General features: G+C 34.4%; 2 protein-coding genes across 5 annotated transcripts; one reads left to right on the forward strand and one right to left on the reverse strand.

The window, feature by feature from the left end:
• Positions 1-11,529: 11,529 nt before the first annotated feature.
• On the forward strand, positions 11,530-93,918 carry LOC136026893 (eukaryotic translation initiation factor 3 subunit A-like). Of its 4 annotated transcripts, XM_065703703.1 has the most exons (18): positions 11,530-11,646; positions 27,801-27,997; positions 33,275-33,423; positions 38,131-38,281; positions 42,542-42,757; positions 49,975-50,171; positions 51,537-51,915; positions 56,944-57,246; positions 59,882-60,019; positions 62,064-62,308; positions 65,400-65,704; positions 70,022-70,193; positions 73,046-73,218; positions 77,447-77,533; positions 80,373-80,868; positions 82,895-83,043; positions 90,486-90,578; positions 93,797-93,918. In XM_065703703.1, exons 1-18 carry the CDS (start codon positions 11,598-11,600, stop codon positions 93,844-93,846), a joined length of 3,549 nt encoding a protein of 1,182 aa, XP_065559775.1. In that variant the 5' UTR covers positions 11,530-11,597; the 3' UTR covers positions 93,847-93,918. The 4 variants fall into 4 exon arrangements, with proteins under 4 accessions (XP_065559775.1, XP_065559774.1, XP_065559776.1 ...); XM_065703702.1 differs by lacking the exons at positions 90,486-90,578; positions 93,797-93,918 and adding an exon at positions 86,253-86,431; XM_065703704.1 differs by lacking the exons at positions 90,486-90,578; positions 93,797-93,918 and adding an exon at positions 85,712-85,842.
• Positions 93,919-109,177: 15,259 nt separating this feature from the next.
• LOC136026812 (uncharacterized) lies at positions 109,178-109,543 on the reverse strand. The gene has a single exon (XM_065703513.1). The coding sequence runs from the start codon at positions 109,541-109,543 to the stop codon at positions 109,178-109,180; it is 366 nt and encodes a 121-aa protein (XP_065559585.1).
• Between the last annotated feature and the right edge of the window lie 23,831 nt (positions 109,544-133,374).

A 133,374-nucleotide genomic window follows, 5' to 3' on the forward strand; every position in this document is an offset into this window, starting at 1 on the left:
GATGGGTGCTTCGTCTTCAACCTTATGACTATACTCCAATCAACATAGAAGGGTGTAGTAACATATTGCCAGATTTTTTGTCTCGAAATCCAAAGGAAAAATCAGAACAATCTCTGACTATAGCCAAAATACAAGAGGATAGCGCCATCTTTTCGATAAGAAACATAGCACTTCATCAGTACAAAGACGATTTTTACTCATCAATGAAAAGATTTATAGCGGAGGGTAAGGAATTACCCGAACACTACAAGCATCGTATGAAGGACATAGATCATTACGAACTAGACGAAGACAAAAATGTCTTAGGAAGATATTACAAGCCATTACAGACGCATAGGCAAAATGACACCCGATTAATACCAGTTATACCAAAGAGTATGGAGGGAGAAGTTATTTATTTCTCACATGTTGTCAATAGGTGTCATATGGGAGAAGCAAAAACCATGGGTAGAATCAAGGGTAATTTCTATTTTCCAAACATGTATAAAAAGGTCAAAGAATTTATTCAGAGCTGCGAAGATTGCGCAGTGTTTCGTCTTTTTTTTTCTTTGCGTATTTCTTTGATTTTGAATGAACATTTATCATTTATTTGCTGTAGGGACATTCTAGATCCCTAAATTGAGCAGCATATTATTGATTGTAAGTGAAATTTAATTTTTTTTTTATGAAATAAACATATACCTACCTACCTACCTACAGCAGGAGTTGGAGACCTGGTATCAATGGACATCTGGGGCTCAGGTGGTGGACTTCCAGTATCAGCTAAAGAAAAAAAAATGTGTTCTCACCATCGTGGACCATTTCAATTCGTTTGGAATAGGTAGCTAAAAACTAAGAAAAAGCTAAGGTAAAACAAAAAGATATATATGATCCTTGAGTAGAAAACACACGGGTATATAAAATAGGAGATGTAGTCAGGGTTCAAAAACCAAATTTGGAAGGAACAAAAAGAAAAATGGGATGGACCTTTTCGTGTGATAAAATTTCTTTCCAACAATTTAACATTTATCTTGAGGTATTCAGAAAAACAAACAGAGGAAATAGTACACCTTAACCGCATCAAACCTAGTTTCTATCCTAAGCCGTGGAAAGTAAAACCTGTGCAGGAAAATTATTTAGATACTAATGAAATGGTAGCGCCAGTTCCAACGCATAAGACATATCAGTTCTTAAATCTTTTTAACAATCATAACAAAGTGGAATAATTAAAGGAATATCTAGCACGCACTTGGATGGACTACCTCAAACAATACAACCCGAAGGAAGACTTGTCAGATCCACACGAATTGGGTGATGTCGAATCTGGAGACGAGGATCCAAAGCAGCATTTCCTTCCAACTAAACAGAGTTCACCGATTCCTCTGGCAGTCAATCCCTCCACCATTACAGAAGCCATCAGCCTAATAGCTCATCCACCAAATAGCTTGCAAATGGGGGAAGAGGCGAATACACCAAATTTTGAACTTACCACAGGAAGAAAATTACTAACTTGTGCGGATTTCGGGCGAAGTCGCACGCAAGACTGCGAGGAGCATGCAAATGAAGGATTTCTGGAGAGTGGTGATTACACTTGTGGCCCCAGCACCAGTGGAGCCAAAGAACCAAAGACGGAGTTCACTAGATTTCTAAAGATCACGCCAGCAGAAGATTTTAAAAGATTGTACTCTTTAGAGTCCCCAACAGAACAGAAAACAAAAACGGATGACGCAAATTTCTAAAGCCTTATAGAACCAAAGCCATCAGCCTAATAGCTCATCCACCAAATAGCTTGCAAATGGTGGAAGAGGCGAACGCACCAAATATCGAACTTACCACTGGAAGAAAATTACTAACTTGTCCGAATTCGTACTTTTTGTGAAAAAGCTGAATTTAGCTATGCTACGATAGTTTTTAAATATACCGATCTCTCTCTCTCTCTCTCTCTCTCTCTCTCTCTCTCTCTCTCTCTCTCTCTCTCTCTCTCTCTCTCTCTCTCTCTCTCTCTCTCTCTCTCTCTCTCTCTCTCTCTCTCTCTCTCTCTCTCTCTCTCTCTCTCTCTCTCTCTCTCTCTCTCTCTCTCTCTCTCTCTCTCTCTCTCTCTCTCTCTCTCTCTCTCTCTCTCTCAAGACTGCGAAGAGCATGCAAATGAAGGATTTCTGGAGAGTGGTGGCCCAAAAGAACTGAAGATGTGTGTGGCCCAAAGAACTGAAGGGGGAGTTCACTAGATTTCTAAAGCCTACGCCATCAGAAGATTTTAAAAGATTGTACTCTTTAGAATTCCCAACAGAACTGAAACAAAAACGGATGATGCAGCGACCCGCTGGACTATGACAGAAAATGACCTCAGAGGAAACTGGCGATTCGTCAACTGATACCGAAGCCCATGGATCAGAAAGATTAACGCTTCGAGAAAAACTTGGGAGGAAATGTCACCCAACTGGGTCTCCAAAAGATCCGTCAAAATCTGCAGTTTAGGTAGCCAAACAGCTCAAATTAAATGCAAAACAACAAGAGGAAAAGTTAATGGAAAAATTTGACGAAGTGACAAAAGTTCGGTCTCACTCGGATTCTGATACTACCAAAAAGTCATGTAAACATTACGGGGGAAAAAAAGAATGATTATGGCTTCCACGGGAGTCAGAGTCTCCCCAAGAAAGTTTGTCGGGAAGATCATGTTTACCTCCGACAAGGTTAGTTTTAAACTAATAAGTAAAAAATAATAATAATAACAATAAGAAAAGGGGAGTGATCCAATTCCAAGTTGGTTCGTTTTGTAGACGATTGTCGGCATGGATTCTATGGAAGTAACTGAAATTGCAGCGCCCATGAGAGATACCTCCGCATTACGGTAATTTTGCAAAGAAAGCAAGCGACATAACATGATAACAAAAGAATTTTCACGAGAATGTATTCTAACCATTTCAGCAGAGATTTTTCGCAAGGTAGGAACTTATCATAGTTTTGAGTTTTTGTTGAAACTGAAAACAGTGGTAGAAAATCATCTCAAAATCATGAAAGATGCCAAAGACATGTGGCATGTAGTAAACTGGCAACCTAACAAAGACTATCTAGTGAAAGCTTTGCAGGAGCAAAAGTTAGAGTGGATAGTTAGGATTTCGGATGAGACTTGTGAAATTGTAATTAGCGTGGTTCAATTCAACAAAGTAAGTTATTTTTATTTTCACACGCACAATGTACTCATGATGTGGGCTGTGCTCGTGCCCAGCATCTAAGAACTCTCTAGTCATGATTTCATTGGTTATATGTTCTTTTAGAAATGTTCAAAATTCTCTTTAGGGCAATTATTCTGATCGTGTCTATAAATGGGAGATAAGTGAGGGCAAAATTGACACCAGAGGGAGTGTTTGTACATGTAGTAGAAGGAGGCTGTACAGTTACGCCAGGTGAGATTTGTTGAGTCTTAGTGGCAAATTTTATTTGCCGTGTTGTGCATGTGTTGTGAGTCATTGATATGACTCACAACACATGCTAGAAATTTTAAAATAAAAAACAAAACCGTATGAAAGAGCAACCAAAGACTTTTTCGCTCGAGGAGATTTAAGAAAAAGGATTCTAGTTTTTATTAAAATAGGAAATATGAGCGTGGCAAAAATATCAGAAAGTTTTGAGAGATCTGTATCGGCTAAGCTATATGCCATGGAAAGGCATGTAGATTCGATCATGCACATGATGAAATACAGGTAAAATTTAATTTGGGAGCTCTGGTGGAAGAGCAAAAAAAACTGTGGTAAAATTCAAACTTCTAAAGGAAAATGTGGAAATATTAAGCGCAAAAATACCCCTGGAAGAGAAGAACTGAAAAGTGAGTTTGTTTTCATGATATAAAGACGCGTATGTCACTGTGGATGGGGAAAAATAAAAAGATTTCTAGCCTTCATTGAACCTTAGAGGAAATCAATACACTGATATTTAAAGTTGAATATTTAGTTATTTATGTAAGTAAACACAAGAATCATTACATGGTGCTTGCCACTTGTCCTGCATGATAAAAATCTCTACAAATTTATAGGTTATTGTTGATTATGCATTGGAAGTTGACCGAGCATTAACTGTGTTAGAACTAGGTCAAATACCCAAACTTTTATTGCCACCAAAGGAACTCAAAGAAGTTTTAGAAACTATTGTATACATGCTTTTGGCAGAAGGGTATTTTGAATTAACAAATAGCAGTGACCCAATTGATCCATTTTATTGGTATTCGAAACTGGATACATCATCATTTTTCTTGTCAACAGGGCATCTTCAAATAGTTGTTCAAATTCCCTTGGTGCAACGTAAACGCAATTATGTACTGTATCAAACATTTATGTACTGTATCAAACATTATGTACTGTATCAAACATTATGTACTGTCAACAGGGTATCTTCAAATAATTGTTCAAATTCCCTTGGTGCAACGTAAGCGCAATTATGTACTGTATCAAATATTTCTGACGTCAACATAAGGACTAGTTTGTAGTACAATCACGCTGGAAACTTCTAAACAATATATTTTAAGAAGTGAAAACAGGGATCAGATTCTTACTATAGGGGACAATATAGATGATAAAGTTTAAGAAAGGGGTATCTTGGATCCAAAATTAACAAACCAAGGTATGAAAAGAACAAGCAGTGATATCAGTGTTAGTTGTTGGGAGAGTATAGTACTACGAAAATTTTCAAGGCATTGACAATGCTTGTAATTGGAAAGTTGCAGTTGTATAATGACTTTGTGGAAGAAAATGAAATAGCTCTAACTCAGGCGGATGTTCTTCTGAGAGTTATAAGGGCAGAAAGTATTCAATGAACACAATTATTGTTAGTAGGATCCACAACAGGAATTTTGTGTATAATTTTATTTTCACTGACGGCAGGATGGGTCGTAATTCAGAAAATCAGGATTAAGAATGTTACTGAAGAGATTAACGAACTCCAAGCATTATCGGTCACTCGTGAACAGCTCAGAGTTATAAAAGAATACGCAGATTATGTAGGTGTAGGCCATTAAGAGGTCGAATACATAAGAGCAAGTATAATCATTTTCGTATTAAATCTAATCTGAAACTTACTTCTTCTAAATGGGGTTAACAGCGCTTATTTTCATTTCTTTTTTGTTTCGTAAAAGTTATACCGAGTATAGGGTTGACAAAGGAGTCGTCTTTCGGAAAATGAATAACTTACGACAAACCGAAGGCGAATGGCAAGTAGCAATTCATTTTGATGCATCACCTCTGTACTCGCTTCAGGGTCAAGTAAGTATTGTGTCTAAGAACCTAGAATCCACATAGCAAGACATGGTGTCCCAATTTTTCAGAAACATCCGTTCTTTCCATCTGAGTTGAACGGAACCGTGAACTCAAGAACCAAAATATCTCAGTAACAAATTGCGTCGCCTTTCATGATATTTAATAATCAAATACATGAAATTTCTAAGGACGTTGATCATATGCTCCTTACGTTCCAGAAGGACACAAATAAAGAAAATTAAAAAGGCAATAATCAACAACGAAGTAAACGCAGTTGTTAGGAGTTTTGGGGAATATTATCTGGATATCTTTTTGGGACTGTATCGGAATCTACATGGAAAAACAACGAGAGTCAAATCGGGAGAATCGCTAAAATTATTGAACATTTAGTGCAACAACGAACAAAATAATAATCACTTGCAAAAGATTCTTGATAAGATAAACTCGATTGTGATGCCAGAAGCCATTCCAAAGGAACACCTAAAATTGCTCACCACTCTGGATCAACTTAAGGAGAGTACTGAATTTGATAGTCCAATATTCCAAACAGAAAAAGAGAGAATATCTTTTTATAATAATAAGTTGCTTCACAGATTTATTTTTTTTTTGCAATTATGCTGGTTCTTTATTTAGCTAATCTAGGAATTTGATTTTTTGTGTACAGCAAGTGTTCTAAGCAACAGCTTCAAGAACAAACACACAAAAGAACCGACTACGTGTCGAGCATGTGATGCACAGATTTCTTTTGTGTGTGTTCATGAAGAAAAAAAACGAAATGAGAAACACGTTAAAATAAAACACGTGAAACCGCAAAATAAAGTATGATAACAATTTGCGTAAAACATTACAATGCAAGAAACCACAATTTTGTTCTTATCTTTTCCTTGTAAAACATTTGCTCTAGTTTAAACATTACTGCGAAATATTTTTTAGTTGTTGTAAATAATGGAAAATCTAAGTGTCTTATTACCAACCTATGACAATTTTTTCAAATGAAAGTAAGGAGCGGCATTAAAACTTCAAACGAACAGAAATTACTCCGTATATGAAAGGGGCTTTTCTTCCTCAACACCCCGCTCTTTAAGCTAAAGTTTTACTCTTTCTCTTAACTCTACATTTTAAATTAGTAAAAAACTTTAGCGTAAAGAGCGGGGCGTTGAGGAGGAAAAGCCCCTTTCATATACGGAGTAATTTCTGTTCGTTTTAAGTTTTAATGTCGCTCCATACTTTCATTTAAAAAAACTTTTTTTTGCTTAATTTGAGGACGTTTTTGAATTAATGCATGTTTTGATCTTGGCTCTCCGCACAAAAATAATAAAAACGAAATTTGCATATTAATTTTTTTGGGCTAAATGGCTTTTTCATAGTTTTAATCGGAAGATTTTGAGAAAAAAAGAGCGAGGGAGGAGGCCCAGTTGTCCTCCAATTTTTTTATACTTAAAGGCAACTATAACTTATAATTTTTTACGAACGTTTTCATAATATATATATATATATATATATGTGTGTATATACATATACATGTATATACATGTATATATATATATATATATATATATATATATATATATATATATATATATATATATATATATATATATATATATATATATATATATATATATATAACATGTACGTATATATATATATATATGTATGTATGTATGTATACGTATACGCATAACGTATAAAATACGTTAAAAGTAAACAGTAAAAGGTAACGTATAAAAAAACGTATAACGTATAATATACGTATAAAAAATATACGTAACTTACGAATTAAATTACGTAGCGAACTTCTATATTCGTATGTTTTTATTGCGTATTTGAGGGGGCTTACCCTTTGTCGATACCTCGCTCTTTACAGTTGAAATTACTAAAAATACTTTAGCGTAAAGAGCGAGGTATTACAAGGAGGTAAACCCCTCATATGCGTAATAATTTCTGTTCGTTTTAAGTTTTAATGCTACTTCTCACTTTCAGTAGAAAAAACTTTTCATATTTATTTTTTCATTGTTTTTTTTTTAAATAATGCTACAAAATCATGTGCCCCCTCCTTTGAAAGTCTCTTCCCCTATGGGAAGTTCCTCCATAGAAAGATCCTCCCACGTAACCCCCAAACCAAAAAAATCCCCCAGAAAACGTCTGTACACTTCCCAGTAACCGTTACTATATGTAAACACAGGTGAAAGTTTGTAACTTGCAGCCCCTCCCAAGGGGACTGCGGAGGAATAAGTCATCCCCAAAGACGTAGTTTTTAGGTTTTTCGACTATGGTGAATAAAATGGCTATCTCAGAATATTGATCCAGTGACTTTGGGGAAAAAATGAGCGTGGGAGGGGGCCTAGGTGCCCTCCAATTTTTTTGATTACTTAAAAAGGGCATTAGAGATTTTAATTTACGTTGGAATGAGCCCTTTTGCGACATTCTAGGACCACTGAGTCGATATGATCATCCCTGGAAAAAAAAAACAACAAAAAAACAAATAAACACGCATCCGTGATTTGTCTTCTGGCAAAAAATGCGAAATTCCACATTTTTGTAGATAGGGGCTTGAAACTTCTACAATAGGTTCTTTGATACACTGAATCTGATGGTGTGATTTTCTTTAAGATCGTATGACTTTTGGGGGGTGTTTCCCCCTATTTCATAAAACGAGGCAAATTTTCTCAGGTTAAAACTAAAATCCCAAGATTAAAACTAATCTTGATGGAACTTATATATTTGAAATCAGCATTAAAATTCAATTCTTTTGATGTAACTATTGGTATCAAAATTCCATTTTTTAGAGTTTTGGTTACTATTGAGCCGGGTCACTCCTTATCAAACAGTTCGTTACCCCGAACTGTTTGATTAGTGGAAGAAGTATATTTATTGCGAGAGTTTTTATTTAAGTGGGTACAGGCAGCAACCAGAATGGGTTGGCAATTCGTTTTAGTGACAGAGCATTTCAGTTAAAAGGGAGAATGTATAGATTGTATAGAAAAGGGATATAGTTAAATTTTAGTTTTCGGTCCAAGTAAAAGGAATTTGATTGAAGGACTTTGTGAGTACTGCAACATGGACCCGAAGGTTTTTCCAAAAAAAAAATGTGGATTTGGCTAGGCGCAGGGGCAACTAGAGTATTTATTACAACTAGAGCATCCGTTAACGCTAAGAAGGATCGTTGTAGATCATTAAGAATAACAAAAGAAGAAAGAAGAGGCGCCATTTGGGCAAAATCTTGGGGTGGGCATGAACTCTATCTGACCCCCCTGATTCACTTCGTGTCGCGTAAGAAAAAATGCGGGTTTTCGCAGTACATCGATCGAATATTCTAAGTAAAAACGCATTTTCAGCACCCGTGTGTTGCTTGGAAATGTACTGTAGCCGAATGTGGAACTCAGCCACACTTACCTCTAAGATTAATTATAACAACGAAGATTACAATCAACGAGGTTAAGTGATCAAACTGAAAGTGGAAAATTAAAACAGACTACAGGCTGGCCTTCCTCAGCGAGAAACTTTCTTATTTTAGTAAACAATACGTCGGTGAAAGTAATCTGCATTGATATGCTGAGGATTGTAACCAAAATCTCGGATTTCCTTCAGCAGAAATCTTTCAGATTAAATATATTTACAAAAAGGAAATACATAACAAGAGAAAAAATATTACAACACTCAAGGTAACAAGGGGAACCGCCAAGGTTTCATCTTTGCAAGATCGTCAACAAGCTGGTCGTAGTCCAAATATTTTATTAGATCTATCTCTGCAAATATCAAAAGGAGGTGACTGAGATGATCATGTCCTGTTGTAGACCAAAGGTAGTGTTTCACTTTTTCTAGGCTAGAAAACAAAGAGCTTTTTGCAATTAAGTCTTGTGAATAGAGTTGACTAGTCAGAAACTGTTCATATGGGGGTGGTATTTTTTTTAACCCTTTAATTGTGTCAACCGCTAAGACAGCCTTCTCGACTAAGATTTTTCCGGTTGAACTGCGTCGAAAACGTTTGTTAGCTAAGGCTGCTCAAAATCATGTACGAGATATAATTGATCAAATGCTGATGTTTGACGATACAAATAAGATTATGCCCACATACATAATAAAGCCTCTAACTGGAGTTCAGTCGTCCCTATAGTAGCTTTCTCCCACATCTCCTCAAAACTTAATTAAATATATTCGCAAATTTGATGGCAGGCCGTTAAGCCTCTACAAAACAAAAATCTTAATTTGCATTTCTTCTAAATTTACATAAGGAGAAAATGTCACTTGAATAATATTCATCACCTTCCTTCTTGAATGTCCGTAGGTTTGTGGATAAGGTAGGTTTGTAAAATTAATTAGGTTGAACAAAGCCTGATTACAGTTTCAAATAAAATTTAATAACATGATTTTATGATTAAATAATGATGATTTTAACTACGATGGTCATTTTCAGGTTATAAGACTAGGAGGATATGTTTTTTCTAACTCTTACCTTCCTCGAAAGTATAACAGTTCAAAATAGGGATGAAACCTTTTAATTGACAGTGACTAATTGGACACTTTTTGCAATTATGTCACGTGAATAGAGTTGATTAGTCAGAAACTGTTCAAATCGGGGTTGTATTTTTTAACCCTTCAAATGTGTCAGCCACTAAGGCAGCCTTCTGGACTAAGATTTTATCGGTTGAACTGCGTCGGAAACGTTTGTTAGTTAAGGCTGCTCAAATTCATATACGAGATACAATTGGTCAAATGCTGATGTTTAACAATACAAATAAGATTATGCCCACATACATAATAAAGCCTCTAACTGAAGTTCAGTCGTCCTTGCCTTGGCTTTCCCTCAAATCTCCTTACAAATTAATTGGGCTGAAAAAAGCCTAATTAAATTTTCAATCAAAATTTAATAACATGATTTTATGATTAAATAATAATGATTTTAACTATGATGGTCATTTTCAGGTTATAAGTCTAGGTGGCAATGTTGTTATTAACTCTTACCTTCCTTGAAAGTATAACAGTTCAAAATAGGGATGAAACCTTTTAATCAATAGTGAACAGATACAAAATTTTTAACTGAATATTTCGAACACATATACAGTGTTCATTATCAGCAGCAAAACTCTATTTTACTGCATTTACTGCTTTGCTGCTTTGCAACTGTTAAAAACTCTGTTTTACTGCTTTTACTGTTTTACTGCTTTACTACTGATAAAAGATTCTTTTTCTGCTTTTACTGTTGATGATGAATACTGTATATGTGTTCGACAAATCCAGTTGAAAATTTATATCTGTCCCCTGTCGATTAAGAGGTTTCATCTCTATTTGGAACTATTATACTTTCGTCATGGAAAGGCAGTGTGGTCTTCGAAGTTACTTACCTTCCTCATAACTCAAATAGAGTGCAGTCGCTGAATAGTTTTGCTTAAGCCTCTTTTAGCCTTTGCTCACCACAAAGCTGATTTCTGATAAGTCGCTGAATTATATCAGGTTCAGGGTCATCTATTTTTCAATCGTACACACACAACATATTAAATATACACATGTCACGCTGAGAGACAAGTTCGTCTTCGTTGTCGTGACCATTGTATGTGATCTCAGTAAAAGCATCCATTGTGACTATGCAATGATAAAAAACCTTAAAGATTCTTTCAGTAGTTCAAAGATCGTAGAAAAAGACGTTGAATATACTTGTATCCACAGTTCTGTCATTGTTTCTGATTTAGACTGTAATTGCTCGTCACATCTTGAAATTTCTTCTGTTAATTTGCACATTGATAAGAATGATATTGATCCACTGTTAATTTCTTTTCGTGTATTAAGTGCATGGAAAAATTTATTACGCCCGAGAAAGTGAAGCGCGAAACAGTTTCAGCAAAGTAATTGCAATAAGTTACATAGTATTGCAAAGTAATTCCAGCAAGTGCAAAATTTTGCATGCCCGAGAAAATAAAGGGCCAAATGGTTTCAGCAAAATAATTGCAATAAGTTACAAACGTAAACGCAAACGTATTGTAGTAAGTACAAAATTTAAATTGCGGAGTAATTGCATTAAGTGGAAAATGTTGCACACCTGAGAAAAGGAAGCGCGAAATGGTTTCAGCAAAGTAATTGTAATCGAGCAATTATTCCCTTATTTATTTCGTCTCTCGGCATGTCATTGAGCCTTATTCAAGTGAAATATAATGAAAGTTGCCAGTTTGAGCATAGTTTACTCCCTGCAATGGGAAAGACAAACTTATAAGCCGCGTTTTCATTTAGCCCTTATTGACGAACCATGGTCTATTTTTATGACACCAATGAAAACGTAGCTCACGTAATGATCAAATTTTTCTCGCAGAAGAAAAATTAGTCTTAAAGAAGAAATAACGACACTGACTCCTGTGCAATAGCCAAGTGAGAAGTAAGATGTCACGGTTTAATCAAAGGCCAGAAAATGCTCTTAAGAAGGCAAATGGTGAGCTTACTTGGTTTATGACTCTTTTTAGTTTCTGTAACAGTTTGCCCTGAGAATCTTTAATTTAATTTTCTCTTGTCCTATTAGCTCACTTCAGGTATATAGTATAGGCTAGGACAGAAATAAGATATTTCTATGAAAATAATAATACCATCAAATTATCCATTCTATCTTCCTTTTAAAACTTTATGCTTGTTGCCATCACATTTACAGCCCAAAACAATGCTGTTTATAAAAAACTGCTAACTTTAAAAAATCAACTTTATTATAAATTATGAACCAACTTATGTTAAGAAACAAGGGTGAGTATTACCACAAAGTACCCCTTCCTCCCCCCCCCAAAATAGTGGTTGTGTCTACTGAGAGCTTTTATCCTGTTCTTTTCTTGATTCCCTTTGTCCATAATTTAGGCTATTCCTTTTTGAGTCATTTTTTTTTCAGCACTATAGTATTGTTGAGAAATAGCCTTCTTACACCCTTGCTATCTCTATCCTCTATTAGAATAGCTTCCAAATGAGAACTGTTTTGTTTCAGCTATGCACTGGGTAGGATAGGAATATAGGCTATCTTTAACCATGCTACTCAGCTTCCACACCTTGCCAAGATTGGTCTAAAAGAGGGTAGAATTCTAGTTTAGCTACTTTTACTGTATTGTAAAGGGGTTAGGCTAGGAAAATGAAACTTTCAGTAGCCTTATGAATGCAGGGCCAAAAACACACCCTGAGTAGATATGGCCAAGCTTCCATGTTAACCCTCTTCTGATTTCTAAGTCTTGGAAATTAAAATACTTGACCTATGCCTATTAAAGTTTTGACAAAACAACATTTTATTTTAATTTTCAGTTGTCAGTTTCTCTTTTTCCTGGTTTTAGTTCCTAAATTACAATTCTTGTTAATTGAGTAGAATTTTAAACCATATTTAGGTTTTTTCAAAATTAAGAAAGTAATTAAAGATCTTTGAAACCTCATAAATTGTGATTAAGCAATCTTCTTGCACTTCATCAAACAGTTTGTGGTAACAAACTGTATTAAGGAGCAACCTGGCTCAATAGTAAACAAAACTCTAAAAAACAGAACTCTGATATGAATAGTTACATCAAAAGATTTACATTTTCATGCTGATTTTAAATATATAAGTTTCATCAAGTTTAGTCTTACCCATTAAAAGTTACAAGCCTGAGAAAATTTGCCTTATTTTAGAAAATAGGGGGAAACACCCCCTAAAAATCATAGCATCTTAATGAAAATCACACCATCAGATTTGGCATATCAGAGAACTGTACTGTAGAAGTTTCAAGCTCCTATGTACAAAAATGTGGAATTTTTTATTTTTTGCCAGAAGACAGATCATGGATGCATGTTTATTTGTTTATTTGTTGTTGTTTTTCTAGGGGTGATTGTATTGACCCAGTGGTCCTATAATGTTGCAAGAAGGCTCATTCTAATGGAAATTAAAAGCTCTAATTCCCTTTTTAAGTGACCATAAAAATTGGAGGGCATCTAGGCCCCTCCCACCAGATAAAAATTCTGAGAATGCCATTGTATTCAGCATAGTCTAAAAACCTAATAACTATGTCTCTGGGGACAACTCACTTCACCACAGTCCCTGTAGAAGGGGGTACAAGTTACAAACTGACCAGCATTTACATACAGTAATGGTTATTGGGAAGTGTATAGTCATTTTCATTTTCTTTGTGGTAGGGGTCAGGGGAAGTATTTTTAGTAATTTTAAATTCTATGGCCTTTGTGATTCATGGGTCATTCTTAAGGAATTGGGAAACAATGTAAGCTTTAGTGTATAGAGCAAGGTGTTGACAAGGGGGCAAAGCCCCTTGTACATAATACAAACACAAATATAAAAGTTTGTTATGTAAGTAATTCATAAGTTATGTGTATTTTTAACTAATAAGAACATTCATAAAATTAAAAGTTCTAGTTGCCTTTTTACCCTTTGTTGCTCATTCTTAATCTTCATTGTTAGCATGTGTGGTGGACCTTAAAAACAAAATGTTTTTCTTTTAAATTACTTACAAGGCTTAGATGAACTGCACTATCAAATATACTTACCCTCATCTTTGTTCATTGTTAGCACATGTGGTGGACCTTAAAAGAAAATGCTTTTCTTGTAAGTAGAGGCTTAAATGAACTGCATTATCAAATATACTTACCCTTATCTCTGTGGCTCAATCTAGAAGTATATGACTAATATATATTATTAGTCAGATACTTTAACACAATGCCCTTTTAATGCTGATTCTTAATCCTCACTTTAGCATATGCAGCAGACCATAAAAGAAAATGTTTGTCTTGTAAGTAGAGACTTAACTGAACTGCACTATCAAATATATCTACCCTCATCTCTGTGGCTCAATTTTGAAGTATATGACTGATATATATTATTACCTTAAATTGCAGCTTGGAGTGATATAAGGATTATCCATCCTTGTGATGCTCCATGAGAAAAAAGAATTCGTTTGGTGTTGATTGTGGCTGTTAGATTAGACTCTTGTGGAGGACTCTGCAGCTTCCCAATTGTAAAGGAACTCCTGGCAGAGCCATTCCCTATCAAGGTGGGACTTGAACATGTCAGTTGAAGTAGCAGAAACTGTTTCTTCAGAGAGCTGCTTCCACATATTGATGATTCTTTGGCTGAAGAAGTGGCTTCTATGTCTACTCGTGGAACACTGCATGGATAGCTTCAAAGAATGTCCTCTAGCACCAGAATGCAAGGGCTGTGCAAAGAGACCAGGAAGGGTATTTTTATAGAGGATTTTTTTTTGTTAAAATAATGTTACCCCTTTTCTGTCGGTATGTCAGTGTTTGCAGCTTCAAATGCTGTAGTCTTTCTTCATATGGAAATTTATTCATGTTGGTAACCATCTTAGTGGCACAACACTGGACATCCTTAAGCAACTTCTTATCTTTTTTGAAGAAAGGGGCTGCCAATGACATTCCAACCTCCAGGCATGGATGTACAAGCGCCTTATATAACTTCATAAGAACTCTAGGGTGTTGGCTGGAGATGGTTCTTTCTATGATACCAAGGGTTATATTTGCAGAAGATGAAACAGACTTAGCATGGCTGCTAAACTTTAATTGGTGATCTACAATAACCCCAAGATCTCTTTCATTGGAAACAGCAGAAAGGAAGTTGTCTTGAAGGAAATACTCATGATGCTTGTTATGTTTGCCAAAATGGATTACATGGCATTTGTCAACATTGAAAGTCAGAAGCAACATGTTAGCCCATCTTCCTAGACTATCAAGATCTGTTTGAATTGATTGCTGGTCAGAGGGAGTAGCTGCTTTCCCAACTAGTTTTGAGTCAACAGTGTAAAGGGTAATAAGATTTGAAAGAAGGGTGGGTAGTTCGTTAACATAGAAGTTGAAAAGTGTTGGTCCAAGAATAGTGCCCTGGGGCATGCCACTTAATACAGTTGTGGGACAAGAGAAATGAGGAGTTCCTTGCAAATCAAAAACTCTTACACTCTGTGATCTTTCAGAAAGGAAGCCCATAATCCACTGTACAACACCTTCATTGACACCTGCAGCCCTCAATTTGATTATGAGGAATTCATGACAAACTTTGTCAAATGCTTTGGACAGATCAAGAAGAATCACGTGGACAGGAAAACCCTTACCAAGCAGAATAGTCACTAGTTCATACGTTTGGATAAGGTTAGTGCCCACAGATCTACCAGATCTGAATCCATGTTGTGATGTGGAAAGAATATTGTTGACCTCAAGATGTTCAATTAGAGCTTTACTAAAAAATCTCTCAAGCACCTTAACAACTGCAGAGGTGATGCTTATAGGACGGTAATATTCTGCAGTAATTAGTCAGATACTTCAACACAAAGTCCCTTTCATGCTCATTCCTAATCTTTATTGTTAGCATGTGTGGCGGACCTTAAAAAGAAAATGTTTTTCTTATAAATAGAGGCTTAAATGAACTGCACTATCAAATATACTTACCCTTATCTTTGTGGCTTAATTGTGAAGTATATGACTAATATATATTATTAGTCAGGTACTTCAACACAAAGTCCCTTTGATGCTCATTCTTAATGTTCATTGTTAGTACATGTGGCAGACCTTCAAAGAAAATGTTTTTCTTGTAAGTAGAGACTTAAATGAACTGCACTATCAAATATACTTACCCTCATCTCTGTAGCTCAATTTGAAGTATATGACTAATATATATTATTAGTCAGATACTTCAACACAAAGTCCCTTTGATGCTCATTCTTAATGTTCATTGTTAGCACGTGTGGCGGACCTTAAAAAGAAAATGTTTTTCTTGTAAGTAGAGACTTAAATGAACTGCACTATCAAATATACTTACCCTCATCTCTGTAGCTCAATCTTGAAGTATATGACTAATATATATTATTAGTCAGATACTTTAACACAATGTCCTTTTAATGCTGATTCTTAATCCTCACTTTAGCATATGCAGCAGACCATAAAAGAAAATGTTTGTCTTGTAAGTAGAGACTTAACTGAACTGCACTATCAAATATATCTACCCTCATCTCTGTGGCTCAATTTTGAAGTATATGACTAATATATATTATTAGTCAGATACTTCAACACAAAGTCCCTTTGATGCTCATTCTTAATCTTCATTGTTAGCATGTGTGGCGGACCTAAAAAAGAAAATGTTTTTCTTATAAATAGAGGCTTAAATGAACTGCACTATCAAATATACTTACCCTTATCTTTGTGGCTTAATTTTGAAGTATATGACTAATATATATTATTAGTCAGATACTTCAACACAAAGTCCCTTTGATGCTCATTCTTAATGTTCCTTGTTAGTACATGTGGCAGACCTTCAAAGAAAATGTTTTTCTTGTAAGTAGAGACTTAAATGAACTGCACTATCAAATATTCTTACCCTCATCTCTGTAGCTCAATTTGAAGTATATGAATAATATATATTATTAGTCAGATACTTCAACACAAAGTCCCTTTGATGCTCATTCTTAATGTTCATTGTTAGTACATGTGGCAGACCTTCAAAGAAAATGTTTTTCTTGTAAGTAGAGACTTAAATGAACTGCACTATCAAATATACTTACCCTCATCTCTGTAGCTCAATTTGAAGTATATGACTAATATGTATTATTAGTCAGATACTTCAACACAAATTTCCTTTGATGCTCATTCTTAATTATCTTCGTTAGCATATATGGTGGAAATTAAAAGAAAATATCTTTATTGTAAGTAGAGGCTTACATGAACTGCACTATCAAATATACTTACCCTCGTCTGTGGCTCAATTTTGAAGTATATAACTAACTTTTAATATTTGTCAGATACCTCAACACAAAGTACCTTTAATGCTTATTCTTAATCTCCATTTTTAGCATATGTGGCAGACCATAGGAGAAATGTTTTTCTTGTAAGTAGAGACTTAAATGAACTGCACTATCAAATATACTTACCTTCATCTCTGTGGCTCAATTTTTATGTATATGGCTAATATGTATTATTAGTTAGATACTTCAAGACAACGTCCCTTTGATGCTCATTCCTAATATCCATTGTTAGCACGCGTGGCAGACCTTAAAAAAATGTTTTTCTTGTAAGTTGAGGCTTAAATGAACTGCACCATCAAATCTACTTACCCTCATCTCTTTGGCTCAATTTTGAAGTATATGACTAGCATATATTATTAGTCAGATACTTCAACACAATGTCCCTTTGATGCTCATTCTTAATCTTCATTGTTAGCACATGTGGCGGACCTTAAAAGAAAATACTTTTCTTATAAATAGAGGCTTAAATGAACTGCACTATCAAATATACTTACCCTTATCTCTGTGGCTCAATTTTGGAGTGTATGACTAATATGTATTATTATTCAGATACTTCAGCACAAAGTTTCTTTGATGCTCATTCTTAATCTTCATTGTTAGCACATGTGGCGGACTTTAAAAGAAAATATTTTTCTTTTAAGTAGAGGCTTAAATGAACTGCACTATAAAATATACTTGCCCTCATGTCTGTGGCTCAATGTTGAAGTATATGACTAATATATATTATTAGTCAGATACTTCAACACAAAGTCTCTTTGATGCTCATTCTTAATCTTCATTGTTAGTGCATGTGAAGGACCTTAAAAGAAAATGTTTTTTGCTTAAATGAACTGCACTATCAACTATGCTTACCCTCATCTCTGTGGCTCAATTTTGAAGTATATGACTAATATGTATTATTAGTCAGATACTTCAACACAAAGTTCCTTTGATGATCATTCTTAATTATCATTGTTAGCATATGTGACAGACCTTAAAAAAATATTTTTATTGTAAGTAGAGGCTTACATGAACTGCAGTATCAAATATACTTACCCTTGTCTGTGGCTCAATTTTGAAGTATATGACTAATATGTATTATTAGTCAGATACCTCAACACAAAGTCCCTTTAATGCTGATTTTTAATCCTCATTTTTAGGTTATGTGGCGGACCATAAAAGAAAATGTTTTTCTTGGAAGTAGAGACTTAAATGAACTGCACTATCAAATATGTCTACCCTCATCTCTGTGGCTCAGTTTTGAAGTATATGACTAATATATATTATTATTCAGATACTTCAACACAAAGTCTCTTTGATGCTCATTCTTAATCTTCATTGTTAGCACGTGTGGCGGACCTTAAAAAGAAATCGTTTTTCTTTTAAGTTGAGGCTTAAATGAACTACACCATCAAATATACCTACCCTCATCTCTTTGGTTCAATTTTGAAGTATATGACTAATATATATTATTAATCAGATACTTCAACACAAAGTCTCTTTGATGCTCATTCTTAATCTTCATTGTTAGCACTTGTGGTGGACCTTAAAAAGAAAATATTTTTCTTGTAAGTTGAGGCTTAAATCAACTGCACCATCAAATATACTTACCCTCATCTCTTTGGCTCAATTTTGAAGTATATGACTGATATATATTATTAGTCAGATACTTCAACACAAAATCCCTTTGATGCTCATTCCTAATCTTCATTGTTTCATGTGGCGGACCTTAAAAGAAAATACTTTTCTTGTAAGTAGAGGCTTAAATGAACTGCACTATCAAATATACTTACCCTTATCTCTGTGGCTTAATTTTGGAGTGTATGACTAATATGTATTATTAGTCAGATACTTCAACACAAAGTTTCTTTGATGCTCGTTCTTAATCTTCATTGTTAGCACATGTGGTGGGCCTTAAAAGAAAATATTTTTCTTTTAAGTAGAGGCTTAAATGAACTGCACTATCAAATATACTTACCCTCATGTCTGTGGCTCAATGTTGATGTATATGACTAATATAGTTTATTAGTCAGTTTATTAGTCCAACACATGTGTCAGACCTTAAAAGAAAATATTTTTCTTTGAAGTAGAGGCTTAAATGAACTGCACTATCGAGTGTACTTACCCTCATGTCTGTGGCTCAATGTTGATGTATATGACTCATGTAGTTTATTAATCAGATACTTCAACACAAAGTCCCTTTGATGCTCATTCTTATTCTTCATTGTTTGTGCATGTGAAGGACCTTAAAAGAAAATGTTTTTCGCTTAAATGAACTGCACTATCAAATATACTTATTCTTATCTCTGTGGCCCAATTTTGGAGTATGTGACTAATATGTATTATTAGTCAGATACTTCAACACAAAGTTTCTTTGATGCTCATTCTTAATCTTCATTGTTAGCACATGTGGCGGACCTTAAAAGAAAATATTTTTCTTTTAAGTAGAGGCTCAAATGAACTGCACTATCAAATATACTTACCCTCATGTCTGTGGCTCAATGTTGAAGTATATGACTAATATAGTTTATTAGTCAGATACTTCAACACAAAGTCCCTTTGATGCTCATTCTTAATCTTCATTGTTTGTGCATGTGAGGGACCTTAAAAGAAAATGTTTTTCTTATAAGTAGAGGCTTAAATGAACTCCACTATCAAACATACTTACCCTCATCTCTGTGGCTCAATTTTGAAGTATGTGACTAATATGTATTATTAGTCAGATACTTCAACACAAAGTTCCTCTGATGCTCATTCTTAATCGTCATTGTTAGCACATGTGGCTGACCTTAAAAGAAAATTTTTTCCTTGTAAGTACAGGCTTAATTGATCTGCACTATCAAATATACTCACCCTCATCTCCGTGGCTCAATGTTGAAGTATATGACTAATATAGTTTATTAGTCAGATACTTCAACACAAAGTCCCTTTGATGCTCATTCTTAATCTTCATTGTTTGTGCATGTGAAGGACCTTAAAAGAAAATACTTTTCTTGTAAGTAGAGGCTTAAATGGACTGCACTATCAAATATATCTACCCTCATCTCTGTGGCTCAATTTTGAAGCATATGACTAATATGTATTATTGGTCAGATACTTCAACACAAAGTTTCTTTGATGCTCATTCTTAATCTTCATTGTTAGTGCATGTGGAGGACCTTAAAAAGAAAACGTTTTGCTTGTAAGTTCACAAACGTTTTGCTTGTAAACTTCACTATCAAACATACTTACACTTTTCTCTGATGCTCAATTTTGAAGTATATGACTAATATGTATTATTAGTCTGATACTTCAACACAAAGTCCCTTTGATGCTCATTCTTAATCTTCATTATCTGCACATGTGGCGGACCTTAAAAGAAAATGTTTTTTGTTGTAAGTACAGGCTTAATTGAACTACACTGTCAAATATACTTACCCTCATCTCTGTGGCTCAATTTTGAAGTATATGACTAATATGTATTATTGGTCAGATATTTCATCACAAAGATCCTTTGACGCTCACCCTTTGTCTTCACTGTTGGTAGCCTACATATTACAAACCTAAACAGAAAACGTTTTTCTTGTAAGCAAAGGCTTTATTGAACTACACTGTCAAATATAATCACTTCAAATTGATTGTTTTCTTTTCTGTGGCACAATTTTAAAGTATATGACTAATATATGTTATTGGTCAGATACTTCAGCTCCAAGTTCCTTTGATGCTCATTCTTTGTTGGTTGTTATGGCGAACCTAGAAAAAAACGCTTTTCTGGAAAGTAAAGGCTCAAATGAAGTATTTTGATGTATATAAGTAATATATATTATTGGTCAAATAGTTCAACACAAAGTTCCTGTGATGCTCATCCTTTGTTTTCCTTGTTGGTGTGTATCCTAATCCTAGAAAAAGAAGCGCTTTTCTTGTAAGTAAAGGTTTAAATAAACTGTACTATCTAACATACTTACCTCAAATTGATCCTTTTCACCTTTTTGGATAAATTTTGAAATAAAATTTGTGGTGTATCTTGAACCTAGAAAACTTACCGCCAACTGCTGGTGCGAAAGAATTCTTTGTGCTGACTGTACCCCTAGTGTAAAATTTCTCCTGTTAAATTCATTCTTTGGAAAATTCACTCCCCACAGAAAATTTCCCCTGTGGAAAATCCTTTCTGCAGAAAGCTCACCCCCCTCTGAAAAATATATGTGTAGTTCTCGATAACAAATATTCTACGTAAACAATTGGCAAACTTTATAACATAGACCTTCCCTCAGGGGATGTGAGGGGTCATGTTATCTCTATTGGCCTAATTAATGAGCCTTTCAACTATACTGAACGGAATGGTTGTTTAGGAATTCCGACCAGACGACATAGAGGAAAAAGGGAGTAGGAGGGGGGCTAACTGACCCCAACATTTTTGTTTGTATAAAAAGGGTACTTGAAGCTTTAATTTCCATTCAAGTGGCCCTTTCTCGACTTAATGGGACTATTGGTTTGATGCGAACACCCTGGGGAAAATAAACAAATAAAAACCCATCTGTGATCTTTCTTCTAACGAAATAAAAATCCACATTTTTGCAGATGGGAGCTTGAAAATTCTACAATAGGGTTCTCAGATACGCTGAATCTGCTGGTCTGATTTTCATTCTCCCAGTGGAAAGTCCCTATTGCAGAAAACTCACCCCCCTGAAAAATGTATGCACTACTTCCCAATAATAAATACTATACGTAAACAATGGACCCTTTTTATTACTAGACAAATTTGAGACCTTTCCTCAGGGGCTGTTGGGGGCCATGTTATTTCGAATGGCATAGTTATTGTGCCATTCAACTATGCTAAACTAAATGGCTGTCTGAGAATTTTGATCGGATAACTTTGAAGAAAAGGGGGTGGGAGGGGTCTAATTGCTATCCAATCTTTTTTGTTGCTATAAAAGTTACTAGAGGTTTTAATTTCTATTCGAATGAGCCCTTTCCCAATATTCTAGGACTATTGGCTTGCTGCGATCACTCTTGGAGAAAACAAACAAATAAACACTTGATGCATGATCTTTCTTCTGGCAAAAAAAAAAACCCACAGAATTTCATATTTTTGCAGATGGGGGCTTGGAACTTTCACAAGAGGGTTCTTGGATACGCTGAAGCTGATTTTGTTATTTTCATTAAGATTCCTTGACTTTTAGGGTGCGTTTCACCCTTTTTGAAAAACTAGCAAATTTCTAAGGCTCGTAGCTTTTAATTGGTACCACTACACTTAATGAATTGTACATATTTGGAATCAGCATACCAAGCCGATTCTATTGATATCGAAATTCCGTTTTTTAGAGTTGCTGTTACTATTAAGCCGCATTGTTCCTTACCATGAAATGTTTAATAAAGGCTTAAATGAATCTCATTGCAAATTTTATTCACCTGAAACAACCACTTACCCGAAAACGATCCTTTTCCGTCTTTGTTTCACAATGTATGTGCAATTTTCCGAATATTTGTTATCATACTTGAACTTAAAAGTTACCACTTTGAATGTACCACAGCATATACTCAAACAGTAGAAGCATTCTCTTACCAGAAATGGAGTTTTGATCTGCTGTGCTTGGAATGAATAGATCATGTCAGTAGCCTACTAAACTTGTTCCTCTTAAAAGCTCTTAAGAAACTAGATTTAAATATATTATGTGTCTTTATATATACTTTACCGTGACGTCACTCCGTTTCAGATCATGAAGTCATACGAATAAGAAGATGACGTCACTTAATGTCTTAGACTTGAAATTTCTAAATAGAAAAAAAGTTTTTATCAGAATAGTTACATTTGTTGCTTGAAACTTAATTTATTATTGTCTAACAAAACTCCTTTTAATCATATGTCATACAAGCAAATAGAACATTGATTCCTAAATGAAGTTTTATATTGGAGATTGGTAATTTTGAAGCAACAATTTAGGATTATGAGTCACTAAATAATTTAACTGTTGATTGTAAATTTAATAAAATAATTTAAACATATTATGAAATAAAAAAAACTACTTAATAAAAGAATAAACTGTTCTAAAAATAAATAAATATGAAATGCTTAAAATAATTTAAATATAGATAGTTTAATTTTATTATTTAACTGTTGATAGAAATACATTAAAACGGAAACAAGTTTGGCTAAGCACTTACAGACTAATACCATCATGGACATGATGGACATGTTTGGAGATGGCATGAGATGGCACTCATGCCATCTCCAAACGCATATTAGTTGGATATTTTAACTATCTTGAGTAGAGTGGTTTCTCAAAATTTTGGTTGGGTAGGTTGGATAGAGAAAAAAGAGTACGAAAAGGGACTTTGTGCCCTCCCATCTGTTTCGACTCCTAAAAAGCCATTAGAAATCATGAGACCCCTCTCGAGGTTTTACGACTGCTTCTTTCATTTAAAGTGATCAGAGGAAAAACGAAAAGAAGAAATAATGCATCAACAAAGCATAGCTCTCATCGTAAGTGTTGCTAAAGCGTCAGTTTTGAAAAAAACTTCAATTACTTATTATAAAATTCACCCAGGTCCTCGGTAGTATAGTGGTCAGTATCCCTGCCTGTCACGCGGGAGACCGGGGTTCGATTTCCCACTGAGGAGGATATTTTGTCCTGTGGTGGCACAGTGGATTTGACCTTAGCTTGGTAATACGGGACCCAGAGATCGAATCACGCTGCAGGAATGCACTGCAGGGCCGACGCAGGGACCTTAGTAGTCAAGAAGCGTCGTTAATTCTTAAATAATAATAATAATAAAATTCACCTACTTCGAACTGATCATTTTCATCTTAGTTGTTACCATTACTCTATTAGATAATGAAAATAATACGTGGCGGATATATGTCCGTTACCGCTGCCCAATATTGGACACATTTTGATGAATTCATAGATTGATGGAGTTAAATTGATTACATAGCTTTATTTGCCTCAGCTTTCATCAAAATAATATAAACATTCGCTTACCAGAAATTGAACCTCGGTCGGATGTTTGCAAAATCCTTGTACTACTTCCTTGATGGGACTAATATATGTTTGCCCCGTGAAATCTCTTAAAAAACTAAATTAATCTACACATTGGGTCTATAAATACTCTCGTATGACGTCATCTTATTTCGTATTATGATATCAAGAAAGTAGAGAGTGTGACGTCATTCAGTTTGCCTGTCTTCTTAACCATCTTATAATTAACTATTTTATGCTTCAACTAGGGTATTTGTGCTATTACAGGCTAATATTACAAGCTTTTAGCTTACAAGCTGTTGGATGAATAAATAAATAAATATTGCTGCAACCATCAATTAAGTGTCATTACTCCTATATGCAAGAAAAAGTTATTCTGAAGTTTATCGTTTTTCAGTCTGGGTAGTACATGGGATGAAGCTAGGAAACAAAAATAATATAATTAAAACCTTTAACGAAACATGTTATAAAATTCACCTGAAACTTGTCCTTTTTATCTTTGCGGCTTAGTTTTAAATTACATGACTAATACTGTTAGTTAGTTAATTGTTAGTTAATATTGTTAGTTGTTAGTTACAGCTGATCTTTTTCAGCTTCTTCCCTTAATTTTGAAGTTCGATTAATATAAGTTACTAATTTTGGCTTCGGTTATTATTATTGGTTAAATTTTATTGATAATTAGTTAATTATTGATTTTTATTTTTAAGGATTTAATAATAATAATTATTAATTTTAGTTAACTATTTGTTTTAATTAATATTAGCTCATTGGTAACTAAAGTAAAAATAGTAATTAGCTTTTTAATCAATTATTTCTTTTGTGGTGAACATAAAATGAATCTAAATAAAATATCCGTAAAAGTAAAAACTGAAGTGAAATCTGTTATTTACAAAATTTACTCGTTTGAAATTTGATCCGTTTCATATTCATGGTTTAATTTTGAAGAATAGTTTTGACTAAAATATTTCTTTAGTAGCCAGTTTAGATGTATTTTTAGTTAGCATATACTATTATTTGAACCAAAAATTAGTCAAGCTCATGTGACATTCACTCCTTGTCATCCTTAGCTTATAAGTTGAACCTAGAAAAATAAACGAAAAAAAAAGTTTTTTTTTGCATAAGTAAAAGCGTACATGAAACATTAAAAAAACTCACTAACCTTGAACTGATGCTAGTAATCTTTTCCAAAAAAAAGTCTAAAAATCTTATCATCAAAAAAAAGTTTTTTTGCAACTAAAAGAAGGAGCAACATTAACACTTACAGAAAACAGAGAATGTTCCCTATATAAAGAGGGTTATCAATTTCTCAACTCTTGGTCTTCAAGCTAAAGTCTTAAAGTTTCTTAAGAAAACTTCTCATTTTAATTGAACGACCCTTGTCTTCCAGGAACTGCTCTTAAAGAATTGTGACAAAAATTCAAACTTTAGCATAAATAGCAAGGCTTAATCAAAAGACACCATGTGCATTCAGGTTTCCAAAAGGATGTATAAGCTGTTTCTCAGGAACAGAATAGATTATTCAGTTGAAACTTTCAGGGTGTGTTGAGTTCCAGCTAATAGAAAGTTAAAGTCTTTTACCTGTGTAGAACTTATGTGCACAAAAGAAAGAGAACAAGGAATTGTGGTTGCAGATATAGCTGCAACCTTGTTAATAGCAAACATATTTCTTTTTTTATTGAGTAGAAAATACTTATTGTCAAGGATTATGTGTTTTTACCGTAAGTACCATTCTTTGGGACACAGGATTGGTTTGAACAGACATAAAAATGCCCAAATCAACCCTAATAGCCATGTCTGGCCCAAGCCCATCAGTCTTCTTTGTGACATTAAAGTAATTTGATTTTTCTTACAGAATGCACTATTCAATATTTTTATTTTTTAAATAAGTGGGGATTAGATGGCACACTTGTTGCACGCTAGTTTTGATTGTAAATAATAAGGTCTGCTTACTGTTGACTTAAATCAAACTCAGTCCTCTTCTGACATTAAGGTAATTTGATTTTTTGAATAGATGTCACTTCAATGTTTTTATTTTAAAATAAGTGGTTATTAGATGGCAAACTTGTTGCACGCTAGTTTTGATGCAAAGTAATGAGGTCTGCGTACTGTTAATTTAAATCCAGTTCTTAGACTTATTGTATGGTCGCTTTGCCGAAACCACAAGCTTTGACAAAGTCAAAAAGAGCCAGATCTGCAGGAATATCTTGGTCAATTGAATTAGTAAATCGCTCAAAGAGCCAAAAACGATTTATCGATACTGAATGATTTGGTCAAAAGCCATGCTGACTTGACAGTGAGTATGTATAACATTAAGTAGATTAAGTATAACAGTAAGTAGAGTAAAGAAAGTATTGTGACCAGAAATAATCTCTATTATTAAGCTACTTCAACTGTATTGGATGACTGTAGCTAACTTGGGAGTGTTCAGGGGAACATTACCTATTTGTACTAAGTTTTATAGGTTGTGTGCCTAAAAAAATGAGACAGAACTGGCATTATGTTTTGCTGTGTGCAGTGGCTACTGTATCATGGGGTGATTGACATTTTTTGCATTTTTGCTTTTTGACACTTTGCTTTATTACATTTTCTTTTGTTTTACTAGATTTTATTACGTCGTAACCTTGGCTACAAAAAATTAAAATGTTTTTTTTTTTAGTCGACTGCAAGCATTAAAAAAAATATATGGTGTCAAGTCACCCTGTGGGGAGTCACTTGAAACCAGCTCAAGTATATCAATGCTATTCCTGTGCTATACATCCCCATATCAAGTCACATGAAATTACATCCAAAATTGAGCATTTTGACATAGTGCAGGCCATTTATTGCAGATTGTGACCTAGTTAAAGTCGCATATTTAAAACAAAACACAGAAAAGTAAAAAAATAAAATAAAAAATGGTTCAAAAGCTAGTTAAAATAATGGTTCAGATGGTAGAAAATGGTACTTAAATAAATCTGTAGAAAAATGTTTTAGCATTTTGGGGAACATCCCAGTGTCACAAAAGTCATTGTTTGCAGTTTTACAACAGTCCATATTTGTGTTTCTAAAGAAATGGGAACATGTCATAAATTCTTGTAGGTAGCACTAGTAAATTTGTTCACTTAACTTAATGATATGTAGAATATTTATATAGACACAGCAGATGATATTTCTTGATCTTCTACTTGTTGTGTTCCTGTCTGACACACTTCCTTTATCTTGGGAACAGAATAAGTACCTTGGGTATATATGAAACCATGATATGTAATAATTTTTTCTTTCATTCCTAACTTATGATACCACCTACAGTCCTTTACTTCTGGCCACTTCCAATGTATGTGGCAAGTCATTGCCATTCAACACTCTGCCAGTCAGTTGCCAGTCACTCTTGCCAGCACACAATTCATTGTGGTTTCGAGTCATCCACTACAACGTGAAAAAGTGGTAGTATTTACTTCAAGCAATAACCAGCTTATCCCATTAAATGAAAGATTTGAGTTTCCTATCCCCTAATAAATAAATAAAGATAAGAAATAAATAAATAGTTATAATAATAATATATGATAATATAAAAATAATAATAATAAAAATAAAATAAAAAATAATAATAATAATAAAGAAATAAATAAATAAAGATTTCGGTCTTGTAGAAGTAATAGTATGAATTTTACATGCAACTTGTATCAACAGAGGAAATTTAGTACTAAAAATAAATTCCCGTTTTTTTCTCATGCATTTCTGTCTTATCAAAACTTCCATTAGATATTCTCATATAATAACCTGAGACCAAACCTTTAATAGGCTATTGTGGGACTCTAGAAGACATAGTTAGGCAACTAGGTAAGTTCAAACCTTTTTTTACTTTTGGTGTCAAGTCACCCGATGCCACAGTAACGAATCTTTGTTTAAAATTTTAGAGTTCATTGATGTTGGCAAGCCTTCAAGAGCCTTGGAAACACTTTATGATGTACTCAAATCAAAAAGAAATAGGACAGCTCCCACTGACAAGATTCTTGAGCCTATTATGCTCAAGTACTTGGAACTATGTGTTGAGCTGAAAAAGTCTCATTCTGCCAAAGAAGGCCTGTTTCAATATAGAAATATGTGTCAAACAGTAAGTATAGCACACTATAATGTACTTTGAGGTCATTGACATTTATGAGATTTGTGACGTTTATTGACATTTATGAGATTATGAGAAGGCCTGTTTCAATATAGAAATATGTGTCAAACAGTAAGTATAGCACACTATAATGTACTTTGAGGTCATTGACATTTATGACATTTATGAGATTATGAGAAGGCCTGTTTCAATATAGAAATATGTGTCAAACAGTAAGTATAGCACACTATAATGTACTTTGAGGTCATTGACATTTATGTTCGGTAGAGGTCAGGTCTATTCATAAAACAATCAGTCCAATATCTGTTAAGTCTAATTTACTAGTTTTACTCTGCTTAAGGGTTCATTTTTGACAACATAATATTTAATGTTGTCATGGAGCCTGCTTGTAATTCATTTCCCCCTTTTTTGCAGATACAACAGGAAGCATAAGATATTTTTTAGAACTGGCAAAAGAGGCAGTGACAAAGTAGAAAGCACCTATAAACAGCTTCTTACTCCTATTTGATTTGAATTATTCATTGTTTATGGTTGTGGCAGAAGAAGCAGGGGCAAAATAGAAAGCACATATTCTTGAAAGCCCGATTCTTGAGTATGGACATTGTTCTACAAGACCATACTACAACAAGGACATAGATGCTCTCGAAAATGTTCAGAGGAGGATAACTAAATTCTCTCCCAGGTTACGCTTCCTTCCCTACGAAGAGCGGCTTAGAAAGCTTGAAATCCCAACCCTCGCATATAGATTCCATCGTGGTGATCTTATTGAAATGTACAAGCTCTGCAATGGAGCCTATGATAACGTACCAGCCCAGAGAATCGTGCAGTTCAATAAAAATCATCTCCGAGGACATCAGTACAAAGTGAGTATGGAACGTTTTTACAAGGACATGGGCCGATGGACTTTCGGCAACCGAGTTGTTCAGCATTGGAACAACTTACCAGAAAGAGTAATCTGCTCCACAAACCTACGGACATTCAAGAAGGAAGTTGATGAATATTATTCAAGTGACATTTTCTCCTTATGCAAATTTAGAAGAAATGCAAATTAAGATTTTTGTTTTGTAGAGGCTTAACGGCCTGCCATCAAATTTGCGAATATATATATTTATTTATTTTTTTATATAAACAGCTTCTTACTCCTCTTTGATTCGAATTATTCATTGTTTATGGTTGTGGCAGAAGAGGCAGGGGCAAAGAAGAAAGCACCTATAAACAGCTTCTTAATCCTCTTTGATTTGAATTATTCATTGTTTATGGTTGTGGCAGAAGAGGCAGGGGCAAAGAAGAAAGCACCTATAAACAGCTTCTTACTCCTCTTTGATTCGAATTATTCATTGTTTATGGTTGTGGCAGAAGAGGCAGGGGCAAAGTAGAAATCACCTATAAACAGCTTCTTACTCCTCTTTGATTCGAATTATTCATTGTTTATGGTTGTGGCAGAAGAGGCAGGGGCAAAGTAGAAATCACATATAAACAGCTTCTTACTCCTCTTTGATTCGAATTATTCATTGTTTATGGTTGTGGCAGAAGAGGCAGGGGCAAAGTAGAAAGCACCTATAAACAGCTTTTCACTCCTCTTTGATTTGAATTATTCATTGTTTATGGTTGTGGCAGAAGAGGCAGGGGCAAAGTAGAAAGCACCTATAAACAGCTTCTTACTACTCTTTGATTCGAACTATTCATTGTTTATGGTTATGGCAGAAGAGGCAGGGGCAAAGTAGAAATCACCTATAAACAGCTTCTTACTCCTCTTTGATTTGAATTATTCATTGTTTATGGTTGTGGCAGAAGAGGCAGGGGCAAAGTAGAAAGCACCTATAAACAGCTTCTTACTCCTCTTTGATTCGAATTATTCATTGTTTATGGTTGTGGCAGAAGAGGCAGGGGCAAAGTAGAAATCACATATAAACAGCTTCTTACTCCTCTTTGATTCGAATTATTCATTGTTTATGGTTGTGGCAGAAGAGGCAGGGGCAAAGTAGAAAGCACCTATAAACAGCTTTTCACTCCTCTTTGATTTGAATTATTCATTGTTTATGGTTGTGGCAGAAGAGGCAGGGGCAAAGTAGAAATCACCTATAAACAGCTTCTTACTCCTCTTTGATTCGAATTATTCATTGTTTATGGTTGTGGCAGAAGAGGCAGGGGCAAAGTAGAAAGCACCTATAAACAGCTTCTTACTCCTCTTTGATTCGAACTATTCATTGTTTATAGTTATGGCAGAAGAGGCAGGGGCAAAGTAGAAAGCACCTATAAACAGCTTCTTACTCCTCTTTGATTTGAATTATTCATTGTTTATGGTTTTGGCAGAAGAGGCAGGAGCAAAGAAGAAAGCACCTATAAACAGCTTCTTACTCCTCTTTGATTCGAATTATTCATTGTTTATGGTTATGGCAGAAGAGGCAGGGACAAAGTAGAAAGCACATATAAACAGCTTTTCACTCCTCTTTGATTTGATTTATTCATTGTCTATGGCTGCGGCAGAAGAGGCAGGGGCAAAGTAGAAAGCACCTATAAACAGCTTCTTACTCCTCTTTGAATTGAATTATTCATTGTTTATGGCTGTGGCAGAAGAGGCAGAGGACAAAGTAGGGCTGGCAGTTTGTCCCTCTTGTTTCTTTTGGTCTCATTTTTCCTTTTAATATTGTAGAAGGATTAGCAGAATTATCCCAGAAAGGACATAAATGGTAGGGTACTACAAACAAATATGGCTTTAAAACATAGGTCCACTGCAGTCCCATTTTCTCTGAACTTCTTAACCCAACAAACAATCGTTGATTTTGGTGGAAAGTTGTTACCATGGAAACGTTTTTGAAACTGAATCTGTACACTCTGGTATGATTTTGTCGCAAAATAGGTCTCCAGGGAGAATATCTTCTGTTGATTGGTCGAAGAAATTTTGGGGCAGCTATAGCTGCAAACAATCATCCATAGGTTCACCTTTCACGTCCTGCAACAGAAAGAACATTCGTTAAAAAATGGATTTCTTATCGAATAAAATACGGGTACGCATCTTTTTGGGTCACCTTTTAGAAGGGTTATCAGAAATATCCCAGAAAGGACATAGATGGTAGGGTACTACAAACAAATATTACAAAAATCTTCATATAGATATGTGTAATCGCCAGCATGGGAAACAGCAAGGTCAAAACATGTGAAGACCTTTGTTTACTTCGCACAATAGAAATAACAAAGGAAGGCATATGTTCTTTTGTGCTATATAAATTCTTGACAGCAATTTTTATCAACATAGTTAAATCCTGTTTTAGGTAAACTCAAAGAATACAACAAAAAGTTTTGTAAAAAGTACGTAAATTTAAGGTGTGGAAACAGTGGTGTCAAGTTATTAAAATGAGGTTTTGGGGAAGGGGCAAATTTACCTTTCAAAATCGGGGGGGGGGGTGTGTGTAGAATTTGTCGCGTCTTAAATTTTTCTATGAAAATACCAAAAAAAGAATTTTTTTCGGAGAAAAAATCCAAAGAAAAGTCTTCAAAACCCTTTATGTGAGAGCAATTCCTCCTCCGGTCCCCTGTCGTCTTTCCTCCAGTTGATATGGCTGCTAAAATGGCGTAGTACGTCATCTTTGTTCCTTATATACAATGGTTTCTATAAAAAACGCATTAATTCTTTGGAACAGCCCTATGATTTGAAAATGTTGTTTGTATGTGCAAATAGATACAAAATAATACCTGTCAGTCTTTATATACAGCTGCATTTAAGGTATAATAGCAACTAAGTAAGCCCCACTAGATTGGAGAATAGAAGGTGTGATTGATAAGAGTGAATTACAGAGCTGTGAGTTTGAATCCCACACCTTGTATTTTTTTTTCTGCCAGAAAAAGGGACAATTATAGTTGTACACTTAGAATATTTTATTTTTCGGGTAGTAGTTGTATTTGCTGATCAAAATTTTGATTAAAATGGATTTTGTGTGTTACTGCTCTTTTTTATACCCAATTGGCTTTGGTTCTAGCATATATGTAACAAAATAACAGTATCAATAATAATTTCTTGGTCAATGCTAATACACAGTAAGAACAAAAGCGGAGTTACAAATTGTTAATACTTCACTTGTACTCATGCAATGTGTGAACAAGTAAAAATGCCAAAGAACTTACTATTGCTATCTTTGCAGCTATTGACTCACATGGTAGCGTTTCAGTTGGGTCTACCATCTTCACCAAACCCAGAACATATTTTTCCTTCAAAGCGAGTTTCTTAGCAACAACTTTAAGTATTTGTAATAATAAATCGATGGTTAGATCTATTAATTTGGGCCAACCAACCCCATAAGGGCAATGCAAAAACAAGGTGGATAGGGGCTACAGCTGAATATAGTTTTGCCCAAGATATTTCTAGTCAGGGTATGTTTAAAGAAATAAATTTGCTGGAACTTGCACGTATGCTCTTTGTAACATTCTGATTGTCAGTTTGTTCAACCAAATTATACTTTGACGATTTGTGCGAGACTTCCAAAGACAAGCAACAATGAAAATTAATATATACAATCCTGTTGCATATATGTATATATATATATATATATATATATATATATATATATATATATATATATATATATATATATATATATAATCACTATTAAAAAGTAGATTATAGCCCGCGTAGAGAAAAGAACAAACTTAATATTTAAAGTATTTTTATTTGACAAAATAGTTTGAAGCAAATTTGAATTATACATACTGGTGCATCAGAATATTTCTTTTTTAAACCTACTAGAGTATGCTTTGCACTCCTAATGAATTTATTTCTGAAATAACCCTGGACAGATCTGAAGCAAAAAGGGCACATCTTGGCAGCTTTGATTGTATTTGAACGGGAGACAACCATACCAAGTTGATTGTTTGATGCAAGTAAAACAAAAGTGATATTGCAGTGATTGTTTCGTGTTGGATTTATCATTTTTTCTCAGAAATACTTTATTTCAGAAATCAATGAGCCTTTGTGTTTTCTTAATCTTCTACCATGTGTTATCAAGTGATTTTGGGAAGTTAGGGAATACAGTTGAGCATAAAATTTGTTTGTTACTTTATAGGCTACCACATACTAAAAAAAAAAAATGTAAAGAATACGGCATTAGACTTTACAGTCCCTACCGGCAGTGCTGATGAGCAGCTATTGTTGCAACACTGGCAATGTGTCAATCCCCAGCGTGTAACTCAAAATAGCTATTGCTCAACATTTCGGATTTTCAGTAAATTCATTATATAAAGAGAATAGTTTTTTATGCAGAATTTTATTTATAGACAAATGTTGCCTCATTGGAATTCGTTGTGAAGCGCTACTTGGAACTTGCTGAACAAAAGACTGCTCAATCTAGGAAAGAATCAAATCAAGCTGTTTTAGATGTAGATGACCTTGATAATATTCAAACGCCAGAGGGAATTCTGATGAGGTATGTATCACCACCTACGTTCTGCTCAGTTGATACGCTGAGCAGAATTTCATCTATGCTATGTTTTTATATGAAATCCAAAAACAATATAACACAATAAAACGATGAAATTTTTGAATTTCACCTATGCTATGGTTTTATATGAAAACCAAAAACTATATAACATAACAACGATGAAATTTTTAGAATTTCACCTATGCTACGTTTTTATAATAAAACCAAAAAACAATATAACACAACAACGATGAAGTTTTTAGGATTTCACCTATGCTACGTTTTGGTATGAAAACCAAAAACAATATTTCAACAAAAATAAAATTTTTGCCAGTGAAGAATAGTAGGAAAAAGTGATATGTTTTGGGAAAGACACCAACTAATCTGTCATTAATATAAGAAATACATTTTTTATAATAACCAGAAAAAATATAAAATAAGACATTGAAGTCTATAGTGACAAGACAGATCCTAATTATTTAAGAGCCATCCCGATAATGTGAAGTATGAATTTATTTATTTGCCACTATAAAGATGAATTGAATTCAGTCTAATAGTGAAGAGCCAATATTATATTTATTCCGCTTGACTAATGTATTTAGAATTTTCATTAACACTGATGATATCAGCTAGACAAAAGAAGAAAAGAAACATTAGATTTAAAATAGGTGTTTATCATTACATTCAATATTTTAGAAAAAATTCAACAATCGCAAAAAGCTAATTGAAAGAAACTAACAGATCAAGCTGCATGGTATTATAATGTTTATGAAAATTTGTTGTGATGTATCCCATCGGGGTTAGGGCTATGGGGTTTGAATATCTTCCTCCCCCACAAAAATGTTTTTGATTCCTAAAAACGTAACAAAAATGCATAGAAGAAAATTTTTGACGCGTTTTTTAAAGATTCGCCTTTGTTCAGTTATGCACGACAAATCCGATCTCCTTAAGTTATTGATTCAATCTTCATAGGATTAACGCAATAGAAATGTGAAATACATCGGTTTTTCATTTGAAGAAATTAAGTTCTGAAGACATAGGATTGCCGTAATAGAAATGTTAAGGAAATCGTTTTTTTTTCGTTGTGAAGAAATTAAGCTATGAAGAGATAGGGTTAACGTAATAGAAATGTGAAGGAAATCATTTTTTTTTTGGTCATTGTGAAGAAATTAGGTTGTGAAGACATAGGATTAACGTAATAGAAATGTGAAGGAAATCATTTTTTTTGTTCATTGTGAAGAAATTAGGTTGTGAAGACATAGGATTAACGTGATAGAAATGTGAAGGAAATCTTTTTTTTCATTGTGAAGAAATTAAGTTGTTTTCATTGCTCCTTTTTGGTCCCTACTTCAATTTTAATGTTTTGTTTGTGGTATTTAAACTGGGAAATTAAACCTGTGAAAACCTTACAATGCTTTCCATTCGAATGTATGGCAAGTACTCTTGGAATTGATGAACTGTATGTCCTATCTCAAAAATACGAACTTCCACCAGACATTAAACTGATTGTGGATGCACTTTTACAAGCTTCCGTTGAAAATGTGGTTTACAGAGAGGCAATTGATATCTTATAAAATTTAGATGTGCCTAAACCAGCCGACCTGTTAGGCTTAAACTGCGGGGAACAGGCAGCTCAAGTACTCGCACTTTCCACAAGCCAATCAAAATAAATTGCATTTTGTGTCATTTCTCCATGGCACATGGCTTTCAGGTGTCTCCAGATTCAGCTTCTGAATTTCCGAAAGAAATTTTAAAGAGGTGTAGGGAGAAATTTGTTCCATTGGTGAATAAAGGTTCTGACAGTAGAGGAAAGCCTAAGCTAGCACATCAAGTACTCCAAGTAATTCGTGAAAAAAACAATCTTTGGTTTTCTTACATTGAATCGTGTAATAACAAAAATAAGCCACAACAGTCACAAAGCCAACTGCAAAAAAATGATAAATGGTCCGCGTACACAAGTCCGCGTTAAATGATAATGGTCCGCGAGCAAGGATTAGGGTTACTAAGCTTCTTAGAGCCAATTGTGAAGAGCTGGAGACAATTATTATAACACTATAGTATGAATTATTTGTATATTTCGGCTATATATTCAACAGCTGTCATCAGCTAAAAAAACAATACAAAACAAAACAAACTTACTAAAAAAAAACAAATTTTTAAACTAAAATCATAAAATAAATTTCTTTAAGAGTTTAGGCTCCCTCACCTTACATAGGTTCAGCCAACACATCCTCTGATCATGCACAAATTTATAATTGGAGACAGAAATTGTTCAACCAGTACTCATCACCAAAAATATTTTGGAAGTATGTAAATAGAAATAAACCAAACCGGACACCCTTTATATCAAGATTCACACATCCAATTGCACAATTACCAATTGATAATGTTCTAATTTCTGTAGATTTATTCTACTTTCAGTGATTATTCTGTCCATTATGCTTCAGGTCTTTTTCCCTTCTTAATAATGGTAATTTAAAAATAATTCGGAAAAATTATTTCAAATTTTGCAAATTTCTTCTGTATCTTCCACCTTGGACAAGAAACCGGACTCTTGTTAGAAAATTTTCAGTTCCTGATATAACTTTAAAGTTGGAGATTCTTCACAGAAAACTCTCCACTACAGCTTCTGCGCGCCTTCTTACTCCACTATATTTACTTTATGTATCGTATGGGTGAAAAATGAAATAAATAGATAAATAAATAATTTTGATTTTGTAAAGGTCTTATAATTATGATTTTGTAGGTGAATTGACTGGCAACAATTTATTGATTAATTTTAAAAGAAACTAAAGTAAAAAGGTGGAGAAACAATATTTCAATGTTACCAGACAGGGTTTTGGTTCTATACCAACCACTTATAATCTATTGAGTTTTGAATGGCATCGTTTATCATATGTGAATGACTTGGCTGTTCAGTGTAAAGATAAAATGACCGGCAACAATTTATTGATTAATTGGTTTTCACAGGATTCTGCTTTTAGATAGATTTCTTTAATTACCAAGACATTGGTTTTCACAGGATTCAAGACATTGACATTGGTTTTCACAGAATTGGTTTTCACAGGATTCAGCTTTTAGATAGATTTCTTTAATTACCAAGACATTGGCTTTCACAGGATTCAAGACATTGACATTGGTTTTCACAGAATTGGTTTTCACAGGATTCAGCTTTTAGATAGATTTCTTTAATTACCAAAACACAGATAGTTAGTTTATATACGCTTAACTTATGCCTCTATTCCTCTGCGTGTTTCTTCTGAACAAGCTGTTAAGATTACACAGAAGCTTCATTAAAGGTTTCAAACTAGCCTTAAAATGACTGGCAACAATTTATTGATTAATTGGTTTTCACAGGATTCCGCTTTTAGATAGATTTCTTTAATTACCAAGACATTGGTTTTCACAGGATTCAAGACATTGACATTGGTTTTCACAGGATTCAGCTTTTAGATAGATTTCTTTAATTACCAAGACATTGGCTTTCACAGGATTCAGCTTTTAGATAGATTTCTTTAATTACCAAGACATTGGTTTTCACAGGATTCAAGACATTGACATTGGTTTTCACAGAATTGGTTTTCACAGGATTCAGCTTTTAGATAGATTTTTTTAATTACCAAGACACAGATAGTTAGTTTATATACGCTTAACTTATGCCTCTATTCCTCTGCGTGTTTCTTCTGAACAAGCTGTTAAGATTACACAGAAGCTTCATTAAAGGTTTCAAACTAGCCTTAAAAGACTATAAATGTCCCACAGGCTATTACCAAAAAAAAATTCTGTAATTGGAGTCGTAATTTTGTGCAAGGGATACCCCAATGGTCATATGTACGTCTCGCAGTTCCCCTTAGTTCGGCAAGTCTTTCGCCATCTTTGGGCCACATCCGTCATATATCGTGGGCCCGCCTGTTCTAATCCGTTTTTGGAAGTGGGCAACTCCTCAATTTTAGACATTGAATTTGGAAATTTCTTTCACGAAATCGCAAATATTTTTGGAATCCCAAGTAAATTATTCTCTGAATGTCGGCACACCCCCTCCGCCAAAGTATTTCACGAAGGCACCTGTTAGTATCTGAAAGATCAAGTTATAGTATATGGTTTAAGGCCTTAGCAATGTCAATGACGTTTTACAAATGGTTACGATTTTTGAGTAAAAAAAAATATATGTGATAGTTGGTAGTCTTATAGGTGATAGTTGGGGCTTTATTACTGAATATGATTGATATCACTTACTATTTATTAAATATCAATGATAAGTGGGTTAATAATCACATCTTGAACAGGACTGCATTCCAAATACGACAGTAATCATTCGGACTGTAGCTGGTGAGCACGAGTGACCTTGTCGGATTGAGGCTTAGGGTTTCACGGCATCATTTGTACAAATGATGGAACCGTTATTTGACAATTATACAATTTAAGGTAATCTAGTCCGAAGTGGGTGCTAAATTATGTGTCAAGTATTGTTAATTAAAAATATTTTGATTGGTTCTTAGCGTTAAAGATGAAATTTGTGTCATGTTCTTGGATACTAGAGATTGTAGTACTGAGGGCATCTACTTATGGTCCTTTTTTTTTGTTTAATATATTTCCTATATTAGACGTTAAAACATTGTGTAAAAATCTAGGTGGACTAACAAGATTCAAAAATTGCAAAAATAAGTGTCCGAGGAGTGATTATCTAGCCTATTTATTATTATTATTTTTCAGAGCTGTCAGTGGCGAAGACGCCCAGGATAGAAGTGATCGCACCATCCTTATGCCATGGGTGAAATTCTTGTGGGAATCTTATCGTCAATGTCTTGAACTTCTTAGAACTAACGTCCGAGTTGAAGCGTTATACCATCATGTGGCTAAAAAGGTATGGAGGGGTTTGTTGTAGTTCTCAATATGGAGCGTCCTAATCCCGTTGACAAGGAGTTGCAGTCGTTAAAAAAAGTAGATGCTTGGTTTTAAATACAGAAGAATCTTTGATTCAATGCTAAAAAAAGTCAAACTCCTAGTAATGAATGATTTGTAATCTATTCATGACTTCCGGAATAATTTTAGTTAAGCTCAACTAACAAAACAGATATTTATGATCTAACTGTTATCTGCTATTAGGTCCGTTAACTGCTAACCTTACTTTAATCCAAAAAAGAAAGAAAACAAGAAGTTTCGTGGAATAGGGCAGCGATTCAAAATAAAACCTAAGTGACAGTTCCGGGTATATGACTAATAGCCATCCTCAGCATAATATAAGGAAGACTAAGACAAATAAGTCAATAGAAAGTCTAATGATCCAAAACTGGGTAATAATAAACTGAAAAACTGAAATTAAAAACAAAATAGGAGCTTAACTGAGCTGATCCTAACGAACTTAACTGAACTGATCCTGAAGATCCTAAGTCAATAGAAAGTCTACTGATCCAAAATTGGGTAATAACAAACTGAAAAACTGAAATTTAAAACAAAATAGGATCTTAACTGAACTGCCGTGCCGTGATGAAGTTAATACTCATTGAATTCTGATTTTATCTTTTTTTGTGAAGGGGGGGGGGGGATGCAAGAGTTTTTTTTTTACGAAGATATAAAATTGAAGATTTTATTGATTTTGGCATTTTTCAAAATCAAGGGTAGGGGAGGAAATTTTCTCTCTTTTTTTTTTAGTTGAAGATACAAAAGAATATCTATTAATCCGGGGGTGTGTGTGGGTGTGTGTTGAATATCATGCTTAAGCCTTCCAAAAGGTGTACGTTATTCATTATTATTCCACGAGGCTTGTTCGGAAGAATCGAAAGTTCAGTAGACCTATAAAGAGCTTAGTGTTTATGAATTTAGTTTGAAATATATCAGTAATGTATTATAACTAGTATATCGCTTATATCGAGAGTAATAAATGAGAAAATTATATATTGCCTTGAAATCCATTTTGAAGTATAACTGAAAAAATATATTGATTCTTAGCTGCAAAGGAGAAACTAGAAAATTGAAAAACTGAAAACTGGAAAACTTGGAAAACTGAAGCTTAAAAATGAACGGTAATACAAAAAAATTTCATGAAACCTCTTTTGAACTTCTTCTGTGGACTACTATCTGTAGCAGAAAGAAGTACAACTTTAATTATCTTATTATAATAATAATTTGCATATACTGCCCCAAATATCGTTAGATCTGAAGTCTGAAAGTTATTTTGCTACAAACTATTCTATGATTGTCGTATCCTACTAAAACAGAAGAAAGCAGCTTAAGAGTAAAAAAAGACGAATGAAGGATTGACTTAAGATCTATAGACTCTACTTGGTCATCAAATTTTATTTTGTTGTTTAACTTCGCCTCGATGTTTTTGCTTCTATGTTTTGAAATATCCAAATAAAAAGAAAAATCCTAATTTCGCGAGACACTACTCCAAATATTTTTTATTTTTTTTTACATTACCTGCATTTAAAATGGAACGAAAAAGAACCAAGATTTGTCAGTTAACCCTTGCTTGTAGCCTTTTCTTACAGCCCGGCAGCCATACTAGCAGTTACACGACTATTCAAACTTACTAAATAAACTTACTAAAATATTCAAACTTACTAAACTTACTTTATTAAACTTACTTTATTTAAACTTACTTTATAAACTTACTAAACTTTATTCAAACTTACTAAAATAATCTTCTTTCACTGTCTAATTATTTTGGAAGGAATTGCGAAAGACGGTCTTTCGGATTGATTTTATCTGAAGCTATATTAAATTAAAGATAATTGTTGAAGTAATGACAATGTGAGTAAATGTTGGTATCCAAAGGTTCTATGTCAAAGGTAATTCGAAAGTTCTAATCTTCAATTCATCCTTACGCTATTGAGGGGATGGGCCTAAATATGCTCGCCATGATACATATTTGTCATTGAACTTTGTTGATGATCTACATTATGCCACAAGATTTCTTCTGTCACAGTGACTTCGTTTAGAATTTGAGACAATTCTTGTTTCAAATAAGTTACAAAAATATATAGTTTTCCCACGAACGGTTAGGAACAGAATTTAGAATTCACTAAGAGTACAAATTATATTTATAAGATATCAATTATAAACGTAAAATATAAATGTATTTTAAGAAAAATACTAGATGTTTATATACTATTTTATGCCTCTTAGTGAGTTTAGTAAATATTTAGGGAGAAATAAATAGAAGGATGGTCCTTACAGTTGCCCTATGTGTGGAGAGATGGATGAGTCTTCGCATCATTTTTTAGGGGAATGTAGGGAGTTGAGGAATTTACGTTTGGAAATATTTGGTTTGGGAGGTCGGGTAGAGAGATTGGATTTTGGAATTTTTGAGAAGTAGGGGTTACTTAAATATAAATAATATTCGAAAGTTCTTTCGGGTAGGTATCAGGTATTATGATAATTTTTTTAAATAATTAGTTTTGGTGTCTTTTCAGTCTATGTTTTGTTGCTGTATTTTTTAGCTTGTTTTGTGTATGCCTCCATGGCCCAATTCGTTTGAATAAATCTATCTATCTATAAAGAGCCACAAAAATTGACGTCTAGAGTGTAATAGTGAAGAAACAAGCCGCAACGTTTTGGACGTTTCTTGGAAATAAAACACGTCACTTAAAAAAAGTATATCAAACCTTGAAAATGCGTTTCAAAAGTCTGACACCTGGTGGACTTGATTACATTATTTACACGGAATAAAATATTCGAGCGTTAAACTGCTCTTTTTTGTCTGCCTTCGGATACTACAAACTATGTTAAGCATGTGGAAACACCATATTAAAGTCTATGTGTAAATAATACGTGTAATTCATCGTTCAATCACTTATTGTGATGTGCCTTGTTGTAGTCTTCCGCTCTGTCAAGTCAATACGTATAAGTTCATAAGTTCGTATAATCATATACGCATATTTTCGTATAATCGTATAATACGTGTAAGTTATTGTTCAAATACTTATTGGGATGTTAATATGGCCTTGTAGTTGTCTTTCGTTCTGTCAAGTCAATACGTGTAAGTTCATAAGTTCGTATAATCATATACGTATATTTTCGTATAATCGTATAATACGTGTAAGTTATTGTTCAAATACTTATTGGGATGTTAATAAGGCCTTGTAGTAGTCTTTCGTTCTGTCAAGTTAATACGTATAAGTTCATTAGTTCGTATAATCATATACGTATATTTTCGTATAATACGTATGAATCATCGTTCAAACACTTATTGTGATGTTAATAAGGCCTTGTGGTATTCTTTCACTGTCAAGTTAATACGTATAAGTTCGTATAATGATATACGTATACTTTCGTATAACCGTATAATACGTGTAAATTATCGTTCAAATAGTTATAGTGATGTTAATAAAGCCTTGCAGTAGTCTTTCTCTCTGTCAAGTTAATATGTATACTCATAAGTTCAGATACACTGGCAAAAACTAGTTTATAACTCTAGCGGGAGTAAAAGTTGTATTTGCCTCGCTGGTATTTGTTTTTTATGTGCTCGTATATAAAACTGAACATTACAAATTTAACTGACTTAAAACGTTTTGCTAAAATTCAGACAAACTGCTCTTAAAAATGGTTACACTACAGTTTTATCTAACGGTCATCTTCATGTAGGTTTAGTTACAAACGAAACTATTTAAATTTTGAAGTCATCCTTATTTGTTTTATATTTTAAATGTTTTAATTACGTCCTTCAATGTCTTTTCAAGAAAATAGTTTTCAGCATAAGTGGTCAAATCATGAAAACGTGCATATTTGTTTGTTAAGACCCTGGTCTTAGTTTGTGAAATTTTAAGTTATGTACATAAGGGCTTGAATTTTTGAATACCTTGATTAACAATAAACTATGTATTTGAAGTCATCATAAAAAGCCTTTCAGTTATAGAATATTTTGTTATACATTACAATTAGCTTCATTTTAAAATTTAATTCAAATTTAGAAAAATAAATATTTGTGAAATATTACCAAAGTTAAGTTTTAGGAATGATCCGTTTCATATAGATTGTGGCTTTTAAGAGGAAATCCAAGGAATAAGACATAATTACAAGGAATAAGATATAGTTATAAAGAATAATTACAAAAGAAATAAACGTAGATGATTGAATTATCAAGATTTTCTTTTTTGTTTGATAATTAAACTTTTTTTTTCAGGGTTTCAGCTTTTGCGAAGAGTACAAGCGCAAAACTGAGTTTCGCAAATTGTGCGATAATTTGAGAACCCATTTGCAACATGTTACCCGACAAATTCCTGGTGGCCCAAATGTCATCAATTTGCAACAGCCAGAGACTCAGCAGATGAATCTAGAAACCCGTTTAGATCAACTTGATAAAGCTATTAAAATGGAGCTTTGGACTGAAGCCTATAAGGTAGATTTTTGTTTTTGGTGGATCATAATTTTTTTTTTATCTGCCATGTCTAGATCATAATTCTCAGCAGCATTTAGTGTCTTGTAATACAGTGCTGGTTGGAAGTTTGCTGGTTGAATCAGAAGATCCTTAGTAAGAGATTGTTCAATTATTTTTTCGTTGACAAGTTTGTACTGAGGGAATAAGCGATTACTAAAAACACACCGTTACTACATGGGAGACGATCTGTAACCATGGAGAGGGGGGATGTGTACAGGACAGGATTTCTGAAACCAATGAATTCAAAGCACAAATTACTTGAACAAATCTGCACATAGAGCGAGCACTTTGAAATACTAAACATGAGCTTTTCAGTACATAAATTTCAAATTTGTCAAAGGGAGGGTATCTTTGGACAAAGCTTGGGCTTAATGATGCTCCCACCTTTGTTAAAGTTAGCATGCAAATACAGTTTTTCATTTTATATTCAAATTATGTCAGAAATAAAATGGGGAGCTGTCCTATCCCCCTCTTGTTGCCATTTGTCCTTGTGCTTCGTATGCTAATGGAAGGAAAAGAAGAAGATGCACAGAAAAAAGGTTAGTGGGTCTTTCTATATTTTTGTTAGTGTAATTATGAGATAGAAATAAAAATTGTCTCTTTCCTCCCTCTATTCTTCTGTCTCTTTCGTTTTTTTATGAATGTGTATTTAGTGTCATTTTTGTTTTTATTATTCACGTGTCTTTTTATGTGACAGGAATTAAATCTAATGAGAGACAATCATGTATTCATTTTGTTTAATTCTTTTAAAGTCAATTCAAATAAGTTCAACATCTCAGAGACTGTTGTTAGCCTATTTTGAAAGGAATAGATCAAAAGACCAAAGAAACTCTTGCTGACGAGACAAAGAATGATATTGATTGGGAAAATGATATTACCTCTAATGTGATTTTTATATGATAGGAACGTTTTCATTGCCACCTATAAAAACTTTTTCGTATCCTTAACCTTAGTCTGCGTTGCGCAGGTACTAATCCCCTGAATTCAATGCCTTTGGCTGGGAGTGAAATGCGTGGTTGGGGGGAGATCATCCGACGCTTCCTTTGTTTTACCCCCAAATTTACCCCAAGATTGGAAAAATGATATTATCTCTAATGTGATTTTTATATGATAGGAACGTTTTCATTGCCACCAATAAAAACTTTTTCGCATACTAACCTTAGTCTGCGTTGCGCAGGTACTAATCTCCTGAATTCAATGCCTTCGGCCAGGAGTACAATGCGTAGTTGGGGGGGAATATCATCCGACGCTTCTCGTGTTTTACCCCCAAATTTCTCCAGGTACCCATTTAGAGCTGTGTCTACTTTGGCTGAGCTTACAGAATCACACTATTGACCCCCGTTCCAAACCAAATAACTAGCGACACCAGGACTCGAATCTTTGACCTCAGGATTTCAAGTTGGAACGCTAACCACTCGGCTAGGACGGCTCAAAATAGTGAAGATTACTCACAAATTGGAAAGTCCTGTATCAGGGATTCTAGACTTGAAAAGTGAATAAGCATTGGGGGTGAGAGGGAGGGGGGGGTAATACGGATTATTTTTGAACAATTACTATCTTAAAATATTCTATGTAATTTTATTTCTTTATTATACTTTGCAATTGACATACCCCTTGTGGTCTGGCGAGAAGGTTTAGTACATGATTTTGCTTTTTGTTTTATTTGTCTCGTTTTGTTTATGCTTTATAGGAATTAGAAGAATTTTGAAATTCTCCTGACCATCAAATTATTAACAAGTAAATAGAAAGCTCAAAAGTAAATGAAATAGGGGACCGGATTTTTTTTTTTGTATTTTCATGCGAATTTTTATGTGACTATTATAGATTCCGCCTCTCAGGAATCTGACATATATTACAGCGATCTTGGTGAAGACATAAAGAAGACAAGAAGCGATTTTCAGCATAGAATAGTAAATTAGAATTCATTTGCTAATAAATTAAGAGGGTTTTAAAAAGTCGATCAAAGATAATTTCAGTCAAAATAATATAGCCTGTTCTAGACGGGATACGTCATAAGTGACGTGTAAAATGATAATGGATGGGGTAGAGCCTATAGTGATAGTTCTGGTGATTACGTCGCTCCAAGTAACCGAAATGAGGTTTTGAAAACACATTATTATGCTGATAGTATTTTATAACTACATTGAGTTGGTCATGGACTGAAGAATTAGAAGAATAGACAAAAGAAAGGTGATGCTAGACTAACTGATTTCTTGTTAACTAAGTCTATTTACTGCTCTTCTGTGGATATTTTGTGAATGATTTGGTGATTTTCGACTGTTTATGTTCGGTGTTAATGGTTTTATTTTTTTTAAACGTCTTTTGTCAATTCTTGACAATCTGTTTCTGATATATCGTCTTGACAGCTCTTTTTTTCCATCATAGGGGATAGGGATATAGGGGAGACGATTGGTCGAAACATTTCCTTGCATCCTATATGTCAAACTATATGTCAAAGACAAAGTAATATATTTTTATTCACTATGTATCAAAATGACAACCTCACCACATTTATCTGTTTTTCCTCCCAATTTTACCCTTATTCCCAATTTTTTAAGTAAATTTTATGTCAAAAGCAATTTACATGGAACTTGCCAGGTAAAATGCGGTCATAGACCTCATGTGCACCCTAAAGTTGCAGGGGTTGTTGCTCAGTATATTATTATTCTTCAAGACTTAACCAAAAGTTTACAGTTTTTTTCAGTTATGCCTCATACTATATTCTCAAAGTAAATTTTTTCTTAGGGCTAAGCGAAAACCAGGTCATCCTCGGTCTGGGCGGGAGGATGCCGTAAGGAAAGATTTAAAGAAAACAGAACGTCATGGGAGGGTGTAAAGAGGGAGGCTTTGAATAGATCGGGATAGAGGAGGAACGTGCGTAGCTGTGTTGGCCCCAAGTGGGTTGGTGCTGTGGTGAATTTTTAATAGCACTAGTAGTAGTACGCCCCCAATATATATAATTCAATAAGCAAGTCTTAAGTCAAAAGCAAGTTACATGAAACTTAACGGCTATTTTTTCGCAGGGTTAAATAAAAACCAGGTCATTCTCGGTCTGGGTGGGAGGATGTCGTAAGGAAATATTTAAAGAAAACAGAACGTCATGGGAGGGTGTAAAGAGGAAGGCTTTGAATAGATTGGGATGGAGGAGGAACGTGCGTAGATGTATAGGCTCCAAGTGGGTTGGTGCTGTGGTGAGTTTTTAGTAGCACTAGTAGTACTACGCCCCCAATATATGATTCAATAAGCAAGTCTTATGTCAAAAGCAAGTTACATGAAACTTAACCGGTATTTTTTCTCAGGGTTAAATAAAAACCAGGTCATCCTCGGTCTGGGTGGGAGGATGTCGTAAGGAAAGATTTAAAGAAAACAGAACGTCATGGGAGGGTGTAAAGAGGAAGGCTTTGAATAGATTGGGATGGAGGAGGAACGTGCGTGGATGTATAGGCTCCAAGTGGGTTGTTGCTGTGGTGAGTTTTTAGTAGCACTAGTACTACTAGGCCCCCAATGTATAATTCAATAAGCAAGTCTTATGTCAACAGCAAGTTACATGAAACTTAGCTGGGAAATTGTGATTATTGATATAATTTGTCCTCTATATATGCAGGAGCTACGATTCAGTGTCTCATTATCTAGTTGGCTTTGTTTGATGTGTTTGTTAAATAACGGCTCTAAGTAGAATTGAGTTATTTATAAACCATACTTTTCTGTTGTTTTTTCTTCAGCTCTGCCCCCATATCCAATTCTCAAAGTTATATGTTTTCCATTTATGTCCCCATACCTAATTCTCTCAGCAAAGTTTTCGTCAAAGACAATTCTAAAAATCGATTTGCATGAAAATTAACTGGTAAGTTGCGGCCATATGTTTCACTTGCACTTCACAGTTGCGAGTGATGTGATTCTGTGTCTAATAATCCGGTTTGCTTTGTTTTTTGAGTTTGTTAAATAATGGTTGCTCTGGGTAGAATTGAATTATTTGTGAACCACAATTTTCTGTTGTTCTGCCCATATATCCAATTTTCAAAGTTATATGTTTTCCATCAATGTCCCCGTATCTAATCCTCCAAGCAAAGTTTTTGGCGAAAACAATTCTAAAAACTGATTTACATGAAACTTAACTGGTAAATTGCGGCCATATATTTCACTTGCACTCCACAGTTGCAAGAGATGTGACTCAGTTTCTCATAATCCGGTTTGCTTTGTTTTTTGAGTTTGTTAAATAATGGTTGCTCTGAATAGAATTAAATTATGTGTGTGTACTACAATTTTCTGTTGTTTTTTCTTCAGTTCTGCCCTACATCCAATTCACAAAGTAGATGTTTTCCATTATGCCCCTATACCTAATTTTCAAAGCAATTTTTTTGGCAAGAACAATTCTAAAAATTGATGTACATAGAACTTGACAGGTAAATTGTGGCCATATATTTCACTTGCACTCCAAAGTTGCAAGAGATGTGATTCAATGTCTCATAATCTAGTTTGCTTTGGTTTTGGATTTTGTTAAATAATGGTTGCCCTGAATAGAATTAGAAGTATTTGTGAACCACAATTTTTCTGTTGTTTATCTTCATCTCTGCCCCCGTATCCGATTCTCAAAGTAAACGTTCCCGATTTTTGCCCATACCTATTTTTGCCCATACCGATTTTTGCCATACCTAATTCTCTAAGTAGAGTTTTGGTCAAAAATAATTATAAAAATTGATTTACATAAAACTTAACTAAGAAATTGCGGCCATATATTTACTGTGCACTCCACAGTTGCGAGAGATGTTATTAAGTTTGTTAAATAATGGTTGCTCTGAGTAGATTTTAAATATTCGTGAACCATATTCAAATATTTATAGCTCCCTTTCTCTATAACAACAAAAGCGAGAATAATGAGGACTTTTTTCCCAAGACAGTGAATCAACAAAACCTATTTGAATATTTCGGCCCTATATCTAAGGGTCGTCTTCAGCAAAGAAAAAATAAAAAACAATAAAACACTTACAATAAAAATTCTCAGTTAAAAATCCATTTTTTTAAAATAGCCTTGGCATCATTACTTCTTAACGAAAAGTTCAGCCAAGACTGTCTGATAAAAGCTAACATTTTGCAAGATAAAAAGGTTCATTCATTTCACTAACTGTATTTATTAAAAATTGGAATGATTTCTTATTGCGATATTTGCCTTCTCTGCAGCTAATCTGATAGTTCTTTTGATATTGGGCTTGTTTTTGTTCGTTCCTATTTTTGTTTTATTTTGAATTAGATTATTTTCTATAATTAATTTTGTGTACATAGGGTTGAGTGTGTATTCACCCAAGTCTCTATTTAGGGATGTGTTATTATTTAAGTTTCGTTTGATTTCGATTGCCTCACGGACAGTTTGTTTGATTCCTAGGTCATCGCTAATTAGAATTGTTTCGTCAAATAGAATATAATGGTCTGGATTTTCAAAAATATGATTACTTAGAGCTGAATCGAAAGATATGGAGTTATTTTTATATTTTAATGCTTTTTCAATACTTTCTTTGTGTTGCTGTAATCTTGTTCCTAAATTTTGGTGGGTTCGACCAATGTAATAATTTCCACAACTACATGGTATTTGATACACCCCTCGTAGACGAGTAATTGGGGTTTTATCCTTACCAGAATTGACAAGATTCATTATACTTAAATTGCTTGTGAATACAGCACGTAAATTGTTCTTTAAACAAACTTTTTTCAGTTTTGAAGTAATTTTCGGAATATAAGGTAGGTAAATCGTGCTTGTGGGTTTATTTGAATCATTTACTGGTGTGGGATTTAAGGCTTCAGAAGAATGTATCTTTAATCTTTGAGCAATAACAGTATTTATGAGAGAAATTGGGTACCCGTTGCCAAAAAGTATGTCTGGAATAAAATTTAATTCTTTTTTAACATACGGCTCTGAACAGATATTAAGTACTCTATCCACAAGAGATATTAACACACCTCTTTTAACCTGTGGAGGATGGTTAGATTTGAAGTGAAGGTATCTATTATTATGCGTAGGTTTTCTGTAAACCGTAAATTCAAGTTTATTCACACTGCGTATTATCAATACATCTAAAAAAGGTATTTTTCCATCTCTTTCGGTCTCTAGAGTGAATTGCAGGTTTCTATCGTAAGTATTTAAATGTTCTAGAAAACCTTTAAGTTCACTTTCGCCATAATTCCAAACTGAAATTACGTCGTCCATGAAACGTCCCCAAAACACATGATTAAGAAAATACGAATCTAGGGCCCAATTTTCAAGATTCTCGACGAAAATATTTGCGACTAGGCCTGATAGAGGTGCTCCCATAGGAAGGCCCCTTACCTGTTTGTAATATGAATCTCGAAACTGGAAGTGCATGGAATATCTGTTACATAATTTAACCAAATGCATGAGAACATCAATGTCTAGACCTATTGCTGACTCTTCAATTAGATGGTAATTGTTTTCCAGTTTATTTTGTAATAATTGTTCAGATTTTGAAACATCAATACTAGTATACATAGAAACTATGTCAAAGCTGCTTAATATGGAATTTTCACAAATGTCTTATTTGTTTCAATTTTTCTACAAGATCAACTGAATTTTTTATATAAGATTTTTGGGAGTGAAGCAATGGTTTAAATGCAGTGCATAACCATTTTCCAATGTTTGAGGCAGGTGATTTTGTACTAGCTACAATGGGTCTTAGAGGAATGCCTTGATTGTGCAATTTTGGTAATCCATAAAACTTTGAGCATAAAACACCACGAGGGAGGAATTTATTGTACAACTGTGGAGTGATTCTGCCATTTGATCTTTGATCTTTTGATCTTGCAAAATGTTAGCTTTTATCAGACAGTCTTGGCTGAACTTTTCGTTAAGAAGTAATGATGCCAAGGCTATTTAAAAAAAAAAAAAAAAAAAAAAAATAGATTTTTAACTGAGAATTTTTATTGTAAGTATTTTATTGTTTTTTATTTTTTCTTTGCTGAAGACGGCCCTTAGATATAGGGCCGAAATATTCAAATAGGTTTTGTTGATTCACTGTCTTGGGAAAAAAGTCCTCATTATTCTCGCTTTTGTTATTATATTATGGAAAGGCAGTGTGGTCTTCGTCATTATTTACTCCCTTACTCTTTGCTTTATGTTCTAATTGTTGCTATTTATTTATTTCTTGTCTTTGACAGAATCTTTATTTTAGGCTATTGAAGATATTCATGAGTTTACGGTACTGTCAAAGAAGACTCCATTGCCGAAAATGTTGGCGCATTATTATGAAAAACTGGCTTTGGTTCTTTGGAAAGCAGGAAATCAATTGTTCCATGCAACTGCGCTTTCTAAATTGTTTCAGCTTTCTAAGAGTCTCAAGAAGAATATCACTGCTGAAGAGTTGCAAGAGTTAGTATTAAAGCTAAATCCTATTGTTTGGGCTACCGTTGGGGAGAGGTGTGATCTCTTGCACTTTTCAAATCATGAAAATTGCGTGAATGCTGCTTTTTTTGCAAAAATTCTCCCGAAATTGTACATTTAGTATTTTAACGTATTTTCCACTTCTCCAAACTATTTTAGAACGCAGGAACTAGGCTAAGGTTGCATAGATGAAAAGAAGAAAACATTTGAATAAATCATCTCTGCTTTTTTATTGGTGAATTTTAGCAGAGGAGAGAGAAAAAATAACTTTTTTTCGGAAACACGAGCTGTGCTTTAGAATTTTCTTCTTTTTTTAAAGTTATGCTCCCGTACTCACTTTTTCTAAACAAATACAATGCAAAATCTTATAGAAAGATTTCACGTCGAAGTGTGCTAATTTACTGAATCTTTTTACTTGTAATTTCAATTGAAAATATGACGAGTTTATTCAAAAATTTTACATCCATTGTTTCCCCCTTTCAAATTAATCTTTATATAAAAGTCTTACTTTGGTATTCATAAATTTAAAATTCCTCTTGAGCATTAAATTATCATGCTTTGAAGCTTTTTTCTTCCTTCTTGCTTTTTCTTGTTAAAAAGTCTTAGAAGCACATTTTTTTTCAACGGCTTTTAAAAGCCTACTGACTTCACTTCAAAGAACCTGTAATAAGATCGAATTATTGCTCCAGTCGGTACGTCTATAACCTCTTATTGAGAAATCTGATGCGTTCTCAATGGCTGTTTTCTAGAAGTGCAGCGATCAACATCCCTCCGACGTATACCACCATCTGCCATCAGATGGCTAATGTATCTTCTTCGTATACCGCCATCTGCCATCAGATGGCAGATGCATCTTCTTCGTATACCGCCATCTACCAAGTAAATAGGGCAACTACCCAGAAACTTGGTATGATTGGACTAACTACAAGAAGGACCATGATTACTGAAAGAACCACTGTGTAAGATATATCTCCCCGATTTGGAATGGGAGGTTCTATCTGAAAACCAGGGAGGTTCTATCTGAAAACCTGTCGGTCGATTGCTTTAAAATGAAGTTCAACAGCCTTTTTTCCTTGGGGAGAACTTGAATAAAATATTGACTGATGGCATATCAGGCTCTTTAGTATTTAGTGTCTTAGTGCCACAACGTTTGTAATTAAAAAAAAAGAATCTTTGTTATCTATCTTCCTTTCTTCAGGTATCTGTTTTCCTTAAAAACTCGTAATTTTCATTGGAAGTGTCCTTAAAAATGTTTTCTTCATTTTTTAAGAAGATGTACAATAATTTTCTTGACACTAGAATCTGTTCTTTTGATTGAAACTCTATTCATTTTGTGATCTCTTTTATGTTTAGTCTTGCTACCCGTGTTCTTGTCGCCACTTTGGCCATTCCACTGCCATCAGCGCACCCTGAGTTTGACCGCTTCTTTGAGACAGAAAAGAGCGCCATGGAGAAACAGCAGAGACTCGCACAGCTTCTCTACCTGCAACAGCCACCCACCCGCGCTGGACTTATTAAAGACTTGGGCCGCTACAATGTTGTCAACTATGTTCATCCAAAATTGAAGGAGCTTTATGATGCTCTGGAGGTTGATTTTGAACCATTGAAGATTTGTGTTCGTGTAGATGGCTCCCTTCAATTTATGAGGACGTCAGAAGAGCGCTTGATGAAGGACTTGCGAGAATATATTCCAGCTCTACAAGATATAACTCTGACTAGACTTGTGAAACAGGTAAAGGATGTTACAGTATTATATTAATATGGTATCTTACGAAGAAAGGACGTAGTCGTGAAGTGGAGTAGGCTCTCTTTAGTTTACCCCCCCCCCCTATCATCAGAATTAGAAAATATTAAATAATAAATGATCCTGTTGAATTTACTGACTTGGTAATGATGTTACTGTTGGAAGGATTCTATTATTTTTACATTATTATTAATAACTCACCGCAGCACTAAGCCGCCTGAGGCCAACACAGCTACACAAACACCTCCATCTTAATCTATTCAAAGCCCCCCTCTTTACACTCCCCCCCAGGGAGTTCCCATTTCCCTTCATTTTTTCTCTATGACATCCTGCCACCCCAACCACGGGCGACCTGCTTTCTGTTTAGTCCTAGACAGTTGACCATAAGGACAATCTTCGGGAATCTGTCATGCCACATCCGCAAAACGTCTTCCCTCCTGTTTTTCTCTTATATTTCCAGTTTTTATTCTAGATTTACTTGAATACTCGAATATCATGATAGCTGTAGAGCCTAATGCTCAGGAAGTTACTTTGAAATGTAGCAGTGTCTTTATTTTCCATTGTGTTTTTCCTAAGGTATTACCTTTTAATTAATTAATTAATTTATTTATCACCCACACGATACATAAACAAGTACACAAAATCAACGAAAACAAGAGGGATAGTGAAGTTATTACAGTGAAAGGGAGTAGAAATAGTACAGTTATAGGGAAGAAACACTTGTATCTATATTAAGTGAAAGGCCAATGTCAGAGAAAACAGCAGAAATTATAGAGACCATTTGTGAAAGACCCTTTTTGGAACGGCTAATCAGAAGCAACTCGTAAGCATACGCAAGATAAGAAACATCCGCAAGACCAGAAAGGTGTGTACCTGAAATCTTAGCCAGCACACTAGAAATACAAATCTTAAAAAGCGTAGGGGACAGATCAGTGTCCTGATCTGCACTCGTACCTTTATAATAGTGTCTGGTGCGGATCTTAATTGAAGAAAGAATTTTGATACCAAAACCTAAGAAGCATTATAACAGAGAGATTAACCCCAGAATTATACAGAAGAAAAGGAGCTGGCTAAGGACCACACTATCAAACGCTTGCGAAAGATCCGAAGCACAAATATAAAGACCGTTTCCCTTGGAAGAATTATCAACCAGTAAAGAAGACAGAATCTTATGCGCATGCTGACAACCCACCCCATGCCGAAAACCAAATTGTTTCTCACCCTCATTAACATTTTTAGTCAGAAGTTGTAGAAGGATATACTCAAAAACCTTGCTAATGTCACAAGAACAATAATAGGTCGATAGCAAGAACAATCAGTCGGTGACTTTCCCGTTTTTAAAATTGATGAAAGAGTGCCATACAGAAAACTCCCAGGTGCTCTTAAAGTACAGAGACACATTTGAAAAAGAAGCTGAAGGTAAGATATAAGGGGGGGGGGGTGCAGTCAATCGGCATATGCATCTTAGAAATAGCATCCTTATCTATTGAATCAAATTTTAAAGTTTTCACAGTATCAATTACGGAAGAAAAAGATATGGGCACTATAGGGCGTCGGGAAAGCGTTGCACTAAAGTCGATGGGGGGGGGGAGGTAAGGAGGCGAGTATATACAGAATGCACTGAATAGTTAATCACCGAAAAAATCAAAGAATAATGTTTATACCAAGTTGAAGGTGGAAGGCAGTTACTTGTCACAGTATTATCATTTAACTTGTCAGGATTGATCACTTTTCGCATATCTTTCCTACTCAGGGAAATCCATACCGCGGTAACGTGCCGACCTCAGATAACGCTTATTTTCGGTTTTAGTTTTACGTTTGAGATCAGCTACACACTTAAAACATGGCCGACCACATTCATTCCATATTTGGAGCCATAGTTTGGCTTTATTTTCTATTGACTTTATACTAGAGTCCATTTTCTTTTGGTACGTTTAGATAATTCAAAATCTGTGGATATAAAATGTTGAAATTGACTAGAAACAGATTTCTTATATGATAAAATTATAAAATTGGTTTTCTAAAATAGTCGGAGAGTAGCAAATATAAGGCTTAAGTTTTTCTGTTTTTTATTTCGCAGCTGAATAACAAAATTTCTTTTATGACTATAAGTGGCATTCGTAGATAGATGGATATATAAATTTATTCACACGAAAGCCAAATTGGGCCATGGTGACATACACAAAACAAGCGAAAAAATACAGTAACAAAACTATGACTGAAAAGACACGAATTATTTAAGAAAGTCATCACGATATATATCCCATATATCCTCCGCATATATCCCAAGGGACGATGAGATGGCCTTTTCAGCTCGCCAAACCTGAACTTCCTGAGACTCCAGCCTAGTAGCAACTGACCTAGATATAGTCCCTACCATATCTCCTATCCCCTTTCCCTCATTCCAGCAATTACCTAGCCCCACACGGTCTAATATATTCTTCACCTGATTTGGCCACGAATTCTTCCTCCTATCTTGAAGCATCAATAAAAATGCTTGTTTAACTAGCTTTTTATCTTCTATCGATGACACCCTTTCCCAATATTTAACCATACTAATTAACATACTCTGCCTCATACACTTTATTCATATATCGCCTTTCAGCACTAACCCACTAGACTTCTTATCAAGGCCTAACATACGCTTACGAAGCCTCAACTGTATTCTTTCTAAATTAAACCCCCAAAGCTCCTCCCCGTAATGCAAAGCCGATCTAACCCTAGCATTAGAAATATACTTTAGCAGTCCTACATCCTTAATTTCCTTAATACTACTTTTACTTAACATTCCTAATAGTCTATTTCCCTTACTTTCTACCATCTTGAGATGCTTCTTCTATTTCCCATCTGACGAAAGCCTACAACCTAAGTACTGAAATTTATCTACACGGTCTAGTGTCTTACCACGTAAACTGACACGGCGAATCAATCTGTTCTCAGCTTTTCCTAAAAACCATCACCACCAAGTTCTTTACGTTTGATACTAGTTTCTTATTCCTAAAATAAGAAGATGCTAGATCTAGCAGTTGTTGAAAATTTTCTTAACTTTCCGTTACTAATGCTATGTCATCCGTAAAAAGTAATGCCATAACGCTTGCACTTGAAAGTTTAATTATTGGGGCGCCTCTGCCTATCAAATATTCTTCAAAATCATTAGTATACAATGAAAATAGCCTTGGGGGGTTTTGTACATACTTTCTTAACACCAAGTCTAATCCTAATAAACCCAAGCGACTCTATCATTAAACTTCTATCCACTCCGTCAAACGTCCCTTTTAAATCCAAAAATGCAACAAATAGCCTGCCCTCTTTTCTCCTAACTTGTTTCCTAATCATCCCTATTAAAATAAAAATCTGATCTATTGGACTAAAGCCTTTTCTGAACTCTGCTTTTGAATCGGATAAAATTCTATTTTGGTCTATCCTACGACATAGTATCTTAGCAAAAACCTTACTAGGCACATTACTTAGGCTTATACCTCTATAATTGCCATGGTCTAATCTAACCCCTTTTTAAATAACGACACTAGAATAGACGTAGCCCAAGACAGGGGGCATTGTGCAGTGTTCAATATACTGGAAAACATCCCTGCTATAACAGGCAGCAGCCACACCCGTCCCCACTTCCAAAGTGCGGTTGGTATTCCATCTATACGTAGAGCAAACCTGCCTCTCATTCTTTTCGTTGTCTCCCAAACTTCGCTTACCTGGATGGGAGCAACCAAATCGTAATCACATTCTTTCATTAGCCTGTCAACTACGTCGCGTACTGAGGAGACCAGATCTACACTCAAACTGTTCCTCCTTTGTCCCTAATCACTTAATTTTTTCTCTTCTCTAAATATGTACACCAAGAATCTACTGCTGGTATACCATCATAAGCCTCTATTCCTCCTATAGAATTTTTAACTATACGCCAAAAGGTCCTAATATCCCCTTCTCTATAATCTTTTCTCAGTTTCTCTCCTGTCCTAATTTCCTGCTCTTTTTTCTTAATCTTCAACATTTTTATACTCACTCTGAATCAGATTATAATTCATATAAAATCTAGTCTTTTCCCTACTACCTATGCTGTCCCTCGCTTTCTGCAATGCCTCTAAAACTACCTGGCATTTCCTTTCACAATCATCATCAAAATATCCATTCTTAATATCATTCTTAACTCTGCAGTTTAATTTTGAACCTACTTCATATACAACATCATTCATTAATGCTAACGACTGCTCTATTTTTCCATCACCTAATAAAACTAAACATTTATCTAATTCCTGCTGAACTTTTTCACTCGTCATCATACTCTGAAAAACTTTCTCTTTCTCTCCTGTTACTTTCAGTGCCTTTCTAACCCCTAAGTCCTCATTTTTCCTGCGTTTTTCTCCCTTTCACTATTAGCCGCTAGTTTCTTAGAACTAGCCCATTCAAAAATAGCTCTAACAGGCAAGTGATCCGAACCTACCACTGCTATCACTTCGAAATCCAAACAGAGATGTCAAAGGGGAACATCTGTCAAAATATAATCAATCACACTTGGAAAAGCCCAGAAAAACAAGTGAAATTTCTCACACCTTTACCTTTCCAACTCTTCGCTTAAAAACAACAAAAATTTCCTTACCGTAGTGGGACCAACTGTTCAGTTTCAGCACACAGCACGTACAAATAAATCAATAGTCAGTGTGTTGAGGCACTGGCACATAAACGAAAAATTAAAGGTTTAAAATTGACTTCAACAGGACAAGGCTAGCGAGAGAAATCCCAATTACTTCGGTCTGATGTTTATCGTCCGTCTGTCAACGGAGAAAAAAGGAAATGTGATGAGGAAAACTCAGCGGTATCGTTTAACCTTAATACCTCAGTTTTTTTTTTTTTTTCTAAGTTTGTCGTTATTAGCCAGCTCAGTCATAGAAACTATTATCACTCAAATATTTTCAATATACTAACATGTATATCAATATGTATTAACATGTATATCAATATTTCAACATGTATATTAATATTTTCGATATGTCTGTTTTCTAGTTGGCTCAAATTTATGATAATATAAGCTATTCCAATCTGCTGAACTTGGCTGTTTTCAGTGACTTCTTCAGTCTTGAGCGTGTAATTGTCAATGCTGTTCGTCACAATGATATGCAAATTCGTGTTGACCATCGTAATGAATGTATTCACTTCGGTACAGACTTGGCTGAGTGCCAAAGAGAAGAAATTGAAGAGGGTCCGACCTTACAGCCTATGCCATCTGAAGTTTTTCGCACTCAGTTGATCAATGTGTCAACCACTTTAACTGATTTCTTATCTACAGTCCAGAATGAGCAACGTGAAGTAAGTCGCGTTTTTATTAATAAAAATATGAAAGTTACATGAATGAATGAATGCATAGTACTTTATTATCAATCAAACTCCCACAACATAAAAAACTACCGAACTTATTGCCTTCTGTCAGCTAGCCTACATTGTATACAAAAAACAACAACAACAAAAAAGTACATTATTGCAATGTTAAAACATAGCCTACAGCGATGAACCAAACTGGCCTGTCAAATTAAATGAGTACAATAAACTAAATGAATACTTAAGTACTCAAACATAAGTACATAAGTGAAATGTAAGCAAAAGTAGTAATATAAGTAAAATGAATTAAAATGAGGGCGTAAGTAAAAGCATGAGTACATTATAAAAAACATACAGCGATGAATCAAACTGGCGTGTCATATAAAAATGAAACGAAAAAAACTAACACAATAACAATACTACTCCAGAAGCAATAGCATACTTCTGGAACATTAAGAAGCAATGCTCGTACGTTCTACACTAGGGAGCTTTTGGATTCTATTTTGGGTTTTTACCTGGTTTATGCTCTCGGGTTGGCTCCCTAGGATTGTAAGCGATCAATGTAGTTGCCAAATGTTTTTTTGGGGGGCGGGGGGTATTTTTCGGTAACTAATATTAATAAAACCTTAGTATTGATTGCAAGAATTTTTTGTGTCAGAAAACGTAATTTTGTTCCCATGGTTCCATTTCCTTTAGTCTTTTCCTAATGCTAGGGCTGTTATTGAACCAGGTTGCAGTTATAGTTATTTTTCACTTATTAATTTCCTAGTTGTAGTTTTGTTTGAATTTAATATAAATTCATTTTTCGGCGTTTCTTTCTTTTTATGTTGTATTTTTGTTTGTGTATTTTCATTTTTCCTTTATTTATTCCTCTGTGGATTTTTAATGCTTCTAATTGACTATTCCTATTTAATCTTTTATTTGTTCTCACAGAAAGACAGTGTGGTCTTCAAAAAATTTCCTGTGCCGTATATGTGAGGGTTATACACCAAACTAGTGTACAACTAAATTCACCCACATTTTTTTTTTTGCAATTGGAATAAGGGGAAGATTGCGCCATCTTCGTTTAAAATTCACCTTACATAAAAACAATATTAAGGAGAAAAGTTTACTCAGGACTTGGAATGAAACCTGTTTTTGAATCCTTTTAGCCAATGAACCATTTGTAATCCGGAAGTAATTATTTTTTCAGTACAAATATCTTTCGTTTTAATTGTAACAGTTCAATTTATCTCCTGACGACGGCCTATTTATATGTGATCGAAATATCCAAGACTTTATATCCGTGTCACTGTCTTATCGAAGGATCCTTTTTTGATTTTCGTCAAAGAGAAGCAGTTTCGTCTTCGAAAAAATACCTAATGCTTCTTAAAATGGTAAAAATAAATTATTTCATATTATTAGTATTCCTGCTGCAATTTTCGTTCAGAATTTTTGTCAATTTAAAAAAAAGTTTTTAAAATCAGAAAAAGCATTTACATAGTAAAAACGAGCTCTACCTATCATATGAAAAGCTTGTCATCAACAGAGAGCTAAATTTCTACTTAATGTAAATGGGAAATTTTTCAGAGTCCAGAATAAAAAGGGAAATACAGGTGCTCTTCCACTGTATATAACTGTTCTTGGGACTAAACTATTTCTTTCTACTGACAAGATTAAAAACAGACATTTAAAAACTTATTAGATGGGGATCATAACAAGGAAAACATTATCTTGCTAGCGAATTGGGGAGTCCCAACATCTATAAATGGAAAATGCTTTTATCTGAAAATGCACTTAAAAAGAAAATCAAAATGGGGGAGGGCGTGGAAGTGTGGGGAAGTTATAGTTTTCTAAGTGGAGTGAGTAAGCACTTCCAGGAATGGTTTAAAGAAAAAGAGAGTTGGTTTCCCTGTCAGGTCTTTTCGGTGTCCAGGACTTATCCTACTTTTGTAGCCGGTGGAGGTCGCTAATTTCTTATCGTCAATCCATATGTCGGGAAAGCTTGTTCGATCTCAGCCAAACTAGATTCGAGACTTGCACTATTGTCCTTGCTACGTATTTTTTTGGGGTGGGGGTGGGGGGCCAATCTGGCTGTTAGGGTATGGGGGGAGTTGAAGGGGTATTTCTGCATTCCATTCCTCTTGCCAACCTTCTTAATGGCTGAAGTTTAATAGACTATTAGCTTTTGCTGACTGGTTTACTTAAACTTTTTTAATTAACCCTTGACAATCCGCCCTTCGAATTACCAGATTCCAAGTTTAAACAGCCAATTTGCAAAAATTAGACCACTAAATATTTTATGCTGTGTCAAAACATGTAATGATATGTTTTAATATGCATAGAGGGGCTTAATTTATTTTTTGAGCTTTAGAGTTATGATTTATCTGACTGATATTGTATTTTTGTAAGTTTTTGAGATTTCTTTGTCAACTTCATATTTAGTGAATTTTAAGAATGTTGGATAACGAGCATTTCTTCCAAAGAAACAGCATCTCTAATGAGTTTCTTTTGGCTTCAGATTTAAATTTTTTCTTTTTGTATTATTTCTTTTTATGTCCTTTTTCTTGTTTCTTTTTCCATTTCTTGTTTGAAACCTTACTTCCTCGTCTTCCAAAAATAGCACTTTAAACTTTAAATTTTACAGAGGAAAAACTATGAAATTCGTGCCAGAATCGTCCAACAATACTTCGACCATGCTCAAAGAGACAGAGCTGGGATATTGGCTCGACAGAAAACCATTGAAGCCCGCAAAGAGGAGATGGAAAAGCAAGCTCGTGAAAGGGTGAGTTTTAACTGTGTTTGATTCTAGGTTTTAAGTCGTAGTACCTAGGTTAAAGTACGGAAGTTACTTAAAGTTGATGTCCATCGGGAATGTGTGTAAAGTACGTAAGGACTTAGGTTCATAAGGGTATAATCCTTGAACTTAATCCTTTGTAGTTCAAACATTACCAAAGAATAGCCGTACTCTTTGGTTGAGTTCGGCATTATTTTTTTCAGTGGAGACAACTGCATTGTGATAGTAAGGAAAGCTACAAAAGAAAAATAAGTTACTTAAAGGGCAAAACCTTAATATAAACCCCTCTTCTATTCAGGACAATTTCTGTTCGTTTTAGGTTTTGATGTTTTTCTTTACTTATATATATATATATATATATATATATATATATATATATATATATATATATATATATATATATATATATATATATATATATATATATATATATATATATATATATATATATATATATATATAAATGCTCGTTTTCTATTTTGTATTCTGGTTCATCCTGAATATGAGCGGCTATAATTCACTCCAACTCCACTTGACACCGAAGCTTGACTTTACTATAACTATGGTTGAGAGAAAGGGCTTGGTTGTGTGTCTGAGCGTTTAAAAACAAAGCGGAATTTTCTCGGTCTGGGGTAGAGCGTTACTTCATCAAATTCACTCCTTATACTTGAGGTAAGATTTTATCATAGTGCTTCGATATTTAAGAATTCACGTTCCTTGTTAAAATACCGTTTTCACACTGATCAGAGGGGGATCTATACCCCCCTCCGCCCCAACATATATTCTGCATACATAGTCCAGTCATGATCCTTCAGATTCAATAAAGTCAGGGGCTAAATTAATCCTTCCCTTTCATAGTTAACTAAAGCACCTGCCATGAAAAACTCGAAAATGTGGGCCAAAATGTAATATTTTAGAAATCTTTGGTCCCTCATCCCCAACAAAGATAGACCGTAGTTTTATGAAATAAGCGGTCTGTCATAACGATTAATTTGTTATGAACTACATGAATGTTTAGGGACAAATATATCTCCGTATCACATTATAACCTTTTAAAGAAAAAAATCATGATGCCATTATGTTTAGTTTCAAAGGGCTAATCTTTAGATTCTGGACAGAGTAGGATAATTGGGTTGCTTTTAAAGCTTCTATGTAAATTTCTAGGGTCGTTTGCAAATCAAGTGGTACATTATCGCTGATAATTTTGCGACACATGGGGAACTCTGGCTCAAATTAACCGGAGTTTTTTTTTTGTTTATATAAAGGGAGATTTCCGATTAATAATCCTACGGATTTAACGAATAACGATCACACCTTGTTTCGTGAGCCTAACTTAAATCCTCAGACGAAACTCGGTCAAATAAAAGCCAGAATTCTATTATATCAAAGCTTCTTAAAAAGAGCATTAGAACTTTTGATTTCTGTTCGAATAATTCCTTTTTCAATACTTCACGACACTGGATAGTTACGATTACTGCTTTTTTAAGTGAATTTATGCTTGTTATTGGTATTTGCATATTTAGGTGAACTTATATGTGCTTCTGGTCTCTAATAGTCTCCAGAACAAAGAGAATCATCGAAAGGGAATTATCCATGCCGGAAGATTTTAAAGTTGTATAAAAAAAATTGTATAAAAATGGTAAATGAAAGGAAAAAAAAACAGCCTGGCGTAGTTTACGACCTCGTGAGTGACTATACCATACATCAATACACATTTCAAATTATCGTTAGCATAGAGGACCTACTATAGTAAATAATGATTATACTATCAATCAACTTTCCTTAGATGGTTAGACTGCTTATTTAATACTTGTGGGGACAGAGCCATTGCAAGTAACGCTTGCAATGGAAGCTCTGCAAACTAGTGGCGCTCTCAATAAAGTGGCACGGGGAAGAAATGTTTCTAGCGTTGTTACTCTTGGGTGGCTTTGTGTCAAGATGAGTTGTTAATAATACTAGGAATATAGTATAAACGAGTTTTTTTTTACAATCGTTTTTAAATTTGCTATAAAACTTTCAATCTCTAATCCAGGAAGTTGAAGAACAGAAAAAACAGGAAGAAGCAGTTCGCAACCAACATTTGGCTGAACAAAAACGGTTGGATCTAGAACGACAAGAAAGGGAGAAGAAACGCCAAGAAGACGAACTCAAGGCCATAAATGCCAAACAAATTAAGGATAAGATTGCTCAGTTGACCCAGTCAGCTCATGGGCAAAAAGTGGCTCAAAGACTTGGCTCTGAGATGGAAAGTATTGATCCTGAGACCCTGTTAGCAAGGTATGTACATAAGTTATCCCATTTATGGTTTCTAACCGCCATGACCGAATGGTCGGCCGGCTGACCTCCTTTGCTAGGGCTCGTTGGTTCGAGTCTTGGTGGTGACTGTTGTTTGGCTTATAGAGAGAGTTAGCGGCGTTTCTCTGTGAGATAAGGCGAAAGTCTAGCTAGCTTCAAAGAAGTACCTAGAGGAATGTTGGACCTCCTTTGGTCGGCTGGCTGACCTCCTTTACTAGGGCTCGTTGGTTCGAGTCTTGGTGGTGACTGTTGTTTGGCTTATAGAGAGAGTTAGCGGCGTTTCTCTGTGAGATATGGCGAATGAGATATGTGAGACAGGAAGTTAGTTGATGTGACCCCATTACGTATAGCCCTCCGGGCCGAGGGTAGAACACCATGATATCAGCACTTGCGCTACTTGGACCTCATGGCTCTGCGTGCAAATTTGTTTTCTTATATTTTCTAATTATCAATCATCTCAACCTTTTTATATGAATAAATAATTTAGGGTAAATAATATAAAGACTGCATGCTTCAATGAACACCTTCACAATGTATTCCTTGTCTTTTCATGTTACTCCTGAATTATTCTAGTTAACTCTCTCTATGATATCTGTTGGGGAGCTTTCCTAATTAAAAAGAAATAGCAGTATGGCGTAATAAGCAATTTCTTATGCCATACTGCCTTTTCATTTACAGAATTTAACAAATTGAAATATATAGGAAACGCGTATAGTATTGCAAAACAAAGCAATGGAGAAAAAAAAAGGAAGAAGCTTCAAATAATAAAGAAAGGCGAATATTTCGACTTCACGTCCAGAAATTTTTATCAGAAGAAAAGAAAAAAAAAGAATTAAGGTAAACTAGACACAACATAAAAAAATTAAAAGAAATTCACATTTAATAACTTTCAAAAGCACCATGCAAATAGCACAAATATGCACAACAGAGGAAAAATAAGCACAAGTCCTAGATACATGATTGACATAACCGGAACAGATCCGCTCTCTTTGGGGTAGTTGGGGGGGGGGGTTAATTCTGAAAAATTAGAAAAAATGAGGTATTTTTAACTTACGAACGGGCGATTGGATTTCCATGAAATTTGATGTTTGGAAAGATATCGTGTCTCAGAGCTGTTATTTTAAATTCCTACCGGATCTGGTGACATCGGGGGGGGGGGGGGTTGCGAGGGGGGAACCTAAAACTTGGAAAACACTTAAGAGTGGAGGGATCGGGATGAAACTTGGTGGGAAAAATAATCTCGAGTCCTAGATACATGATTGACATAACCGATAAATTAAGTTGTTTTTCGTACATTTGGAGTTACAGACAGCTTACTGTATCATTCTCTTGCACATATTCGTGCTATTTGCATGGTGATTTTGGAGGTTATCAAAATTTTAGTTTTATTTGGCATGAAGTCGAAAAATTCGGATTTCTTTATAATTTAGAGATTTTGTTTTTTGTGTACATTGCTTTGTTTTAAAATATTATTCCTGTTTTCTCTATATTTTTTCAATTATTAAATTCTAGAGATATATTTAGGGTCATTGAATTAATGGTCCGTCGTTTTATTGGAGAATGAAGAAAATGTTCCTAAGAAATTTCTAGTTTACCTGGTTGGAAAATACAAAAATGCTCAAAAGAAGGATCTTTGAGTAATTTGACGGTTTTGGAAATTTCTTGATTAAAATCTTTGTCATCAAAGGATGCTTATTATTTAGGCTGTTTTTACATTAAATATAAAGAGTTTTGCTTAAAAAAGTAATAAGGCTCGCAAAATGACATTTTAATATATCGAACCTCCTGGCAAAGATGACTTGATTGCAAAGAACAAAAGTGCATTGCTTGACCAAACGGACAATTAAGTTGACGTCCCTGAGCCCGAAAACATCGGAGGTATGGAGTCAATTGCAGCTGTAATAATTATTATATATGGAAAGTTCATTGCATAAGAAATGCTATCGTTAGTGAAATCTTAATGCGTTTCTATGGGCTTTGGAATGGAAGGAACAGGCCTCAAATTGTTTTTGGTTTTGTCCTTCGACATAAAAAAAAGTGCTGAAATTTGGTCTTTTACTGTATAATAAAACGGGAAATACGATAGCAAAGAAGCTGTTTTTATCTTTTATTTTATATATTTATCTTTTATCAGGATTTTATTCACAATTTAAATTTGAAAAATAAAACCAACAAACATAGAGATTAACTGAGGGAACTGCATGCATCTTAAGGTGAGGAAGCTGGGGGAATTAGAACAGGAAGCAAAATTAGAATTTTTTTTTAAAAACGGGATTTCAAAGTAAAATCTTCAGACTTGAGAGCTACATAAATTAGTCTGTTATTTTCTGCAGGCTACTCAAGGATTTTTCTGCTCCTGTTTTGTGCACCTTTTTTGTTTTGTCAGTTTTGTATTTTGAGTAAACTACGCTTGTCAATAATATATTTTTGTTGCTCAACAATGCTCTCTCCACGAACTAACTGAAAACGGTTTGGAATATTTAGAACGGAAGAAACACGCCTCAAATTGTCGAATTTTTCAGTCCTTCGAAGTAAAAACAATGCTTCTATTTTGTCTTTCACTGATTGATACAAAAATCAAATTGCAAAAAAAAATACATCATTCAATTCCCATTCAATGCTCTTCTCAAATGTAATAATTTTGGGATTAATTTTTGGAATAAATAATTTTGCCTTTTACTCGTTTTATACTAGTTTAGGTAAAGTTTATGATGCACAATGCATTAAGTGTATGTACGATGTCCCAACTCCAGTTGATTTTTTTTCAAAATCAGTAGTATCAGTAGTGAGTTGGATTTGGGTGCTTTTCCATTTTCATCTCCGATTTAGCCATTATTTTTTTTTACAGTGTCGCAGTTTCTATTGATTTTTTTTTTCTTTTCAGAGAATATATTGTCTGTTGAGTGTAATTTGGGTGCTCTTCCATTTTCACCTCCGAGTTAGCCATTATTTTTGTTTTATAGTGTTCCAATTTCAGTTGATTTTTTTAAGAGTCTATAGTCTGTTGAGTTGAATTTGGGTGATCTTCCATTTTCACCTCCGAGTTATCCATTATTTTTATTGTGTATTTCAGGCAACTTGAAGAATTAGAAAAGGAGCGTCGAGAGACTGCTAATCGTCTAAAATCTCAAGAAAAGAAATTTGATCACATGGAACGTGCAAAACGTCAAGAAGAGATACCACTTCTTCAGAAGGAGCTCGAAGCTCGTCAAGTCAAAGAAAAGGAAGAGTATCAGAAAGAGGAAAAGGAAAGGGTCGCTCACATAATCGAAGAAAGGAAAATCGCTGTTGCAAATAAAGATCGTCTTCTGAGAATGAAGGACGATAAGAACGTGTTCTTGGACATGATGATTAAACGGCGACGCGAGGAATATCAAGGTTAGAACCCCCCCCTTCGCCCCTGTACTCTCGTGGTCTCTATCTCTCTTTTTATATTTTTAGAGATAAAGAGAGATATAAAGAGAGAGAGAGAGAGAGAGAGGAAGAGAATGAAACATCGTTGTATGTTTCAGTCATTGATCTAACGACTTATCATGGAAATATAAAAAAGGGTTAAATAGTGGATATTTTTAATTTATATTTATTTAAACAATTTTGAAAGAAGACTTGAAAAATTCTCAAAAAAATTAGGTTGAGATCCGGGTTTTTGTAGCACTTGGTATCTACCAAGTGACATATAGCGATCGCAAATTCTGTCGGTCTGTCTGTCCCGGTTTTGCTACTTTAGGCACTTCCAGCTAAGATAGGACGATGAAATTTGGCAGACGTATGAGGAATCAGACCAGATTAAATTAGAAATTGTCGTTTCCCCGATTCGACCATCTGGAGGGGAGTGGGGGGGGGGGGGGTTAAATCGGAAAAATTAGAAAAAATGAGATATTTTTAACTCACGAACGGGTGATCGGATCTTAGTGAAATTTGATGTTTGGAAGGATATCGTGTCTCAGAGCTCTTATTTTAAATCCCGACCGGATCCGGTGACATTGTAGGGAGTTGGGGAGGGGGAACCTAAAATCTTGGCAAACGCTTAGAGTGGAGGGATCGGGATGAAACTTGGTGGGAAAAATAATCGAAGTCCTAGATACGTGATTGACATAATCGTAACGAGTCCGCTATCTTTAGGGGAGTTGGAGGGGAGGGTTAATTCTGAAAAAAAAAATGAGGAATTTTTAACTTACGAAGGAGTGATCGGATCCTAATGAAATTTGATGTTTGGAAGGATCTCGTGTCTCAGAGCTCTTATTTTAACTCCCGACTAGATCTGGTGACATTGCGGGGAGTTGAGGGGGGGACCTAAAATCTTGGAAAACGCTTAGAGGGGAGGGATTGGGATGAAACTTGGTGGAAAAAATAATCACAAGTCCTAGATACGTGATTGACATAACTTTGACGGATCCGCTCTCTTTAGGGAAGTTGGGGGGAAGGGGAGGGAGGGTTAATTCTGAAAAAAATAAAACAAATGAGATATTTTTAATTTACGAAGGAGTGATAGGATCTTACTGAAATTTGATGTTTGGAAGGATATCGTGTCTCAGAGCTCTTTTTTTAAATCCCGACCGGATCTGATGACATTTTGGGGGGAGAGGAACCTTAAAATCTTGGAAAACGCTTAGAGTGAAGGGATCGCGATGAAACTTGGTGGGAAAAATAAGCAGAAGTCCAAGATATGTGACGGAAATAACCGGACCGGATCCGCTCTCTTTGGGGCAGTTGGGAGGGAGGGGGGGTTAATTCTAAAAAAAATAGAAAAAATGAGATATTTTTAACTTACGGAGGAGTGATCGGATCTTAATGAAATTTCATATTTAGATGGACCTTGTAACTCAGATCTCTTATTCTAAATCCCGACTTGATCCAGTGTTATTAGGGGGGGGGGGCGGAAGTCTTGGAAACACTTAAAGCGGAGAGATCCGGATGAAACTTGGTGGGAAGAATAAGCACAAGTCCAAGATATGTGACGGAAATAACCGGACCGGATCCGCTCTCTTTGGTGGAGTTGGTGGGGGGAGTAATTCGGAAAAATTAGAAAAAATGAGGAATTTGCAACTTACGAACGGGTGATCAGATCTTAATGAGATTTGATCTTTAGAAGGATCTTGTGCTTAGAACTCTCATTTTAAATATCGACCAGATCCGGTGACATTTGGGGATTTGGAGTGGAAAATTGGAATTCTTGGAAACCGGAAATCTTCGAAAACGCTTAGAGTGGAGAGATTGGGATGAAACTTGATGGGAAGGATAAGCACAACTTATAGATACGTGATTGACATGGAACGGATTCGTTCTCTTTAGGGGAGCTAGGGGTTGTTAATTTGGAAAAATTGAGGTACTTTTACTTAAGAACGGATGACCAGATCTTAATAAAATTTCCTCAGTTTTTTACTGTTTTAAAAAGCAGAGTTGAGAGAAAGAGTCAAACTTTAGCGTAAAGAGCGGGGCGTTGATGAGGAAGCAGCCCCTTTCATATACGAAGTAATTTCTGTCCGTTTTAAGTTTTAATGTTGCTCCTTACTTTCAGCTAAAAAAAATTTTTTTTTTTATTCAATATATAGAAGGAACTCATGTCTCAGAGCTCTCATTTCAAATTCCGACCAGATCTGTTGACATTGGTGGGTGTTGGAGGTGGAAACCGGAAATCTTGGAAAAGGCTTATAAATGTCTTAGATACGTGACTGACGTAACCGGACTGTATCCGCTCTCTTTGGGGGAGTTAGGGGGTGGGGCTCAGTGCTTTGGCGAGTTTGGTGCTTCTGGACATGTTAGGACGATGAAAATTGGTAGGCTTCTCAGGGAGGTGCACAAATTGACTTGATAAAGTCGTTTTCCCCGATTCGACCATCTGGGGGGCTAATGGGAGAGGAAAAATTGAGGTATTTTTAACTTACGAGTGGGTAATTAGATCTTAATGAATTTTGATGTTTAGAAGGACCTCGTGAGCTCATACCATATGAGCTCTTGGCTCCGACCTCGTCATAAGTGCCATATGAGCTCTTAGGTCTTTTTTTTTTTTTTTTTTTTTTTTTTTTTTTTTTTTTTTTTTTTTTTTTTTTTTTTTTTTAATGTTGCTTAAAAAAATAATATATGTGTTGTGGTGCATATTTTTTTTTTCAGCAATAGTTATCTGTTTCTTCCATTATATACATGTTTGTACCTTTTTTTTAATTACATGAATCTTCAAGATATTTACTTCCGTTAAGTTTGTTCGTCTTTCTATTTCCTGTGCTTTGTTTTGTTGTCTTTCTTATTCTTCTTGGCAGATAATCACAATTTTGCTGATGTTGGAATCTTTTTTCTTTTGGTGTTAGAAGTTCATTTTTAACATATTATTTCAAGTTTAATCAGCGAGTTGACTATATTGTCTCCATTTATTGCTAAATCAAAAAATATATATTCTAAAGAATAAAAAATCGAAAATGGTGAAAAAATATAAAATATGCCCTTCAATTCATAAATCACACAGAAAGTTAGGTTAAAATAAGATTTTTTCAATATCCAGTTTCCCTTCCCTTCCCCCCCCCCCATTCTGCGTAGAAAAAAGTTTACTTGAAGTGTTGTGCAGGTTGAAACACTTCTGTAGGTAACCCAAACAGTATAAAAAAGGATGCTTTATTCATTACGATACAAGAAACTGATAAAATAGTTTGTAGTTCGTTATAATAATCCCTTTTTTTAATGATGAACAGAAAGTAGAGAGTGATTCTCGTCAAAAGGAACCAAAAATTATGATAAATGTAATTTTGGGAATAATATTTACATACATCAAAGAAAAATGATATTAATGATTATCCCAGAATTGTGCAATTCATAAATTCTAAAATTCCTCAGAAAAGAAGTTTGAAAAAAATTGCTCTGATTCAAATAAAAAAGTAATAGTGTGCTAAGCTCGCCCATATCAAATGCATCATTTTCAAACGTGTTATTCTTTATATTTTGTTGCCAATATTATTGCCTCATGTACTTATTGCGAAATAACAAAAACAAATCTGTATTTTAATAGTATTTTAATATTTTTTTTCACAGGATTTGACATTGATTATGAAAAAGTAAAAAAAAAAATCAGTTCTTTTGGACTTTCCTCTGAATTATTTTTTGGATATCTTTCAATTGTATTTTCACTTTTTTTGTCATGAATAATTGCTTTAATTTATAGCCAAATAAAAAAAAAAAAATTGTGTTCTTTCTGGACCGTAAATTGTTGGTAAAATTACCTGTGAGTTTGACAGCTAATTTGTCAATCAAATTTGGCTTTTCTAAAACTACTTGAAAAAGTTAGAAAAATTACTTTGATTCACGGGTTAGGTTGTAAGACGCTACCATAAAGCTAAACCAACCAAGCGGAGTCATTAGGAGAATCTTGGTTGGTATATCTGCTTGAAAGTGACATTTATGAAGTTTTTATAGGAAAAGTAAATGTAAAGCTATGTTTAAAAGTAAACTTAAAAATAAAAGTAAAGATTTCCCTTAAATTTGGCCTGAAACATATGAAGACCCGAGAAGTTTAGCCAAAAAATCCATAACTTGCTCGATCCGAGAAATTTTTATTTTACTTTGATTTAAAAAAGAAGTGAACCGAACCTTTCTCTCATCCCCTAAAGCCTCCACTTTCCTCCTCATCAGGAGGTTTTTTTCATTTGGATACGCGGATTTAACTCCTATCTGAATCTAGTTAAATTGTATTTTTTTTGTATTTTATAGGAAAATTGGAAGCCTGGAAGATTAAAGTTGCTGAACAGCGTGAGATCAAATTGGCCGAGAAACGCAATGAAATTCGCCAGCAACGTCGTGAAATCGTTCGAAGAGAACGAGAAGAAGCGATTATTCGACAAAAAGAGGAGGAGGAACGGATGATTAGGGAAAAACAAAAGAAGTAAGTTGTATATTTACATACTAATTGTTATATATTTTTATATAATGATAATAATAAGTTTTTTATATTTATCTTTTTATTTTTCATTTTGTATATATATATATATATATATATATATATATATATATATATATATATATATATATATATATATATATATATATATATATATGTATATATATGTATATATGTATATATATATATATATATATATATATATATATATATATATATATATATATATATATATATATATATATATATATATATATATATATATATATGTATGTATATATATGTATATGTATACATATATATATATATATATATATATATATATATATATATATATATATATATATATATATATATATATATATATATATATATATATATATATATATATATATATATATACATATATGTATATATATATATATTGAATTTATAATTCAAAACAATTTTATCTAATATAATTTCTCAAACCACATTGGCCTGCCATAACATAAAGTGCAAAAAATGGGTGAACAAAATAATATAAACAGAGAAAATTTTTAAGAAAAAAAACCAAACAAAAACAAATGCGGAAAGTACAACAAAACCAATTAAAAAAAATCGCCAAAAAATTCAAGATAAATAAAATTCAATAAAAGACCAAAAATCATAAGAATTAAAATGAAATTCCTAACAACAATAATGTGACTTATTCGCCAATATCCGCGCTGAAGAAGAGAGGTGGCTGTTCTCTCGAAATATTCGCTTTCTGTATTTTCTGTATCTACTCACGGGGGTTGAGGCTTGACTTGCTGGAGAAACTTGGAGAAATCGTCCACTGAAAATAGTGGTAAGCAGTATTTGTTATTTCAGCATCTTTTATTTTTAATATTCCCTTTTTATTTACTATTATTTATTTCCGTTTAAAATCTTGCTTGATGACCTATTTTCACATTTTCGAAATCCGAATCGTCTACTTTCTTTATTTTTAGGTGTAGAAAGTTCGGACGCCTTTTTAATACTTTTTTGATAAAACTTTCTAACTTTTGATTTTTTCGACTATTTTTCCTCTAAGGAGGGTGCGAGGACTTCGCGCTTCTTCTCTCCTCTCCTCTAAAATTTCTTCATCAAGCGAAGCTCAGTGTCCTAATTCGGCATGTTAAAACTGTGAAGACTTCTCCTCGCCTCTCCTCTCCCCTTCCTCTCCTCTGAAATTTCTTCTTAGTGATTGGCTGGGAGTTGCGGACGCTTACCAATTATATTGACAGACATTGTCCTTAATCACTGATTAATAGCAATATAATGTTTGGTGTATCATCTTGTTGAGTTTTAAAATATCAGTAATATAAAGAGGTGTTAGCATGTACACTAATTTATATGCAAATTTTAATAAGTCTTCGTGGAAATGTACATTGTTTAAAGTTAATTTTTTCGCCCTCCCCCCGTCCCCAGGAAAGTTATCTAAGGTCCCTTATACATTAATTATTTCTGGACGTTCTTTACTTATTACTTTTTGTCTATTATTGGTCACTACGGCCACCGTAGTGGTGATATGTCTTTTCCTTGTTGCTTGTCCTATTGAAACGGTTCAGTCCAGTTTGGAATTCACACTGAGTAATTGAACTGGATAAAAAGAAAGATAAAGATCCTCCTGAGCCATTGCTGGCGTATAGGGCGTCGAGTCGACGTTTCAGTTGCTGAGTATTTTACATACTCAGTTGAACTGGGTATTTTTACCATTCATACTGAGTATTTTTACATACTAGAATAGAATAGAATAGGTTTTATTTCCACAATCTCTCGTAGTCATAAAACTAAATGGCGCTTGTGCTTACAAAAAAGAAAAAAGGATTAAATCAAACGACAAAAAAAATCAGAAGACAAATAGTTTAAACTCAACAATTGTTATACTTTGATACAAAGAAAGGGATGAATGAGTTGGAAAAACGATTTGTGCGTGAAGGAGGTGCTGCTAATCTGTCAAATTTCTTCAACCTAGTACTTCGATGTTTCACTAAAACTGGTGGTAGTATACTCAGTTGAACTAATTGAACTAGAAGTCCATGTTAAATAAATTGTTGTGATCAAGGCTTTAAAAAGCTAATGGAACTTGAAACTAAAAATACACCCAAAGGTAAAAAAATACATGCCTTATCTATCACCTTATTTTTATCACAACAACGGGCGGTCTAAAGACGTGTGTGGGGTCTTTTGGCCCGCGCAAAATCACACGAAAAAACACTTTTAGGCTAAAATCTTCCCTTTTGGCTTTGCACATTTCCTTTTAGAATACCCTTACCCTCCCCCCTTCTCTACTATGAGCGGGTACGGTTGTTGCAGTCATTACAATTATATGAAAATACCGTACCTCTGTGAAGATTGGAAAAGACTGAGATTAGTTTAATTCTCGGTTTCGTCGCATTGACAATGTTGGAGCAACTCCATTGTTGGAGCAAATGTAGAATTTCATGTTTAAGTTGCATTTTGTTGTTAAGCATCATAGTTATATGAAAACACCGTGTCTCTATGAAAATGGGAAAAGAGATTAGTCTTAATTCTCGGTTTCGTTGCATTGATATTTTGGAACAACTTTTTTTGAAATGTGGAACTTCATGAGTAAAGTTGCAGATTGGAGTTAAAACTCGGTACAGAAGAGTAGGAGCCAAATTATTCCAAAAATTTCACTATAGGAAAAAAATTGTTGTCTGCTCGTTAATTTTTAAGAATTTCATGGGCTTTTATTTTTTAACGAAACTACTTTTGGGGGAAAGCGTCTTTAACCCTATAGAGCTCATGTACAGAGCAATGATTTAGGCCCCCTCTCTTTTTTTTCTGAAGATTTTATTTTCACTTTTCAGGGAGCAGGAAGAAACTCTTCGGCGAGAAAAAGAAGAGCGCGAGAGACATAACCGAGAATTGGATAGACAGGCTGAAATACAAAGGAAGCGTCAACAGGAAATTGAGGAGAAGGAAAGAGAAAGACAAGCCATGGAAGAAATACCTCGTGAGGAGAGAAGAGGCTTTGGTAGAGGTATGAATAACATAGTCTAAGATTATAAAAGAGCCATATGCCTCCCAAGGATTGTTTTTACTTTTTTTTTCTTTCCCGATTCGTATAAAAAGCGTGGAAATAGAACTTGGGGGGGGGGGGGTATTTTAGTCCACATTTTAAGGGCTGAATGTTGTTGGGGGGACCATCCTCCTCCCGTATTTCCCTCCTTAATATCCTTGGTATCGAATTAAAACTTTGAGGTGGCCATTTTGTTCAAAATAGTTAAAAAGCCTAATCAGTATACATCTGCGGTTGACTTAACCCCCGTAGCCATACGAAGAATGACCCCGGATTTACGTAAATAATCAATTATTCGCAAATAAGTTTTTGTAGAAGCAGAAATTGTATGTCTTGTCTTAGTTGTCCTATCAGCCTGTAAATCATAAAGATCGTTCTTTTTTTAAGATTTTCCAAAGTGTTTCAAGGTGTACTCTTGGAACGACACATTTTCCTGAGTAAACCCAAAGACGTGTTTATGCTGGGTCGATGTCTCGGGAATTGACTGCGTATAAAGTTGAAATACTCAGAGAGTGTTATGGGGCCATGTGAACCTTGAATTGAAGGACTAGCTAAATCGAAAGACAGCATTTGTGTCCAGGTAGTCAAATTAGTATATGAGTAATATCTCGGGAAAAGACTTTGGGACAGAGTTGAAACTTCCAAGTAGTCTTGGTAAAAGAGCGGGGAGGGGATGGAGACTTCAAGTTTTGGGTAGGGGAAGAGGGTACAAAATTTTGCGTCCGAAACGTTTTTAACATAAGCTGTAATGATAGTGAGAATTTATTTATGCTTCCTTTGCCAAAGACTAAGTGTTTTGGGGTGCAAAATATTGCAAATTCTAGTAGATATTGTAATTTCAAGCATTTAGATACAAGCATTTCCTCCCCTACATAGTGGACGATGCGGGTCATAATTTTATATGATGAGCAGCTCATTTTATAACTTAAAAAAAGAAAAATATCACGGACCTGGAAAATAGGTCCGATATGTTTCCCACATTTTTATTCTATATCAACCTGACGTCTATTGGATTTTTTATATTTTCCTCTAGTTCATGACCAGAATTTAGAGACCCTCTCCCAATATAGGTTGGATTGTGTCCTGATACCCAAATAGGTCGAGTAGGCTTGATTGTGTCTTGATCCACGGCTGCTCTAACATCCTGTCAAGGATGATTTGAGATCCGGTATCCCCTTCCGGTAGATTTACTGATGACAAGATTTTTGAGCCCCCTCTCCTACTGTGTCTTAGCCAAATTTCTCTCGGTCTAGTTTGGGACTCAAATTTTATACATGCGCTTCTGAAACTTCTGAAAACCATCAAAATTTAAAATTCTGCAAGAAGTTTAAAAAATCAGAGTTTTTGTTTTTGATATTATGCTACAGAATTATTTCCTGGAAGTTAGAAGTAATGCGAAACATGATCTGACAGTTTTGAATAATTACTTCCATCTTTTAAATAGTGGCCGGCGTTTACGCCCCCACCCCCGGCGTTTACATCCCCCGAGGAAAAACCCCCCTTCCACGGAAAATACCCCCTTCCCCGCGCGGAAAATATCCCATCCCCCGCGGAAAATATTCCCCCCAGTAAATACGCCCGTGGTAAATAAGGCTTTCCATAAAAGTCGGCACTTCAAGTTTCAACAAAAATGATCTCCATTATGTAACAAATTTGGCTTTGATAGTAGTGTATGTATGCTTCTTCTTGAAAACGACGGCCGAATCAAAAACTCGTGAAAAGATTTATAACAAAATCAGAAATTTATAATGAAGAAAAAAAAATGAGAATTGTTCCAGCCAGTGAAGAAAAGAAGCAGAGTATGCATATATTTCGGTCGAGACAACTGCTCAACAATCCTCAACGAAAAAGAAGAAATAATGAAAAAAAGTATATAAAAGTCCTCAGGACAATATAAAAACAGGAAAACCCTAAAAATTTTTGTGTTGTCCTGAGTACTTTTATCTGTATTTTTTACTCTTTATTACCTTTTCTGGCATTGAGGACGGTTGAGGGGTGGTCTCGACCAAAATATATGTGTTCTATTCTTCCTTTTTTTTCACTTGCTGTCTTCTTTGCTTTTTCTTCATCTTCAATATTTTTCAAAAGCTGGTGTTATGAATGCGTTTCAGTCGTTAAATGCTTGTGAATGAATGTATTTCGGTGCAAGGTTTTCAAAAATATTTCATTTCTTGGAAGTTACTGACTAAAAAAGGAAGAAGAAAAAATTTGAAGCTTTACAAAGGTCGTGAGTGTAATAATTTGATTTAAGGTTAAAACCCACCAGAAACACTTTCTACTAGTAGATTGAATTCGCTAGAACTAAAAAAACTGAAAAATACAGAAAGACTGGAAACACTTTCCAATAGCAGACTGATTTCGTTAAAACTAAAAAAACTGAAAAACGCTTAAAAAAAAGAAAGAAAAATTGTCCACTAGCAGACTGGACTCGCTAAAAGTAGAAAAACTAAAAATATAAAAAATAAGAAACAAACACATTCCACAAGCAGACTAAATTCGCTAAAACACCTAAAAAAAACAGAATCATTGTCCACTAGTAGACTGAACTCTTAAAAGTAAAAAAAAAAAAAAAAAAATTAAAAACATAAAAAAAACACTTTCCACTAGCAGACTGAATTTACTAAAACTGAAAAAAAGGAAAGAAAAAACAGGCACCCCATTACCAGACTGAACTCACTAATCGACCCTAGCTTGTCTTCCACTTCTTGCAAATACGACATGTCTTCTCTTGCCACTTGTCTTCTCGCAAAATACGACATGGCCGTGCGAACGGTAAGCTTTTGAATCAAAAAGATTTTGGCGAATTTCAAATATGTAACATATAGACAATCAACGAAGAAAATTCATTTGACCAAGATGTCAGTTAGTATATTAAACAAGAGCTAAGAGCTCATATGGCACTTGTGATGAGGTCGGAAGAGCCAAGCATGAGCTCTAGCAAAATTCTAAGAATCAAAAGATTAATTAAAAATGAAAATCAGAGGCTTAATACCGGTTGGGATTTAAAATAAGAGCTCTGAGACACGAGATCCTTCTAAATATCAAATTTCATTAAAATCCGATCAACCTCTCGTAAGTTAAAACTACCTCTTTTTTTCTAATTTCTCTTCTCCCTTCAGCCCCCCCCCCAGATGGTCGAATTGGCGAAAACGACTTTACCCAGTCAATTGGTGCAGGTCCCAGACACGCCTACCAATTTCCATCGTCCTAGCACGTCCAGAAGCGCCAAAGGGCTTGACCCCCCATCCCCTAACTCCCCCAAAGAGAGTGGATCCAGTTCGGTTACGTCAATCACGTATCTACGACATTTGCTTATACTACCCACTAAGTTAGTTTGCCAAGATTTCCGGTTTTCCCCTCCAAATCCCACCAATGTCACCAGATCTGGTCGGGATTTAAAATAGGAGCTCTGAGACATAAGCTCCTTCTAAATATTAAATTTAAAAATACCTCACGAACGGTCACCCGCTCTTAAGTTAAATATAACTAAATTTTTCTGATTTTTCATAATTAACGCCCCCTCCAACTCCCCCAAAGAGAGCGGATTCAGTCCGGTTATGTCAATCACGTATCTAGGACTTGTGCTTATTCTTCCCACAAAGTTCATCCTGATCTCTCCACTCTAAGCATTTTCCAAGATTTCCGGTCCCCCCCCCCCCAACTATTGCCAATGACACTGGCTCCGGTAGGGATTTAAAAATAAGAGATGTGAGTTACGAGGTCCTCCTAAATATGAAATTTCACTAAGATCCGATCACTCCTTCGCAAGTTAAAATTACCTCATTTTTTCTAATTTTTTAGAATTAACCCTCCCCCCAACTCCCGCGAAAAGAGGAAATCCATTCAGGTTATGTCAATCACGTATCTAGGACCTGTGTTCATTTTTCCCACCAAGTTTCATCTCGATCTCTCCACTCTAAGCGTTTTCCAAAATTCCCCCCCCCCCCTAACTCTCCCAAATGACATTGGATCCGGTCGGGATTTAAAATAAGAGCTCTGAAACACGATATCCTTGTAAATGTCAAAGTTCATTAAGATCTGATCACCAGAAGGGGACTTCCACAGGTAGCATATATAAGGTTGAAGTCCTATTCCCTTCCTGGAAAAATGGTTTTAGTTAAAGGCTCTTTTTAATCCCCTCCCACCCTCCACAGAAAAAAATTGAGTAATTAGTTTCTATTTGTTCTAGAAGTCCCGTCAGATGATAGCTGGCGCAAACCTCGTTCAGGACAGGCCGATACCTCGATAAGACCAGAACCGTATCGTCCACCTCAGGGTAAGTTTCTTATTGCTGATCTGTATCTTCATTTTTCGGATTTGTAAATTTATTTTAGTATTATTGCAAAGTTTATCCCTTTTTTGCGTATTTTTTTTTTTGCTTGAAGTTTTTACGCAATTTTTCATTTTTCGCCTCTTTAGAGATTACTCTTTTTGCCTTCGCTCTGTTTTTGTATTGCTTTTCAGTTAAATGCTTCAGTATAGTCGTTCAATTTGTTTTCTTAAAAGTAAAAAAATGAAGCTAATCACGGTGTCTTTTTCTCTTGTTTACAAATTATTTTGTCACTTTGTTTTCTATAGAAGCCATAATGGGAAACAAGTAGTGAAGTGAAAACAAAACAAGCAAATTCCATTTGTTCCAAACGCAAGACCAGAAGTAGAAATAAACTGAAAGAAGTGAAAACAGGAGAAAAAGAATGTTTAAAGAATAAAGGGCAAGGATGGGTAGCCCCCCTCCTTCCAAGAAAAAAATACTGTATGAGCTCTTGATTCTTGTTTAGACAAAGTTACAAGTTTTTCATATTCTGATTATGTTGCATTTAATGGGAAATGATAATGGAGAAAATCTAATATCCTTTAATAATTTGTTTTCTTGTTTGTTTTTTTTTTAGTGTCAAAATAAATTCAATAAAGAAAATATATCACTGAGAAAGAGTTTAATTCATTTTACCGAATTTGGTGCAAGAATCTTAATGACGACTGTAGTGTTTGATTTTTCTTTTGGATATTTGAAGACGTGCAAATTGAAAATTTTGATTCTATTAATCACAATCGATGTGAACGTGTTCTTACACACAATTTGCTTTTGTAATTTTGCACGATTTTGGTTACATCCATTGCATCATAACAAAAACCTGAGCAAAGATTTGATGGTGCTTGTTGAGTTTCAGGGGCCCACGCTTGGCACCCTCATTAGAGGGAATAAGCTATGTGAAATCGAGTGAAGGTTAAACCTAGAGAAAATTCTTCTATCTTCGATGTAATAGCCTCAAAATTCTTGACTAATCGAAAGATTCCATTAACAGAGGTAAATTTCCCCAGAAACATTCGTCATAAATACAGAGAGCATTTACCTTTAGGTGTCGAAAAAATAATCCATATATACATTTTTTATGTGAAAGACTCTTTACTTAACGATTATGCAAAAAAGAAAACTCGAAAAGAAAGAATAAACTGGTTCTCCACCGGAAACCATACTACATATAACTCTTTCTCCACCGGAAACACATACCACCATATCAAACTTTTCAGCATAAGTGGTATGGTTATAGTACTGGGTTTTTCTTTTTAGAGTTACCAGTCCCTCAAAATGCGACCCATTCAATTAAAACGGAATTCCAAATGGGCACGATATTCTTTTTATTTTGTTTTCTTTTCGTTTCGTTTCATATCTTATCTTTTTATTTTCTTTTTGTTCTCTTTTTGTATTCTTTTCTTTGCGTTTCCCTCTTTTCGTTGGCGCAACAACTCAATTTTAATCAACTTAGTTTCGTTGAATTTATTTCATGTTGTCCACGAAAGCTGAAACTGATTATCAGTTAATTTATTATAAAAGAAATTGATGCTGAATCCGCCAAAAATGGCTTTGCTGTTGTTAAAGCATATATCAAACTTGAAAAGTTTGACATGTGGCTTTTTGCTTATTATTAAGAGAGGCCACACATTAATGTCAATAATTGTAATTAAAAAATAGGTAAATTTTATTAGAGGCCCGAAATCAGTTGAAAGTTGTCACTTGAGAGAATTAATTTGAACGTATGGTAATTGTTCTTTTTTTTTATCAGCGTTCAAATATTTTTTATAAATTGCACTAAAATATAGAAAACAATGTTTGTATAGCTTTCGAATGTAAAAAAATTGTCAATGTCATGCATTTTTATTACTGAATTGTTCTTTATACAATTCGAAGACGCTTGGACATAAAAGAGAATTGAAGAACTCCAAAAATTGAAAAAAAATTGTTTTTATGCAAAGATGTGTTACTGAAAAATAGAAATTATATCTTTATTTTTGCAATTTAGCTCCTTATTTGCAATCGATTATTTTGTTCTTTTATTTTGAAACTCATTAAGTTGTTGGCTTTTAAAGTTTCCATGTATGTCTTTCGAAGCTATTGCTGTAGTATTTTCCTTGAATTGTGTCCTCTCGACTGGTTTTTAATTCAGCCCAGAGATTTTAAAACTAAACGGGGAGGGGACATTCCCTCTTTTCACTCTACGAGGAAAAATTAGCTATCAGAAAGAAGCGCAAATTTTTTAAGTAAGACTCTTACTTCATATTCATGGTTAACGGACCTGAACAACAGTAATAATTCTTGAAATTGAAAAAGACTCACATTTGAATGAAAACAAACTTTATCGTCTTATTGAAAGAAAATATATTTAATGAACTAAGAGCAATCTAGTCTTCGTAGGTATTTTTCTCGTGGTTGTCTTGTATCGCAGATATTCACTGTCTTATTAAATTATTTTAGCCGTTTTTGAGATATTTTTATTACAATTATAATCTTCGTAAAAAAAAAGATACATAGTGGTAGTATTAGTAACATTGCAATAAATTGATAATCATTTATAATTTAATATGATCAATTATTTAATTAATTTTACTGTAAAAAAAACTTGTCTCGTTTGATGAAAACGGGAAGTTGGATAAAAACAATCCCAAGGTTCCTTATAATAAAATGTGAAGAAAAATGATACATATAGATAAAGAGGCATGGACAGGGAAATAAGGTAAAAATCCTCCTCCCTTTGAGAATGGCACACTTGTCCCTAGAAAAATAGTTGATCCCCTTCACCTCCCCTACATTATTCGCATAAGTTTTTGTTAATTTTTAGGTGAAAGAGCTTACAAGCCCCCTCAAAGTCGCTCAGATAAATTTTCGGCACGAGAAGATGGCAAGCCCCGTGAAGAAGCAAGTTCATGGAGGGGAGGTATAGGTGCCGCAGATGAGGTCTCATCTTGGCGTTCAGATAGACGAGGAGAAGACCGCGAGCGTCCTACCGAACATTACGGAGCTCGCGAACGTCGACCGGATGCCTTCCCAGAACGTAATCGTTATGGAGATCGCGGTGGTCGTTTTGGAGATCGTCCTCAAGAAGGTCGACCGGATGCCTTTCCAGAACGTGATCGTTATGAAGATCGTGGTGGCCGTTTTGGAGATCGTCCTCAAGAAAGTCGTGGCTTTGAGTCTAGAGACTTTGGACGCAAAGACCGTGAATTTGATCGGCGTGAACCGGAAAGAAGAAATCTAGATTCCAGAGAACGTGGAATACGTGAACCAGATAGAAGAGATCGTGGTATGCGTGACCTAGAAAGAAGAGATCGCGACATGTAAGTTTTTTGTATGTTCATTTATTTTAAATTTTTTCTAAGGGGGAAGTTTTAAGTTTGGGAATTCGCTGCCTAGACATAATTCAGCATTTTCAAACATTGACGGAGAAAGCTGACGAAAACTCAGTAAATTCACTACAGATGGCACTTAGCATAAGGAAAAAAAGCAAACGTTTTCGTCGTCACACGCTTATTTATTTTTTTGTAAGAAGTCTAAAGTTGGACCAAGTTTATACGGGAATAAATTATAAGTACTGTGTCCATTCTTTAACAAATTGAATAAAGAAAAAAAAGTTGATTTTCTTTTAATTAATCTTTTAATTAAAGCAAAAGAATTTTCTTTTGCTGAAGAAATTAGTGTAAGTTTCTGATTTTTTTTATGATTTGTTACTAATTTTTACTAATTAGTACTTTGTTACTAATTTTTAAACGTATCTCGCAAGAAGAGTGCTTTTATGGCTATAAATAAAAAGTTCAAAAGAGACCGTGGTCAAAAAGCTCGATAATATAAAACTATGAAGCTGTTGTTAAATTAGCTTATATTCAATTCATTAATTAATTAATAATTAATTAATTAAGTCTAATCAATTAATTAATTTCACTAATTAATTAATTAATTAAGCTTATTCAATTCAAACTATCAGGTTTCACTGTCCTTGGTATTTTAATAAAAATTAAAAAAATTAATTAATTAAGTGAATTAATTAATTAAGTGAAATTATTTAATTAATTTTACTAATTAAATAATTAATTAATTAAGCTTATTCAATTCAAACTATCAGCACTGTCCTTGGTATTTTAATAAAAATTAAAAAATTAATTAATTAAGTGAATTAATTAATTAAGCTTATATTCAATTCATTACTTAATTAAGAATTAATTAATTAAGTGAAATTAATTAATTAATTTTACTAATTAATTAATTAATTAAGCTTATTCAATTCAAACTATCAGGTTTCACTGTCCTTGGTATTTTAATAAAAATTAAAAAATTAATTAATTAAGTGAATTAATTAATTAATTAATTAATTAGTGTAAGTTTCTGATTTTTTATGATTTGTTACTAATTTTTAAACGTATCTCGCAATAAGAGTGCTTTTATGGCTATAAATAAAAAGTTCAAAAGAGACCGTGGTCAAAAAGCTCGATAATATAAAACTATGAAGCTGTTGTTAAATTAGCTTATATTCAATTCATTAATCAGTTAATAATTAATTAATTAAGTGAAATTAATTAATTAATTTTACTAATTAATTAATTAAGCTTTTTCAATTCAAACTATCAGGTTTCACTGTCCTTGGTATTTTAATAAAAATTGATAAAGGAAGTCAGTTGGTCAATGATAGATATGGTAAATAATTAATATTAAAGCCCAGCAAAAAATCGATAAAGATTAACGATTAATATATATGTTAACTAAGAAGAAGAAACGCGTTTATAATTTCGTTTCGTCTGTTGAGATACGGCAATTCCATTTAAGGAACTCTTACAGATCCTCAAGATCTCTTTAGGGATCTTCTGACATTTTTTCATTGGTGGTTCGGGTCTGAGTTGGAAAACTGGTAGAAAAATAGAAAACTTAAGATGGTTTTCAACTGGGCTTTTATTACGTTTTTGACTACCAGTCCTGGGCTGGCAACTATTATTTTATGATTATTAAGATTATCTAGTTAGGTTAAGTTAAGATTACTGAATCTTAACTTAATATTCATTAGTTTAAATATAATCAAAACGTACTATTCCCAAATCTATTATTATTCCATTTGAAAAAAAGGGGAGGGGTTTGTTTAGCTATTAAGCCAGAAAACGCTCTGGGAGATTGTTTTTTATGGAAGTGCCCTCCCTTCTAAACTTCTTCTAGTGACGGGAATGTTTTCATATTGCGTTGCTGAATACCCAAATAATGGGCTATTGATCCCTTTGGGATATTGTCTTTGTTATTGCTCTTTTATTGAAATAAATGGAACTTGAACTTGATTATTGCTAATCTCTGCTGTACTATCGTTCCTTATATTCTTGTTTTCAGGGGTCGTGGGGATGAGGGGTCATGGCGTAAGTCAGATTACGGTAGTTCACGTTCAGAGGAGAACCAGAGAGATACGCGAGAAGTTGGAGACAGGGAAAAACGAGCCTGGGAACCAAGACCTCGTGAGGAACCAAGAGGCTTTGAAAGAGGTAGGAGTAGCAAATTTGAATATTTTGTATGGAAGCGTCCGTAATTGACAGTATATCATAGCTAAAAAGGGATAAGATTATATTCAAGCATACCGAAAATCGACATTCAAAATTTTGGATCTTATGTCTGGCAACATTGATTTCCAACACATTTTGGATCACAAAATTAATATATTTGCAGAAACTTGCTTCGAGGCTGATTTTTTTATTATTTTTTTTCTGTTTCAAGTGAATCACGAAGAATCTATGTCTATTTCGAAAGAATTAGCCGTGGATGATGGGGAGAGACGAGAGATCTCAGGGCGTGCTTTCATTTCGTTACTTAATCTGCAAGTATTTTGTATTGAAGCGTCCGTAGTTGACGGTGTCTCATTGCTAAAAAAACGGATAGAATTGTGTTCAAGCATACCGAAACTCGACATTCTAAGTTTTGGATCTTGTGTCTGGCAACATTGACTTCCAACACATTTTTGGATCGCAAAAATTCCTAATATTTGTAAACTTTCACTTTGTTGATGGAGGCTAAAGTCTATTTCGAGTAAATAACAAAATAATTCTATGACTATTTGGAAAGAATTGACGTAAGATGATGGGGGGGGGAGACGAGAAATCTTAAAACTATTTTCTTGTTACATTACTAAATCTGTAAGTAAACTGTCTTTCGCAGGAGCTTGACTAGAATTTGAATCCGTAAGTTTCCAGGGAGTTTGGGTAAATAATTAGTTTTGCTTACAAATAAGTTTCATTTTAGTAGTTGTCTTCTTTAAAAATTTTAATTTTGGTAATACCACGTTACTTGTATTAAATGTTTACAAATTTGGAAAAGTCCTAGCTCGCTTTGTGTACTTCTTGTTCATATTGTTTTCTCTACTTATTTCCCTCAAAGACCCGTAATTATTCACTCATGGACCCGTAATGAGGGTCCATGAACCCAAGAGGAAGTATAGTATTGCTGATCCATTATTGGACTGCAGTACTCACCGTGTATTGTTTTTTTTTTCTTCTTTTTAAGTGATTTTTACTAATGTTTTTCTCTTTACTAGTGGTTTAAGTTGTGTTTCTTTTTTATTTCTCTGCTCCGTGCTGGTGTTTTATTTGAATAGTCTTCAAGTGAATAATAATAATATAATTATTAATATATCAATAATATAATCATTATAATAATAATAATATAATATTGCTCAATAACTTTTTAAAGATCTCTTGATTTTTTTTTCTGGGGTTGTAGTGGCTTATTTAAGTATACTATGCTCAATGGTGTGTAGATCATACTATGATATTTTAATTCACTACAATAGCTTCAAGCTAGCATAAGGATGTTCAAAGAAAAAAAATAACAGCAATAACAGAAATCCAAAGTCGCAAGATCCACTTCAAGGTCTTTGTTTTCCAACGTTTAGCCAATTTTTCTTTAAGTCCAACCAACCAGCCATTGTCTGTGAATCAGTTATAATCTAGTTATTGCGTTATATGTCTCTGTTTTACGTCTTGCGTTGCCAGTACGACAAAAACTGGCAATTTAGAAAAAGTTTGGCCAATTTGGCACTATTCCCTTTTACCGTGAACTACAAAACTGTGTGGTGCCAGCGTTTAACAATAGGTTCTCTGTATGTTTGCTAACCAATAATGACCGAATTATTGCATCAATTGCTCCTTTTTTACGTCTTTCGTTGCCAGTTTGGCAGTAATTGACAAATTGAGAAAATTAATATCAAAGTGCCAAAAATCCATTTTTTTTCTTTTTTAATGTATGAGCTATTAAGCTGCATGGAGATTGTTTGTCAAAGTTTAGTCAGCTCCATATAGCTACTTATGAGTTTCTTTACGAGTCCCAACCATATGATTTAGTTTCAGCATGATATGGTCATCTTTTACGTCTTTATTTGCCATACTTCGACATCTGCTGAGCTGTTTTGGTTCTGTATTGTTTTATTTTTTTTGTTTGTTGCTAATTTTTTTTTTATATAAGGTTGTAGGATTCGACGAAGATATTTCAGTTCGATTAAGCTGTTTCATATTCTATCCTGAGAGGGTTTTTTTTAAGGGCAAACATCTTAAGGGCTACAATTCGGGTAAAGCCCTAAGAAAATGTAGGAAGGACATCATGTAAGCAGCGACATTAACAATATTCTATATTCACCTTCTGAGAAAGCGCTTCATTTACTTCAAATTTGCCAAAACATATTTTTTTTTCTTAGAGAGAACAATAAATAAGAAATTTTTTTTAATGTATTTTTTCAAAAATCTTTGTATTTTTCAAAAATCATATGACGCATTAAAGAAATTTCAAAATTGTACTTTTCATCAATTGCGAATTTATATTAATTATACAGACCATACAGTATATCACTTATGCGTATATTAATTAATATATTCGTTGAAATCCATAGCTGATAACATAAACATGTCAGTGCTAAAAAACCAAAAATAATTCAACGATAGAAGGAGCTAGCCTACTAAGCACAGCAACAACAAAAATCCAACAAAACTTCAAGGTCAGCACGATAAGATAAACGGAGTATATCAAGCAATAAAACAAACGGTTAAAATGACGAATAAAATACGACTTTAGCTAAAAATTGCGAATAGACCATCGATAAAATTGAATTGAGTATATCTATAAAAAGTGTTACGCTTTTTTTGTTAGTTTACAATTGATTCTTTATAGATGATGATCGTCCTCCTATGAGACAAGTATCCCCTCAGCGCATGAGTAGAGATAGGGACATATCGTCCCTATCTCTTCAAAGTCAAGGTCAAGTAACTTCAAGGTCAGCGCGATAAGATAAACGGAGCATATCAAGCAATAAAACAAACGGTTAAAATGACGAATAAAATACGATTTTAGCTAAAAATTGCGAATAGACCATCGATAAAATTGAATTGAGTATATCTATAAAAAGTGTTACGCTTTTTTTGTTAGTTTACAATTGATTCTTTATAGTTGATGATCGTCCTCCTATGAGACAAGTATCCCCTCAGCGCATGAGTAGAGATAGGGACATTTTGTCCCTATCTCTTCAAAGTCAAGGTCAAGTAACTTCAAGGTCAGCGCGATAAGATAAACGGAGCATTTCAAGCAATAAAACGAATGGTTAAAATGACGAATAAAATACGATTTTAGCTAAAAATTGCGAATAGACCATCGATAAAATTGAATTGAGTATATCTATAAAAAGTGTTGTTAGTTTACAATTGATTCTTTTTAGGTGGTGATCGTCCTCCTATGAGACAAGTATCCCCTCAGCACATGAGTAGAGATAGGGACATATCGTCCCTATCTCTTAAAAATCAAGGTCAGCGCGATAAGATAAACGGAGCATTTCAAGCAATAAAACGAATGGTTAAAATGACGAATAAAATACGATTTTAGCTAAAAATTGCGAATAGACCATCGATAAAATTGGATTGAGTATATCTATAGAAAGTGTTGTTAGTTTACAATTGATTCTTTTTAGGTGGTGATCGTCCTCCTATGAGACAAGTATCCCCTCAGCACATGAGTAGAGATAGGGACATATCGTCCCTATCTCTTAAAAATCAAGGTCAGCGCGATAAGATAAACGGAGCATTTCAAGCAATAAAACGAATGGTTAAAATGACGAATTAAATACGATTTTAGCTAAAAATTGCAAATAGACCATCGATAAAATTGGATTGAGTATATCTATAGAAAGTGTTGTTAGTTTACAATTGATTCTTTTTAGGTGGTGATCGTCCTCCTATGAGACAAGTATCCCCTCAGCACATGAGTAGAGATAGGGACATATCGTCCCTATCTCTTAAAAATCAAGGTCAGCGCGATAAGATAAACGGAGCATTTCAAGCAATAAAACGAATGGTTAAAATGACGAATAAAATACGATTTTAGCTAAAAATTGCAAATAGACCATCGATAAAATTGGATTGAGTATATCTATAGAAAGTGTTGTTAGTTTACAATTGATTCTTTTTAGGTGGTGATCGTCCTCCTATGAGACAAGTATCCCCTCAGCACATGAGTAGAGATAGGGACATATCGTCCCTATCTCTTAAAAATCAAGGTCAGCGCGATAAGATAAACGGAGCATTTCAAGCAATAAAACGAATGGTTAAAATGACGAATAAAATACGATTTTAGCTAAAAATTGCAAATAGACCATCGATAAAATTGGATTGAGTATATCTATAGAAAGTGTTGTTAGTTTACAATTGATTCTTTTTAGGTGGTGATCGTCCTCCTATGAGACAAGTATCCCCTCAGCACATGAGTAGAGATAGGGACATATCGTCCCTATCTCTTAAAAATCAAGGTCAGCGCGATAAGATAAACGGAGCATTTCAAGCAATAAAACGAATGGTTAAAATGACGAATAAAATACGATTTTAGCTAAAAATTGCAAATAGACCATCGATAAAATTGGATTGAGTATATCTATAGAAAGTGTTGTTAGTTTACAATTGATTCTTTTTAGGTGGTGATCGTCCTCCTATGAGACAAGTATCCCCTCAGCACATGAGTAGAGATAGGGACATATCGTCCCTATCTCTTAAAAATCAAGGTCAGCGCGATAAGATAAACGGAGCATTTCAAGCAATAAAACGAATGGTTAAAATGACGAATAAAATACGATTTTAGCTAAAAATTGCGAATAGACCATCGATAAAATTGGATTGAGTATATCTATAGAAAGTGTTGTTAGTTTACAATTGATTCTTTTTAGGTGGTGATCGTCCTCCTATGAGACAAGTATCCCCTCAGCACATGAGTAGAGATAGGGACATATCGTCCCTATCTCTTAAAAATCAAGGTCAGCGCGATAAGATAAACGGAGCATTTCAAGCAATAAAACGAATGTTTAAAATGACGAATAAAATACGATTTTAGCTAAAAATTGCAAATAGACCATCGATAAAATTGGATTGAGTATATCTATAGAAAGTGTTGTTAGTTTACAATTGATTCTTTTTAGGTGGTGATCGTCCTCCTATGAGACAAGTATCCCCTCAGCACATGAGTAGAGATAGGGACATATCGTCCCTATCTCTTAAAAATCAAGGTCAGCGCGATAAGATAAACGGAGCATTTCAAGCAATAAAACGAATGTTTAAAATGACGAATAAAATACGATTTTAGCTAAAAATTGCAAATAGACCATCGATAAAATTGGATTGAGTATATCTATAGAAAGTGTTGTTAGTTTACAATTGATTCTTTTTAGGTGGTGATCGTCCTCCTATGAGACAAGTATCCCCTCAGCACATGAGTAGAGATAGGGACATATCGTCCCTATCTCTTAAAAATCAAGGTCAGCGCGATAAGATAAACGGAGCATTTCAAGCAATAAAACGAATGTTTAAAATGACGAATAAAATACGATTTTAGCTAAAAATTGCAAATAGACCATCGATAAAATTGGATTGAGTATATCTATAGAAAGTGTTGTTAGTTTACAATTGATTCTTTTTAGGTGGTGATCGTCCTCCTATGAGACAAGTATCCCCTCAGCACATGAGTAGAGATAGGGACATATCGTCCCTATCTCTTAAAAATCAAGGTCAGCGCGATAAGATAAACGGAGCATTTCAAGCAATAAAACGAATGTTTAAAATGACGAATAAAATACGATTTTAGCTAAAAATTGCAAATAGACCATCGATAAAATTGGATTGAGTATATCTATAGAAAGTGTTGTTAGTTTACAATTGATTCTTTTTAGGTGGTGATCGTCCTCCTATGAGACAAGTATCCCCTCAGCACATGAGTAGAGATAGGGACATATCGTCCCTATCTCTTAAAAATCAAGGTCAGCGCGATAAGATAAACGGAGCATTTCAAGCAATAAAACGAATGTTTAAAATGACGAATAAAATACGATTTTAGCTAAAAATTGCAAATAGACCATCGATAAAATTGGATTGAGTATATCTATAGAAAGTGTTGTTAGTTTACAATTGATTCTTTTTAGGTGGTGATCGTCCTCCTATGAGACAAGTATCCCCTCAGCACATGAGTAGAGATAGGGACATATCGTCCCTATCTCTTAAAAATCAAGGTCAGCGCGATAAGATAAACGGAGCATTTCAAGCAATAAAACGAATGTTTAAAATGACGAATAAAATACGATTTTAGCTAAAAATTGCAAATAGACCATCGATAAAATTGGATTGAGTATATCTATAGAAAGTGTTGTTAGTTTACAATTGATTCTTTTTAGGTGGTGATCGTCCTCCTATGAGACAAGTATCCCCTCAGCACATGAGTAGAGATAGGGACATATCGTCCCTATCTCTTAAAAATCAAGGTCAGCGCGATAAGATAAACGGAGCATTTCAAGCAATAAAACGAATGTTTAAAATGACGAATAAAATACGATTTTAGCTAAAAATTGCAAATAGACCATCGATAAAATTGGATTGAGTATATCTATAGAAAGTGTTGTTAGTTTACAATTGATTCTTTTTAGGTGGTGATCGTCCTCCTATGAGACAAGTATCCCCTCAGCACATGAGTAGAGATAGGGACATATCGTCCCTATCTCTTAAAAATCAAGGTCAGCGCGATAAGATAAACGGAGCATTTCAAGCAATAAAACGAATGTTTAAAATGACGAATAAAATACGATTTTAGCTAAAAATTGCAAATAGACCATCGATAAAATTGGATTGAGTATATCTATAGAAAGTGTTGTTAGTTTACAATTGATTCTTTTTAGGTGGTGATCGTCCTCCTATGAGACAAGTATCCCCTCAGCACATGAGTAGAGATAGGGACATATCGTCCCTATCTCTTAAAAATCAAGGTCAGCGCGATAAGATAAACGGAGCATTTCAAGCAATAAAACGAATGTTTAAAATGACGAATAAAATACGATTTTAGCTAAAAATTGCAAATAGACCATCGATAAAATTGGATTGAGTATATCTATAGAAAGTGTTGTTAGTTTACAATTGATTCTTTTTAGGTGGTGATCGTCCTCCTATGAGACAAGTATCCCCTCAGCACATGAGTAGAGATAGGGACATATCGTCCCTATCTCTTAAAAATCAAGGTCAGCGCGATAAGATAAACGGAGCATTTCAAGCAATAAAACGAATGTTTAAAATGACGAATAAAATACGATTTTAGCTAAAAATTGCAAATAGACCATCGATAAAATTGGATTGAGTATATCTATAGAAAGTGTTGTTAGTTTACAATTGATTCTTTTTAGGTGGTGATCGTCCTCCTATGAGACAAGTATCCCCTCAGCACATGAGTAGAGATAGGGACATATCGTCCCTATCTCTTAAAAATCAAGGTCAGCGCGATAAGATAAACGGAGCATTTCAAGCAATAAAACGAATGTTTAAAATGACGAATAAAATACGATTTTAGCTAAAAATTGCAAATAGACCATCGATAAAATTGGATTGAGTATATCTATAGAAAGTGTTGTTAGTTTACAGTTGATTCTTTATAGGTGGTGATCGTCCTCCTATGAGACAAGTATCCCCTCAGCGCATGACTAGAGATAGGGACATGTCGCCCCGACCAATGGATGATAGATCGGCTGGTAAGTTTGAATAATTTCCCTTTTTGTATATAAGTGCACCGATTGAACACTTTTAAGAACGATACAGATGTATGTTCGTTCTAAGAGCCCCCACCCGACTCCTTAAAGCTGTTGAAAATATGTAAAAGTGACGAAAGGGGTATTTGCTAAGCAAAGACAAATAATAAAGAATTATTAAAATTGAAAGCATACTGTTATGAGTTACTTCTGTGTCACGCGCTACTCCAGATTTGCGTGTTTAGATCCTTATAGTTAGTATTTTAATGTCTTTATTCGGCCTTTGTCTTCGTTTTTGCCTTTTTTGTTTCTCTTTAATAGTTCGGGGGTTTAGGTTTTAGTTCTATTGTTTTTCTTCTTATTTATAGTCCTCTTTGTTTTATTGTTTTGTTGTTGTTTTTTACGATTTTTATTTTTTTGTGTACGATTTTGTTACATCCTGTTTGAGCACAAAGTCCCTATACATATGTCATACCTTTTTTAGTACTATCTTGGTACAAAAAAAACTTTATATTTGTAGATACCAAATTATGCTATTTTCAGTAATTTTCGTGCGCCTTTTCTTCATACGAACCTCTAATAGTTATTTTATTATACTGTGGTCCATTGTAAATATAAATCCAAATTTTCGATATTTTTCCTTTTACACTTTCTTTTTCTTCCTTCTCTTCCTTTTCCTTCATTTTCCTTGTCCCATCACCCGCTGTTCATGACAAATCTGCTTTATTTCGGCTTTTTTTTGTAATTGTGTCGACATTTTTAATCTATCGTTATATTGTTTTTGAGTCCCTTTGAAACTTCAAATTTTATCCTCTCTGAAATATTATTCTGGAAAACATGTTATTCTTAGTATATATAATCCATCATTAAGAAATGATAGAACATCAAAAACTTTCTCTAAGCTTGTCAGAAAACTTAATCTAGGCCTGAGTGACTGTAGAGCATCTCAAAGTTTTTATTTATTTTTTTTGAACTCTTTGCAACTACCTCATAGGTTTGAAGATCATAAACATCGATGTTTGGGGTCAAGTGTGATAAAATCTTTGAATATCCCTCTCAAGCTGTGAGTTTTTCCCACTAAAATTGAATTCTGGCTGACCTTGTTGATCTTAGTGAAAATACTAGGGATAGAACGACTATAATTTTCTCTAAAAGCCTGTCATAAAACTCAATCTTTAAATGGGGGTCCGTGGAGTAGGGATGGGATTAAACTTAGATTTTAAAACTTAAAATCTTAAGTTTAAATCTTAAGTTAAAATCTTAAGTTAGTAGATTAAGAGGTAAATTTTAAAACATTAAAACGAACAGAAATTATAACGTACATGAGGAGGTTCGCTTCTCAAAGTCTCGCTCTTTACGCTAAAGTTTGAATTCTGTCCTGATTCTTTAAGAACGACTCTTAAAACACTATGTTCGCTCAATTAGAACAATAAGAAGCTCTTTTTTTAAGTACTAAAAACATTTGCTTAAAGAGCGAGGTGTTGAGGAGGAGCAACCCCCCTCTTGTATGTGATAATTTCTCTTCTTTGTAAGTTTTAATGTTACTCCTTTCAGTCAGTTGAAAAAACTTTTTTTTTTTTTATTTAATGTTATAAGACTTGAATATCCCTCTCAATTTTAGGTTTTTACCATCTCCAGATGGAATTCTGGCTAGCCATGTTATTCTTAGTGAGTACAAGTTGTCACGAAAAAACCGACAAAATGCTGCTAAAAACACATATACAACAAATCTGTGATTTGTTTCATTCGCGTTTGCTATTTTGAATATTGTAAATGTTTCACTTGGTTTTCCAGTTTTGCTTAGTAATACTAAGTAATAGTTATTATACTTAGTATATATACTAAGTGAATACTATAATTCTTAGTATAATACTAAGTATAGTCATAAGTAATAGTAAAATTAGTAATACTTGGTTTTAAAATTTCAATCAAAAAGCCTTTGGAATTAACTGGCAAAGATAGGTAATTTTTATCGTCAGTCTGAGAATATTCTCTTTATGCCCATACTTTTCCTTTTTTTTCCGGAATTTAAAGAATGGTTGATATTTTGTTGTCATTTTCTTATGTATTTTATTCAATTATCTTCTGAAGCATATTGTTAACTAGTGCTATGTTTCACTTGCATAAGATTTTTTTTTTTAATTTTATATATGAATTTTACATACTCCTCGATTTTGAAGGAAATAAATAGATAGGTAATATATTATTATTCAATATATGATTAACTTGAAATAATAGAATAATGGGTAAAACTTTTGATTAGGATAGTTTTTAGCTCAATGTTCACTGTCTTAATCATAAGTTGTACCCGTTATTATATCTTCGGTTCGTTTTGACAACAAATGGAAAGGCAGTATGGGTATACGGGTATATTTATTATCTTTTGGGTATATTTATGTAACCAAAGATAATAAAAAAATAAAGATTCAAAAAGGAGATAATTTCTAGAACGCGCTACATTTTCCTAGCTAAGAGTTCCAGAAGGATGAGTGTTGGACTTTAGATAGGTTACTGTCAAAGGACAAAGAAAAATTAAGCTGATTCAGTTGTACTAACTTGACTCAAGTGGAAAAATAACGTTCAAGATGGGTAATCGTGTTTTTTCGAAATGATTTTGTTAGCAGTTGTACGATTTCGCTCACAGGTCTCGAAGCACGGCCCACTGAATGTGCGTCCTATAAAAAAACTGGCACGCCGAATACCAAGATTATTAGGGCTACCGTAACGGTTATGGGAACTCTGAAAATGTTATTCAATGTCATTCAATCCCCTCTAAACGTAGTGTTATTTTTTTTAAGCTCATTCTGCCTGACTAATGAACCAGTTTGACACAAATCTTAAAAGGATAATCTATTAACAAATGAACTAACATCATTTGGAATATCTGTCTTGGTTTTTTCTACAGCCTAGACTTGATGCCCGCAACTATTCCATTTTAATTCAAACATCTGACGAAAATTCTATGAAAAAATTAAAATTGACTGAAAAATTTTTACATCTCTCAGTATATTTGTTTATTTTTATGTTTAAAGCGGGTATTTTCTCTTTTCGCATTAAATTCCAAACCGCTTAACCGTTCCTTTTTTTCTGGTTTTGATGTGGTTTAATCAGAAGCATTAAAGGTGTTTTCTGCTATATCTTTAACTCGTATTTATTTTTTTTTGTTCCCAGTTATGATGGAGTAATTTTATCTCATTGAATGTTTTTTTTTTCAATTTTAGACACCGAAGGATCTGGCTGGCAAACGCAACAGTCCCGCAGGAAGCGGTAAATTAGTGTCTGTTTTTTTGTCTATTTTATTGCTTGAAGTTTTCGGTGGGGCAAATAAAGTAGTATAATCATGCTCAGAATATTTTTTCCCCGAGGTTTAGTTCAATTAATGATTGGAAACAGGAACTCGTCAGGATTTTTTTTCGGGGGGGGGGGGTAAAAACACTAAAAAACGCATCAAAATTTGTTTATATTCATTTTTGTTACGTTTTTACGAGTCGAACAAACATTTCGAGGGATTCAAATCCCCTAACCTCCTCCCCGCCCCCTGGATACGGTCTTGATTAGACATCCTTTGGGCCGCATCTAGGGGGACAAAAAAGTATCAGTAACGCTAATATGTCACCAGTCTTTTCAACTAGGTAATTACCGGAGAATTATCTAAGTCGCGTTTGAATTATCGCCTCTTTCGACGCGACAAGAAACTTTGTCATTTTATTTGATTTTCTGTCCGCACAGTTCGATTTGTAAAATATTGACATCATGTTGACTTTTTTTGCATTTTGATAAAAGAAAAAAAGTGTCTTTATTTCCCTTTTTGACACAAAAATTGTGAATTCAAGCGGCAAGTTCAAAATTCAGGGTAAATTGAAGGCATTATGTTAAAAAATAATGGTTTATTTCAAGAAATGGTAAGGAATATTAGCGTTAATTAATTAATGGTATAAAAGCTGAGCTGGTTAATCTAGTCAAACAGTTCGTGGTAACGAACTGTAGTAAGGAGCGACCCGGCTAAATAGTAAACGAAACTATAAAAAATCGGAATTTTGATACTAATAAATATATCAAAAGAATCGGATTTTAATGCTGGTTTTAAATATATAAAATCAATAAAAAAGTAAAATTTATTAAATAAAACAATAAAAACAGTAAAGGTTATTTACTGTTTAATAAAGTAGGATTGAGAGAAAGAGTAAAACTTTAGCGTAAAGAGCGGAACGTTGAGGGAGGAACGGCCCCTTTCATACACGGAGTAATTTCTGTTCGTTGTAAGTTTTAATGTCGCTCCTTACTTTCAGTTAAAAAAACTTGTTTTTTTATTTTTTATTTAATATTAATTATTATTGAAGTGTTAAATGTCATACTTCCGCCAGAAAAAAAAGCTAAAAAACAAAATGCTGTTGAAATGATGTCGATTGTATACCGACTTTGTTTACGCGTGCTAACTCAAATGCAACTGTAATAATTGTTAGTTTTGACAGTTATAATTTTTAGTTTATTAGATTGACGGCCAGTATAAAAGACAAAAATTCCCCATGGACGAGTCACTTGATTAAAAAAAAACGTCAAAAGGATGAAGAAACTCCTCTACACTTGTAACTATTTCAAATATTGGTTATTCATCAAATATCGATTCTCTGAGTGTCTTTTGCATAGTATCGTACCTTTACAAAAGGATTTGAAGGGTGCCGTTCTGAACTCTATACTCTTCTGAAAAAAAAAGGTGGAGACGAAAGGAAACGCGGAGTCTCTTCGGTGATTTAATCTTTAAAGAAAGGGATGAAAAACTACTAGTGTCACTTGCAGGGTAGTTTGTGGTATCCATTGAATTTAAGTGGGATATTTCAAGGAATATTGGATAATCGATACAATTTATCAGCTATTTTATAGGACTAAAGCTGCATTTTTTGGTAAGTGAAAATTCGTTTTTTTTTTATTTTAAAGAATCATCTAAACTTAAAATTAACGCTGCATAAAGTAGGTGTAAGTTAGCTTGGAAAATCTTTGTCAGGTTAAATAGGCTAATTGACCTTGATCTGGTAGGCCTACTGGGAACCAAATTATAATTTAAGTACCTTAACAGACGAATGAATAATTTTTTGGGTCAAAGTCGTCAAACTCTAAAGGGCGTTGGTGATTCAACTTTTTAATTCTAAGCCTCCAAATATCTTTGGTGTAGATACTGTGATAATCTTAAGCCTGTCCCTGTAAGGGGTGGCGCTAGCAAAGAGAAAAAGAAGGTATGATTTTATTCTAGTTACCATATAAATACGGTGATGAGAATAATTTGGCTATTTATTGTAATTTCTGTTCGTTTTTAGTTTTGTCTGTTTATTGATAATGATTTGTGGTAGTTATACGCTTCGAAGATTATTTGACTTTATTTCTGCTCATTTTCGGTTAAATAGAGCTCTTCACTTTTCTTTAAAAAACTCGTTTTGTGGAAAGAGTTTTTTCAATTAATTTCTGTTCGTTCTTTATTGACATAGTCTTTCTCATGAAAAAAAAAAATTTCAGTTTTTACAAGGTTTCATAGTTTGGGTTAATATTTGTATGTTGTAGAAACTTTTTCTACAATTTTAAATGCTGAAACAAACAGTATTTTTTATGGCACTTGGTATTAACCAAGTGACATATAGCAGTCGCCAATTCTGTCGGTCTGTCGGTCCCGGTTTTGCTACTTTAGGCACTTCCAGGTAAGCTAGGACGATGAAATTTGGCAAGCGTATCAGGGACCGGACCAGATTAAATTAGAAATAGTCGTTTCCCCGATTTGACCATCTGGGGGGGGAGTGGGGGCCTGGTTAATTCGCAAAAAATAGAAAAAATGAAGTATTTTTAACTTATCAGCGGGTGATTGGATCTTAATGAAATTTGATGTTTGGAATGATATTGTGTCTCAGAGCTCTTATTTTAAATCCCGACCGGATCTGATGACATTGGGGGGAGTTAGAGGGGGAAAACCTAAAGTCCCGGTTTTGCTACTTTAGGCACTTCCAGGTAAGCTAGGACGATGAAATTTGGCAAGCATATCTGGGACCGGACCAGATTAAATTAAAAATAGTCGTTTTCCCGATTTGACCATCTGGGGGGGGGGTGGGGGCCGGTTAATTCGGAGAAAATAGAAAAAATTAAGTATTTTTAACTTATGAGCGGGTGATTGGATCTTAATGAAATTTGATGTTTGGAACGATATTGTGTCTCAGAGCTCTTATTTTAAATCCAGACTGGGTTTGATGACATTGGGGGGAGTTGGAGGGGGGAAACCTAAAATCTTGGAAAACACTTAGAGTGGAGGGATCGGGATGAAACTTGATGGGAAAAATATTTCTGAAAAATAAAAAAAATGAGGTATTTTTAATTTACGAACGGGTGATCGGATCTCAATGAAATTTGATATTTAGAAGGATATCGTGGCTCAGAGCTCTTATTTTAAACCCGACCGGATCTGGTGACATTGGGGGGGAGTTGGGAGGGAGAAACATAAAAATTGGAAAACACTTAGAGTGGAGGGATCGGGATGAAACTTGGTAAAAAAAAAACACGAGTCCTAGATACATGATTGACATAACCAGAACGGATCCGCTCTCTTTGGGGTAGTTGGGGGGGGGGGGGGGTTAATTCTGAAAAATTAGAAAAATGAGGTATTTTTAACTTACGAACAGGTGATTGGATCTCCATGAAATTTGATTTTTAGAAGGATATCGTGTCTCAAAGCTCTTATTTTAAATCCTGACCGGATCTGGTGACATTGGGGGAAGTTTGGGGTGGGGAAACCTAAAATGATGGGAAACGCTTAGATTGGAGGGATTGGGATGAAACTTGGTTGGAAAAATAAGCAGAAGTCTTGCATACGTGATTTACATAATTGGAACGGATCCGCTCAATTGCGGGGGGGAGGGGGTAATTCTGAAAAATAAGAAAAATGAGGTATTTTTAACTTACGAAGGAGTGATCGGATCTTCATGAAACTTCATATTTAGAAGGACCTCGTAACTCCGATATCTTATTTTAAATCTCAACCGGATCAAGCGTAATTGGGGGGGGGGGCGGAAATCTTAGAAAATACTTAAAGCGGTGAGATCAGGATGAAACTGGATGGGAAGAATAGAAACCTGTCTAAGATACGTGACTGACATAACTGGATCTGCTCTCTTTGGTGGAATTGGGGGGGGGGGGGGTAATTTTGAAAATTGAGGTATTTGTAACTTACGAAAGGGTGACCAGATCTGAATGAAATTTGATATTTAAAAGGATCTTGTGCTTTAAAGTTCTAATTTCAAATTCCGACCAAATCCTGTGACATTCGGGGGAGTTGGAGGGGGGAACCGGAATTCTTGGAAAACATGAAAATTGGAGTATTTATATCTTACGAATAGATGATCGGATCGTAATGAAATTTGATTTTTAGATGGAATTCATGTCTCAATGCTCTTATTTCAAATCCTGACCAGATCTTTTGACATTGTGGGGATTTGGAGGGGGAAATCTTGGAAAAACACTTGGAGTGTAGGAATCGGGATGAAGCTTGGTGGATAGAATAAACAAATGTCCCTGATACGTGATTGACAGAATCGTACTGGATTCGCTCTCTTTTGGGGAGTTGGGGAGAGGGGTTCAGTGATTTGTCGAGTTCGGTGCTTCTGGACGTGCTAGGGCGATGAAAATTGGTAGGCGTGTCAGAGAGCTGAACAATTTGACTTGATAAAGTCGTTTTCCCAGATTCGACCATCTGGGGGGCGAAAGGGAGAGGAAAAATTAGAAAAAATTAGGTATTTATAACTTATGAGTGGGTGATCGGATCTTAATGAATTTTGATATTTAGAAGGACTTTGTGACTCAGAGCTCTTATTTTAAATCTTGACTGGCATTAAGCCTCTTATTTTCCTTTTTAAATCAAATTATTGATTCATAGAATTTTGTTAGAGCTCATACCATATGATCTCTTGGCTCTTAGCTCTTCTCGCCTCGTCACAAGTGCCATATGAGCTCTTAGCTCTTGTTTTATTTTATAACTTCTGAAGTTGACCTGAAAAATAAACTTAATATCATTCCCAAAAGATTCTATCTATGCTCTATAACAACCTGGATATACTTACACTCTTTTTATTTATTTAAATTTGGGAGCAGAAGTAGTAATAGTAGTAGCCCCAAAAGTTTCGACTTAATACCCCCAGTTGTTCTTGATATATTGCTGAGGTGTCTTATTGGCACCTATAAAAATAATGCTTTTTCATTTAGTCTAAAGCAATATTTAGTTTTAAAGCATAATGGACCAATTGCACAATTGTGGAGGGGGGGATTGACACGCCAAATATCCCCAAAGACAGTTGCTGGACCCTTCTACTATGCTGAACAAAATGGTTGTTTAAAATTTTGACTGGACGTGTTTGGAAAATGAATAAGCTCGAAAGAAAGGCTTCTTGCCCTCCAATCGCTTTTTGCTCTTAAAAAGGACACTAGAACTTTTAATTTTGAATCGAATTAGCTCCTTTACAAGTTTCAATGGCATTTCTAGTAATTATAGAAAGGTGCTGCCTGTGATATTGCTTATATGCTCTTTTGAAAATCTGCATGCATACAATTCTTTCGTTTAATGAAAATCCTCCTAAATGTTCACTAAAAGTTCCACCTAATACCCTTATACATAAAAATTTTACCCAAATACGACGTGAGGGGGGGGGGGGTACATTGTTGCAGCGATTCAAAGGAAACTCAAAAGACATTCTAGGATATTTTATCTATCTAAGATAGTTTATAGCTTTTTTTTTTCATATATGCAAAATTTCTATTGAAAAAAAAAATCTATTTTGTGCTCAGTCTCCCGTTGAAGACTCAAAAGTGATTCTAAGTCTTTGATCTAAGAATAAAGTAAATGTAAGTAAACTAGGCCAGAACTCTTCATGTCGAGCCTCAAACTTAAGAACGAAAAAGTTGAAAAAGGCTTTTGAACATAGATTTTTCAATAGCTTTATTATTTTTTTCATACATGAATAACCTAAAAAAAACAAATACATTTTTTTTTCTTTTTATCAGCCCAGTACCTTACTGCAGGGTGACATTTAAAGAATGACTCAAAAGCCATTCTAGAATATTCTAATTACCTAAGATAGTTTAATAGATTTATTGCCAAAGTCTTGTATGAGAAAACTTAAATTTTTTGTGACTTTTTATTATATATGCGAAAATACTATTAGCAAAAATATGTATCTTGTGTTAAATTTTCTGTTGAAGACTCAAAAGCCATTCTTAGTCTTTCGTCTACGGTTAGAGTAAATTCATATAAACTAGGCCAGGCATTTCGAGCTTGAAACTAAAGAATGAAAAACTTGGATAAAGCTTTTGAAAATAGATTTTTCAATAGCTTTATTTTCTTTTTTATATGAAAAACGTAAAAAAAGGAACACGAAATGTCGTAGAAAGTTCAAAAAGGGCTGATTTGATTAGACATTGAAAGGAATAGTGCTCTCTTTAGCAGCCGAAAGTAATTGGAGGGCAACTAGCCCCCCTTCGACGCCCATCATTTTCCTAAACATACCCAATCAAAACTTTGAGACGGCCATTTTGTTAAGCGTAGTTGAAAAGTCCGAAAAGTATACATTTGAGGATGAAAACCCCTCCATAGCCCTCATGACAAGGGTTGTAAGTTATGCCCTGGGGGCATATAAGGTTTTGTAGAAAGGGTGGTCATAGGGACTTCAAAGGGGGCTCATTGGATTGGTAATCAGAATTTTTAGTACCGCTTTTAAGATTCAAAGTGATCGGAGGGTGAATGACCCCCCGCCACACCTCGTATTTTCCCGAAATGTGTAACAGAAATTTTGAGATGGCCTTTTGTTTTCAAAGAAACTTCAAAAAAGGCTCATTCAATTGGAAATTAAAAGGGCTAGTTCACTTTCTAATAGTTGGAAGTGATTGGCGGGCAACTAACCCCCCTCCGACACCCACAGTTTCCCCAAACACATCCAATTAAGGTTTTGAGATTTTATTATATTTTGAGGTTTTGCCATTTTGTTCAGCGCAGTTAAGAGATCTGGAAATTATGTCTTTGACAATGACAGCCTCCCCCCCCCCCCAAAAAAAAAGCGCAAGGGTATTAAATTATGCCCCGATGGTATATAAGGTTCTTATGAAAAGGGCGGTCGAAACTGAGTCCAAAGTGATCAGAAGGCAGCCAGCCTCTCCCCAACGTCGTATTTTCCGCAAATGCACCCGACAGAAATTTTGAGATAGCTATTCGTTCAACAATAGATTAAGGATCATATAATAAGAACGTAAAAAAAGGAACACATTTTTGCCTTCTATTTTTTCTCTTTATCAGCCCAGTAGGCTATCTTGATGTAGGGTGACATATAAAGAGTGACTCAAAAGCCATTCTAAAATATTTTAATTATCTAAGATAGTTTAATAGCTTTATTATCAAAGTCTTTTGTCAGAGAACTTAAATTTTTTGTGACTTTTTATCATATATGCGAAAATACTATTAGCAAAAATATGAATTTTGTGTTAAATTTTCTGTTGAAGACTCAAAAGTCATTCTTAGTCTTTCTTCTAAGGTTAAAGTAAATTCATATGAACTAGGCCAGGCATTTCGAGCTTGAAACTAAAGAACGAAAAACTTAGAAAAAGCTTTTGAAATAGATTTTTCAATAGCTTTATTTTTTTTTTCTTTCAAACGTAAAAAACAACAACACATTTTTGTCTTTTTTTTTGCTTTATCAGCCCACTAGGCTGCCTTGCTGCAGGGTGACATTTAAAGAGTGACTCAAAAGCCATTCTAAAATGTTTTAATTATCTAAGATAGTTTAATAGCTTTATTGTCAAAGTCTTTTTTTCAGAAACCTTAAATGTTTCTGTGACTTTTTATCATGTATGCAAAAACGCCATTAACAAAAAAAAAAAAATATATTTTCCGTTCACTTTCCAAAAGCCATTCTAAGTCTCTTCTAAGGTCAAAATAAATTTATGTAACTAGGCCAGGTATTTCGAGATAGAAACTAAAGGACGGAAAACTTGGAAAAAGTTTTAGAAAATAGGTTTTTCTATAGCTATATTTTTTTTTCATATATGAAAACCGTAAAAAACAAACATATTTTTTTTTCTTTATCAGCCCACTAGGCTGCCTTGCTGCAGGGTGACATTTAAAGAGTGACTCAAAAGCCATTCTAAAATATTTTAATTATCTGAGATAGTTTAATAGCTTTATTGTCAAAGTCTTTTTTTCAGAAACCTTAAATGTATCTTTGACTTTATCATGTATGCAAAAACGCCATTAACAAAAAAAATAATATACATATTTTCCGTTCACTTTCCGAAAGCCATTCTAAGTCTCTCTTCTAAGGTCAAAATAAATTTATGTAAACTAGGCCAGGTATTTCGAGATAGAAATTAAAGGACGGAAAACTTGGGAAAAGTTTTAGAAAATAGGTTTTTCTATAGCTATATTTTTTTTTCATATATGAAAACCGTAAAAAACACATATTTTTTTTTCTTTATCAGCCCACTAGGTTGCCTTGCAGCAGGGTGACATTTAAAGAGTGACTCAAAAGCCATTCTAAAATATTTTAATTATCTAAGATAGTTTAATAGCTTTATTGTCAGTCTTTTTTCAGAAACCTTAAATGTATCTGTGACTTTTTATCATGTATGCAAAAACGCCATTAACAAAAAAAAATATCATGAAAAGAGAAATCACCAATGCAACAGCACAAACACAAAAAAAAGAAAAAAAAAGAGAGACAGAAGGAGAAAAGGAAGACTGTTTTCCTAAATTAGTGATTAATATAGACCAGCACTTGAATGAGGCCTTAACCCTACTCATCCATACAATCACATAGGTCAAACAGCATAGCCACACACAATCAACCATAAAGAATAATCCATGGACAGGCAGTCATGTCGTCAATAAGTATAAGTCGTCATTTACCAAACAATAGAAAAAATAATATAGACAAATAATTCAGAGGCAACACCCAACATAAGGGCTCATCAGGAGAATACACTGGCCTATATAGGGTTTCGCCACTCTAAATTCTCTACCCAGCACAGTGTTGTGGCTACCACAGAATATCCATGGCATCCCCGCGTCAGGTATCACCCCCAAAATACATGCCTATGAAAAAAAAACAAACAGCAAATGTAAAACAACCAAGTAAAACCAAAACAAGCTTATCCTGTTAATATATCCCTCCCTTTAGCAACAATAGGTAAACTAAATATTATAAATTTTACCAAATCACAAATATTAACACATTGCAAAAAACCTGAATGAACTAAACAATTATAGAATTCATCTTTACCATGTGGCTAATTTTTAAGAAAATCAACTCAATTAGAAACACAATTCAAAATAAATGGCGCTGTGACAACATTTCTCGAACCTCCGAAATTAGTTGAAAATTTCTTTAAGTATTTCTAGATAATTCTTTTGATATTTATTTAAAAGTACGTTATAATGAAAACTAAATTTTTTAAATTGCCAAGTTAATTTATTTGCAGAAAAACCTCTTGATATCAATTTTTGGCTTAAGATTTTACATCTATTTTTAAAATCAATATAAGTACTACAAATCCTTGCATAACGAAGTAACTGTGAGAAAAACGCTGAATATGTGATATTTGAGTGTATATTACTTTCAGGGAATGGGAAACTAATCACTTCAAAATCAAAATCATCCGTTTTATTATACATTTTATAACTTAATTTATTATTATCACAAATATTAATATTTAAATCTAAGAAATGATCTTCATGACCAGCGCCATGACTAGGCTCAAGAATAAGCTCTGATGGATATATATTTTTAGAAATATCAATGAAATCCTTACAATTTAAGACCAAAATATCATCTAAATATCTTTTATTATTTGACAAAGCATGTTTTAAATTAATTGGATTATTCTTATCCATCATATATTTATATTCTAGTTGACTTAAAAACAAGTCAGCTATAAATGGGCTGGCATTCCCCCCCATGGGAATTCCCATAATTTGCTTGTACAAATCACCCCCAAATCTTATATAAGTATTGTATAAAACAAATTCCAATAACTCAAAAATCATATCCAAGCTGTAACATCTCAAGTTAACTGTAGTATTAAAGCAGTTTGTCCATATAGCTTTTTTATTATAAATGTCTATTTTTAAGAACCTTTTACTAGATAAGAGGAAAGATTTCTTGATAACAGTTTTTAAATTATCAAACACTACATTAAGTGATAAATTAGTATACATTGTCGCAAAATCGAAAGACTCAATTCTTTTAGCTGAAACCATTGTTAAAGAATCTATCACCTGCAGTGAATTATTAACACTCCAATATGGGTTAAAATTCGAAATTTTTTTAATACCATAACAATAGGTTTTAAGTTTATTTACAATTTTCTTTAAAATTAAAGAGAGGTCAGTAGCAGCAATGCGGGTTGGACATTTAGCTGCTCCAGCAATAAAACGTGGTTTCGGGGATTCTTATGAAATTTTACAGTCCAATATAGGAAAGGGAACTTTTTATCATTGTCATTTATTTTAATATTAAAATTTTTAAAAAGTATTTCTTCAATTTTTTCAATTAAATTCTCATCCTCTATATTTACTCTTTCGTAAACATTAGTTGTGCATAACTCCCTTTTTAAGATATCACAATACAGCTTCTGACAAATTACGGCAAAATTATTATTAGCTTTATCCACTGGCACAATTACAAATTCATTCTTTAGATTAGCAATTGCTTGTTTAATCTTCGCATTATAAAATAATGATTCAGTGTTACTATTTTTTAAGTTAGAATATATTTTATTTCTTATTCTACTAATAATTAAATTCTTCCAACTTTGAAAACTCTCTTTATTTTCATTCTCTTTCTTACACCACTTATCAATAAATAAATCAAAATCATTTTCCAAGCCATCAAGAACACTCGATGGTTTCAGATGATGAGAAAGACGGAAATTAGCCCCTTTATTCATTATAATTTGAAGATCATCTTGCTTTATTATTGACAAGTCCCCTGTTATAACATGTTTGTAAGTAGGATTTACAAATGGGCCAAGTTGCTTACAATTACAAACCGGTTTCCAATTTATATCACTATCTAGTTTTTTTAGTATTAAATCATAATTAAAAATAATTTGCCCAATAGTTTTTGAAAATTTATAAGTTAAAACTGGACTATCATTATAATTCAAATTACTAGGAAGGGCCTGTTTCACATGCCGCTGATTTAAAATATCTGGTAAATTAATATGTTCAATCTGCTTACAAGTAAAATTAATAGGTAAATATAATCTGTTATCCTTATTACTAATCTTATCGAACTTTTTCTTTTTTGAAATAAATTTCGTTTTAGTTAGAATGCAAATTGTATCACATATTACTTTAAAATTATAATCAAGAGCTGTATTATTCTTAACAATCCAGAAAAGTTTGATTAAATTCCTCTTGGATAAATTATTTAGACATTTTATTACAGAAATCATACCCCTAGATTCAAGTAGCTGGCATAGATCTATAGAAAGCATATGTAAATCTAATTCATTTTTTTCTATTATTTTTCCTATGTCCTCTCGATCGTTTTTTACGTTTAGTAGGACAAGTAAAAGAAGGATGGTCCATAAAACCATCAATACATTTAACAACAACATGAGACATATCACCATATTTTGCTACACGATCATTTAGCCCAAAAGGATAAGCTGTACCAAGAGTATGGATCCAGAAATCCTCCTGTTTACGTAGTCTATTATTCTTCTCTTCTTTATTTAAATTTTCTAATTCTAAATTTTCTAAAATTGTGACAGTTATATCTGATATGGAACATTTACCATTATTACAATGTTGAACTAGATAGTTATTAGTTTTTTCATTATTAACTGTTGTCTTATGTCCAGAAAATCTTTTATATACATTATTAGTTGTTTCCCCCACATATTGTAGGCAGCATTTATTACATTCTAATAGGTAAATTACATTGGTTGTTTTACAATTAACATTACCACGTAACTTGCATGCAAAATTTTTATTATACAATGTACTTTTAACAGAAGTCCGTGGGACAAAATGATCTTGGCAAAGAAAACAACGAATTTTACACTTACTAACTTTCAAAGAATCGTTCCGAGTTCCGAGGCTAATATTTGTGTTTTGTTGCATAAAAAATTTATTGAAAATAAATCCAAAACATACCAACATCCAGATCAAAATCCAACAATCAAAGTCCAAAAAACATGCCAAGGTCAATAGGTCAATAAATACATAAACAAAAAGATGAAAGAACATGAAATTTGCATAAGTGCCATCTCACCAATGATTAACAATATCAGGTTAAAAACCTGGACCATGGTAAAGGTCTGTCGGGGAGAAAACTAAAAAAAAAATTTTTCTCCACCAGCACTGGATCCAACCTGGAATAATATCATGAAAAAGAAATCACCAATGCAACAGCACAAACACAAAAAAAAAGAGAGACAGAAGGAGAAAAGGAAGACTGTTTTCCTAAATTAGTGATTAATATAGACCAGCACTTGAATGAGGCCTTAACCCTACTCATCCATACAATCACATAGGTCAAACAGCATAGCCACACACAATCAACCATAAAGAATAATCCATGGACAGGCAGTCATGTCGTCAATAAGTATAAGTCGTCATTTACCAAACAATGGAAAAAATAATATAGACAAATAATTCAGAGGCAACACCCAACATAAGGGCTCATCAGGAGAATACACTGGCCTATATAGGGTTTCGCCACTCTAAATTCTCTACCCAGCACAGTGTTGTGGCTACCACAGAATATCCATGGCATCCCCGCGTCAGGTATCACCCCCAAAATACATGCCTATGAAAAAAACAAACAGCAAATGTAAAACAACCAAGTAAAACCAAAACAAGCTTATCCTGTTAATATATCCCTCCCTTTAGCAACAATAGGTAAACTAAATATTATAAATTTTACCAAATCACAAATATTAACACATTGCAAAAAACCTGAATGAACTAAACAATTATAGAATCCATCTTTACCATGTGGCTAATTTTTAAGAAAATCAACTCAATTAGAAACACAATTCAAAATAAATGGCGCTGTGACAACATTTCTCGAACCTCCGAAATTAGTTGAAAATTTCTTTAAGTATTTCTAGATAATTCTTTTGATATTTATTTAAAAGTTTGTTGTAATGAAAACTAAATTTTTTAAATTGCCAAGTTAATTTATTTGCAGAAAAACCTCTTGATATCAATTTTTGGCTTAAGATTTTACATCTATTTTTAAAATCAATATAAGTACTACAAATCCTTGCATAACGAAGTAACTGTGAGAAAAACGCTGAATATGTGATATTTGAGTGTATATTACTTTCAGGGAATGGGAAACTAATCACTTCAAAATCAAAATCATCCGTTTTATTATACATTTTAAAACTTAATTTATTATTATCACAAATATTAATATTTAAATCTAAGAAATGATCTTCATGACCAGCGCCATGACTAGGCTCAAGAATAAGCTCTGATGGATATATATTTTTAGAAATATCAATGAAATCCTTACAATTTAAGACCAAAATATCATCTAATTATCTTTTATTATTTGACAAAGCATGTTTTAAATTAATTGGATTATTCTTATCCATCATATATTTATATTCTAGTTGACTTAAAAACAAGTCAACTATAAATGGGCTGGCATTCCCCCCCCATGGGAATTCCCATAATTTGCTTGTACAAATCACCCCCAAATCTTATATAAGTATTGTATAAAACAAATTCCAATAACTCAAAAATCATATCCAAGCTGTAACATCTCAAGTTAACTGTAGTATTAAAGCAGTTTGTCCATATAGCTTTTTTATTATAAATGTCTATTTTTAAGAACCTTTTACTAGATAAGAGGAAAGATTTCTTGATAACAGTTTTTAAATTATCAAACACTACATTAAGTGATAAATTAGTATACATTGTCGCAAAATCGAAAGACTCAATTCTTTTAGCTGAAACCATTGTTAAAGAATCTATCACCTGCAGTGAATTATTAACACTCCAATATGGATTAAAATTCGAAAATTTTTTAATACCAGAACAATAGGTTTTAAGTTTATTTACAATTTCCTTTAAAATTCAAGAGAGGTCAGTAGCAGCAATGCGTTTTCCGTTCACTTTTCGAAAGCCATTCTAAGTCTCTCTTCTAAGGTCAAAATAAATTTATGTAAACTAAGCCAGGTATTTCGAGATAGAAATTAAAGGACGGAAAACTTGGGAAAAGTTTTAGAAAATAGGTTTTTCTATAGCTATATTTTTTTTTCATATATGAAAACCGTAAAAAACAAACACATTTTTTTTTCTTTATCAGCCCACTAGGCTGCCTTGCTGCAGGGTGACATTTAAAGAGTGACTCAAAAGCCATTCTAAAATATTTTAATTATCTAAGATAGTTTAATAGTTTTATTGTCAAAGTCTTTTTTTCAGAAACCTTAAATGTATCTGTGACTTTTTATCATGTACGCAAAAACGCCATTAACAAAAAAAATATATATTTTCCGTTCACTTTCCAAAAGCCATTCTAAGTCTCTCTTCTAAGGTCAAAATAAATTTATGTAAACTAGGCCAGGTATTTCGAGATAGAAATTAAAGGACGGAAAACTTGGGAAAAGTTTCAGAAAATAGGTTTTTCTATAGCTATATTTTTTTTCATATATGAAAACCGTAAAAAACAAACACATTTTTTTTTCTTTATCAGCCCACTAGGCTGCCTTGCTGCAGGGTGACATTTAAAGAGTGACTCAAAAGCCATTCTAAAATATTTTAATTATCTAAGATAGTTTAATAGCTTTATTGTCAAAGTCTTTTTTTCAGAAACCTTAAATGTTTCTGTGACTTTTTATCATGTATGCAAAAACGCTATTAACAAAAAAAAAAAAATCTATTTTCCGTTCACTTTCCAAAAGCCATTCTAAGTCTCTCTTCTAAGGTCAAAATAAATTTATGTAAACTAGGCCAGGTATTTCGAGATAGAAACTAAAGGACGGAAAACTTGGGAAAAAGTTTTAGAAAATAGGTTTTTCTATAGCTATATTTTTTTTTTCATATATGAAAACCGTAAAAAACAAACACATTTTTTTGCTTTATCAGCCCACTAGGCTGCCTTGCTGCAGGGTGACATTTAAAGAGTGACTCAAAAGCCATTCTAAAATATTTTAATTATCTAAGATAGTTTAATAGCTTTATTGTCAAAGTCTTTTATCAGAAAACTTAAATGGTTCTGTGACTTTTTATCATATATGCAAAAATATTATTAACAAAAAAAAAAAAAATCTATTTTGCGTTCACTTTCCTGTTGAAGATTCAAAAGCCATTCAAAGTCTTTCATCTAAGGTCAAAACAAATTTATGTAAACTAGGCCAGGTATTTCGAGATAGAAACTAAAGGACGGAAAACTTGGAAGAAGTTTTAGAAAATAGGTTTTTCTATAGCTATATTTTTTTTCATATATGAAAACCGCAAAAAACAAACACATTTTTTTTTCTTTATCAGCCCACTAGGCTGCCTTGCTGCAGGGTGACATTTAAAGAGTGACTCAAAAGCCATTCTAAAATATTTTAATTATCTAAGATATTTACTTAAGTCCCGTCCATCCTCGCGGGACGTTTTGGGGCCACTTCTTTTGACAGGGCATGAACTTTGGCTCGGTACATTGTTCATCGTGTGCAGTTCGAGTCAACTCAACGATGCGCTTTCGGTCAAAGTTTTCAATCCACCTCTTGCTAGGTCTTCCTCGTGGTCGAGATCCGTCTATGGTTCCTTCGAGGGAGATTTTTGGTAGACGGTCGTGGTCCATTCTCTTGACATGCCCGAGCCATCGCAGTTTTTGTCGTTTGATTTTATTTAGGATTGTGTCGGGGGACTTCAGCCGTCTTCGCACCTCCTCATTGGTCACATGTTCAGTGTAGGTGATTCTTGCGATGCGACGGAGACATCTCATCTCGAATGCAAGTAGGTTGCGCTCATTTTCGATCTTCAAGGTCCAGGTCTCACACCCATATATAGCAATTGGCACAATCAGGCTGTTGAAAAGTTAAACTTTCAGCTGGTTCGACAGGTTTTGGCATTTCCAGGTATTTGTGAGCCTTTTAAAACTGGAGCTAGCAAGAGCTAGGCGGCGTTTGATGTCAAAGGTACGACAATTGCCCGCTGTGAGAAGACTGCCCAGGTAGACGAATCGGTAGACCGTTTCAACTGGTTGGCCGTCAATCATTATGGAAGGAGTAGCTGCTTGTTTTTGGCGTGATGTGACCATAACTTTCGTTTTTTTGGCGTTAATTTGCATGCCAAAAGGTTTTGTGGCTTCGTTGAGACAGTCTGCTTGTCTTTGGAGATCAGCGACCGTTGTAGAGAGCTGGGCGATGTCGTCAGCATAGGCGAGCTTGTTTACTAGGGCTCCGCCTATTTTGGCTCCATGTTCGTCTGGTATCAGTGACAGTATGGCGTGAAGAAACAGGTTGAACAGGTGGGGCGACAGAATACACCCTTGTAAAACTCCCGAGGATGTTGAGAATTCATCAGAAAGTCCATCAGTGGTGAGTATCCGGTTTCTGGATTGGCTGTATATATTCTCAATAATCGTGACGATTTGGTCGGGGATACCGTGATGTCTTAGGATGTGCCACAGACCTTTCCTCCAGATTAAATCGAAGGCTTGCCGAAAGTCAATAAAGAGATGATATAGGTCTCTGTTGAACTCGACAAAGCGTTCTATGAGCTGACGAACGGTGAAGATTTGGTCAATGGTCGATCGTCCAGGTCGGAAGCCAGGTTGGTATTCACCCAGAACAGAGGCTGTAATTGCTTGGATTCTATCTAAGATAGTTTAATAGCTTTATTGTCAAAGACTTTTATCAGAAAACTTAAATGGTTCTGTGACTTTTTATCATATATGGAAAAATATCATTAACAAAAAAAAAAAAAAAAAAAAAATCTATTTTGCGTTCACTTTCCCGTTGAACATTCAAAAGCTATTCAAAGTCTTTCATCTAAGGTCAAAATAAATTTATGGAAACCAGGCCAGGCATTTCGAACTTGAAACTAAAGGATGAGAAACTTAGAAAATTTTGGAAAATAGATTTTTTAATAGCTTTATTTTTCATACATGATGAAAACCGTAAAAAACGAACAATTTTTTTTCTTTTTTTTCTTTATCAGCCCAGTACCTTGCTGTAGGGGGATATTTAAAGAGTTACTCAATAGACATTCCAAGATATTTTAATCATCCAAGATAGTTTATTAGCTATATTGTCACTTATCAGAAAAACTTAAACGTTTTTGTGACTTTTTATCATATATGCAAAAATACTATTAGCAAATAATAAAAAAAAAAAAACTATTTTGCGTTCCTTTTCCCGTTGAAAACTCAAAAGTGATTCTAAGGCTTTTTTCTAAAGTTAAAGGAGGCTTGGTGCTGCAGTGAGTTATTAGTAGTAGTAGTAAACTTATGTAAATTAGACCAGACATTTCGAGCCGGAAACTAAAGAAAGAAAAACTTGGAAAAAACTTTTTTAAATAGATTTTTCATTAGCTTAATTTTTTTTTGGTCTCTTTATCATATCACCGTGACTTCAGTTAGTTTATAAGTAAACTGCTTATAAAGTTAAGTCTTTATAAGTTATTTTTGGCAAAACGTTAGCAACACTGATACGACAATTTTTTTTTTATAACTGAAACATAATTCTAAATTCACGCTCTCATTTAATCTTTGCAGAAAGCCATTGCTCCTCTCTGCCTGTTTTGTTGCCTTTACTTTGTTTATAAGGAATAGTTATTCATTATTTTCAAATAATGAGCCCAATAAAAATAAAGAAGCAAAATACAATATTGTTCCAAATTTACGCTCCGATTTACTGTATGTTGTGTTATTTTTTACATATTTTAGTGTAGATCTCTTTATTCTAGTATTTTTTAAACATCAATCAGTAAAATTGAGAAAATCCTATTAGCTTCCGTTGACTTTTGCGTGCCAATGAAATTAATTGATTAGTTTTGTCTATTAATTTATGTCAGCTATGGGTATTGAAATGTTCAATAAAATACTGTTAATATTACCGCTGTTCTTTTTTTTTGTTTTTTTTTTTGCCAATCATGGTAGTAATAGGAACGGGACCATAACTATTTATGTAGCATTACGTTGCTACAGGGTGATGCTTATAACTGCTATTACTTCTTTACCTAAGAAATTATGAATTTCTAGAGTTGAAGTGGCAACACTGATACAACAACTTTTTTTTAAAGAAACATCATTCTAAATTCACGCTCTTATATACTGTTTCTTGAAATCCATTGCGCTGCCTATGATAAAGTTCAAACATGGATGCTTTTCTCAATAACATACACTATGTGTAAGCAATATATGGCAATATAAGCAATACTTTAAACAATTATAAAAAGCACTAGCCCTTTTAGTGTTCAATTCAATGGGTCCTTTTTTGAAGTTTCTACGACATTTCCTCTGATATGAAGTGCCCTAGTCTAAGGAAAAAATAATACATTGTGCCCACATCGCTCTTTACTAAGGAAGCGCTATTGTGCTGCCTATGATAAAGCTCCTATGGACCCAATAAATTTATCCAACGTCAAGTAGCTAGAAAAAATCAAACAACATTATGCGTTGCAAGTTGTCAAAATAGCGTAATTATATAATGTAAATATATCAAGAACTGGTTGGTTTATTTAATGGAAACTTCCATAAAATCTTGGAGAGGAAGGAGGGGGCAAGTGGACATGAATTATGACATGGAGAAAGGCTAGAGCTAAATCGAAAGACTTAATAACATAGAATTTGCATCGAGAATTGCTTTTGGCTTCGAGGTGGAATTTTCAGGGAGCCTGGAGTGGTCGACGCGAGCTCAAATTTTTTATTCAGGAGAGGGGGAGGCTGGGATCAAAAGGCATGTATCTTGGTCATTAATGTAGAATGTCTGCTATACCTCGATAACAACTATAGCTCTTAATCTAAAACTACAGGTACTTCAGCGGAAAGCAGGGAGGAGAATAGAGGAAGTAAATCCAAAGAAACAAAATTTTATATTTTTCAGATTTTTTCAGGTTTTAAAAATGACTTGTCCCTGATGTTCCGGTAAGGGTTTAGGTTTTCAGGCTGAAAATTTTAGAGAGTCTTAAAAGGGGGCAGGTGAACTGTGAACGTATGGATGGGGGGAGAGGGTAGAGCTAAAAAAAGGACGCTGAATCCAGGTTCTTAGAAAAACCATATCTACATTTATTCGGGAACAGATTAGGGGATGGAGTTGAAACTCCCAGGTAGTGTAGGAGGAGAAAAGGGGGAAGTATATTTGAATTATGTTTCAATGACTTGTATGTTCAATTTGAAAAATTCAGCGAGTATTAGGGGATGAAGTGGACTTCAAGTTTTAACTATTTGGGGGATTATTTTTTCTTCGATCCATCTAAATTTTTTCCTACTATTAGCCTCTCATCTATTCACGGTTAAGTGGTGAGGGAAAAGACACAACCTGTTGCCACTTGATTAAAAGAGAGCTTCTGCACTATGCTAGGGATAACTTTTGGGGTCAATTTGAACCTTTCATTGAATTTTATGTTTGAGGGATTGAACTAATAGACACTGAATTTGGACTTGGATTTAGGGGACATACTATAAAAGTATAAAGACTTGGTTTATGAAAAGCAAGAAAAAAAATAATAAGTGAATAATAAAATTAAACAGCCGAGAAGAACGGTTGTAATGTCAGCCGGTGGACAGAAATCCGTCCAGTCTGTCAAGTCTGTCCAAATCTGTCAGCTAATTATGTCCTCTGGGTGAAATTGTCCTTGTTTTTCTTGGCTATTTAAATTGTTATTCATTTATTATTACTTCATTGATTGTCCTCATACGTCGTGAATAGCCAGCGTCATCTGAGAATATATTTAAATTTTTGGTCTCCATTTTATTTAAAGTTTTTCGTAATAGGAGTTTTGGACCAAAATTTACTCCCAGTAAAGAAGCGATGTAATCCAAAAGAAAGCACGTGAACCCCAATAATCAAAATAGCGTATCTGTATCATCTCAGGAATAGGTTGAGAGATCGAATTTATATTTACAGGGGATGTTTGGGGAGCCATGTGGGTCTTGAATTTAACTAGGGAGTAGGCAACAAACCTCCTTCTAACTCCCGGGGCAAAAGCTCTAAGCTATAAAAGTTGCCCATTGTTAAGATATAAGGCTCTTATGACAAGTATGGTCGAACAAACTTTGATGGGGGTCAATCAATTGAAAATCCAAAGTTGCAGTGCTCTGCTATTGATTTAACCTGCTTTTCAACTGGTTACTATCGAATAAGTAATTAGCAACTACTATACGTACTTGTACTTGTGGCGGGAATGAGTTGTTTCCACCTTTCACGGCATCAAGGATCTTCCAGACCTGCTTGGACCATGTAGTATGGTCTGCATCCAGCTGCTTTGTAAGTGAGAATGGGGTTGTCCATAATTTACCGAACTTTCTGAACCCCCCAATAGTTTCTAGATCTGATTTAACAAAGTCCCACCAGCTCTTCTGCTTTCCTCCTCCTTGACGTCTCTTCCATGAGCTGAGGGGCTCAGCTAAGATGATTCGGACAGGGAACTACTCTGGTAGCCGCCGTGGGACATGGCCCAACCATTTCAGTTGACAATCCTTAGATTGTGATGGCAGCATGTCTCTTGATACCATATATTCATAGTGTATCCACGTTTAATATATGAGCATTAAGGTTTATACAGCACAGACCGATATACTCGAAATACCTTCAGTGCATTTTCAAGTAGCCACTTCACTGACCAAGTGTCGCATCCATAAGCAAAGACTGTTCAAACCAAAGCTAAGTAAACTCTAAACTTAGTGCCTACATTAATTTCAAGCCAGTTTCACAATGGTTTTCTAAGAGAAGCAAAGACTAGCTGTGCTTTTTGCAATCGTTGTTGAAAATCAGCGTCTGAAGATCCATCAGCACAAAGCTAGGTGCCAAGGTATGTGGAACTGTCTACATGGCCCAACTGTACTTGATTTGGAGTTAGTGAAAGAAGATCAGAGTTATTTATTGTCATTAATTTTGTCTTCCCTGTAATGACTTTCAAGCTGACGCGATCTGCCCAAGTAACCGCATCATAGAACCTAGTTTGAGCTCTCTCAGGTTCTTAAAGGGTTCCATATCATCGACGTATTCAAGGTCTTCAAGTGAAAGATTTTGTCAAACCTCAAGTTCTGGATGAGAAGACAGTGCATTTTCAAGCATTTTGTCAATCCGAGACAGAACGCAGCCTTGTTTTACTCCAAATTCAACCGGAAAATTTTCGTTCCTTTTCCGTAAACTCGCTGACTGACCTCTTGCAATATGTTTTAAGTGGTTCGACAACTTTCAGGGGCATTCCGTCATTTTCTATAATTTTTCAAAGTTTTTGGTGAGTGATCGAGTCGGAGGCGGCAACAGAGTCCAGAAATATCAGAATCAGAGGCAAATTATACATATCAAACTGCTGGATAATGAAGTGGAGTGCAAAAAAATTGTCAGCGCAGCCTCAGGACTACCAGGACAGAAACCCGCTTGGTTTTCACCTTTTTACGGTTTCTACTGATTACCTACTAATAAGCACCTACTGAGTCATCTTCTCACTAAGAGTCTCCCCTAGGCCACTCAGTGTATCCAAAGGCGACGGATAGGTAAGCGCTCTGTAGATATGTAGGGTACCTTCAAATGAGGTGTAGACCGAGGGAGACCTAGTCTCTGGGTGTCCATTAGAGAAACAGAGGGTTCCTCACCTAGAAACCGTAAAACAGGCGGAGGAGGAAGAAGGCTCCTCGAATAAACACTCAGCAGGGCTCACCAACGTGAGAACATATCCCTTAAGTTACAAACCTTCTTCCAGTAAGGGGTTAATTGTGTGATGACACAGAACACCCAAAAGAGAGGATTCTTTACAAAAGGGCAACTGCGGCAGGGTGTGAGATCCAGATCTATGGACAATGGCCTCTGCAAAGGTGGGCCTCAACCCTGTCAGGGTATCTGCCAAACCAGAGACCTCAACTCTATTCTCAGAGTGATCAATGGATCTCAGACCAAGAAAAGTGGTTATGAACATGGCTACGGTGTTCCCAGCGAGGGACGCAACCCCTGGGACGGGTGTCGAGAAGTAAGCAAGCCAACCATGTTACGATGCTCTCGGCAGGCGACCCAGCTTCGAATATGGTGACGAAATTGAAAAATCAACAAACCATATCTTTGGAAAAACCAACAACAGTCATAAAACTGTTGAATATTTTTGGAGAATTATACTCCATCTGGATGGAGAATTATGACAAATTATACGTTTCTGAGACCAGAATCTCTTGTTCTGTCTCTACAATAAACTACCGACTATAGTGTCTTAAAAAAATTCTTATTCTAGTTCAATGGCTTTTGTGTTTCAGCAGTCATATGTAAAGAAATTTGACAAAAATTCAAATCAACATCACAATCTTAAAAGTGTCCTATCTGAATCAAAGTTAAAAATACACCCCTCAATAATGCCTGAATAGACCTGCTCCTATCTACAAAAATGTGGAACTTCGTGTATATTTTTGGACAGAAGAAAGATCAAGAATGAGTCTTTATTTGTTGTTTTCCCCCCAGGAGTGATCATATCAGACCAATGACCTTTGGAGATCAAGAGAGGGCTCAATCGAACAAAAAATGGAATTTTTAGTGCCCTTTTCAAGTAACTGCAAAGATAGAATAAAGGAACTAAAAAGATTGAAGGACAGATAGCACCCCTCTCGTGCCTCTATTTTCCCTAAAGACATCTGATCAAAATTTTGAGGTAGCCATTTGTTTCAGCATAGTTGAAAGGTACAATAACTATGTCTGCGGATGAAATTGTCCCTCGCAGCACCTGGGGAAAGGCTGTAAGGTATGAAATATTTCCACTGTTCAAAAACTTGATATTCGGATAAATAGGATTTTTGCGGAGAGGAGGGTGGTGATTTTTCGCGGGGGATTTTCCATGGAGTTAATTTTCATTGGAAAAAAGGTCTCTGGATAGAATATTCGAGGGGAAATTTTAAACGTGGGGATTTTCCCAGAATTCATATGAAAAATTTTTTTGATTTGTCTTACTTTCTCTTTGGCTGCTCAATTTTACATGTGGAGAGACTGTTCAAGAGGAATTGTTTTCAGCGGGAACGGAATTGCCTTGTGGGATTTTATATGCGGGATGAGATTTTATGCTGGAGGAATTTTCCGTGTGAGAATGTTCCTTTGGGGGGGGGGGATTTCTGCGCAATATTTCCTACGGAGGAGAGATTTCTGACATGATTTGAAATACGATCAGGAGTTCAATAAAAACAAACTATCAAATGAAACTAAAGAGTATTTAGAGTAAAATTTTCAGCGAGAATGATATTGTCCGGGTAGAATTTTCTGGGGAGAATTTAAATTTAGGAAATTTCTGAAGGAGAAATTTTTCGTTTGGGTAAACTTTCTGGGGAAATTTTCTATGGGGTAGAAGCAGATTTCCTGGCCTGATTTGAAAAACCATCAGAAAATAAATTAAAAAAAAAACTTAAATTAGGGAGCCATATTAAAAATTATAATGAACAGAAACTATTCACTATATAAGGGGGCTGCCTCCTCCTCAATCTCTCTTTTTTTTCTACAAGTTCTTTAAGAAGAGCCTCTTAAACACAAGGATCGTTTAATTAGGAAATTCTTTTTAAAACACTAAAAAACTTTTGCTTAGTTGGTGAGGAATTGATAACGGGGCTGCCCCCCTCATACAGAGAATAATTTCTGTCCGTTTTAAGTTGTAGCGTTGCTCATTACCTTCACTTGAAAAAAAGTCATCTGTATTTTTTTTTTTTTTTTTTTTTATATACAGTGACGTATACTTGGACATCAGCTATTAGAGAAGAGGATTGCTGGATCATTGTGTAGGCAGGGCGACAGTGTCCTCGAAGTCCCGGTGGTTTTCTATGCTCTCTCTAGATCTCTGCCAAACATCTTGGTATTTCTAACGTCTTTGTCTGGGCAAATATTTGACTCAATTCTGTTTTGGATTAAGGTAGTTTCTATAATAAATTAAAGATCCCTATTTATTCTAGTATCTTTTTGACCTATCTCAGAAGGTATCGTTGACTGTTTTTTTCAGATCGCTGATCGAGGAGTCTCTTGTAATTTTCTTATGAAGATCTTAGAGAAATCCACTGTCAATCAGACACTCTGGAATCCACATAGTGACCTCGCTTGTTCGTTTTCCCTTGACAACCGGCTTCTTTCATAAATTAGCTTAGAGTGAGACAGGTTTTCCGATGACAAAATTTTCCTAGAACTTTACGCTCCATAGAAAATGAATTATTTTATCGAAATTTTGTTTATTTAACTTACTGAAAGACGTCATATTTTTAAGCTAGGTATTGCATAAAAAAATAATAGGAGCTTCGGAGAATTACTCCTAAGCTTCGTATTTCGTAACTGCCAAACAATTTGAAATTATTTTGAGAAAATATTTTTCAACTATCTTTTGATCCTTTTAATTAGTTAACTATTTTCTCATTGGTTTATCGGTCATTCAGATGCTTGATATTTTTTTTTTTTTTTGTAAACAAGAAAACTTTCGGATTTAGATAAAAAAAAAACCTCCAGACATGTGTATTATCTATGTTAGGTATGCTAAGGCTCAAATATTTTTAAATGTTTGACAATTATTTTTTTTTTAATTTCTTTTTATTTATTTCAGGCTCCATACATTAAGTCTCGGTCGTACTTTGTGCATCTTAGACACCCAAACTCGTTTTCGTGCATATATGAATTGCTCTTAGGTATGAAATTGCTCTTAGGCAGGGCAATTCAGATGCTTGACATTTTTTTTTTTAAACAAGAAAACCTTAGGATGTAGAAAAAAAAACCTCCAGTCATGTGTGTTATCTATTTTCAGTATACTAAGGCTCAAATTTTTTTTTCTAAACAAGAAAATCTTAGGATGAAAAAAAAATCTTCCAGACGTGTGTGCGATCTATGTCCAGTATGCTGATGCTCAAAGTAATTTTTAAATATTTAATAAGTATATTTTCTACTTTCATTTTTATTTATTTTAGGCTCCATACATTAAGTCTCGGTCGCACTTTGTGCATCTTAGACAGTCAAATTCGTTTTCATGCACATAAAGGTGACAGAATAAGGGCATGAAATTGCTCTTAGGCGGCAAAACATATAATCTTTTTGACAAGGACACTTCGTATAGCAGGAGTTGTCGTAGAAACTTCAAATGGGACTCTTTCGATTGGAAACTGAAAGCGTTAGTGCTCTTTCTAATAGTCGAAAATTAATGGAGGGTCACCAGCCCCCACACCCGTCGATTACCCATACGCACCCAATCAAAATTTTTAATTACCTATTCTGTTCACTGTAGTTGAATTGTCCAGAAAATATGTCTTTGCATATGACACCCCCCCTCCCTACAAACAATGGTTGTAAGTTTTGCCCGGGGCCATATAAGGCTCTTATAGAAAAAATGTTCGTATTAACTTTGGAGGGGGCTAATTGGACTGGCAAGAGTTTTTAAGAGTCAAAGGAATCAGAGGGTAGCTGCCACCCATTTTTGGGTTTTACACCAAGGCACCTAATTTAGAAGGAGTTGTTGTAGAAACTTCGAAAGGGGCTTATTCAATTGGAAAATGCAACGTCTAGTTCCCTTTTTAATAGTCAAAAGTGATAGGAGGGCAAATTGCTTCCCCTCTCCCAACACCCATCATTTTTTCAAATACATCCAATCAGAATTTTGAAATGACAATTTCGTCCAACGTAGCTGAAAGATCATGTAATTATGTCTTTGAAGATGACAACCCTAGCACAGCCCTCAAGGCAAGGTTGTAAGTCATGCTACGGGGACATATTACTTTTTTATTGAAAGGGTTGTCGCACAAAATTCGGAGAGGGTTTGTTGTCTCAAGTGTCCTTTTTAAGAGTCGAAGCGTCAGGGAGCAACTAGCCCCCCTTACAATTTATTTTCCCCAAATTGCATCTAATAGAAATTTTGAGGCAGGCATTTGTTCAAAAACCCACATAACAAGGCCTTTGGGGCTGACACAATCCCACAGAGTCTGGGGATTATAGGTTATGCCCTAAGGGTATATAAGCTTCTTATAGAAGGGACGAATGTATAAACTTCACAGTAGGTTCGTTTGATTGGAAATTTAAAGCTATAATTCTGCTTTAAGAGTCAAAGTGATGGAGAATATCAGGCCCCCTCCCTGACACCCGCTTTCCCCCAAACGTATCCGGATTAGTATCCCTTCACTGGTCTTGAGCGGACCCATAGACACTATTCTCTTCTTCCTTTGATAATTAAAGATGACCAAGAAGTTTTACGGAGACCCCCACAGGGTAAGGTGCAGGTGCTTGTTACGTAATAGGGAGTATTTTCGAAAAGATGCAGTCGTTAATTATGCAATAGGGAATGTTTTCTAAACGATGCATGTGTTCATTACTTGAAAACCTGTTAGGACCAGGGAAAAACCTTCAGGGGCTGGCCAAATCATGATTTCTTTGGTTGTTACACAATATTGTTTGGTTGTTACGTAAAAGGGTTTCTTTCATTATTAATTGGATATTTTCTTTATATCAACTTTCCAAACCCAGTAATCATCCGAATCACTTTGAAAAGAAGCTATACGAGGTCGGAGATTTTTTTCTTTACTAAGTTTTTTGAATTGTTGTGATCCTTTGTTAGGGATGTAAATATGACGTCATTTACATAAATACCCCACCCCCCGAAAAATTATAATTTTTTCTCTTAACGAATATTTTCAGACATCTGACCCATCTAGACCGTGGGTAGGTAAAGGGCTACATCATGGATAAGACGATGTTCTGTATTTTTTAAAATGACAAGATTTTTGCCACGTTATTTTATAACCATTTCATTTGGAAGAAAACTATGGTCAGCATTTAGAGTAAGCACAGTGCATACTTCATTACATGCAGGAGGGTTGATATGAAGGAGGAATGTAACTTCATGTAACTTCATTATTGTAACTTCATTACATGTAACTTGCATGTAACTTCATTACATGCAGGAGGGTTGATATCGTTGGTTGACATGAAGGATATCGTATTTTAAAATCGGACATGGATTAATGATCAAATATCTTTAAATGGACTTAAGTATAAAAAGACAGCAAATTGTCCGCGGTTAGAAGACAAGCGACAATGAGAAAGCATATATAAAAGCCTGCCGCGTACCAAGTGCCGGCTGGTAATTGTGAAAATATTTGCATATATTTTAACAAGGAATTACAACAATTCAAAACCTTAAAAAAGAAATCCAAAAATTTTAAGCTTAGTAGATATCGTTGTTAAAAATCGGACTTGCTTTAATAATGAAATATCTTTGAAAAGATACAGTATGAAAAGAAATTAAATTGCGTATAGAGCAAAACACTGGTAATTACAGAATTATTTGTATATATTTTAACAAGGGATTACAACAATTCAAAAAGCTTAAAAAAGAAAACCAGAAGTTTGAAGCTTAGTCGATATAGTTTTCAGAAATCGGACATCCTTTAATAAGCAAATATCTTTAACAAGACCCCAGTGTGAAAAGTTAGCAAATTTTCTGCGGCTAGAGGACAAGCGACAATAAGAATCCATATGTAAAAGCCTTCCGCCTACAGAGTGCCAGGGCCTAGCGGCTGGTAATTGCGAAAATCTATATATATATATATAAAAATAAGTTGTCCGTGTGTGTGTGTGTCGAGTGACGTCATGTTTGTGTATATATATATATATATATATATATATATATATATATATATATATATATATATATATATATATATATATATATATATATATATATATATATATATATATAAAAATAAGTTGTCTGTCTGTGGATCTGTGGATCAGGTGACGTCATGTTTCTGTGTCGGCTGACGTCATGAAATTAGTTGTCAGGTGACGTCATGTTTCTGTGTCGGCTGACGTCATGAAATTAATTGTCGTCATTTTTGCTTTGACGGTGACGTTATTCAAGTTATATAAGACATATGTTCACGTAGAAATCTATTAATGTTTAAGTTTACAATGACTGATGAAGATGCTCAAAGAGTCTATGCCAAAAAACTTGCTGCTGATAGTTCCTCGGCACGCTTTCTTTTCTGACTTTCTCTATCAGCAGCAAGTTTTTTGGCATAGACTCTTTGAGCATCTTCATCAGTCATTGTAAACTTAAACATGAATAGATTTCTACGTGAACATATGTCTTATATAACTTGAATGACGTCACCGTCAAAGCAAAAATGACGGCAACTAATTTCATGACTTAATTTCAGAACTTAATTTCTGTGTTGACTGACGTCATGAAATTAGTTGTCGTCATTTTTGTTATGACGATGCTTAGTATATTGTAAAACACATTAATTTGGTTAATAATATACCATTTAAAACACCAAAATGAACATGCTGGAGTAGTCACTCGGTGAGAGAGGGTGTCAGAACGGAGAATGAAGGTCCCAGGTTCAAATCCTGGTTAGGCTAAAAAAGGTAAAAATCTAAAAACTAAAAAAAAAACTGAAAAAACTAAAAAAGGTAAAAACTACAAAAAAAACTAAAAACTAATAAAAAAAAATTAAGAATAAAATAAAAAAATAAAAAAGATAAAAACTAAAGTAAAAAGAAAAAACGAAAAAAAACTAAAAAAGCTAAAAAAATGGTAAAAACCAATAAAAAACTGAAAAGAAAAACAGGAATAAAACTAAAAAAATTTTCATCTAAAAAACTAAAAAAAAGTAAAAAAGGTAAAAACTAAAAGAACTAAAAAGAAAAAAAAAACTAAAAAAAGGAAAAAAACTGAAAAATAAAGGAGAAAAAGAAAACTAAAAAAATATAAATAAAAATAAAAAAACTAAAAAGATAAAAACTTCAAAAAAAACTAAAAAGAAAAAAGAAAAAAACTAAAAAACCTAAAAAAAGGTCAAAACCAATAAAAAAAAACTAAAAGGAAAAAAAGAGAAAAAATTAAAAATTTATTTCATCATATACCAATTCAAAAACGAATGTATACCGGGATGACGACCGGGACACAGGGAATATAAATGACACAACTACAACGGGGACGCCGGGGGGCACAGGGGGATATAAATGACGACCGGGACACCGGGACACAAGGAATATAAATGACGCCCGGGACACTCAAAGAGAAATCAGAGACTGGGACACCGGGACACAAATGACGACCGGGACACAGGGAATATAAATGACGACCGGGACACAGGGACATAACTACAAAGGGGACGCCGGGGTGCACAGGGGGATATATAAATGACGATGGCGACTCAGGGAATGGTCGATTAGCAATCACCATCAACAAAGCTCAAGGGCAATCATTAGAATCATGAGGTATAGATCTGAATACGGATTGTTTTCCCATTGACCATTATATGTTGCATGTTCAAGAGTCGGTAAACCTGACAATCTATTTATATGCACAGACAATGGGACAGCAAAGAATGTTGTATATTCGCAAGTTTTACGTAGTTAAAAACATATATATATATATATATATATATATATATATATATATATATATATATATATATATATATATATATATATATATATATATATATATATATATCTATCTATATTCACAGGTGGGACATAGGGACACAACTACAATGGCGCGTAACGACTTACGCGCGCGGGGGGGGGGGGGCTTGGGGGGGGGGGGGCGCGAAGCGCGCCCACCAACTAGGTGTTGGGGTGGCGCGAAGCGCCACCCCAACAGCTAGTCTATATATATAAAAATAAGTTGTCTGTCTGTGTGTCTGTCTGTGGATCAGGTGACGTCATGTTTCTGTGTCGGCTGACGTCATGAAATTAGTTGTCGTTATTTTTGCTTTGACGGTGACGTCATTAACGGTATTTAAGACATTTGTTCGCGGAAAAATGTTTAATTGTAAAATGACTGAAGAACCTACAATGGCAACAGCCGAGGAAGCTGCTCAAAGAGTTTATGCCAAAAAACTTGCTGCTGATAGAGAAAGTAAGAAAAGAAAGCGTTCCGAGGAATCACAAGAACAGCAAGAAAACAGGCTTGCAGCTGATAGAGAAAGTAAGAAAAGAAAGCGTGCCGGGGAATCACAAGAACAGCAAGAAAACAGGCTTGCGGCTAAAGAACACAAAACCGCGCAGTTAGATGAAAATCCACCTGGACAGCGAGAATCAAAACATATCAAAACTGAAAATAATAGCGATGATGATTGGGTTTGGGATTTTGACTTGGATAAGGTCATCAATGCCTACCAGATTTAAGTTAAAAAAACAAAGGTTCGTCGATATGTACTTCATAGTGACGCTAAAAAATAAAGAAGAAAAAGAAAACTGAAAAAAGAAAAAAGGTAAAAAACTAAAAAAAAACTAAAAAGAAAAAACACTCAAAGAGAAATTACAGACCGGGACACAAATGACGACGGAGACAGAGGGAATATAAGTGACGACCGGGAACCTCAAAGTGAAATTACAGACTGGGACACCCGGACACAAATCACGACCGGGACACAGGGAATATAAATGACGACCGGGACACAGGGACACAACTACAACGGGGACGCCGGGGGCACAGGCGGGATATATAAATGACGACCGGGACACAGGGATTGTTCGAATAGAAATTACAGACCGGGACATCGGGACACAAATGACGACCGGGACACCGGGACACAGGGAATATAAATGACGACCGGGACACTCAAAGAGAAATTACAAACTGGGACACCGGGACACAAATGACGACCGGGACACAGGGAATATAAATGACGACCGGGACACAGGGACACATCATTAGAATTAATGAGGTATAGATCTGAATACGGATTGTTTTTCCCATGGACAATTATATGTTGCATGTTCAAGAGTCAGTAAACCTGACAATCTATTTATATTCACAGACAATGGGACAGCGAAGAATGTTGTATATTCGCATGTTTTACGTAGTTAAAAACATATATTTATATCTATCTCTATTCACAGGTGGGACACAGGGACACAACTACAATGGCGCGTAACTAATATGGCGCGTAACGACTTACGCGCGCGGGGGGGCTTGGGGGGGCGTGAAGCGCCCCACCAACTAGGTGTTATATATATATATATATATCTATTCACAGGTGGGACACAGGGACAAAGCTACAATGGCGCGTAACTAATATGGCGCATAACGACTTACGCGTGCGCGGGGGCTTGGGGGGGGCGCGAAGCGTCGCCCCAACAGCTAGTATTTGTATATATTGTAACAAGGGATTACAACAATTCAAAAACCTTAATTTAGACAACAAAAAGTTTGAAGCTTAGTAGATATCGTTGTTAGAATTCGGACTTGCTTCAATAATCAAATATCTTTGAAAAGACCTTTCTATGAAAAGACAGCAAATTGTCTGCGGTTAGAAGACAAGCGACAATGAGAATCCATGTATAGAATTCTGCCGCGTGTCGTTTATGGAGAATTTTACATTAAATTGCTTAAAGAGCAAAAAAAGCGACAATTGCAAAAATACTTTCATACAATATGCCCCCCCCCCTCCAGCCAGAAGAGAGGATATATCGTTATTTGAAAAAATTGAAGATTTTTATGCACGGAAAAGTTTACATTAAATCAAACAGTTCGTGGTAACGAACTGTAGCTAGGAGCGATCCGGCTCAATAGTAAACGAAACTTTAAAAAACGGGATTTTGATACTAATAGATACATCAAAAGAATTGGATTTTTATGCTGATATAAAATAATAGCTGTTGGGGTGGCGCTTCGCACCACCCCAACACCTAGTTGGTGGGGCGCTTCGCGCCCCCCCAAGCCCCCCCGCGCGCGTAAGTCGTTACGCGCCATATTAGTTACGCGCCATTGTAGTTGTGTCCCTGTGTCCCACCTGTGATTAGGTGGGTTTATATAAAAATAAGTTGTTTGTGGGTTATGTCTGTCTGTCTGTCCGCATATGACGTCTGAATTATTTTATCATATACCAATTCAAAAACGAAAGTATAAAATGACGATGGAGACACAGGGAATGTTTGATTAGCAATCACCATCAACAAAACTCAAGTGCAATCATTAGAATAATGAGGTATAGATCTGAATACGGATTGTTGTTCCCATGGACAATTATATGTTGCATGTTCAAGAGTCGGTAAACCTGTAGTGGGACACAGGGACACAACTACAATGGCACGCAACTAATATGGCGCTTAACAACTTAGCTCGCGTATATATATCTATCTATATATATAAAAATAAGTTGTCTGTCTGTGTGTCTGTCTGTCAGGTGACGTCATGTTTCTGTGTCGACTGACGTCATGAAGTTAGTTGTCGTCATTTTTGTTATGACGGTGACGTCATTAATGGTATTTAAGACATGCGTTCACGGAAAAATGTTTAATTGTAAAATGACTGAAGAACCTACAATGGCAACAGCCGAGGAAGCTGCTCAAAGAGTCTATGCCAAAAAACTTGCTGCTGATAGAGAAAGCAAGAGAAGAAAGCGTGCCGAGGAATCACAAGAACAGCAAGAAAACAGGCTTGCAGCTGATAGAGAAAGTAAGAAAAGAAAGCGTGCCGAAGAATCACAAGAACAGCAAGAAAACAGGCTTGCAGCTAAAGAACGCAAAACCGCGCAGTTAGATGAAAATCCACCTGGAAAGCGAGAGTCAAAACATATCAAAACTGAAAATGATAGCGATGATGATTGGGTTTGGGATTTTGACTTGGATAAGGTCATCAATGCCTACCAGATTTAAGTTAAAAAACAAAGGTTCGGCGATATGTACTTCATAGTGACGCTGAAAAATAAAGAAGAAGAAAAAACTGAAAAAATGTAAAAAACTAAAAAAAACTAAAAAGAAAAAACACTCAAAGATAAATTACAGACCGGGACACAAATGACGACCGACACAGAGGGAATATAAATGACGACCAGGAACCTCAAAAACAGTGTTTATACTTTTTGCCCGATTACGGTGGTCTAATCTCTACTTTGGAATTAATCCCCACTTAATATTACTAGTAAATAGAACAGGGATTAGCATGAGACTAGAGTAATAAATTCCATTGGTGTTTTTTCCTAGTATTGATTAGGCAAGAATTTCAATAGTCTGTTTTCAATCCCCATCAAGCTATGTAAATTTATCCTGCTAAAGTATTAAATTTTTAATGGTTGAACGGACAAATTATAGCTATGTTTAGTAAGCGATGCATGTCAGTTATTATAGAACAAACTCTTTTTTTTTCTCTCCCTCTCTCATCCTCTTGCCTTCTCTCTCTCTCTCTGCCGAGTGGCGGGCCCCAGCACTCGGCATACGGCAGGCTTCTATATATAGATTTTCATTGTCGCTTGTCCTCTAACTGCAGACAATTTTAGACAATTTGCTGTTTTTCATATTGCGGTCTGTTCAAAGATATTTGATTATTAAAGCAAGTTCAATTTCTAACAACGATATCTTCTAAGCTTCAAAGCGTTGGTTTTCTCTTTTAAGGTTTTTGAATTGCTGGAATCGCTTGTTAAAATATATAGAAATATTTTTGCAACTACCAGTTTTTGGCTCTTTAAACAATTTAATGTCTTCTCATAGTGTATCTTTTTAAGGATATTTGATTATTAAAGCACGTCCAATTTCTAACAACAGTTTCTACTAAGGTTCAAACTTTTGGTTTTGTTTTCTAAGGTTTTGAATTTTTTTAACCCCTTGTTAAAATATATACAAATATTTTACAATTACCAATCCTTTGCTCTTTACGCAATTTAATGTCTGTTCATACCACTGTCTGTTCAAAGATTAAATAAAAAATAACAGTTTTTTTAACTGAAAGTAAGGAGCGATATTAAAACTTAAAGGGAACAGAAATTACTCCGTATATGAAAGGGGCTGTTCCCTCCTCAACGCCCCGCTCTTTACGCTAAAGTTTGACTCTTTCTCTCAATTCTACTTTTTCAAACCGTAAAAAACTTCAGCTTACAGAGCGGGGCGTTGAGGAGGAAAAGCCCCTTTCATATACGGATTAATTTCTATCCGTTTTAAGTTTTAATATCGTTCCTTACTTTCAGTTAAAAAAAAACTTGCTTTTTTTTATTTAATTTCTGAACGTTTTTGAATTAAGGCATGTTTTGATTTTGGCTCTCCGCACATGAATAATTAAAACAATATTTGCATATTAATTTATTTGTATGGCTAAATGGCTTTCTCATAGTTTTGATTGGACGATTTTGAGAAAAAGGGAGCGGGGGAGTAGGCCTAGTTACCCTTCAATTTTGGTTTTTAAAAAGCCAACTAGAACTTTTAATTTTTTACGATTATTAGTAAATATACACGTAACTTACGAATTAGCTTACGTGACGAACTTCCGCATTCGTATGTTTTATTACGTATATAAGGGATGTGACCTCCGACTTTACACTAAAGCATAAATTTTGTCCCAATTCATTAAAAATGACCCCTGAATCAGAAAGGCCGTAGAATAAATAGTTGAAATTAATAAAATTACTTTAGCGTAAAGAGCGAGGTATTAGGAGGAGACGAACCACACATGTGCGTAATAATTTCTATTCGTTTTAAGTTTTAATGCTGCTCCTTACTTTCAGTTGAAAAAAAAAATCATATTTATTTTTTCATTGTTCTTTAAAAATGCTAAGAAATCCTGTGCCCCTTCATGAAAATTTTCTGCCCCCATGACAAATTCCTCTATGAAACACTCCCCCTAAATTACCCCCTCCCCTCAACCCCTCCCCCAACAAAAAAATCCCCCTGAAAGCGTTTGTACACTTCCCAATAACAATTACTATGTGTAATCACTGGTCAAAGTTTTTTACTTGTAGCCCCTCCCATGGGGACTGTGGGGGAGCAAGTCGTCTCCAAAGACATAGTTATTAGGTTTTTTGACTATGTTGAATAAAATGGCTATCTCAGATTGTGGTCCGGCGATTTTGGGAAAAAATGAGCGTGGGAGAGGGCCCAAGCGTCCTCCAATTTTTTTGGTCACTTAAAAAGAGCACTAGAACTTTGACTTTCCGTTAGAATGAGCCCTAACACGACATTCTAGGATCACTGGGTCGGTATGATAACAGCTGGAAAAAAAAACTAAACAAAAAAACAAATAAATAAACACGCATCTGTAATGCGTCTTGTGGCAAAAAATGCCAAATTCCACATTTTTGTATATAGGAGCTTGAAACTTCTACTGTAGAGTTCTCTGATACGCCGAATCTGATGGTGTGATTTTCGTTAAGATTCTATAACTTTTAAGGGGTGTTTTCCCTATTTTATAAAATAAGGCAAATATTCTCAGGCTCGAATCTTTTGATTGGTAAGTTCAAACATAATTAAACTTATATATTCAAAATCAGCATTAAAATGCGATCCTTTTGATGTTACTATTGTTATAAAAATTCCATTTTTTAGAGTTTTTGGTACTACTGATCCGGGTCGCTCCTTACTACAGTTCGTTACCACGAACTGTTTGATATTTGATCATTGAAGCTAGTCCGATTTCTAACAAGGATGTGTACTAAGCTTCAATTTTTGTTTTCTTTTTTAAGGTTTTTGAACTTATAATCCCTTGTCGTAATATCGAGTCATCATTAGTAGTAATTGCAAATTTTCATTTTTTGGGCCTTGCTACTGGTAGTACATAACTGGTTGCGTTCAAGGTTGTAAGCTTTATTGCATAGCAAGTGGATTTTATCTAAAAAATTTTAAAATTTTTAGGTATTTTTCTAGTTTAAATTGCAACATTAAAATTATTGCTTCGGACCCTTAAATATTTTTGAGTTTACGTAATGACTTTAGCGATTCTGAAAAGAACTTAAGAACTTTTCAATTTTTTTCATGTCTTAAAAAGACATTGCTTAAACTTATAACAAAAGAAATTCGGTAGTGATGTTTTTCTAACAATGATTTCTACTAATCTTCAGACTTTTGGTTTTCTTTTTTAGGTTTTTAAATTGTTGTAATCCATTGAAAAAATATATAGAAATGTTTTTGCAATAGCCATTTTTTGCTGTTTACGCAATTTAATGTCTTTTCATACTGCATACTGTCTATTGAAAGATAATTGATTATTACCGCAAGTCTGATTTCTATCAACGATTTCTACTAAGCTTCAAATCCTTTGCTTTTTTTTTAAGGTTTTTGATCTGTTGTAATCCCTTTTCAAAATATATGCATATATGCAATATTTTTCCAATAACCAGTTTTTCGCTCTTTAAGCAATAAAAAAAAAAGTTTTTTTTTAGCTGAAAGTAAGGAGCGACATTAAAACTTAAAACGTACAGAAATTTCTCCGTATATGAAAGGGACGGTTCCCTCCTCAAAGCCCCGTTGCTTGCGCTAATGTTTGACTCTTTCTCTCAAATTTACTTTTTAAAACAGTGAAAAACTTTAGCGCAAAGAGCGGGGCGTTGAGGACGGAACAGCCCCTTTCATGTACGGAGTAATTTATGTTCATTTTGAGTTTTAATGCCGTTCCTTACTTTCAGTTCAAAAAATTACTTTTTTTTATTTAATTTCTGAACGTTTTTGACTTAATGCATGTTTTGATTTTGGCTCTCCGCACATGAATACTTAGAACGAAATTTGCATTTTTTGTTTGGCTAAGTGGCTTTTTCTTAGTTTTGATCGGACGATTTTGAGAAAAAAGGAGTGGGGGAGGAGGATTAGTTGCCTTTCAATCTTTTGGTTATTTAAAAAGGAAACTAGAATTTTTAATTTCTTACGAACGTTTTGATTAATAAAAATATGCTTAACTTCCGAATTAACTTTCGTCACGAACTTCTATAATCGTATATTTTTAGTACGTATATGAGGGTGTTTGTTCCCTCTTTATTACCTTACTCTTTACACTAAAGCTTAAATTGTGTCCCGATTCTTTAAGAATGACCCCTGAATCGCAAAGGCCTTAGAAGAAATAGTTGAAATTACTAAAAATACTTTGGTGCAAATTTTTTGAACTGAAAGTAAGGAACGGCATTAAAACTCAAAATGAACATAAATTACTCCGTACATGAAAGGGGCTGTTCCGTCCTCAACGCCCCGCTCTTTGCGCTAAAGTTTTTCACTGTTTTAAAAAGTAAATTTGAGAGAAAGAGTCAAACATTAGCGCAAGCAACGGGGCTTTGAGGAGGGAACCGTCCCTTTCCTATACGGAGAAATTTCTGTACGTTTTAAGTTTTAATGTCGCTCCTTACTTTAAGCTATCAAAAACTTCTTTTTTTTTATTGCTTAAAGAGCGAAAAACTTGTTATTGGAAAAATATTTGCATATATTTTGACAAGGGATTACAACAGATCAAAAACCTTAAAAAAAAAACAAAGGATTTGAAGCTTAGTAGAAATCGTTGATAGAAATCAGACTTGCGGTAATAATCAATTATCTTTCAATAGACAGTATGCAGTATGAAAAGACATTAAATTGCGTAAACAGCAAAAAATGGCTATTGCAAAAACATTTCTATATATTTTTTCAATGGATTACAACAATTTAAAAACCTAAAAAAGAAAACCAAAAGTCTGAAGATTAGTAGAAATCATTGTTAGAAAAACATCACTACCGAATTTCTTTTGTTATAAGTTTAAGCAATGTCTTTTTAAGACATGAAAAAAATTGAAAAGTTCTTAAGTTCTTTTCAGAATCGCTAAAGTCATTACGTAAACTGAAAAATATTTAAGGGGCCTAAGCAATAATTTTAATGTTGTAATTTAAACTAGAAAAATACCTAAAATTTTTAAATTTTTTAGATAAAATCCACTTGCTATGCGATAAAGCTTACAGCCTTGAACGCAACCAGTTATATACTACCAGTAGCAAGGCCCAAAAAATGAAAATTTGCAATTACTACTAATGATGACTCGATATTACGACAAGGGATTATAAGTTCAAAAACCTTAAAAAAGAAAACAAAAATTGAAGCTTAGTACACATCCTTGTTAGAAATCGGACTAGCTTCAATGATCAAATATCAAACAGTTCGTGGTAACGAACTGTAGTAAGGAGCGACCCGGATCAGTAGTACAAAAAACTCTAAAAAATGGAATTTTTATAACAATAGTAACATCAAAAGGATCGCATTTTAATGCTGATTTTGAATATATAAGTTTAATTATGTTTGAACTTACCAATCAAAAGATTCGAGCCTGAGAATATTTGCCTTATTTTATAAAATAGGGAAAACACCCCTTAAAAGTTATAGAATCTTAACGAAAATCACACCATCAGATTCGGCGTATCAGAGAACTCTACAGTAGAAGTTTCAAGCTCCTATATACAAAAATGTGGAATTTGGCATTTTTTGCCACAAGACGCATTACAGATGCGTGTTTATTTATTTGTTTTTTTGTTTAGTTTTTTTTTCAGCTGTTATCGTACCGACCCAGTGATCCTAGAATGTCGTGTTAGGGCTCATTCTAACGGAAAGTCAAAGTTCTAGTGCTCTTTTTAAGTGACCAAAAAAATTGGAGGACGCTTGGGCCCTCTCCCACGCTCATTTTTTCCCAAAATCGCCGGACCACAATCTGAGATAGCCATTTTATTCAACATAGTCAAAAAACCTAATAACTATGTCTTTGGAGACGACTTACTCCCCCACAGTCCCCATGGGAGGGGCTACAAGTAACAAACTTTGACCAGTGTTTACACATAGTAATTGTTATTGGGAAGTGTACAAACGCTTTCAGGGGGATTTTTTTGTTAGGGGAGGGGTTGAGGGGAGGGGGTAATTTAGGGGGAGTGTTTCATAGAGGAATTTGTCATGGGGGCAGAAAATTTTCATGAAGGGGCACAGGATTTCTTAGCATTTTTAAAGAATAATGAAAAAATAAATATGATATTTTTTTTCAACTGAAAGTAAGGAGCAGCATTAAAACTTAAAACGAATAGAAATTATTACGCACATGTGTGGTTCGTCTCCTCCTAATACCTCGCTCTTTACGCTAAAGTAATTTTATTAATTTCAACTATTTATTCTACGGCCTTTCTGATTCAGGGGTCATTTTTAATGAATTGGGACAAAATTTATGCTTTAGTGTAAAGTCGGAGGTCACATCCCTTATATACGTAATAAAACATACGAATGCGGAAGTTCGTCACGTAAGCTAATTCGTAAGTTACGTGTATATTTACTAATAATCGTAAAAAATTAAAAGTTCTAGTTGGCTTTTTAAAAACCAAAATTGAAGGGTAACTAGGCCTACTCCCCCGCTCCCTTTTTCTCAAAATCGTCCAATCAAAACTATGAGAAAGCCATTTAGCCATAAAAATAAATTAATATGCAAATATTGTTTTAATTATTCATGTGCGGAGAGCCAAAATCAAAACATGTCTTAATTCAAAAACGTTCAGAAATTAAATAAAAAAAAGCAAGTTTTTTTTTAACTGAAAGTAAGGAACGATATTAAAACTTAAAACGGATAGAAATTAATCCGTATATGAAAGGGGCTTTTCCTCCTCAACGCCCCGCTCTGTAAGCTGAAGTTTTTTACGGTTTGAAAAAGTAGAATTGAGAGAAAGAGTCAAACTTTAGCGTAAAGAGTGGGGCGTTGAGGAGGGAACAGCCCCTTTCATATACGGAGTAATTTCTGTTCCCTTTAAGTTTTAATATCGCTCCTTACTTTCAGTTAAAAAAACTGTTATTTTTTATTTAATCTTTGAACAGACAGTGGTATGAACAGACATTAAATTGCGTAAAGAGCAAAGGATTGGTAATTGCAAAATATTTGTATATATTTTAACAAGGGGTTAAAAAAATTCAAAACCTTAGAAA

This window comes from Artemia franciscana, chromosome 5, assembly GCF_032884065.1.
Source record: "Artemia franciscana chromosome 5, ASM3288406v1, whole genome shotgun sequence".
NCBI lineage: Eukaryota > Metazoa > Arthropoda > Branchiopoda > Anostraca > Artemiidae > Artemia > Artemia franciscana.

Coding starts and splice junctions, on each gene's coding strand:
- LOC136026893 (XM_065703702.1), top strand. CDS start 11,598: ATGTCACGGTTTAATCAAAGGCCAGAAAATGCTCTTAAGAAGGCAAAT. Junction 42,758..49,974: donor TTTGGACTGAAGCCTATAAG/GTAGATTTTTGT, acceptor TCTTTATTTTAG/GCTATTGAAGATATTCATGA. Junction 51,916..56,943: donor TGACTAGACTTGTGAAACAG/GTAAAGGATGTT, acceptor TCTGTTTTCTAG/TTGGCTCAAATTTATGATAA.
- LOC136026812 (XM_065703513.1), bottom strand. CDS start 109,543: ATGAGATGTCTCCGTCGCATCGCAAGAATCACCTACACTGAACATGTG.